The following is a 144,179-nucleotide window of genomic DNA, read 5'->3' on the forward strand; positions in this document are numbered from 1 at the left end:
TTCAAATCGCTTTAAACTATTGTCATTGTAGTGCGTATTTAATGTGGCGCTGCACTCTGATGTTGTAGGAGAAAACATTTATTAAAAAGTCTATTTAATTAAGTAGAACGTTTTGTCTATATTTATTTAAAGTAGCGCGTTTTTATGTGACGTCACATTTCTCAACCCCCCCCCCCTCGTCACACATCGTCACAAATGTCTGACCCACCCCCCTAGGTGCGTGACGTCATTTATGGACGGCCCCACATCCCACCAATACATTCATTCAATGACAAACACGTGGAGCGCGCCTGTGTGATGGAGCGATGGTGGTTGGGTTCTAATGATCCACAATAGAGGGTTTTTTGGGGGGGTAAATGTAAATGTGTCGTTAAACCCGCCGCCACCACCCGACCCAGCCAATTAGTAAGGTTCGTCACGTGATCAGAACGTATCAATTCGTTACGAGTACAGCACGCCGGTGTGTTGGAGAGTAAATCCACAACATTTACAATTTGAGTACGAAGTTTCGCCGGTAATTACAACAAGCATCATCAGGCGAGAGCCAGATTTGTGGAGAAAAAAATATATGTCTGTGCTGTACTAGTAACGAATTGGCATGTTCTGTTTACGTGACAACCCTTAATAATTGGCTGTGTCGGGTGGTGGCGGGTTTAACGACACATTTATAATTACGGAATCTAATCTAAAAAATACCTCTATTATGGATACTATTAGTCGCGAAATCCTACGTGTTAAACAGTTCTAATGACGTTTCTATACAAGGTGTTGAAGACCTGATTGCCTGATGTCAATTTGAAGTTAGAGACGGTCTGCAAAGCCGAGTTACTGATGGTAGTTCAGACGCTGTTCTAGAAGGGTCGGAGAGTTGAGTGAGCAGAACGGTTTGAAACCTGAGTGATATTAACTAAAAACTAACCTATTGTTTTTTTTTTATTTTACCAGGTAAAGCCCACTGAGCTGTATTAGCTCTTTCTCAGAAGCGACCTGGCCCTCAAACGATAGCTCAGCGAAGTGGCTTAGCATGCAGAAATTTGTCGCGACCAAATACAGCTAAACGCGTGTTTCTAAATGTGTAGGGAAAAACAGCAGGACCCAAATAAAAATCCATGCGACCATGGGGAGAAGATATCAACTCAAAACACGCAGGTGTCAGGGTTGGCATCGATCCCACCACCTCCTCCATACCAGGCGTCGGTGTTAACATCTCGCCACGGTGGCGCATACATTCCAATGATGTTCTCGAAAGCCGAGTGACTCATGGAAAGATGAATGATGTTCTGGAAATGCTCATCTACTGGGTGACATGTAGGTTTGAATGTTCTAGAAGGGATATAAAGTTGAGGGACTGGTACTCAATTTAATAGTGTTCTAGAAGGGCTCGAAAGCTGACTGGTGCAAATTCCAATGATGTCCTAGAAGTACAATACATGCGTGACTTCTAATATAATAAGTTTAATGTAGCAATCAAATGCTGCACTTTGCATCAGAGGTCGCAAACGGGTTTTGATTCCTTACCCGTACCCGGCCGCACCAGGGTCGCAAACGGGTACCCGTACCCGACCGTACCCGATTGCGACCTCTGGGATGAAGCCATGTTGCAGGCGCGGGTGGGTTGATTCTAGGAACTTGAATTGTGAGAAGAGACAAGACGTTGGGAAATGAGTGACAAACAGTTACTCATCAGTGACTCACGGTCTACCCGTACCCGTACCCGGCCGCACCAGGGTCGCAAACGGGTACCCGTACCCGACCGTACCCGATTGCGACCTCTGGGATGAAGCCATGTTGCAGGCGCGGGTGGGTTGATTCTAGGAACTTGAATTGTGAGAAGAGACAAGACGTTGGGAAATGAGTGACAAACAGTTACTCATCAGTGACTCACGGTCTACCCGTACCCGTACCCGGCCGCACCAGGGTCGCAAACGGGTACCCGTACCCGGCCGGGTACGGGTAGCCGGGCATCGGGTAGGGTACGGGTATCGGGTACCCGGTTGCGACCTCTGCTTTGCATCATCGCCCTGCCACGCGCGGCCACCGCTAGTGGGCGCCGCGTGTACGCCAGACTTGAGAGTCTCGACAAAATAATAATTGAATACTTTTATTATTTATCCAGGCGAGCAACACAAAAACGTGCATTTTTGTTCGGAAAGATTGGTTGTTTTTTTGTGAAGATGTTTTCAGCCAAACGATGAGTGTTTATTCATGTGGGAGGAATCCGGAGCACCCGGAGAAAAAATCTACGCGCACAGGATATACGACAAGCTCCTCGACGCCCACGGTAATGGCCCCGCTTATTACATTCGTCCTCAATATTTGGGATATTTGGCATCGCCTTCCAAAAAACCTTATATATCATTATGTAAAAAACTAAAATATTGTTGCACTATTACAGCATAAGATGACGGAAACGGCTAAACAGTAACATGGGTTTGTTAATTACAGTGAAAAAAACAATTATCATACAGTGAAAGAAGTTGAACATACATAATACAATAATTACAATCCCATGTTAATCCACAGCTGGATGAAGACCCCCCCCCTACCCCACTCCCACCACGCTCATAGGGAGGAAGCACTTAACCATAATTTACCAGGCTAGTCTGTGACATTGGTCGTGTCCGGTAATTGAACTCAAGTGGCCAGGTTCATCGCGCAGTAAGCCAACCGTTGAGCCGGAATTCGAGCTTAATTATGCAGGTCACAATTAAATGTCCAAATTTATAACAAAACTACGGTCGAGTTTGGCACCGACTTAAGACCTAACAACGTAATTAATCGGCATTCACCCACTGGTGGGATTTGCATTGAGTAATCACGGTGGAGATAACTTTTTTTTGGTGGCCAGTGCGCTAACCACTGCGCCACCGCTCCACGAGCGAGCGCTTTGGAGAAGTCCGCTCGCTGTGTTGCGCAGAGGCAAGCGAGCTGGGCTGGGGCGGAGCGTGTGGGAGGCGGAGGGGATGGGATGCGGGGCCCCGGGTAACCCGACCCAACCAAGGGCCCTCCTGCTCCCTCTCTCCCCGTTCCGCCCACCTCCCTACTCGATCTGTCCCGGCGAGCGAACCCCCCCCCCCCAAATCGCCTCCGATTCCTCCCCTCCTCTCTCGCAGTAGTGTATAGCCGAGCACATCACAACATCACCATACCATCACCACCGGCAACCCTCAATCGTCGCAGGTGACAGGCATACGTGGGTGCGCACTCCGGCGTTGTTATCGTACACAGCTATTGTGAGTTATATATGCACACGACAGTATATATACACATCACTGTGGTGTTAGCTGTGCTGCGTGCTCATTGAGAGCTGGGTCTGCCACGGAAAGAAGAGGGAGGAAAAAGAAGGAAATCTGCGCTGCTGATTTTGCTCAATTGAAGGGATCGATTGACTGCACGGCTCGGCAGAGGGAACAAACTGATCCGTCCATCGCGACTGCTCCGGTAAGTCATCTTCATCATGTGGAGCCACCTCATCCAGGTTCACTCACACCTATGGTTGTCACTTGTTCTGATTTTTCACGAGTCTCTCTTGTTGAAGGTAGTTGTCCTGGGAAATCTATGAGTCTTACCGGAACAATTAAACATTCAAAGCCCCGATTATTTTTTTGACTGTTACATGTAGACATCCCTTCTTTCCATGATACGTCCCGGTTATTTGTTACCCCAAAGTTGGCTCGGATGAAACTGCTCCTGCTGGCGGTTTGGGATTTCTACTCCATTGGAACATGATGGAGGAATTGGACTCTTAAGCTAAATTTTAATTTGGCATTAACCCAGCCAGTGCAACCGCTAACAATATCCCGAACTCCTTGTGGAGTTTGAATCCTAGACTGGTCATTATTTTTGTCTTTTGCTTTCGGATATTCGGCTTGTTGTAAGTTATAGCCTCTCGCACTTTTTGAAGCAGAGAGTTGGCAAAACTAGCACGTATATTTTTTTTATACGTATACATTCACGCCGACACACTGCTACACACGCACAAAGACAAAGATCTCCCGTACAGGTTGCTGGGGAAATTGCTGTTAGCACCTCCGAACGCACTTATACGTACACACTCATACACACACACGCAGAAACATACAAAGACGATCGCCATGCTTTTAACAAATATACATAAATTCAAGGATCACCTGTTTCAGCCTCGTAGACCGAAAAGGCGAGTGCTGTTAGCGAGCACCTATTATAATAATACGTTGTGGGAGCCTTCGTTTCTATTCACATACTGCACCAGTTAAGGCTGAGTCAACCTAGGAGAGGTTCAGAGCTGGTTCATATACCACTTGCTGTTGCATGCTGCTGCATGAGATGAATGTACGTTTCGGACAATAGTTTAGTAAAGCCACTGCACCACCACGACTCACTTCCCCACATCAACACGCGGATGCAGCAGCATGCTTGTGACTGCACTTGACAAGTCATCCACTCTTAGTTGTGCAATTTGCCGGCATGCACGCGGTAACTTAAATTAATAAACTAATATAACGAAACAAAGCTACCCCGGGTAGCCTTAGCAGACTGTTGGGGCAAGTGCCTATGAAGGACGGCACGGCACACGAGGGGGTGGGTGGCCAGCACCACGCCCGGCCGCCTTTGTCTCCCCAGTGGCGATGCTTACTACCACGCACCAGGTACTCATTTGAGGCTGAGTCGAATGACCGCTTCAGATAATCGTCACCGGTGTTGGCCGTGATCGGGAATCAAACTCGGGTGGCCGTGTTGGTAGTGCAGCGCGCTAACCACTACACTACCGCTTCCCACACTAATATATATACACACACTGGTTTCGCCATCAAGTATGCACAATGATTTGCAGCTCTTTGTCAATCCACCGCTGGATGAAAGCCTCCATCCTCCCCACGCCGTATGTTTTTGTTTTACCATACTCCACCAACGCTGGCCAGTGCCGAGGTTGGCGTAGGGAGGCTCCGAGATAACCGGTTTAGATACCACCTACCACTGATGTTCACGGTGCTAACCACCGCGCCACCGCTCCAACTTTTACACATACTTCTCTCGTATTAAAACCCAGGTTCAAAGACAGCTGGCACCCAATTCCATTGTCAAGTAGCCTGATGCGGCAACACTGAGTCCCTGGTCAGTGGGGTGCTTGCACGCTGGTGGGCGATCACTTCTGGCCACGGTCTGCTCTGCTACCGTGTGGCAGGGCTCCTGTTTTTGCAATTGGTTCGGTTGCCACCTGCCCTTGTTTTCCCAGGAACGTCCTCTCATTGAGGTGTCTGTCCTGCAAAAAATATGTAAGTCTTCTCGGGCCATTAAAAGTATCGGTTTATGTTATTTGCTCCATACTACACAAATGAAGGCAACAAGTATAAATGCATTCATCAAATGATATTTTTCTTTCTAGTATGTCCCGGGTTTGTGTGCCTCAATGGTGGCAACCCTAGCTGCTGGTGTGTGAGGCTGTCTTGTGATGAGGCTCCCGGCTGTGGACGCGTGCTGTGTGACCTCTTGACCCCGCTGGTCCATTTAAACTCTGCTGGGGTCAGCTCTGCCACTTACTAGCCTCGTCTGACGGGGAGTGCTGCTTTTCAATTCTGGTGAATATGTCATAAATACAGGACGATCCATTTATAGACACCCCATTGATTTCCAATTCGCACATTGAATTGGAATGACCCTTAGGCGATTGAATATGGTGAAAGCGATGGCCCCACATCTTACAGAAGAGTCTTAAACGATGTACCCTAATAAGTGTCTTGATAATTGTGAAAGACATATAGAGGCTTTAAAATAAAGGTTGGTTTGGTCTGTAATGTCTCCGTGTTATTTTAGTATAGCTACATCTCTTGGAAGAGTAGGCCATATACTATCTAAAGCAGCTCTCTAGAGCTTCCACTAGTGGATGTCTTCTACCAGCAGTGGCGTAAGCAAGTAATTTCAGTGCTCCATATTGACTGTATATACGTATTAACGTATCACCCTATATATGAGGCTACCTGCAGTGTTGGTAATTCCACGGAAAATTGTGATTGACTTTATAGGCTGCTGCATGGCTGCCTGCCAGTGTGTCATAATTGGTTTCTTTGTTGAGTGAAGGAAAATTGGCAGAATGGCTGCGTAGCAATGTTCGTCTTATCGTTGTCACTGGCCAGTCAGTGGGCTGAGTAAACTGCGTTCTGTGTGTCTAATTAGCATTGTGTATGGTTGTCCAGTGACATTGGTGGCTGAGCAGGTAGCTGCTCTGTGCTTGTTTTCATGGCACTGTGTTGACTATGACTTGCCATAATTATACCCAATCTTACTTCAAATGCTTTATCCCAATTACTGTGTTGATAGCTGTGTGCCACAGACTATAATACCCATTGTACCGATCATTAGCCTATGCTAAAGTTGTTTTATTCCTGAAATTGAAATGCTTGTAGAGTTACTTTTGATGCCAACAACTCCTTGGCTAATATTCATACCTTAAGGCTTGTGTGGAGTGATGAAACGTCCCATTGAGTAGCGCCTAAGACCTACACGGCTGAGTTCTGGGAAACCATGTGATTAAAGGGTAACATTTTGTATATGCATAAAAATAAATAGATCTTCTAAAGTAACCCCTTTCTTCATTTCATGTTGAAACTTGAGCTGTTTGCAGTAAAATTCTTCTTGCTACCCACTCTACCCTCTGCCCCCCTCCCCAAACCCTCTCCCCCAGTGCCTCCCCTCCAGACTTCCATCCACAAACTCCCAAGTCCTCCTCACGCCCCCCCCTCCTACCTCACCGCCATCACCCTCTACCCACTCACCCCTACCACCCCATCCCTCAGCCATCCTGAGCAGAGGAATGCTGGTCATGTTGGACAAGCCAACTGAGCTGCTAATGACTACCCATGTCAATAAACTACCGGGCTTGCTGAAACCATATCACAGCTGGATAAATATTAGGAGCTTTCGCTGGCAAAGAATATCCCTGAACGGCCTGTGTGTGTTTCCGCCTGGCCTTTCCACATGCCTGCTGCTATTTTGACTCGACCTGGCTTCAGCCAAGGCAGTGAGATGGGAGCCTTCTCACATGTGTACTGGCTGAGCAAATTGAAAAAGGGATCAGGTTACTCCTGCAGCAGTGCTTCTAGTAACATCACAATACCCTCAATCTGTCACGACAGCGGTAGGCTGCGGTCGGTCTGCACACGTTTGGTCCATACACTGCATCGCCTACAAATGTATTTCTGACTGGATACAAAATAAGTCTGCAATTACCGAGTTTATTGCTGAACAACCTTTACCTATGTTATAAATGTTATTATTATGGCTTAATTGAGGTGAAATGCCATACCTTAGTTTTTTGTCAGAAGGAGCGAATGGCGTTCATACTAAACAACCGGCCGACTGTTAGCACACGTACACAGTGAGGTGTTCGCTCAACATTAAAGTTTGTTATTTTCAAGGTCACACCTGGTTTTATTCGTTTGCCTGCTCAACTGAAGCACCTTTAAAGAGAATCGCTCAATACGTATTGGTTGCTTCACGCAGTTGAGAATTGCATTACATACATAAGTCATCGTGTATCGGGGGAGTAAGATTTTGAGAGGAGTGTGTGACCCGAGACACCTGAAAACCTCACTTTTCCATACACTACTGAGTGGCACCCTCATGCACAAGCTGTACTATACAATTCGATTTACAGCTTTCGTGACTGCAGGGATTTATCTTCTTGGTTCTTTCTACGTGACTTTACCGAAAGAACCAAGAAGATGTACTATACATATAACAACATGGACAAATACAATAAATGTACATGCAACAGTGTTCAGTAGAGCATATGTTGTGTACACATTCACATGTCATAATTATCTTCAGCCATGATTAGTTCACTGCTGGATGAAGGCCTCCCCAAGCTCACCGCCATGTCTCGTGATCGTGCGATGTCAATAATCCACCGAGCACATTCCATTCAAGCTGATATCATAGCTCCATCTCCTCTGTTGACATCCTCTCGGACCAACATATACAGTATATAAATGTAGCAAATCCTGTACTTGTGCTATACGGGGCTTAGTCAAAAAAAAATTGGGAATATTGCATTTAACAAATATTTTGTCCTCAATACAGTATTTAAAAACAGCACTGCCTCGGTTGCTTTTGATGACAGTTTTTTTCTGAGAGCGGTGATGAGATTCAAACAAACGTGTATATCATCAAACTTTCATACTGTACTTCGTGTATATTGATGTTGGGTGAGGCCACAGCCCTTAAATTTCCTCTCAGACGTACCCATTTCCTCTGCTGAAATGCACTTGGCAGGGATTGTGTGAGTGAGATTTAGTGGGAGACACACCCCTAACAGTGTTTTTGCAGTCCTTTGGAGGTATAGGAGAGAATTAGACTCAGGTCTGCCCATACAACAGCGACTATACCGCTGACTCTGATAAAGTTGGGAGATATCCTTGTGTGGCAATAGTCCTAAAACATTTTGAGCACCGATTATAGCAATAAACCAAACGGATTACTGCACTGTATTTGTATGCTGTGCAATTGCATATAGCTTTTAGTGGTGTAACATTAGGTCTATTTTCCCTCACCTCAACTTTGTTTCTCGACTAATTTCCTGTAATAAATCTCGTGTGAATGCTCGAGTGGTATGTCTAAGTTCTTCTTCGGACTGTATTGTTGAGTGGGTTATTACTGTTACTCTTTGGATAATTTTTTTCCCCTGACATCTGCCATTCCTAATTTCTCAGGTTTCTAAAAACGCAAAGAAAACTGGCATTTTTGGAAGGGTTTGTGAGCTGCTGGCATTTCCGGCATGTGTGTGCAATAGCAGGCCAGTGCCTTTTTTAATTGACCACAGCGGAAAGGATGTGCAACTGTTTTGCGTGGTTTCCTAGGTCCTAGGAGATGCATTGGTACATATGGAGAGGTCTGCATCTTCGACTCATACAAACATTAAAGCAAACGGGAACAAATCCACCCACACGGTTAATAAAATTCCAGGCTAATCTATTCCATTGCCTGTTGTCCAAATTTATTGTGCACAATGCACAGATGCCAATGGAGTAAAAAAACTAAATCTGGACTATGTTTGCTTGAACATGATTATAAAACACATGCGTCACGTATTTCTGGAATTTAATAATGCATGATAGTATCCACAGTCCATATAGGTTGTTGCGGTTGTGCTGTACGTCCCTTCAATGTGTTTTTGAAATCTACTGTGCGTTATCTGGCATGGTGTCCAACGGTTCATTTCATGTGCTGGAAGTTTGTGGGTGGTACCATAAACCAGACCCTTTGTAGTATAGTGTGTGGATTGTAGTGAACACAGTAGTACAGTATTGTCGTGTACACGGTACATAGTCTGCCGTACAGTGTGTTATCACAATCGGCCATGAAACAGACAAACTCTGAAACATTGATCTTGTGCATAGATTGTGTGCCATCAGTTTAAAATGTACATAGCAATATATGGTAGTAGATAACTTTTGTTAGAGTATAATGTTTCTCACAAACTGAAAATTGTAATGTGGTGTGTTTTACAGAATGCTTCGTATTCTGTTGTTGAAATAGTACTGTGCTTTGTAATTTGTGTCAAGAGGACCAACTGTCATCAGTAGAAAAAAAAATTGGTTTGAGGATTGATATTAATTATTAATTGCCATTTTGCTATTATTGCAATGGTCCAGCCAGATAAGACCTGATAACGAACCCTAGAGCTTGCCCTACTTGTGTGAAGGTCACCACTGATGTGAGAGCAATTGATACTCAAGTACCGTCCCCAGGGCAAGCCCTTGTTTTGTTAAAGATTTTAAAGGGGTTTATGAAATGCACGTGACATCACTTTTTCCATAATACAGGTTTGTCAATATCCACGCCATGCCAGTCACGGGGATTGTTTGACCATACTTTACCACGCTGGGCAGTGTGGATTGGTGAAAGGTGGCGGGGGACCAGGACTGGTTCAAATAAAACTCACTGCTGATATTGGCCGTGGCCAGGAATCAAATGAATGTCACTGGGCTCAACACAGTGCTGCACTTGATTATTGTGCCAGCGTTTGGGCATATACAGAATAAAAAAATATATTTACAAGAATTAACAAAACTAATTGAGTCAAGAAAGATTTTTAAAAAGATACAAACATCTTAATTGGCCACTGACATCATGGTCACAAATTACAGGTTTTTTGATGAGTAATTAACAGTGGAGATTACTGTTTTTCAAATGCAGTACAATTATTTATTCTTAGATTGCTTGTTGATCATTGGCAGTCCATGTTCACTACCATGTGCAGTGCATCAATCTGAGGTGTTACATGCTTATCCTGGTTCCCGTAGTTGGCTTGAATATCGGAGAAATCAGGGAGCAAGTTAGAGTTACACCAAGTTTTGGAATGCCAGATTGATTCAATTGCCTGCTGCAATCAACAACGCTGCTTGTATCGCCCAGAAATATTTCCTAGGCCAACGTTGCGTGCTGCCTTTAGGCTCCAGGCAAGGCCTGGCCCTCAATTTATGGCCACTTGGCACAAGCTGGAGTTGCTATGACAGCAGAACAGTGGGGGATATGTGTGCTGGCTTGCATGGAGCTACTGCTATGAGGCTCTGAATCTGTGCTGGGCGCGAGGCAGGAAATAGCTGACATTGCAGCCAGCTGGGCGAGCGTGCTCCGGAGCAGAGATAAGGGGGCCATGTATGGTCACTGGAGCGGTAGCACCAGCTTATACGCCAGATCGTGATTATCTTTTGGAGTACAATTTCAATATGCGAATCAAAATAATTTTCTTTATTTAAACTCGAAGAATCCGATTAGATATTAAGCTTTTTATCACAGATGTCCAATAGGGGCAGTGGTCAGAAAGTTACAACAATACAAAAACTGATAGGAGTGCAAAGTATAGAAAAGGTAAGCAAGTCACTAAAAGTAAGCAAATTATATTAGAAAAGTCCTCACAATGCGTTAGGCATGGCGATGCTAAACAATCGTTCTATCAGCGTGGTCGTTTCTTATTGATAAATGGACAGTGTTTCATAACAGTAATTCATGAAATGAATGTAGTGTATTTCAATTTCTAATTAATATTATGCAAAAAAATTGTAACGTGGTATATTATAGAGTACAATATTTTAGTAGTAGTATATGGGATTGAAACAATTGTCCTGCTTGACCTCCTTGTGATTTGATTATGGGTCACAATGATGGGGTTGCAAGTCGATTCAGTAATCGATTTTGTTGTTATATTATGGTGAATCGAGCTGCGGGGCTCGCTTGCATCCGTTAAATATGAGCTGTACCAATTCAAATATTCAATTGTCACTCACAATTCCTATGCATGTATTGTAAGCCATAAGAATGTATTTGAATAGATAAATATATTCATTGGTACTTGCCTGTTGTGAGAATTGGTGCGTTTTTTCCCAAAAATAACTGTACAGTAGAACACTTACTGAATAAGCCCATTTGCTTCAACGATCCGTTATCCAGGAATATCTTCATGTCCTTGATTATTGACTTGGAGTGTAAACATCATTGAAGGGACCATTTAAATTAGAAAGTAAAAAAATACACATAATTCATGCTGTGTGGGTTTTTAATCCAACACGGTTCCGGAGACTTCCACAGACTTCAGCTCTGATGAGGTCTATTGTTATTTTTATTTTAGGTACTTAACAGCATCAGGAATAAGACGTTTAATTGGAATTTCTTAGCACAGAATCAATGCGTTTCATCTTTGAGATTTTCTGCCCGGTTGTTTGAAGTGCTTGGGTTAGAGCCAGCATGGGAATTGACCCCTGATGACCTCAAAAACTCCAGACGAATGCGTCAGTCTGAAGGTCATTGCAAAGGTGAACCAACATACAAGCGTCCTTAATGAAAACTCAAGGAGACAAGAAAAACATGCCACCGGGTATGGTACTCATTATCTGATCATTGAACCCCCCCAGTGTTAATAGAATAATAACATTAAAATTAACTGTAAAAAAATCTACAGAAATGTTAAACCTATTAAGTTCCCTGCAAGTAAACAATGTAACAAAAAATCTTCGTTAAGTGGGTAATAATACGTGAACGCGTGGGTGTAAGTAATCTTTTTTTGAAAACAGTTGTATGCAAACTTGATTTAAAGCTTTCGTGACTGCAGGAATTACTCTTTGGTTCTTTCGGTAAAGTCGTGTAGAAAGAAAATAAATTAAATAATAGAATACGACGTTTCGATTGCAACACAAGCAGTCGTCATCAGGTAGAACTAAATTTGAGAGACAAAACACAGACACGGAGACACACAGACAGACACAGAGAGAGAGAGAGACAAAACACAACATAGACACACACAGAGGTCTCTGTGTGTGTCTATGTTGTGTGTTTCTCTCTCTGTGTTGTCTCTCTCTGTATGTCTGTCTGTGTGTCTCCGTGTCTGTGTTTTGTCTCTCTCTCAAATTTAGTTCTTCCTGATGACGACTGCTTGTGTTGCAATCGAAACGTCGTATTCTACTATTTAATTTATTTTCTTTCTACGTGACTTTACCGAAAGAACAAATAGTTGTATGCAAATACGCTACGCTATGTACATTTAGGGTAATGTTCTTTATTTAAATATTGTCCTCATGCATTTTTGTTGCCTAAACATTATTTCGCAAACATATAACTTATAAACTATGCAAAACTCTGTAAACTGCAGCCAAGCACTGGAAGACTATGTAAGAAACTAGTGACCTGTGTTTATTAAAGCGTGGCAGTTTAATCTCTGCAGTCGATTGTTATTACATAGATTTGCCCTTGCATAAACAGGCAGGGTTTCTGCATAAACTGTGAGCTTTTCCCCAAACGATTTATGGGCTTGCCTCGTCAATGGAATGCAAGTCCACCCAGTGTGGACATCTTCCATTGGGCGTCATTTTCCCCGATTGTGTGGCTTTGGCTCCGTGATTTGTGGGTCGTGGTTCAGAATAACATTTGTAACTTGTGCGAGTTCCAAATGCCAATATCAGGCTGCTCAATAACATTATTGGAGCAGTGTCCTTTCCTCACAGGGCACAGAAGGCCATGGTGGTGGGGAGGGGCTGTGCAGCTGTCGTAGTGGCAGCGTCTGCCTTTGAGTCCAGGAATTCTGGGTATGACGGAAGGAAGCAATTGGGGCAAGGGGCTAATGCAGGAATAACCAAAGTAATGATGGATGATGATAATAACGATGATGATAATTATCATCAATTTCAATGCAGCATTATCATCCTCTCCTCTCTTGTCAACAACATTATCTTTCAAATCAAAGTCAGCGTATTCATGCTGAAATGATAGCGTACGACAGCATGTCTCTTTTGGCTGTTCCGAGCCGCATAAATTCTGCATTCCTATGTTGCGGAGTGAAGCCATTATCATAATGAATAATGTAATCATTGTCGGTATCCATAATTTATCATTTGATGTGTTTAACCCAGAGAATGACGTATCAGGCGCCGATGATGAAGCGGGAACGTGTGTCGACATTGGTGACTATGCTCGAGTGTGGTCTGCTTTCTCTCACCTGTCCAGCTGGCTGGTTGGTTCATTCTCTGCTTTTACCAGCCAAACAGACTTCCCTTTATGAATGTTCATCTTGGCCTCATTGTTGACATCTGGGTGCATAGGTTCTTTGCCAGTTGAAACCTTTTAAGTTATTGGACAAGGTGGGAAGTAAATTTCATTGTGCTTGTAATGCTTTATTATATGAACAAGTTTAATGGATGCAGATTTTAAAGACACGTTTTTTTTCATGTCATCAATTAAAGTCTTCATTTTCATGTGCGTTTTTGTTATTCACAGACAGGCAGTGTGGTAATGGTGGTGTTTTCACAACCCATCAACTTGTGTTTTTATAACCATGCGTGGCAGATGATGCCATAGTACAGATTTGTTTTCATACGTCAGTTTGTTTGAATACTAATCTTGAGCATCATTCGCATTCACAAGAATGTTGGGCTGAGGCTGGAATTGGAGTCACACTTCTGGTCGGTCGCAAGTGCTTATAATTGATGAGCGAGTGGACTGTGATGCGTGGGTGGTTCTCTGGCGTGAGTGTAAGATTTGAATGTCCTCACAGCTCTGCCCAAACCCACCCACCTCCTCTGAAGCCGACATCCAACATGAGAATCATCTCTGTGGCTCACAGTTAGGGAGCGGGGGGAGAAATCAAAATTTTCTTCATTTAGCTAGGAAGGATATGCAGCATCATTTTCCCAAGGTCTGCTCCGTGCGTCATGATGATTCCCCCATTCACAGGGAGGAAGTGAACTTTCAGCTAACAGAAGTAGCTAATGTTTAATGTATCGGAGTACCGGCAGTTGCTTGCTCATGCCACTTCTGGCAGAGATGTCTCCACTATAGAGGGAGCTTGAGAGAGCCCATATCGATGCCATCTTGGTCGACTCGTCCACGATGGCCAGATGTCTTGGAAGATGTGGGAGAACCCACACTTTACCCCACCATATGCGACCTGGCGATCGACTTTGGTGTATCCACTTGTACAGCTGGGTGGACAGAGGTGGGGAGATTTAACAAAGCTACCCATATTTTCAGTTGGCAACCTCTAGATTGTAAGTCCAGGGATTCTCACCATTAAACTACAGAAGCATTAATATTTGAAGCTTGAAGTTGTGTGTGTATGGGATGAATATCTTATTGAAGGTTGGCATCAATGGACAAGTGTGTACACAGTACATTGCACCGCGTGCCCGTGCAGCTCCCTAGAAATTACGTCTCACAGTATTGAGCCTCCTTGCCTCTCTCCGCTCTGAAAAACATATACATACGAGTAGAGATTATATTTGTCTGGCTACGCCCCTACAGAGACAGTCGTTGGGGGTTAGGGGGTTTGAGATGGTGGGGGAGATATTTGAGTGTGGGGTAATGTGTGCTCTGTTGGATCCTGGGGGTGGTTATGAATTTTGTAAGTGGAGATGGTGAAGAAAAAAATTCCCACCATGACATAGAATGACCCATGGAACACATTAATCCAGGGCTGTCCGTGTTCCGGGGGGGATTCAGTACCACATCAATAATGATGATGTCTGGCCGCATGGCCCCCAGTGCCATAAAATGGGACAGTGTGTGCCGTATCATTGCATAAGGCTGCTCATTCTGTGCAACACAAGCATTTCTAAGTGTTTGAAAAATGCGTTCAGCATTCCACCATGGTAACACACTTGACAGCAAAATATACAATATTAGATTTGACTTTTTCTGGGTCTTTCGATGTAAAGTGATTTTCCTTGTGAATATAGTATCGTGCGCCATAATCCGATTTTCTTGGTATGAATGAATTGCACAGCCTTAAACCAAAAGGTACACACGCACAGAGCATTGGTATTCAGCTTGTCATCTGTCTTTTCTCAAACAATGTATTGTGTTTACATTTTTTTAACGTTAGATAAAAAAAAGATATAAAAATCCTTGTGGGACCATGGGCGTTGCCAATTAAAATATATGCTGCCTGGAGTCTTGGCAAAAACCGAACAATATGAAACATGGTACTCATCACAGGAGGTGATTGTGAAACGAGGCTGAGAGCTTCTGGGCAGGAAATTGCATTGTATCGGTATCAGTCATCGGCACATACACAAGCGCTCACGCCATTGCGAGAGTGAATTACCGTTGGGGTCACATGTTTGCTGGGGAGATTTGAATATATTGCACAAATCTGTACAGTGATTATCAAGGGACAGTCGCTTTTCTGCTGCCACGTACGTAAAGGGTAATATCGACGCTAAAGTAATGTTGAAGAGAGTGGGGGGCATTGCACACGCCGACAGGAAGTCCCGGTGCCTCCGGGAAATACGCATTGCCCGTGTGAGCACACAGGGGCCACCAGTGAGATCATGGCTTACGCAAAGGAAAAGGGTGCGGATGGTACGTTGTGTTTCGGGGGTCAGTAGGTGAGAACGTTTGGCAGGACTGAAAGCACTGCTATTGCTTGCGGTTACATTGATAGCATGATACCTGCAAAAGCTACAGACGTTGATGGTAATCGTTTTTTTTAAATATTTACATGAAAGAGAAATTCAATGTCACGTGTTTTCTTCTCAGCGACATCGTTAATTAGTAAAAACAAATCAGTTTTGAGTGGGATGTTGCTGATGATCTTTTGACTATTTCTTTATCAATATTTTTTATGTAGGAGGAAATTCGAGTGTCTAGAGAAAACTGAAGAAATTGAAGAAAGCACATTCAAACTGCAATACCAAGGGGCTAGCAAAAACTTGCTGTATTGTATATGCCTGAGTTCAATCCACATGCATGTTCAAGTAACACATACACAGGTGAGCCTCTCATCATCAGCCACAATCTATCTCCTGCTAGACGAATCTCCAAAGCCTTCTCTCGCAGTCTTGCGATGAAATGATCTATCTAGCCCCATGCACAGGGACCATTCTCGTCACTTCATCTCTGCGGCAGTCATCCTCTTGGGCGTATTTCCTCCATTGTAATACGCTGTTGTACCAATCGCTACACCGAGGTGCCCCTTAAATACAATGGAATGCTCCCTTTGAAATTAGTAATAGCAGCTGCGGTATATAACACCTCACACGCGTTGATCAATACACCAAGAGAGTTCCACATTTATAGGGGTTATTTACTTTAGCAAAATCTTTACGGTATCCATTGCCAGTGCACCTCTCAAAGAACCAAACTCATGGCCAAGCTGCTCCAACAACGCCAAGCCAGGAGCATTCCAACTTACAATCAACAACCTTTGAGATCCTATTCATTCACAGGCATGTCAGCTTGGTAGTTTATGTGTCTTCTGAGAGTAAAGAACTTTTAAAAAATGTGTTCGGGTAAACAGCATCATGACTCTCCACGCTAAAAAAAGAATAACTTTGGCCCCACGTTGAATCGTAAATCTTCTAAATATGTTTACATTTCGGATACCACTTATCTGTGCAATGACAGTGATACATGTCTTGTTAAAATATTATAGGCAGTTCTTACGTTTGATCATGTTGAGCCAGTGCTCTATTGTCCTGTGCAGTATACTTCTGCACAACTTGTAATGAATTCCCCTGTGGATATAATTAGCACCGGCTGAGTTCCTTGCACCTGTGAGGCTATGCGTGGCATGCACAGGGCGTGTGGTGGGCGTCCTGCATCGAAGGTATCACGTGTTGAATGTCACATGACGACCGTGGCTTGTTGTCCCCATGCTTATGCATGTTTGTGTGAGTGTACCAGTGCAACGTCGATATTGTATCTCCACGGGTATGCGTGTCCGCGTGTGTGCTGCGATATGAAGCCGGAGACACGAGTTTGATTCCCGTCTCACGGCCAACACCAGTGACGATTATCTGAACCGGTCCTGGGCCTCCCCTAGGTCGACACAGCCTTAAATGAGTACCTGGTGCGATGTGTAAACATCACCACTGGAAAGACAAAGGCGGCCCGGCGTGGTTCTGGCCACAAACCCCCTCGTGTGCCGTACCGGCCTTCATAGGTGCTACTCGCTAACAGCACTTGCCCCATCAGTCTGTTAAGGCTACACGGGGAATCTTTGTCTTTGTGCAGATTGTATATTTTAGTTTACAATTGTTGGGCGGTTGGCCAGTAATCAAATTAGCCAGAATCTGCTCGGACATGTCACATCTCGGAAGCTAAGCAGGTTGAGCCTGGGATAGCATTTGCATCAGCTACAACCGTTCATATAACAGGTGCTGTGGGCTTCTGCAATGCTTCATTATCAGAAGATGGCAGTGCAGTAAAATCCATTGATGTACGTTATTATGCTCAGACGTTTATTTGCCCTGCTTTCACCAACCCTAACCGACCACCCAGCATGATGAAAGTATGCTCAAATAACCCTCACGATCTGTACGATGTGAGTGGGGGGGGTCATCCAGCAGTGGATTGAAGAAAGGGCAGTACATTTTGTAAGCAATGTACGTTTGAGAATATGTACGTGAGTGTGTGAGTTCGTGCCTTTGAGTGTGCATACCGATGTGGGCACGTGATGGTCTAACTTTGACCGGGTATAAATATAGAGATGATCGTTGGGCGATGGGAGAGAGTATACATTACCGTATTGACCACAACTTACCTTTGCGTCTCTGGTACTGTGATTCATATATTTTGTTCATATGTTATGGTCTTGTTTGAATTAACACTGATAGGTTAATGTATGTTGGTAACACAGCCTGTAATCATTCTTTAGACTCAAAGGGAGATTTGGGGATTATTTTAACAAATGTCTGCTGTAAGAAAAATCATTCCAGAGAGTTTGGTCCAAAAATATGCTTCTGTTTTCATGACAAGTGTCATGATGAAAATTTGGAGGTGATTGTTTGAAACATGTATTTGAGGAATACGAAAAATGGTATTCTACTACAAAATATAAATGTGTCTTTAACAGTTTATAAATAGCCATGTTAGCCTCAGATGGATAGTTCCACATTTAAGGCAACCTCGGTAAAAAACGTCTAAATCATCCGAATAGTACATTTTGTGTATCATTTTGAAGTTAATCGATTTAGAAAATAAGGCTCATTTGTGGAATAATTTAATGGTTTAACACAAAAGCAAAACTGATGAATATTACATCATGGGGCCTTCTTATCTGAGTACGTCTGACATGGTATTTTATGAACATTTATCCCTTATCCAGAAAGACGGACATTTCTTTCTTAATTGCAGGCCTAATTGGTTAGCATCCGTTGCCTATTTAAAAAGCCACATCGTTGTTTTACTGATAATCACCAACATTTAAAAAATGTACGAAATGTGCATCCAAAGCTGTGCAACTGTCTAAAGATTTCCATCTATAAATATTACAGATACATTATTATCAAACTACCATACTTGGTATGATGGCGGAAAAACCATGGTATAACATCTTAAGAAAATATGGTATTGAAACTGATCCTTAACTTTTTAGAAAACAGGAACATCAAGACATAAAATAGACCATTTTGCAAAGCCCTCAAACCGCATGAAATGCAATCAGCAAGCAGTGAAGTGAACCAAAGTGTTTACCACTGTTTACAAAGTGTGTTCATATCCTTGCCCAGAGAGCTATTGCACATTAGTCAGGCCAGATAGCAGAAGGCCCCAAGGGAGCTTGGGAGGCATTATCCTAGCAGACTGCCTCATCTCTCTCCTCACTTTCGTTCTTACTTCCTCTTCCCCAGGGCCCTCTCTTTCCTCTCCTCCCTCTCTCTTTCACTGTCTCTCCTTCTCTAGGTCTGTCGAGTCTGTACATTCTCTCAGTTTCCCTTCCTGCATTACACAGTGTCTCTGGCAACCTAAACTGAAATGTTGGTGCCGTGTACTTTTTTTCGAAAAAAGAAGAATGTGTTTCCACTTACCACGTCTGTGGAGAGCTGAGGGGCCATGTCAGGATCTTGGGAGCAGAACCTGCGCTGTGCTCACTCCTGGGCCTGCTAAGGACACGCTTCTCAACCCATTTACTGGACCGCATGTGGCAACAATCTGGGATAATTGTATAAAAAGACTTTAGCAGAAAGCTGTATTCTTATTGAAGGATGCGGTTCACAGTGCTCATATTTCTCAAAGAAAAAGGCAGAGCAACAGTGGCAGTTACGCTCATTTTTATTTTTAACATATATTGATGTTTTGGTTTATGAGACCTAATAGGCTTTGCACTTGATTAAAGTGCACACTGACCTGAACGTACAAATATCGCGGAAGAAACACTCTACCCAAGCTCCTATTAACCGAATGCTTCATCACAATGCATTCATTAACACATTTATTGTGAGTATTTTCCACACACACATTTGCTTTTCATCATTGTTGGGTTTTTTTTTAAGTTTGTCGGACTGTTTGTGTTGACATGGCGGCAAAGGGACAAGGTATTTTCGAACGGTCATCTTCTCTCACAGGGGGAACGGGGCCATATAAAAAAAAACCAGGCTGTTCTAAAACTTCCTGTAAAAGCTTCTGCCCACACGAAATGCAATCAGCATGAAGTGAGGTGAACCGCAGCATTTGTCATTGCCGACGAGGTGGCTGTAAACAGGGGAGGGATGATAGGGAGGTGAGGGGTGGGTTTGTTTGGGCCTTCCTTCATTGAAGATCTTACCAATTGGTGATTCACTTCATTTATATCCCTGTCTTTTGAGCGCTGTCTAAAGATGATTTTTTTCTTCTTTCACTTTTGTTATTCGGCTATAGTGCTGGCATAGTGCTACAGTCCACTGGGTGCCTCATTAACCCAATATCTGATTCTACTGATGTGTCACGTCTGTAAACCAAGGTCCATAATGGTGTCACTTTGCCTGGCAGTGTATTGGAGGCTGTAAGACAGCAGCGTCGTCAAAAAACATAGCAAAATCTGGAATGCACGGCATGCAGTGCCCTGCTTCAGCTGCTTTTTAAAAATAACACCAATTATGTGCATTCCCATGTCAGATTTCTCAACGGATTCAAAATTTCAGGCGACACGGGATTGGTGGCTAAATGCAGCAGAAGGTGGCAGTGGCTGAGGCTCTCCAGTGCGTGTGAACTACAGAGAGCTCGGTAGGTAGTGGGCCCTGCGGGCTCGAATAGTCCTCGGGCTGTCACAAAATGTGGATTCTCTGAATCCCACACCACAGCAGTTAAGCCAGAGCATTCTCACCTTTTGTTATCCTGCAATTGAAATGTGACCTTTTACACTCATGGGTTACTATAGTCAGTAATATACAGTGTAGAGTAATGAGAATAATAAATATTACCCCTTTGTCAATCTACTGCTGGATGAAGGCTTCCTGACACTGTGCCGATCTTAGGGACTGTTTGGCTTTGTGCGGGTTGATGAATAGTTGGGATATCGGTGGCTGAAAATCAAACTCAGGTTGCTGGATTCACAGCTAGCTGCAAGAACCAGTGCAACATCACTCCATATTAATTATTCCAGAATGTACGTGTTTTATAAGGTGTTTATTGATGTATTGTACATAATGAACATCGATTATTTCTTAATAGCTTTCTGCCAGTGTAACCTCTGATATAGACAGCATGCAGGATAGCATTTCACGAACTTTGCCAAAGTCAGTGCCGGTTATGGCGTGTTTGCCTTGGCAATGTTTAGTCTCACTTGCTTACTTTGGTAAGTGTTGGTGTTACCGTCTCAGCTCTTTCTGTTAAATTAAATATTGTGATAGTGTTATGGCCACACGGTAAACAAGGATGTCCACATCAAAACAAGTGCTGGCACGTGTAATCACTTTGCGTAATTTGTACCTCATTCATTAAGTGGTCTGTCCATTGACAGGTCTGAGGCACGATTTGTACCTAAGAGTCCCAAGTAAATATAGCTTTGTTGAATATAGAATCCATCGGACGTAAATTTTACATTCATGCTTTATAAACCACATCATCGTCAGAAATGTGGGGGAATTTTATGTCACGGCAGGATACAGTATTGTGCATTTAGACACAAACACATTCACACATGCACAAGGTATACAGCATACAAGGTTAAAAGACTGGAAAACATTACCAATGGAACACAGAACTATTTGTGGATGTACAAAATGTGTTTAGAACCATTACCATTCGTGGAAATGTTTGTTCATAAATTGTCTGTGACACTGCACACATACTTTACGAATGATAATCTGCAAACAATTAAGCAATCCAGTGCTCAGCAGCCGATCCATTACTCTTGAAATACAAGTGGCTGAGCAGTATATCTCGTGCATAGATAATATCCATCCTAGTGTGTTTTTTTTTGTTATTGTTGCACTCAACACGACGTCGGTCAACACGTGCAGCACCTTTAGCGCAATCTTCACCTGCTTCGGGAGGATCGCCGGTCCCAGGTTGAATTCCTCATGCCCCATGAACGGGAGTCAAGCATTGCCCCCCCTGAGCTTCTCAGCGCCCATCTGTTTTCCGTCACAGAGATCAAGTCACACGTGTTTCGTATCATGGTGGCGGGTTGCCTCCTCATCGGTTCGGCCAGAAAAAGCTAGACACGGTGTTTATTTGGTAAAAGGTTAAGATGAAATGCCTGCTGGATTCCAGTAAAACAATAGCGCTTTTTCTGGCACTACCCGCTCTGAGGTCGCAAGTTCTCCGCTTGTACTCCGCGCCGTCCAAGTGACGCCTTGGCTAGCGAGCCGTGGCATGTGTGGCCAAGATGAAGTGGTGGACAGCGGTCTTCAATGATCCCTACTTCTCTTTTGTTTTGGAAGCAGCGAGCGCTGCCAGGCAAAGCCAGCAGCAACAGCCAGAGCTTTGAGGATGCAAATCTGTGTAATGGACGCAGCTGCCCCCACAGTAGGCCTGTGTTGCGGTCACATGGAGCTTTACATGGCTACTATTCATGAGAACAATGCCTGCAGGACACTTGGCACACTTGTTAACTCTTTGCGTCTACTTGTGCGTATATTCCTTCTTCTCTTGTGCCTTAAAAAAGCACATGAATCCTGGCACTCTTGTAGCAGAAACCACCAGGGGTTTATTATTTATTTATATTCAATTGAAGGTTCCAACCAAGGCCAAGTAGCTCGGCTTAGTCACGTGCTTGAGAGCATCACTGATGCTCTATTGTGCACGGACATAGGTGCAGCAGTGTCACACTCGTCGTTCGGCCAGATTTGCCCTGGCGAGAGCAGTGTCTGTTAAATTCGTCTTATGATGAATAGGAAATTGCTTTGCAGCAATTTTGTGGGCCAGATCGTATTTTGAGGCGTGTGCAAATGTTGACGCCTTTGGAAGTGTTCGCGTGGCGACGGCGCTGTTTTATTTAACTTTTCACTGCAATGTACCGTTACTAATTCTGCGTGTGTTTTTTGTAATCGGCACTTTCATGTCTGGATGGAGCAGCTTTCTTGCGTATAAAGATTACCAACATTCGGCTGAAGACTAATAAAAGTCACGTAAAATTTTCACAGCGTGTCTTTTTAAAGTGCCTCGGGTTAGATCAGTCCCGTTGTGCTCGAGTGGGCCTCCGTACCGGTTGCATGCTCCGAATGGCCCCAGATCCCACTGCCAATATTTGTGTTGTCCGTGCGATTGATGCTGTGGTGCTTGATATGCGTCCGTGTGACCACAAAGGCAGTGCACCCTGTGCCTGAAATAACTTAACGCTTGCCCCTGGATCTTGTCAGACATGGCCCATATGTCATTGTTATTTATGCCGCTGCAGGCTTCTGCGCCAGAAGACCTTTAGAGCCATCTGCTCGCAGCTCGTGCTGGCCTTGCAAAATACGACTCTGAATCCAAACATTGGGCAACCTTTGGGAGAAGCGAGATGGTTGGAACGCACGTTCCAAAGTGCATATTTTTCTCATTAAAACCGAAACGCTTGATAACCATCATTGTAGCGTGAGATCGCGATCGTTGAAGATGTAAAACATGTCCCTTTTTAATTGCTGCATGGGCAATGTATAAAAACTCAGCCTAGAGCCCAGAATTGCTTCATTTGATTTCTTTAAAGTAAAAAAAAATCTCCTTGTTAACATACATTACAAGTAACACATTTGGACAACTAAAATGTGCAATGAGGATAAATCACTGCGTTGGCAGTGGTGCACAAACACAAAGAACAAAAACTCAACACATGCGTCAAAAACACTGCCCCAAAGAGGAAAAAAAGTATGTGAAGTGGCGACATCACAGGCAATGGCCCTTCGTCGTAGCAGAGAGATGATCTTTCTCTTTCGGCATTGTCACTGAGAAACGTGTTATTACAATTTTTGTCAAGCTGCGCCCGGAGAGCAATGCACGCTCTGCTGTAATTTATCCGGATTTGCCGACAAGCATTATCAACTGCAACCGCCTTGCGGAGACATGTGCGTGATCGTGTGCATACAAGCAGCTTGCCGGGGCAGCGGCACTTTCCCTTTAATCAGAAATGCGCTGAACCAGGGTCTGTGCCGCGCGTCACGCAATGGCTACACAAGGCAGGGCCGATAGCTCTACATTCCACATGAAAGGAGAGTTTCACCCAAGACCTGTGCACTCTTGAATGTAATGGATTCGAAGGATGTGCGTCCGTTAATCGGCTGGTGTCACTCGAGCGTAGTTGAGGATCTTTCGGATTGCGTCTTAACAAGACACTGGAGGATTTCAGAGATGGTTTGTTGCAGACACATTTATTTGCCAAGTTTGAAGGAATACCAACTTAAATGAGCTGTTGGGGGCGATTGAAGCATTAAATATGAAGGAAGTCAGGGTGAGGGAAAGGATTTGAAAGGATCCCTTTCAGACATGCTATGTCACATCTTTAGCTGCCGATCCCAGTGAAATATTTATGGGGAAGAACATTTTCAATATTCTGCCTCTTGTGGTGATCTCGCAAACTTTCATGTCCCAGCTACAATGTAATATTGCACACACGCTTATTATGTTGAACAGGGCCCCAAAGTTTAGATTGAGTGGTATTGCCACGAACATATGGCAGCCCAGAAGCATTTGTTCATGAACATGACTGTTGATGAGCTCCAGAAGGTCAAAACAGGCCCAGAGTTTGCTTGTTTAAATAAATGTTGATGGACAATATTGATCTGGAAAGCCAATAGGCTGATAGCCTAAACAAATCTCTGTTGTATGTGAAGGCCCAGAACACAGTTCTATATTTATCTTTCACTCAAAATACGATATTAGAGAAGATTTGCAAGTTATGACAGAATTACATGAACCAACTCTGACTCATATGTAATTATACTTAACAACATTGTCTTGGCCTGTAAACAGCACAAATATGATGTGCCGGAAATAATTTCAGATGTTCCTAAACAACAATGTGTTAGTTAAACTGCAACCTCATACATTATAAATTGTGGGGCTTAATCCCAGGAGTTGATTTTACCTGGTTCTTTGAAACTCCCCACTTTTGTCTTACTTGGTTCAAAATACAATTTAATGATTGCATGCAGTTGTTGTCAGTACGACAAACCCTTTTATTTCCTTAGCGTGTTGAGAAGTTACTTGACGTGTTTTCTGGTTGCACCACACTTGTGGTGCGGCACGCCATCCAAAGTTTCACTCCACATGCTAAGGTCCCATTCCTGAAGAAGCTATCTGGCACGTGAAGTGAAATGCAAAACATCACGCCGAACAACACGCGGTACGACCCGATAACTCCCTGGAGAGATATGCAACCCAACCTACGCAGCAGCAGTGTGTTAAAACGACCATGCCTTGGCTTCCCCCCCCCCCCCAAACATTTGCAACCAAGAACATTATATCTCATCTAATTGCTGCTGCTTGGGTTGTGGGATGATTTTTTTCCCTTCAGTTTTATCCCCCAAGGGGACATATTAAACCTCGCTGGATGCCTGTGGTGTGTGGGGGAGACCACCGCACTAGAAACGCCGCACCGCGGTCGCCGGGTTAGATGGCCGCTCGTCACGCACGTGTCCACAAATAAGAGCCCAACTGATTTTTACCGCCCTTGTGTCAAATTTCCAAGTCCTGAAATTGCAAGCGCACATGGGGCCCACCCAGCCTCTTGTGAAGTGCTTCTGCGGTAGCCGAGCTCATTCGGCGCACTAGCAGGCCTCCCTCACGTGAACTGGAGATGCGATGGTAATTGGACAATATCTGGTTAACGGTGGCGTAACTATGCATCATCGATTTAGCATTGCTTCTTAACGCTCCTATTATACGTATCAAGGTGCGTGCGCAAGAAGGAATGGTTTCTTTAATTCATTTAACGATCTGCGAATATAACATTTTAGTCCTATGGAATGAACAAAACTGTACAAACAAACAGAAAGAAGAAAGTACAAGCGAGACAGAAAATAATTAAATCTTAAATTAATGACATCCCTAAATCGTGGAAGTTCATGCATTTGCTAAGAGGTGGGAGTTGATGGCTTCACTGCCCCGCTGGCTACACAGATTTGTTTTATTTCTGCATAAACTTTGTATCCATAAATTATACAATGGCCGATGTAGTGGCCACTATTGTCATCATTGGACATGTGCACGGTCTTATATAAATATAAGATTACAGCTGTTTAAACCGAGTACTTAAAGTGGGTTTGCTTAGCTGGTTGAAGTTTTCTGGCCGTCTAAGAGTTAAAAAAAATAATTTTATATTATTTCCTAGATGCAGTTGAATCCATTCATTTAAAATTGTAGCGCCACACTTCACATTACTTGGTCTGACAAAATCTTTATTTTTGGGACAATGGATATTGCTTGCATGTGGCCTTTTACTTACACATTTCAGCGTATCGCTCGTTTCATTTGATCTTTATAAGTAAATAAATAACATTTAAACGGTATTGCCTTTCATCCACGTGCGTACAGTTCGTGCACTTACGTTAAACCACGCACGTGGTGCTGATTTTTTTTTCTCCTGCCGCGCACCTGATGGCTATGGCCTAAATTGCACAGTGCACCCTTCTGTTTCAACTTTCTTCCACAGTCCCCCCCCCCCCCCTCCTTGTCCGTTGTGCACCTGCAATGGCCCAATGCAGGATTTGAAAACTGGGACAACTCCACCAGCCTGCATCGACCTAGAATTTGCCCGCCTACTCTCCACCCTCTGTCCTCTGCTACCCTGGTGTCTTCCTCTGTTGAGGAAAAAAGAAAGACTCGTGGAATTGATCGTTTTGACTCGTGAATGGGTCGTAATGTCTTTGTACCCCACATACCCAACATAGTTGGCATCTTGCCCCTTCCGCTGTGTCTCCCTGAAAAGGCTAAGCTGGTGTCGTCTTTTGCCAACTCGCCAGCAAAAAAATATTAATCGGCCCTTATTTCCTCAATTTTTATACCCTGCATGTTAGCAAGTCATTATCTGCGAATTCCGTGACAGTGGTTGCCTTTGAACCCATCGAAAAATACGGTGGTTGCAGATTTTTGTGGTCGCACAAGGAAACGGAACACGTTTGTAGGCGTTTTTGTCCATGCAAACAATTCTAGTTATTTCCATCATCGCTCGTTTCAAGGCCACGAGGGCCGCTTGAGCCGCGGACACCTGCTGCTGTCAGGCCATTACATACTCATGTCATCCTGTATTACTGTATTCGTATACATACTTCATAGACTGCCATCTTCATCTTACCATACGCCCGCTTAACACTGCCACTGGTCTTTTCATTTGTCTGCCTTTGTCAAGCCGCCGCTGGATAAAGACCTCCCCATACAGTGTCAGTCTTGGGGTATTTTTCACCATACTTCACCATGTTGCTCAATCCGGGTTTGGATATCACTCGCCACTGATGCCATGGCTGGGAAATGAACCCAGGTCACCGAGTTCATCGTGCAATGCGCTAACCACTACACCCACCACTCCACCTGCTTTTCATTTATCAATGTTGAAATTACATTAGAATATCAAAAAGTAAAACTGCTGTGTGTCTAACAGCAAAAGTTGTGTTGTTTAGTGAATCCCATGAATATAATTGGCACCTCAAACTCTTCCTGACAAAATGTTTGATGGATTCTTCACTACACTCTCAACAGTTTCAACTTGAATACTTAGATTCTTAAACTACTGAAAACATTGTAAACATTCTAACTTGTGGGCTACATTTACAATTGTACTTCTGTTTAACACGTAGGTTTTCGCGACCAATATTATTCATAATATTATGAATTCTACTTCTGCTGCATTGCAACCAGACAAATATACTTATTTCTCCATCTGATGAGCTTGATTAAAAAAAAGTTCAAATGAATACATGAGAAAAAATAGAAAAGTAAAACTCAACATGTTGCGCTTAAAAGTGTGGTATGTTTCGTTGACTGACGCCACCAGAGAGAGAGATTTTCATTCCGTGACGGTTCGTTTTGGAGGATCTGTCAGAGATAACACGCGCAGGAATGACTTGGTAGCCCTGTGTGTGCCTTCGCCGGCAATGGATGTCTATTATAAACACGTGGCCTATTTCAACGCAGTTGAGGTGAGAGTGGACAACACACGCTCGCGCAGTGTGTGGTATCACCCTACCTACTGTGTGTACTAGGATGGAGTCGCCAGCAAGCGTTTCAGGAATGTCACTCATTAGACAGCCGTTTCACACAAGCGCACCGTTGTTTTTGCTCACGTGGTTGTAATGTGCTGGGTGTAAAGCCCTCTCCCGTCGGTTCGCCTAACCGTCGCGCCGGTGTTAGCAACTGAGTTAAGGCAGCAGATCCACAGCAGCCCTGTGATGCGGGAAGGTGTTATGTCTATTTTTTTTTATTTGACGAGGAAATGTAAAATTATTATTGACTGCAATCGTGTATAGTATGCATTGTACTTGGGGGAGTTTTGTAACCTGCTTGATAAATAACAAATGCATGGACATTGTAAAGCAATGGGTTATGAAGGAATACCTGGATTTATTGTGTCAAGTTTTTACTTGCAACCAGCTATTCCACAAATTATCCATCCTGACAGTCAAAATGTCAGTATAATTCGAGTAATACGTTAAGATTTTTGTCGTGGAAACATGCATAAGAATGTTAATATGAGTGGCATCATCACAGTTAGCTCCCACATGATTGTAAACAGTTTTAAAACAGATCTACCACGTTAAAAAAAACTCAACACATTGGCTGTTCTTTACAGCAGATACATTTATCACTCTGCTATAAAAAAAAAACACAGTCATTAAAATATGCTTTCTTTTTCAGGCAGTTTTATTGATGACTCTGTTAAGTTAGCGCTATTTGTGCTTGAGCACCACTGCCAATGCGGTACCACAAAAACAAATCACATTTCTTTTGATTCTTTAAATCGTGTTCACAGAATTGATACGGTTTACAGCGCTCTCCTTGTGATGACTGCCAATGGCGATGTCAGTGTCTCTCCCGGCTTGGTTGCGGCAAGACGGAGCGTGTTGTGGGCATTACACACTCACCTCCCTGTGCTTGTTTCTCTTGGCTCTGTGTAACGCTGGGCGAGGGAGCTGAGTTAATCTGCTGCTCACCTGTGTGTGTTGTCACCGAAACAGAAAAACCTGAAAAAATCCCCACGGGGTCTGCATGTGTGCACAATCAATGTCTCGAGAAACAAATGTGCAGCTCCAGTAAGACCTAGATACTTTCAAGAGCATTCATATGCAAGCGAATTGTAGGACAGAAAAACAACAATAAAAGCAAGCATTTCACATTGTTAGGCCCCAGACGCGAATCAGAGCCGACGTCTGACTCACTTATTATTTTTCTGAAGCGCAATTTATAATTCCTATTTATGTTTTAAAAAAAGCGAGGCTGATAAATAAAGCTTCAGTAAACCAAAGTAATTGCTTCAAAAGTATTGCGCACATAATATGCTGCTTTCAAAACAACAGACTTTTTATTTTCTATATAAAGCAGTGCTTTTGTTTTACAGATCTCATTGATTACAAGTCAAGGCCTTTTTATCATAAATATATCATGTTTATATTTAGTATAACAAAAAATATATCCAATTTCCTCTTCCTGTGCGGAAGTTTACATTTTTTGCTACTCCTGTGATTCACAGACACTCTTTTATTTGTGTCACGGGTAAGGACTTGTTTTTTTTGTTAGGCACTTAAATACCCTCGCCCCCTTCGTGCTCCCGCTCAATGTTTACCCCTCCGTCTCTCCCCCTCCTTCTCTTCCACAGGGGTGGCATGAATGGTAGGACATAGAGCTCTACCAAGTACAGGCCATGGCACCACGCAAGCGAGCACGGGGGCTGTGGTGTCTGCTGTGCTGCTTCGACGGGTGCCAGAGGGACGAGCCCCCACAGATCACACATGGCCTCACGCTGCACCGTGACCACGTCTCCTCCATCCATGCCTTGGAGGCCCCCATGCCCATGCCTTCTCAGGAGGAGCTGGACATGCGTTTCTCCGAGCTTGTGGTGAGCCCATCGATCGGTCCTCCTCTCTGTCCTTGACTTCAGTCGTGCACAGAAACAAAAGTGATTTCCCTTCTTAAATGAGCATTGATAGTGGTGCTCATCTATGGCGGTGGGAAGTCTATCCATAGGACAGCCACTGTTGACCTCCCCACAAACTGGTACTATTTTTTTATCAACCCCCCCCCCCCCACCAGAGAGATGATGGGTTGAGTCAATGCCAAAACAAGATTTGAAAACTCGCAGCTTTCCAGTTGCGAGCCACGCACTCGACTGTTGCCTATGTACAGCCCATTTGTCAATCTGCTGCTGGATGAAATATTGAGGTGCCGTGATGTTGCCGGAGGTAAATGATGTTGTTATTATTATTATCGTCGTGTAAATGGCACATCATTATATTTGATCAGTAATTTTATCTTTCAAATGAATAAGTACGTACGAGAATAAAAACCTCATCTTCAGCCTGCACGATTATCTGGTAAAATACGAGGACACGCCCTTGTTAACGTTTTTTTTACACTGCCAAAATGACATCGCTGAACTGAGCGCATAATATGTAGCCTGCAGAACTCATTCTATACACTTGTTAAACCTGTATCAAATGTGAAAACCGTACCGACAACAGGAGCAATTTCCAGAGGTACAATGTACGCACTGGTGAATTGCAAATAAGGTTTCGCTTTCCGAAAGAACGATTCCCCAAGGAGAAAATCCGAGCATTTTCCGCATACCTATAATCCCCCGACAGTCACTTTGGAGGATTGAGAGCAGACTGGTGGAATTGTTTCCCTTTACGCAATGTTTTTTTTGGAGTGGTGGTACTTATGTATGGATTACCTCCCATCGCTTCAGGACAGTCACCAGAATCCGATATAAATAAAGAACTAGTTTACATCTTTTGGTGTCTTTGTGCGCTGCCCAGTAATGTTGAGCATGTTGATTTCATTTTAAAAAACGGAATATATAAAGTGGCATTGATGTAAAGTAAAAAATATATACATTTTATAATGCGAATTCGCAACCAGTTCTGCTGAATCCCACTTCTGGCTTGCAGTAAAGCATCACTTTCCTGCAAATGTCGCCGACGCAGGAAACGATTTCCCCCCTCAACTGCGAGCATTCTGCTCCACAGAGCTCCGCCGCATGATTACGACACACGGACTCATTGTTTGTAGGGGGGCGGGGGGCACGGTGGGAGCAGGGAGGGAGGTCGATCTCATTCTCGCCATGCTCACCTCCCAGGAGGCTCATAACGGGCGCTCGTGCGCGCGTGTGGGAACCCCGGCTACAGGGAGGGGACTACGGGGAGGGGACGTGTGAGAAAGGCACAGCAGGCGAGAGCGGGTGACCCCACGGAACCCACGGTTCCGTGCGCGCACACGGGGAGGGATCACTCGCAGAGTCCATAAAACGGTCGCACACTGTCCTACTTGGCCCATCTTCAGTTCTTGCTTCTATCTGCCGTGACTCTGCCAGTTCTGTGCTTGCTGAGGTCATGGCTGTTCGCAATAGGTAATATCTCCAGGCCGTGTGTCTTTGAACGCCACACACGGTGAATGTAAACTAAACCAATAAAGTTTTTGATTAAAAGCAAAACCGTCCCCAGTAATAATTTTCCTATATTGTTTTTTTTTCTCGCAGTGTTAAGACACTGAGGATTTATGGTGGGATTTCATGGCAATTTTGGAGAGCGGGTGCATTGCCTTCATATATGTTTTTACTCAAGGGAGACTCATGTAGATTGCAATCAGAATAAGATAAAGGGAGTGACTGGGGGAAGAGGGGAAATGACTCCCTGTGAGTGTGTGTGTCTGGCTCTGTGTGTTTGGAGCGGTCGTGTAGTGGTTAGCGCGCTGCACTACGAACCTGGCACCCGGGTTCGATTCCCGCTCACAGCAAACACCAGTGACGATTATCTGAACCGGTCCTGGGCCTCCCCTAGGTCGACTCAGCCTCAAATGAGTACCTGGTGCGGTGTGTAAACATTGCCGCTAGGGAGACAAAGGCGGTCGGGCGTGGTGCTGGCCACCCACCCCCTCGTGTACCGTTCCGGCCTTCATAGGTGCTCGCTAACAGCACTTGCCCCTACAGTCTGTTAAGGCTATACGGGGGATCTTTGTCTCTGTCTTTGTTTGAGTGAAGGGCTGTTTCATTTACCAGGTTTGACCTTCATTTCAAAAGGTCCACCCAGGGGAAAGGTGGCCTAAATCGGTGATCTCTGAGGGCTTAACCAGTGTGTTGCCTGGAAACAGAACTGCATTGCTATTGCTGTTGTGTTCATGTGCATGCGATGGGCCAGTTTTATTCACGACTGAAAATTACAATTTCGTTAGTTCTCTCTGTGAATTCAATTGAGCAATCCAGCCATACTGCATCTGATACTTGTAAGGGGTGGAGTGATGGTTGTAGTCATTATTACACTGCACTGTGAACCCGCAATCCTGAGTTTGATTCCCAGTTATGGCTCATGTCAGCTGTGAGTGATATCTAAATCAGTCTTGGCACCCCCATTTACGATCAAACTATCACCAGAGTGAGGAGGTATGGTCAAAAAAACTCCACGACGAATACAGCGTGGGGAAGGATGAATCCAACAGTGGATTTATAGAGGGGTGTAAATGTTCATTATTAATTGTGGAGAATGTTTGTTATAAATTGAATTCTATTGTTGTTCATTAGTCGAGGATCTCCAACATATTTATAGAGATGAAATCACGTTAATCAGTGGTATAGCCCTACAGGCAAGTCATGTGACAACGCCAACAACAACAAAATCAAGAGATTTTTTAAAAGAATGTGTAATAAAAGTTATTTGTATAAGTGCAACTCATGATGACAAATTTGAGCGCATCAACCTTTTTATGAAATAAATTCAGCTCTTCAACTACAGCAACGAGTCATTAACAGTCTGAAACTCATGACCATTTAGATGTGTTCGGACACTCAGAGGGGAGATGGCAGGGGTGCGAGAGTGCGAATGGACAGTTTTGCATACAGCTCAATCTAAAATCCAGCATATTACAGTCTATAAACTTTCCCACTTCGCCTCATCGAATCAAGCGCGACGGTGGGGAGTTTTGGACCGATGGTGAATATAATCTTCCTTGCTACAGTCGTGAACATCGCGCTTCTTAAAGGGCTGCAGTTGTCCCAATTTATTGTGACGTGTGTTCATAATTTCCAGCAGCCCCGCTTATGTATTATTCTGTAAGTGGCTGCTTCTGGTAAGTTTTCAGCAAAAACAGCGTGTTATTTTTCAGGTAAAACTCCTACGCATGCACACAAGTTTAGAACATTCTATAGTAGTAGATTTACAATGAACACATTTAAATAACTTAACATTTGGAGAACGGGTTTAAAAAAAAAACACAAGACTCCAATCGTGTTTTTAAAACTTCACAGCGTATTGGGAAGAATGGTGGCGCAGTGCTAAACACACAACGAACCCGGTCACCTGAGTTCGATGCCCAGCCATGGTTAACATCAGCAGTGAGTAATATCTGAACCAGTCCCAGGCCCCACCCCTTCATCAACCTCCAACTGACCAGCATAGCGAAGTACGGCCAAACAGACCGATATGGCGTGGGAAGGCCTTCACACAGCAGTGGATTGACAAAGGGCTGTAAATTATTATATTCGAGGGTAGAATGCATCAGGTGACATGAAATGTAACCAAAGGATAACAATGGTTATATTTTATATGGAGACCATTTAAAAGTTGTGGGCACGGAGTCAAATAAAACAACTGGCATTGCTGGCAACGAGTATTGCGGGTGTGAGGAAAGAGAACTAGGCCCAGCACCTTGGCTGGAGAGCAGTGGAAGAAGGCCACATGTGTCGACTGACGCACAAGAAATTATTGTATGCGGAAAGGGAAGCTATTGTCGTTTTGCAAAGCACAGCTGTGAGCTGGGCAGGGAAATGACTCAGAGGCACGCTCGGGTCGAGCGGTCTGATTTTAACTCCGTTGTTTCTAAGCCTTTGTGTTCTCACGTGTATGAATCTCTGCGGCCTGATCGAGCTTGTATGCCCTGTATCTGCTCATCGTAATCATCGTCACCATCAGTCACGATTAATCCACTGCTAGATGCAACCATCCCAAAGGCCATTGCCATTTGTCACGGTTCTGCAGCGTAGCAATCCATCTGGCTCCTGTGCACAGGCTGATTTCATCGGCACCATCTCAATGGTGGACATTCTCTCAGGGTTGTTAGCCTTAACCCCCACCAGCCTTCTTGCTTTCTCACAACTTGCCGTGCCCAAGTCCACTTACTATTCTTAGCTTTTCTTCAATGTCTGTACGTGATAATATTCAGCTCATATTTACCTCCTTTGTTATTTGGATTTTGCTTATTTTAGGAATACAGGTCTTAATTACCATGGAAATGTTACGTGTTGAATTTTCCTGGCACAGCAAAGTTAAATAATGGGCCAAGTATTCTCAAATCCCCCCACCTTTGTCCACCCTCGGAGTATAAATGGGCACACTGTATTGAGTCGATTGCCAGATCGTGTGTGGTTGGGTAAAGTGTGGGTACTCCTACCTCTTCCAGGACTTCTGACAGGTGAGGAAGAATATGCCAAGCACCCTCTAGTCGAACTCTCTTGAGCTGACTCTGGTGAAGCCCCTTCCAATAACAATGGCGTGAACAAGCAAACGCAGGGTAGCACCTTTACCCATTTGCTTTAGCTTAATCTGTTTTCTTACCCTGGCAACTGGGTATGAAATGTCTTCTGAAAGGAAAGAATAGACTACAATATAGGTCCACTCGTACAACATTCTCTGATGCAGCACATGTGCAGGCTGCATTTAATTGGAATGCAGCTATATAGCCACTGAAATGAAGGTCAAATCCATTGTTCTGTGTACACCCAGCCATACTTTTCATTAATTGAAGACACAAGGGAACCCATTTGCCCTTAAAATGCTGCATCTTACGCTCAGTCGTATTTTAGAAATGGACAACCTAAGTCTCGGTTGTACACATCCTTCAAAGTGGTATAGGTTACAGTCTCCCGTTGGATTCATGATATATTGTTTCAAAATTGTCAATGCATGAAATTGGGAAGGCAATTGGAAGCCGTATTTTACACGGTCTTATGGAAGGATGTCAGAATAATAGGAGGTGAATGGGTTTGGCTCGCACTTTATCTTACCAAACCACCCAGGATTGTCTAAACTGATCTGCTATAAATATTTCAATGTTGCAATTTTGAATTATTGCTGCTTTTATCGTTATTGTGACCAGAGTGAGAAATGTGACATGAAATGCATAAAAAATTATTATTATGTCAATCCTGCTCATAAAGTATGTACAAAAATAACAAAGTTTGAAATGCTGTCCGTCACAAAAAAAAACATTCTATGTACCAGTTACGTGGAAAACACAGCGGAAATGTAAAGACATAGAACGAAACATTATTTTGAATAATGGCAGCTTTCAATCACACACCAGTGGCTTAAGATAAGGCAATTATTTTGATTTAAGTCTTGTAGCAGATGGATGATGGTGGTGTCTAAAAGAGAGTCGCATTCATCATCCAATGCTGGCCTTCCTGTAGATGAGAGTGACAGAATGACGAGTGATGGACTCATCCTCGGACCCTAGGAATTCGCCAGTACACCCTTGCATGTGTAGCACAGCCTGGGAACTTTCGCAATAGCTCAGCCCCAGAGTGAAATAATTTTTCTGAGGATCAGTGCCACTGGACTTTCACCTGCAATAGCATAAAAAATATTCCCAAAGCCATTAAAATGTTCACACTTCCTGTGCAGGTGCTCGTACAAAATCTTGCAGAAAAAAAGTTTTCTTCAAAATGTTAAGTATGCGCACGCTTAATGTGTAAAATATTTTGAAGTCTTTCGTGCATACTGGTTGAACGTTAGTGTTTAACAATAACAGTTTACAAGCTACTGCTGGATGAAAGCCTCCCGACCCAATGTGGATCGAGCATGGTGGTTGTTTGTCCATACTTGATCAAAATAGTGAGTGTGAGTTGGTGAAGGAAGGAGTGTCCAGACCTGGTTCACGTATTATTTACTAGTGATGATGTTAGCAGTGGTAAGAAATCTAACTCGGGTCGCCGGGTTCAGAGTGCGGTGTGCTAACCTTTGCACAACCGCTCCCCCAATAGTGTTTATGTAAATCGTACATTTCAGACAAAAATACATTTTAACACATCTCATTATCATTCGTAATTTTACACATAATTACACTTCAAATAAACAGCAACATTAATTTCGTTACTTTAAAATATATTATTGTTATTATTTGTATTTTAAGAACACAATCTTAACACTTTGCGGTCATACTGTTTTACTTAGGTACACATTGGCGAGACTAGAACAAAAGGCCTGTTATATTCTGACATTCCGAAGTGAAGCAATTTAATCTGGCATTGCAGTGGGGAGAGAGCGGGAAAGGGAGAGGGAGAACATTAAAAACAGTGGATTAATTGGGGTCCTTTTGCTTGAGGTGGTTAGGAAGTGCTTGCCGTACTGTATCTGGGATTTTGTATATCCTCGGTGAATGTGTACAGGGCACGTCTTATTTGGAAACAACAAGGAGGTGTGCATGCTCATTTGTAAAAATATAATGCATTCCATAAGCAGAGGTCAGGTATGTATTTTTTTAATGGGATCTGCAATTGGAAAGTGGCATTAATGTTACAGATTGCATGGTGTCTCTCGCCATGCTAATGGTCATGAGTTATGGAAAAGATAATGTATGTCCTCTCTTGCCAGTAATCCCACAATATTTTATGATGGCGTCAGAAGATGCTTGACCATGTGCCTCAAATTGGTCACAGATTGAGAATGCAATGCTATGTATAAACTATTTTCAATTCCCTCTCCTCTTCAAACAAAAGTATGGCCTATTTGAGTGCTAGTGTGTTTCTTTATTCCTCAATACACAAGTACTTATTTCTCCCGTATACTTTGGGAATTTTCTGCCACAGCACTATAATGACCTTATACCCACGTCACTGATCTTTACCATGAGTAACCAGGTAAAGTTGCAGAAAAAAACCCAATAACATTCGCCAATAACACATTCACATGCTCATAAGCGCACTCACCATTGTCAGCGTTATTATGTTAATCCTGTGGCCATGAATCATTCGGTCAGGGTGGCATTTTACTTTGTTTGCACCTGGCGTTTTTGTGCAGGGACTAGCACAGTGCAAGGAAGTCAGATTTGAATGCCCCATTTGACTTGGAAACAAAACATTGGGAGTCAGGAAAATAGTAAAACCCATTGCAGGTGGTGGCCTACCTGTTATTCTGTCATTCTGAGGGTTCATTATTATTTTTTTGCCTGGAACATGGGTTGCAGTCAACTGTCCAATTGTGATACCTGACTAAAAAAAACATTTGTTTTGAACCACGTAAATGTTGGATATAGACTGTGTTTCTTTCAATCAGCGTTTCAATAATTATACACAATATCCTAATTTTCGTCAATCAATCCGCTGCTGGATGGTGAGCCCTTGCCATCTCTTGTGGTTCTGCGATGTAAAAATCCATCTTAGCACTTGCACGTGACTTATTGGGAATGGGACGCAAGCGTAGGATTGATCACCCTGTCGCTGGCCGCCTTTGGGGGCGGTGTATAGTGTGAAAGGCCGAAATACCCTAGGAACCAAAGGTACACTACTGACGATGCGCTCCCCAAATTTCACCAGGCTCACTGTTCATGAACTCTTGGAAGTGCTTGCACAAAGGATAGTAACATCTCATCCTGTGTTCTTGGAATCCCACATTGGATGGCCCTCTCAAACTCGCACCATTATACACAAGTTCAAATTCTGGTAGGAAGTTGACTCAACCAATAATTATCCTTTTGAGAGTTTATAAAAAGAGTATACACGTTGTAGAAAATTAACTATAAACTATACTACCAAACTATTGTTTATTTTACCAGGTAAGGCCCACTGAGCTACGTAGCTCTTTTTTAGAAGTAACCTGCCCACAAATGATAGCTTAACAAAGTGGCTTATCATGTGGAAATTTATAGCAGTCAAATACTCTAAACACATGTTTCTAAATGTGGAGGGGAAAACCGGAGGACCTAAAGAAAAATCCACGGGACCACGGCGAGAACATGTGAACTCCAAATATACAGGCCTCAGGGTCAGGATCGAACACATGGCCTCCTGTTTTCCAAGCAAAGTAATTAATATCTCGCCACTGTGGCGCCCTTAACATCGGTTAACCCTACGGAAAGACTGCTAAGGTGGAATTCTCGGCATTGGCTAAAGAAGATGAGCAATCACATACCTGCATTTCCCATAAATATGCTAAATTCCTCTTGATATGCAAATTATTTTGTCAAGGCGCCCTTCCCCCCCCCCTTCCAACCCAGCTTATATACATGCTCCAAGCACGTGTGCTGTTTCATTCAGACGCTGTCGCCTCGACAGACCTGGTTTCACCTGAGGACGGCTCCTTGCGTTGTGGCCGAAACGTCGTGAGAATTATTTTATTATGTTTTATTTTTATTATTGTATTACTTCCCTTCTACGTGACTTTTACCGAAAGAACCAAGAAGAAGATGAGCAACGCCTCGTTCTTGTTTCCATGGAGATCATATGTTGTTTTGTAATAGCAATGATGGCATTGGGCGTATTGCAGCTTTACATCTTTATTGCTGACATACAGCACTTACACAAGGCAGCTTTGTGTTGCTTTAGGAGGCCACGCTTTTTATTGTATGCAGGTAATATATCGGCGATGACACCTGCACACAATGGGCCTTCTTCAGAATAGCGTGATGACATGCACTTTAACTTCTTCCAGCGGTCAGATGGAGCCACTTTATCGTGGTGTGCTCTCAGAACGTTATCAGGGCTATTAGGCCAGGGGTTCAAAGTGTTGAACCTTAGACCTCAAGAGAACTCTTCCCTACGCAGTCGCCCCCTATTTTCTTATCTCTAAAGGCAGATAACCCAGGAAGCCAGGATTATTCTCCTCCCACCCTTCAACAAAAACCATAGACTCCTTTTCTTGTCTTGTTCTTCAATATTTTCTTGCCTTCTGTATACCTCCTTTGGGTTTTTTTAAATTATATTTTTGGGAACTTTTTTGTCTTTTTTCCACGTAGTTTAAAATCATCCTTATCTGTTTCAGGTGTGGGTTTTAGTGCTGTTACATGATCGTTGATGCTTTAAACAGTTTTGATTTCTGATACCCACCTTTGCATGGCCTGAATACACGTGTGGGAAAGAAACATCTACAGGCACATGAATGTGTTGACACACATGGGCTCCATCCAGTAAAATTTGCAAGCATGCAGAGACATGCGAGTGGGTTTCTGTCTGGATCAGGAGAAAGCCATCGATTGTATTTTGGTCATTTTCCATTTGCTGGCCATTAGCGGTAACTGGCACCATGCACCCAGACCAAACAGCATTCACTACTTTGCTTTTTGCGGTAACATTTCCTGACGTTCATGCCTAATATGGTGTTACATCGTGTTTGAAAATGTACGTATTTATATATTTTTTCCACTCCTAAGAGTGTCTTGAATTTCAAGAGTATTTAGTTTAGACAAGTAATTTCTCGTTGATTTGTATTCTGACAAAATATGTAAAGTTTTATGAATTTGATGTTTTTGGTGCAACTGGATTGTTAAATGCGTCTGCCACTGGACCAGGTGTTAAAAAAACATGCTGTCTACTGGAAAATGGATTGTAAAGAACCTGCAACGTCATTGACAAGTGTAATCCACAGCATTCCAGTTGTCAACATTTTAATACGCGTGCAGTATGATCATGAGATAAAGGTGCAGCCCTGCAATCGCTTTGTCTGGCCACAACTGCTGAAGAGGCTTCACTCCAGGAGCTTCCACTCTAGAGGCCCTCTATACCCTCCTAGAGAGCCCCTCCAAAGGATGTGTTGGCCTCCTCTTCCTTGCTCATAAAATAATACAATATCAATAATGCAAAGGATAGAATTTTGTCTCCTGTTCAAATGAACTCTTCAATCAAAGAGCTGTTTATACATGTGCTATATATGCATCATATTTTTTAAAATAAATATTGTATCCATTTTAGCTTCGTTCGAACTGGAGACTTTACAACACGTGTTTAATGTAAAAATGTCTCTTGAACTTTAATATGAATGTTTGTTTCCCATAACAAATCTAACCAAGTTTCAAATATGTTTGCTCTTTTGGTTATGACAATTTTTTCCTGGCGCACCAAACTGACAAAGAAACCTTTGAATAACGAAGGTGGCTTGGGCAGCATACCACAGCTTGGTAAAATGAAACTCCTGTTTTTTTTATCCAGGAAAATGAACAAAGAAAAAAGAGAGAGTTGGGGGCGGGCCTAAAAATTGAGGTTTTGGGGGTTGTTTAAAATAGCATGGCGCTCTTTCGCATGCAGTAATATCTTGAGCCACAGATCCAAAGCTTTGGTTGTGATGTAAAGAAAGATTAGTTTTCCACATTGTATTAATTAGGTGCTGTGCTTTTTGCAGCATTATGTGCAGTACCTGCGCACTGCTGCTGTGGGTTAGTCAGACAAGCACCAACTTTATTCATTAACACACCTCAGCAAACATCACCTGCAACGAACCGACATAATTTTTTTTACAGCAGACTTCCCAAAGCAGAGGAAAAATACGACGTTATGTTTTTGCTTGAATGAAAATCTGCAGAGGCACAATGTGTACTGTATGTACGTTTGGGTGTATGACATTTTGTTAAAAGACGATAATGCGTCTGGTTTTTCTTGAAGCCCCCAGGTGAGATGACGTGTGGTGAGGCCCAAAGGTCGATCTGGGCTCGGGTTTCATGCCCACTGGCAGAGCCTGGGTAATGAATTGCCCCGTGTTCCGAGTGCTCAGGCACATCCTGCTGCTCTGTCCATAATTGACTTCATCTCACCGCGCTCCATCTTTATTTTTTGACGTTACCTCTGTTACCCTCGTCACACGAAGGTGCCACGGATTAATTTGTCTTTCGGCCTCCTTAAAGGGTCCACGGAAGGTTTCACGTCAACCTTTGAAGTACAAAAAACAAGCTCATCGATCTTTACTAAATTGTTTTAAGAGAGATGAAAATATTCGCAGCAATATTAATAATCCACAGCCCGTTATCAATCCACTGCTGAGTCAGAGCCTCCACATGTCTTGTGGGTTTTGGGGGATGTTTGACCAAGCTTGCTGGCCAGTGCGAGGTCGGTGAAGGAGGTGGCGCAAGATACCGGTGCAGATGTCACTCTCAGCACTCATTTTAACTATGGCCGGGAATAAATCTAAATACAGTGTGCTAACCACTGTGCCACCACTCAAACCCGTATGAAAGAACAAAAATTATAATGTGGAGCGATTTTTCAAGTCGTTATTGCCGCTTCAAATACAATGACAGTCAATTATAACGTGTGCGCATCATGCATCTCAGGGTTTTGCTGCAAGTATTTTATTGTTAATATTAATTTAAGATAGTCACTTTTTATCTGAATACACAATTAGTATATTTTTTACACGTACATTTTCGTTCCTGTGATTGAATACAGGAGAACTCCTCTTCTTATCCATGACCTTATTATCCTTGACCCTATTATTCACGACTTCTACTATTATCCACGGAAGCTTTCGCGTTTGGCAAAACTACCCTTCGTCGCGGCCATAACCTTCCTCTTACCCATGATTATTCTTGGTGTTTCCCCCACATATAAAGCGGAGTAAATTCGCGGTTGACCGCGTTGAATGATATGATCTGCGATATTGGTCCCTGACATCGCCGTGGATAAAGAGGACTTTCAATAACACTGTACTCTGTGATATTACACAGCATTTTTCGATTTAAAGCTTTCGTGACTGCAGGGATTCATCTTTTTGGTTCTTTCGGTAAAGTCACGTAGAAGGGAAGTAATAAAATAATAAAAATAAAACAATAAAATAATTCTCACGACGTTTCGGCCACAACGCAAGCAGCCGTCCTCAGGTGAAGACCAGGTCTACGTGACTTTACCGAAAGAACCAAGAAGATTACACAGCATTTGAAGGGGGACGGTTTCTAAAACTGCTAAAGTGTTATTTGAGGTTACGTGCACAGGCAGTTGGACTTGGGTCCGCTCGGGAGTCCCTGTGGCTTTTCGGAGCGAGAGCGTGAAACACAATTCCAGGATGCCTATGGAGGCTCGGCGAGGTTTGGCCGTGAGCCAGCACGTGTGCATGTGCGCGTGCATCAGCCGAACCCGCAGATCACCCACGAATCATGGCGATCATCGTCACAAACTCAAGAACGAGGAAACGGCAGGAGGTGTGATGAAAATACCCCCCCCCCCCAACAAAATGGAACTTTTAAACACATCAGTGTGTCAATTATTTTTTGTCTTTTTGCTCGTGGAGTTGTGGAAAAAGGTTTATTCTATTGCGTTTCATGTTACATGTTATAGTTACACGCAGTGCGCTGCAGTGTGTGTGTGTTGCGCGTGTGTGCTTTTTATGCTTGTATATGCCGCTTTTCTTCATTTATTGCACACCCCTCGCATTACTCTCGCTGTGTTTAGGAATACACTTTGATGCCGGTGCGGCGTGAGTGGTGAGTGCTGTGCTTTACATGGGCGCTGTGAATGCAGGCCAATTGCAGTAGGAATGTAGGTGGTCCTTTTGTGCTCCTGTACACAGTGAGTGTTTTGTAGCATCTCCACATACGATGCACAATAGCACCATTTGCATCATCATCAGCCATGATCAATCCACTGTTGGACGAAATCCTCGCCAAGCCATCGTGTTCAGAGGATATCAAGACAGTGTGAGATGGTATCAGCTTGGGGAGGCCTTCATCCAGCAGTGGAGAGATCATGGCTGATGATTTTAATTTTAATTCACTTTCCCCTCTGTATATTTCTCAAACGCATGACTATAACTACACTGGAATATCTGTCACTGGAGGTTCCCAAGGCGAGACGACAGCGAGGAATTGGAATCTTTGAGATGAGAGTGACATGCCTAATAAATGCGAATCGTTAACTTTAACCTTCGCCAAGACTCTGTCGCAGGGTTCACTGATCCTGTACAGGAAGATCTTCTTTTGTTGATTTGTTGCTGTTTTCATTGGTTCACCTTGCTGTGTGTATATTGCCCTTCACTCTTTCCTTCTCCATTGTCATCCTCCAATTCTTACTTTTCTCTCTATTGCTTTTCTTTTCCATTTCGTTTTGCTAGATCACAGCTAAGGGCACCTGTAGTTTCAAATTTTCATCGTGGTTGCCTGGATATTAGCTGTGTTTTCCTGTTGTTGTTGTTGCAAATGCGAATAGATTCATGAGAACAACAACGTTAATTGTAATCCTATCACGTCCTCTCTGTCCTCTCACCTCCATCCCCAAACCCGTTGTCCCCACAGGATGAGCTGGACCTCCCAGAGAAGCACCGTGAGGCCATGTTCGCCCTGCCTGCAGAGAAGAAGTGGCAGATCTACTGCAGCAAGAAGCAGGTGCGGCTCCCGAAATCTGGCTCCCATTATGGGGCAGAGTCCCCGTTTTTTGTATGTTCAAGGGTAAGATTGAGGGTGCTTTTTGCTGTGCATCATGAGGCCCCACAGGGTGGCCCATAAAATGGTGAATAATGGATTCTCTGTTTTTTTTACGGCACCACAAAAAAAATGCAGGGGGGGCATGGGAGAGAGGGCCTTAAATTATCGTTTTGGAAGAGGTGTTGTAGCTTGTGTTGACGGTGATGGAGAATTGCCTGTCAGGTGGAGAACTAATCATTTTTCATCGAGCGAGGAAGGTTTACCTCATCGTCCAGTGAATATGAGCGTTGTGTCCTTGGAATCATCTCTTTCAACACAAAGAGAGAAGTGCTGCAAAATTAAATTAACTCCGAAGCTTTTACCTTGCTGGGCCGTTCTGTAAATTCAGAGAGCCTTTAGATTTCAGTTAAACTTTTCAATTCATAAAATGTATTATTAACACTCGTTTTTATAAAATTAGCATGGCTCGGCAATTACGCGCACGCTGTATGAATGAATTAAATTAACTCTTTATTTTTTGCGCCTTCGACACTGCATGTGTTTTGAGGATTAACGGGTCGCAATGAGCACTTCTCATTTCAGTACAGCTAACATAATATGTGGCTGTGTGATTCATTGCTACGTGTTTATTCTTCCGTTTGTTTTTCTTCTTCATCATCAGCCATGTTCAATCCACTGCTGACTGAAGGTCTCCAAAATCTGACGCTACCTTTTGCAGTTTTTTCCTTCTCAGTAAACACCCTAAAATTATACATTGGATTGTTTTTGAACAAAAATGAATTCCATCTTTAAAATGTCACATCTTTAGCTTTTTATTGAATGAATGTACATAATAAATTAGTTTTAAGTGGAAATAATGTTATTAAGCAACAACATTTGTTATATACGAATACCACTGCCGGGCATTGGTTTGAACATGGCTGATGGTGATGAAGTAAAATCAGGTTCATAGGCAGCAGTAAAGGGTTGTTGCTTGTTCTCTGTTCAATAACAGAGAAGGATTGTCAGCTTTTAGATACATTTTTATGCATTTCCAGAACTTTTGAGACCATTAATGATTAAGTAATTCATCCATTGCTATGAGATGCATCCCATGTGTACACATACTGTACGCCAATGTAATACTGTCCGTGTATAAAAACGCAGCAGCCGAAGGTTATTTTACACATTGGGATCTGCTGTCTGCCCATTGCAGTATAACGAGAAAATTATTATATGAATAACCAGTTTAGTACCTTGATATTTAATTGTTTATAACATACGCAATATGCGCAGCAAGATAAAAAAAGCTTTTACATTCTATAAATGTTTCCTGAAACAAATTTTTTGTCATTAAATCACGAAGCACTTGGTCAATTACTACGATCAGGGACACAGGCAAGTACATTTGAATGCTACAGTACTTGTATTTAATTAAAACTGGGGAGTAATGAATGGCCTTATTTTTAATGTCGAGAAAATACAGTTGCAGAGCCAATTTCAATATGGAAACTATGATGGGTTTTCTTTTTTACGCAGCACTTACAACTACAGCTCATGCAAAGAACAAGCTGTGTTAACACTGCCGTGTTTTTTTCACGCTGATTTTCCTGACCCGGCAGACTCCCGCGGGTGTCTGGGTGTGGACAGGAGGCGAAGTTTGCGGCACTAAATGAATGAGCAGGCTGTGTGTTTTACTAGTGGTGCCGATTGACTCTGGCGGCTTCACTCGGTGCGCAGTTCTCGCAAACGTTCCCGCGCTAGTCCAGCCATCCTACCACCCTGGGCGAACAAGCCCCCCCACCCCCGCCCCTCCTTACCAATAAATAAATTAAAGTACTGCGTTGGCAGTGGTATGCAACGTACAGCTCGAAAACACTGACCACATTAGTCATTGACACTGCCTTGTAATAACGGAAAAAAATATTATATGGTCGGCTGTTGCTTTTGGAAGTGGCCCTCCGCAGTGAAGAGAAAAGGAGCAGGGAAACGAAATTGTAATTTTTAAAAATCACTTTACACTGCACGGCTCTGGTTTTATACAAACCATATTAAAATGGCATAGCTTTCTTAGCGGCCCACAATGTCAAGTGTCATAGTCAACCACGAATGAGTCTGCATGCTCTTTCTTATCCTGTCCTCAAGAAGGACAAATGCTCAAAACGTCAGCCTACTACAACTGTATATATTTGGCCATTACCAATACAGATCAATTCAACTCGTGTGCAGGCACTAGGTGCATTCATAGATTGCAGAATCATGAGAGATGGCGATGGCATAGTGATGCCTTCATCTAACGATATATTGACCATGGCTGATGATGGTGAAGAATAGAGATCTGTTGAAGTTAAGGGGCCTACATAGTCCTTAGTGTCCAGCTCTCTTGATGAGTTTGTTTCCCTCGGAAGGTTGCGTGCATTAGCCTGGTAGACAACAACGCTGGTAGCCTGAGAGAGCACTTGTCCTTGTATGGCTGCCACTGTGGGTGCGCAGTGGAGGAGCGCCAGAGTAAAAGTGGAATAGGATCGTGGGGCAGATCCAGCACGGCCCAAGCAGCCTACGGAAACTTGGCACAGCACCTACCCAACACGTCGGCTCTTTGGCCTGGCCTCATCCTCCAGTGTCATGGTGTGGATGTGTGAACAGCATCAATGTGACCTCCCGACAAATACTTTTGGATATAGACATTGTGTTTATGTGCCATTAAAAAAGTGTTATCCTATCTGCAGCAATGTACACATAATATATTAACCGTAATGTATGCTACTATAATGTAAACAATACAATACACATTTTTTAAAAATTGTAGGTATATAGAATAAAATATATTTTATATAAATTAAAAATTGTAATGTGGGAAGGAAGCGGTGGTGCAGTGGTTCGCACACTGTGCTACAAACCCGGCAACCGAAGTTTGATTGCCCATCCATGACTAACATCAGTGGCGAGTGATAAACGAACTGGTCATGAGCATGCCCTTTTGCTAACCTGCACTGACCAGCGTGATGAGTTATGATAAAAACAACTCCGGAGACCAGCATGCCGTGGGGAGGCCATTCACGCAGGACTAGATTGATGAATGACTTTGAGAAAGAAAAACATTATACACGTAAACGTAAACAGCGTACCCAACAGCATTACAAACGGACCCCTCAGTAAAGCATAGGAAGACGTTCTCCCTTTCCTGTGGAATTTAACTACATCCCCATGCCGTGCGCATCTTACAAACCCACCTCCCATGAGCACGCTTAAAGAATTTCAAGCTCCTTCATTACCGGTGTTTACAGCTGATTTGATTGGGCTGCACATTTTAGTTGGTCTTATTTGGTAATGCTCCCGATATTTAAGAGTCCCTTCTCAAGCTCTGCCGGTTACCCCCTTTGTGGCTTGGCGCTTGTAAATTTATGGGCCTGCCAGATCAACGAAGAAAGGAGGTTGTCCGAGAAACTGCCAGTGCGTGAGAGCGAGCAGCAGAGCATAAGCACAATTCTGGCAAACACTCATTTTACAAGTCACTGATGGACAATTGAGTCACTTGGTAATACTGACCATTGGACTAGGTTCAAAGAGAAATGTGGAAATATTGTGTTACGCAGAACTCCTGATATATGTAGAATAAAGTATTAGGTATTCTGCTACAAATGTAATATCTGGCCAAAGACACATTTTCTTCAAAATCAGCCTGACCTCATTCTTTTAAATCACCAATCATTCGCTTTGGCAGGAATGCTTGTGCCCACGAGGAAAGGATTCCAACGCATAAAGAAAATATGAAGTGATTAAAATTGAGCCATAAACTATTATTTGGACATTTATCCTATCATGTTAAATGTGCTGTCGATGTGGTGAATAATGTCAATCGGTCATGACCATTGTCATGACCGATTGACATTATTGCCCATAGTTTTGATATTGCACACAACATACGCATGTTTAGCGGGTGCACAGCAACCGTAGTTCTATTCCCAGCCACAACAAACATCAGTGGCGAGTGATATCAGAACCGGCCCAGCCCCTCTCCCCCTCCACCTCCATCACCAATCTGATTTGGTGACCCAGGTCACTCTTGAAAATGAGGGGATCCTGGTCTTCATGAGTTTTCACCCAGGTCAACAAATACATTTCACTCAACTTGACCAGTTTGATGATGTATGGTCAGGCAGGACATCAATGAATGAAGAGATGCCTTCATCCATTTGTGGGTTGGGAATGGCTGGGATTTTATATGAATGTATTTTAAATTACATTTCCAAAACATTGCTTAGCATTGCACAGCCCAGCACAGAACTCACACTCGCTCAATTTAAATTCACATTAAATTAGGCAATTCCCCCCACCCCACCATCCCCACCACCTGAGCAGATGGTTGGTTCGGGGGCATCGTGTTTCATCTGCACCCAAGCCCATGCTGCACCAAGCACCAATCGGTGCCCAGTAATTGAAGGCGCTTGGCTTGGGAAAGGGCCAATCCGAGAAAGTGATCTGACCTAGCAAGCCTGAGGCAGACACACTAATCACATGGCCCGCAGCCAGTCTACAGTTATAGACAAAGCTCCATTAACAAATTTAAGATGTGAATGACAAAAATATATATATGTGAATTACTGCCGGTTTGTTTTAATGTAGGTTGGTGGCCATCAACAATGTTATAGTTGTGTGTTTCAGCCAGACAGTAATGAATGCAAATGTAAAAAAAGGAAAAACTTAGATGACAATTTGGCAGTCGCTTATGGCACTCAATTTATATTTTGCCTGTTTACTTGATTATTTTATATAATGTGCTGCATTTATATTTTACATTTTTATATAATGCTAGAAATCAAACACGCACACATTTTTTTACAACTTGAGTGCAATGGTGGAGCTAATAATGTATTCTGCTTGCCCAAAATTATTTCCAAAATGTAACCAAAGATGAGAGATTTAAACCAAAAAACAAACGATCTTACATGATATTTAACAAATAATGGAACTAACTTCATACATTATCCCTCACTTAACGGTGAGGCATTTCCAGATAATAAAGCATGCAGAGCACGACTTGCATTGCTTTCCCAAGCCCTGTGCTAGCATCTAATCTTCCTCAATACATAGTTAGCCTCTGAAAAGAGTATGGATGGTCAGGCATGAGCGATTATGGAAGTAATAGCAGTGGCGTGATGCTTCTCAAAACTGGACGTGAGATACATCTGCAGGTGGAAATAAAGCTGGAAGACATGAAGCCTTTTCCAGATGAGATAGTTCCTTTGGCACACGGACCTCTGCTTAACGGTGACTCACTGAGTATCTGTATTGCCTGCTGGAAAGATCAGGGGTCGTGCAAGAAGCTGTAAATGGAATGACAGGTCACATAGGCCAGCCCCGCACATGTCTTAGGCACGGGTATCACTGTTTCGTTCCTTAACTGATACAGCAAAATTCGCAGCATAACCAATTGCTTTTTTGCCCCCATGCATACGCTTAACCCAAGTAGCATAATTCAATTTTGTTCTCACAGATTCTTTTCCCAGTATCATGACAGCAGTGTGAAATTTCAGCAGATCTGCTATAAAGAACTGCTGAAGGTGATGTCAGATGGTTAACTGCAATGGAGAGGGCGCCTGTTTGTTTTGGAGGAAAATCAAGTGCAGAGTCCGAGGCTGTGCACTTTATATATTTATAATCTCAAACGCGACACTGCTTGAAGATGCAAAACAGCCCAGGGAGCTTTGCTGTCCTAATCTGCCAAATGAAATAGAATGTGACATATTGGATCAGTTGCTTTTACACACTTGTCATGCAGCAGCGTTGATCTTATAGCCATTGAGCCCTTTTATGGACGCTTTTATCTGCTGAATGCGAGTGCTTTAATACTGTGATATTGCTACCAGATGAGACGCAAACTCTATCGTCAACAGTTTATTATGCTGCCTTTGTAAACAGTTTTGGTCTGCAAATTCTTCATTTTGTGTGTGCCACATGTAAGCACATCCAGCAACATGGTCAATTGGCATCATTGTTTGCACAATGATATTTAATTCATTCATAATCAACGTTTTTGGGTTTAGATCGCGTTATTTATAAATGTGGCGTAACCCTCCACCACCCGACACGGCCAATCAGTAAAAAAGTGTCACGTTGACAAAAGACAAATAGTTCACTGCTTTAGCCCACCGGTGTGTTGAAGCAGATCTGCCATTCTGGCGAATTGCCCGATGATGCTGGATGCAATTACCAGCGAAACGTCGTACTCAAAAATTGTAAATGTTATGGTTTCACGCTTCAACACACCGGTGGGCTAAAGCAGTGAGCTATTTGTCTTTTGTCAACGTGACACTTTTTTACTGATTGGCCGTGTCGGGTGGTGGAGGGTTACGACACATTTATAAATAACGCGATCTAAACCCAAAAACGTTGATTATGAATAATATTGGTCGCGAAAGCCTACGTGTTAAACTGATTTTTAATTCAACTTTTCTTTTTTGAGGTCTGTAAATTATGTCATGGTTGTCATTTTGAAGTTCCTGCAGGACGTTTCGTTTTTTTCGGGAAGGTGGCATCACATGCTTAATCACATGATTGTATTCGTTTAATCAATATACACATTCAGCTCATGTGACTGGCGAACAAGTCAACACAGCCACTGGCATTTTCCTTTATCTGTCCTTGTCGACAAGCTTCCCTCGGGGGAAAGAATGCAGGGTGGATTTAAACCAGGGGCGTTTCTGTGTCTGGGCTGGGCAAGTGAAGTTCGCAGGGCGTGGCCTTCCCCGTGCCATGTGCTGATCTTCAAAGCTCCATGTGACGTGATTAGCAGCATGTAGCCAATCCGGGGGTCACGACCTGCTGTCCCTCCCGCATCCTCCTAAAGGACATCACACATTCGAACAGCTTGGATACTTATTTATGTCAAGTCTCGTGGACATGGTGGGGGGGGGGAATTGAATTCCACCATTGATGAGAAGACTGTCCAAAAGAAACAGACACAATTTTAAATGCTGTTTACGAAATGGCTGTGGGCAGCATATGCTAATTTCAGTACATGGACGTTCATTTTGTTCAAATCCACTGCTGGAGGAGGGCCTCGCCATACTGTGTGGGTTCGTGGGGGGGGGTTATTTTACAATACTTCACCACACTCGTCAGCGTGGGTTGTGAAGGTGGGCAGCGTAGGCAGAAGCAGAGAAGGGCAATACAACAATGGATCTTGCAACACTGCTAACCTCTGCCTAGCACAGCCCCATAGCCTGGAATGCATGGTGCTGACCCATCCAAGCACTATCCAGGCTCAACTAACTTGAGCAGTCTATAGACAATCAATGTGTAAATTTCGACTTACGTGACTTTACCGAAAGAACCAAGAAGATGAATCAATGTGTAGATAATAGGATTGCTTTAAACATGGAATGGAAAGCTTCACATTAATACGCGCATTACATATACAGTACTGCACTGTATTAAAACATGGATTAGTCCAATGTAAAATTGACCACGTGAAAAAGTTTGCTGCATTCTGAGTATGACAGATGCTTTAGCTCATTAGGTAAACAGTGGTGCAGTGTACGAGTGGGAGCGAAACTGGGTCACGTGAAAGTTGAAACCATTGGCAATTGCAGCGGTAATTAAGACCAAATCTGATTTGCCATCCAGAAATAACAAAGCCTTACAGTATTTCTCATGGTGCTGCTGGGTGTGCTTATGCCTGGCAGCGATGTCTGAATGTATTTCTGGCAACGCGTTGCCAAACTAGACCTCAGGAGGAACACAATGGGCCGAGGGCACCGCCAGTCTCAAAATCAAAGTCCCGTGGTAGGGCCAGCGGAAGTGACTTGGATGATCAAAACTATTAGGTGACAAATTCAACACGTAGGCTTTTAGCGAACACTATTATTCATGATAAGGCTTTTTTTGTTTGTTAGATCGCGTAAATGTTTCGTACACCCACCTCCACCCGGCACAGCCAGTGCCACTGAAATAAGTACAAAAAACACTGACGACACGTGCCCTGCACACAGCACAAACATCGTTAATTGCATGCCTATTACCTGATTATATTGATTAACTGTGACAACTTAATATTACCATAATCTTTTTACATTTATACAAATACATTGGTCCTCTGCAGTTATTGGTGCACAGTGATGACATCACATTACCGTATTTGAGAGTGAAAACGGGGAGACATCTTCACACTTCTTCAATAGCCTGAAGAGGCTGGTTGTAATCACCAGCGAAGCATCGTACTTATTTGTACATTTTGTGGGTTTGCTCTCTAAAATACCGCTGTGAGCCGTACTCGGCTTGTAAACGTTGTGAGTTTTACTTTCCAACACAGGGGTGTGCTGAACTAGTAACGAATTGGCACATTTTGTTCACGTGACAAACCTTCCTGATTGGCTGTGTCGGGTGGAGGTGGGTTTACGACACATTCACGTGATCTAACCCAAACAACTTAATGAATATTACGTTACAGTTCAGCATATTACTCGTATTCATTAATTTGTATTATGTTCATAGAAGCTTCGATCTCCGTATTTCATAAGAGTGGGTTCGTAAAGAATGCTTTAAAAATGGGCATATAGTAATTTGTTTAATTACATGACAAACGATATTGCACGTGTGTGATTATGAATCAAAATGGGAGCAAAACGATCATATTCATCCAGAAAAGATGGTCTAGGTTTAGCTCGGGAACAACGATGGGCCGGATTAACTCCCTCTGTCTTTATTAAATATAACCAAGGATAGGTCGAGGTTAATTCTAACAGGGACCATATATGTTTTGTCGACTGAAGATTAACTTGTAGCACAACTGAAGCCAAGTAATTATACATGACGTATGGACATTTAGAAAACTTGAACATGTAAATTTTTTCGAGTTTTATTGTGAATCATACCTAAAGGGTAATATTACTTCCGTTAATGCATGCAGTTAAAAACTTGCCGTGGTGGACGTTTTTAGCCGTGTACATGAACTAAGGTCACGCCGTGGAGCAGCTCTGAACCTCACAGACCGAGTTTTGATTCCTGGCCCTCTTAATGTTACACTTGGCTAAAATCCTCTTGATATGCACATTCTTTTTGTTAAGGCGCTCTTCCACCTCCAACCCAGCTTATATATAAGCTCCTAGCTTGGCAGTGTCTCATTCTTCACCTGAAGACGGCTGCTTGCGTTGTAGCCGAAACGTCGTGAGAATTATTTTATTTTATTATGTTTTATTTTTATTATTTTATTACTTCCCTTCTACGTGACTTTACCGAAAGAACCAAGAAGATAAAAATCTCCCTGTGCGCTTCACCAAAGGGAAACTGCCACTCCCTGCTGCATTGGCCAAATTTGCTTTAAATTAAAAAGCATCGGCTCACTTAATAGACTGTTTATACCAGCTTGTTAAAGTCTCATCGTGTCGTGCACTGGCAGCAGGTTGCCCGACAGTTTCTGGGTTTTGTGGACCTTGTTCCAAATAACTGCAAAGGCAATGTTCCCTAACAGCCAACAATCTGACCCTTTGCTTTCATCCATGCTCACCAGTAAACTCATAAAAAAGAAAACTATTCAATGAGCTCTGAGCTACCCAGGCCCGTAAAAAAAAAAACTTCTCGGGAGGCACGTCCCTCGCATTGCTCACTCAACGCGAGCCGCAGGGAGAGTGTGTGTGCGATAAACGGGGGCCGTGTCCTCTGCCACAGCAGAGTGCATGTCAGGTACAGCATTAAACATGTCAACACCCAGAAACTCTTAGAGAAGGTGTATGTCAGTAAATTAGATATGTGTGACCGTGCCAGGCTGTAAATAAGTTTAGTCTCTTTGGCTTGGTGGCGGTGTGGTGAGTGCATCACGTTAAGTTGATTTGTTTACATTTGTAAAGTAAGCATCGGTTCTATTTTGTACATGTTTAGGTCCTTTTGTTAATCCACTTTTGGAGGAGGGCCTCTTCACAACATGCGATCCGTGGAGGTTGTTCGACCATATTTCTCCATGCTGATCAGTGCGGGTTGATGAAGGCGGGCGAGCACAGTCGTGGAAGCATAGAAGTACATGACAACAAAGGATTTTGCCGCAATGTCCTCTGCTTCCCACAATGTAGCCCTGTGACGACCAGTTTTTACATTGTGTTCCTATCCAAGCATATACACAACCCTGCTTAGCTTCCAAGATCTGTTGAAATTGGGTGCATTCTCCATGATTTTATCATGGGCGAATATTGATTAATAATTACAATACTGTGGTGTATATATCATGCACTGCACAGGCTAAATGTCTCACTAACACAGCCACCGCTGCTCTTTTCCCTCGATGTGGCGCTGCTCTTTTCCCTCGATGTGGCGGTGGCTCTCGTTTTTTAGCAGGCTAAATGTCACTAACACAGCCACCGTTGCGATGGTTTTCTTACATTGACATGCTCATCTCTCACAATACAATGGCCACCTCCACAGCTTGGGTGGTGCCCGGTTTTTTTACATTGACATGCTAATCTTAAATATTGACTTAAAGCTTTCGTGACTGCAGGAATTTATACTCTTTGGGTCTTTCGGTAAAGTCACGAAAGACCCATCTTACATTAACAGATTGACATGCTAATCTCTCAATACAATGGCCACTTCCACAGCTTCGTCGTCGTGGAGGTATATCAGCGCTCCGGTCTTACATTTACATGCAAATTCCATCTCTAGCCCTGCCCACTTACCCTTGGGCTACACCCATCTCAAACCTATATAACATCCTGCTTCAGCAGCTCACCCGCTATATGTTTTCGCCTGATGACGATTGCTTGTGTTGCGATCGAAACGTCGTGATATTTTTTTTATTTTTCTATCTACGTGGCTTTACCGAAAGACCCAAAGAATATGAATTCCAGCAGTCATAAAAGCTTTAAATCAAGTTTTGTTCATATAAAAATAAAATGCAACGCACAGGCTATACGCAGCTTCAGTAACCACCGGAAATTCCAATTCGGCACACCACACACATGCTTATTTTACCCAAAATGTAGGAGGCCCTTTGCCTGATTTACCAATGACAATATTTTACATTCTGTATATTAAAATGTTGTCAGTTTTATATATATCCGTTGTGTTACTAATATTATATTTAGTAAGAAAACGTGTTTTTAAGGCCTTAGCAGGCGAAACTAAAGCATTAAAACTAGACAAAAAAAATAAAGCTGTACAAAAATATTAGCTCACACACACACACTTTCCTCCCACTATTCCCATCACAAAAATAAATTCCCAGACCTTGCTGCCACTGCTGTACTGTGCCCTCCATTAATGTCAGTGTGAGTATTTTTTTCCTAGCATTTATTTTTTTTGGAAAAAATTGCACAATGCGCTTTGCATCAAGCAAGTTGTGAAGCCCTGCTGCATTGGATAATTTAATAACGTAGTGCTCACTACATTCTATGCTTGTCAGTGTGTTCTCTGTAGCAGCAACAACAGCAGTAGCACGCTCCGTTAGCTTTTCCTTTGGCTCGGACTTGAAAATACTGGTGTTGCCATGGCATGGACTTCTGTCTTAAGTTATCCACTTTTCCACTTTTCCATTTGGCTCCCGCAAACGTAGGATATGGCTTGCACATGAAAATGTTGCGTGTGGGTTTTCAGGGGCGTGTTCCCTGGTTTTTGAAGTGGAGTGGGTTTTGGAACTTTTCAGGGGAGGGAGAGAATTGCCTTGAATAAAAAACAATTCATTCATAAAGGGGAATGTTCCGCTGACGTTTCCCCACGTGTGTGGCCTCCTGAGGGCTGCTGTTGTGAACATACGGAGGTGTACATATTAACCGCGAAGCGTATGTTTTATTGCTGAAAGGAATTACTATATTCATCAAAACCTTTGCTCATGGCCAGGTATAAGAAGTCACTGAGACACAGCAAACATTTCATCGCACGCAACACCGAGTATTGCGAGTAAGAGCAGAACGTTCCTGTCCACAGCTCGCTTCTCTCTTGTTCATACTCATTCATGAAGAGTTCGTATACATATGTATTACTGGTATGTATGTTCATTATGTGACATCAGACTTAGGGGACACATTCATGGTCAAAAGTATTTCAAATGGTTGTTACGGTATAAAAAATTATGCTATTTTAAAGATATAAAAAATGGGGCATTTTTGCCGTGTGACTTTGCCCTCCTCAAAGGAAACATTACATTTTTCTAATCTCAGAATCCATTGCTAACGTCATTGAATGAGAATTACCATTATTCACGTGTAAAATTTCTTCACAATGTTACAATTCAAACAGAATTTAATTAATAAAATCATTGCATGAAATGTATTGCGCTGGGACTGCATGGAAGAACCATACCGGTAATAAATCTACTAGGTATGCTTTTTTTTCCCCTTTGAACATTTTTCAGTTTAAATCTCTCAACGTGCACCGCGTGATGAGATGAAGCGTGAGAAGGCTTCTGCATTATTAACTTGTGCTCAGTGCTATTGACAGTGTGTGGTTTTAATCATTCTTCTCAGCTGCTGTAAATCAATCTTTAGTGCTTTCCAGTCAACAAACATGGCCCAGTTTAATTCACGTGCAACTTGAAACATCGCACTTCCTGTAATATTTCACTTTTTTTAAAGTTTAATTTTAAGGGTAGCGTATGTGTGTGGCGTAAAAATGTGATGCTTCACTGAAATATTCCTGAATAATTCACTGACTAGTTTTATGTTTTCCACTGCAGTCATTGTTGCTGCCCATTATTTATTAAAATCGTGATCGACTGATTATTAACTTAGCGAGACTGTCTTGCAAGTTTGGAAAATTCCACTATGGTTATTTATGAATCCACCTATCAATGATGCCATTATTTAACATCTCATTTGTAAACAATTATAAAGCGCTGTATTAAATTCCCCCACTAGTCTAATGATTGCGTCTCATCACGCACGCTGGTTACATCTTGCTCTCTTAGAGTTGGTTTTGTGTCTCTCCAATCATCAACATCCTTAAAACAGCAGTGGATAGGCAATATCTGCTGTTGCTGATGATGATGACATTCATCAATCTAGAAAGGAGGTCACAATAGATAAATATGTTATTTATATTGAACATTGTGCGTAAAATGTGTGCATATAGTCCATGGGCCAGAGCAGGAATTGGAACTACATCTTAGTCATACTGATTTATTTTTTGGCAAATAAAAGTGGGTTATTTTGATAAGCCACTCATTGCAAATAGTTACCACGTATTAAACTGTTGCTGGCCACATCAATAAACTACTAAAGTGATGCCACCTTGGGTGGCACCGACAAGTGAATTATCTGGTTTGGGCTTGTGGACCGATACGATCCTTGCTCACTGATTGCATCGCCATGTCTTGTGGTGTGCAGGAACAGGATGACCCGAATAGGCAGGCGACGAGCTGGCCCGACTACTACATCGATCGCCTTAACCAGATGGCAACGGTGAGCAACGCCCACATCCAGCACCAGAGCTTACCGTACACGGCACGCGCCGGCTGTGCAAAGTCAGTCCTCAGTCGGTGGTATTTGCTATTACTGGCCTTGGTGGTAAGTGGTGTGCAAAGTGTATCCAAACCAAGCAAAAACGGAGGATTTCAAGTCGCTCGCTCAAGGGGCCCCGGATTCATGAAAAAATATTGATGAATCAAATATCTTCAAAAAAAAAAGGCGAATAAACACAACAAGTTAATTAACGTAGAGACACAATATGGTTCACCTACTTTTTTATCATCTTACAACATCTCTATATCTTCTTCTTGGTTCTTTCGGTAAAGTCACGTAGAAGGGAAATGATAAAATAATATAAATAAAACATAATAAAATAAGAATTATTTAAGAATGATTTTATTATGTTTTATTTTTATTATTTTATTATTTCCCTTCTACGTGACTTTACCGAAAGAACCAAGAAGATGAATCCCTGCAGTCACGAAAGCTTTAAATCGAAATCTCTATATCTGGTCTCCGTATTTTATGTCACCTCACGAGGATTTTATAAAGTGAAAGGGGGGCCCCCCAAGTTTACATTCATATTGGACTCCCAATGGTGACGCTTGCAGAGGAAACAACCTATGAGCTTGTGTGGCTGTGCCCCCCCCCCACCCCCCCAGATGCAGTCCATGTTTGCGTACAACCAGGAGGAGGTGGAGACACGCAACAAGACGGTGGAGGGCCTGAAGACTGCTCTGCGCACCCAGCCCATGAGGTAAGGCCCGCAGACTGGTGGAATCTGGAGGGAAGGGGAGGGGTCAGGAGGAAAGGCTGAGGCGGAAAGGGTAAGAGAAAACAACAGGGCCTGAAAAGGAGCTGGAGGTATTTTAACAAACGTGTTGTGTAGTGTTTTGCTAACATTTCTGTTTTTTTGCACGGGCAGAATATGAATTGACTCACTGACATTTTGCACAAACTTAACACTTGCTATATAAAGGAGCGGTCGGATGTGTTTCCGTGTAGATGTCATGGCACCCTTTGATCATGTGCTTGAATAAATGTTGCCACTTTTTTGTATAACTTGTGAAATTAAGCATCTTCTTAAAACCACCTTACAACCATAATAACCCACGTTCCATTTGCACGCCATGTCACAAATTATAAACACACCTCTTGTAGAGCAAAAACATTTAAAAGCATATTTTTTAAATCTCAAAATGTGGGTAAAAATAAAATCATTGCTCTTGAAACTATTTTTTAAATATGTATACATTGGGGAAACAGACCCTGCGCTGAGCAGGTGGCCCATTCACCAGTGGGGTTGCAAGGCACCCAACGTGCATGAGTGCTGCCAGTGTGGGCTCAATTGGAACAAATATGTCGTAATGTCACTGCATGCCTCCCCCGCAGCATCTGTTTTCTGCATCTGCCAGGTGCATGTTTCAAAGCTGTGCCGAAGGATTTTTAATTTGAGGTCCCTAGCGTAGCATCCCGCAACACAGTTGGGCCCTGACCTTCTGATCTGCAAGGGGTCTCCATGGAGACGGAGCCCCAGGTGTATTGCTTGCAGTCCTGCTGTTCTCACGAGCAGTTCTGTGTTATGGGAACCAAAAGATATTCGTTGGATTATAACGTACTATTTTCAATTATTCGTGAAATAATCCCACTTTTATTACATTTGCAAACTTGCTCACTGATTACATTTCCATATTTATAAATTTTTTAACGACAATACATTTTTCACATTTCTTCTTAAAATTTTAATTTAGAAATCCAGCAGAAAGGATTTCTGTTGATAATATATGCATATACATATACTATAATGGTTTATTATTTGCAGTACAAATTATACATTTAGTTTTCTCTGTAATCAAGTATTGCATGAAATCTATACTGGGAACAGAGCCTCATTTATTAGAAAAAATGTGTTGCTGCATTTGCAGTGGTGCACAAATAACAAAACTTGGCACATCTATCAAAAACACTGCCCTAAAAATTAAAAAACAATTTGACATGGTGGTATTTTGGAAATGTCCCTGCTTTATAGAGCCACCATGAGCTGTTGTCCTCATTCTCAACTTAGATGCACGCACATACCCTCTTAAAAAAGCATATCTTTGACAATTTTTCAAATATAATAGTATAACCCCTTCAAAGTTCCAGGGGAGGGGTATTTTCTCTGTTTTCCTCGATGCCTGGAGTCAGTGGTTTCTGTGCAGTAAAATGCGGAGTAAATCCTGTCCAAGGGAGGCCTCAGAAGCCAGGGGAATTATGTGGCCGAGTGTCCTACAGAGAAGCACCACATCAATACCAGGCTCTGCCCTGCCTTGCCTTGGTCGACTGAGGGATACTGTTGAGCAGAGGGGAGGCATGGCCATTCTAACCCGAGGCAGGGTTCTGTTGCTCCTTGTCCATAGGAAACCACTGCTCAGGCTGGTTTCCCCCATAGCTGAATGAGGTGAACATCAAACGCAGGTGGCTTGTGAGCCTTTATAAGGGTAAAGGTGCAGACCTGCAATATTTTTCTCATGCCGCTGCTGGCAGAAGGGCCTCCACTTAAGGAGCCCCTTAACAGTATCTGGCCTACTCTTACATGCTGGCCAGAAGCTTTGGAAAAGGTGGGAGTACCTACACTTTACACCACCACAAAGGACCTGCCGAACGACTATCTATGGTGTATCCATTCCATTTTTACTGCCAGATGGATAGAAGCGGAGCGGGGGGTGGATTTAAGAATTTTGCACATTCAGTGTGCTAACCAATATAGCACGGCAGTTTCCCTGTAAGTCATTAACTTACCACAACTGAAAATGCATTGTACAAATACAGTGTGCAGGCCACAGTTTAAATAAAAAACATAACTCCTGAAATCCCCAAAAAAATCATATTTCCCCCCATCGACTGAAACTATGAATCGTGGGACTAACCGTTGGCCATTATTTGGCAGAACGGTGTTCACACACAACAAATTCAGAAATAGATTGGCAGAAACTGTACACGAGGAAAACTTGTTATTTAAAAGATATGCATTTGTTTTGCATCACAAAATACAAAGTGTTTTATTGTCACACAAAATAAACACGGTGTTTTATTGTGACCGTGAAGCAAGATGTACTTGTTCCGACAAATTGAAGCCCGAAGTGCACGCCAGGCAGCCCTTTAAAACACTTTTACATGTGGAGAGGAAATTAACGTACAGGGGTTGTGTATAGACAGATGTGTAGTAGTACCAGCCTTAGCGGGGCTTGGGTGAGCGTTGGTCAGCGCGGAGGCACCACGTACAGTGTGCGGTGTGGGTTCCCGGTGAGGGAGCGAAAGGGAGTGTCAGCCAGCCAGGGTTACGTTGGGGCATGATATGCTGATTGACCTGCCGACACGTGACCGGATGATATTGGAGGGTGGCCACCGGTGGATGGGGGCCCCTGAGTGGTCACGTGGTCTAAAAGAGCTCTCGGGGAGCCTTCGGGAAAGAGCTCGAGAGATCTAGAAGGTGGGCGGGGCGAGGGGCGGAGCCAACTCCAGCCCAGGATGATATAACGGGGCCCCTTGAGGGGCTAGGGGTTCTTCGTGTTGCTGGTGATGAAGAGCCACGTGGGGTAAAAGGAGCCTCTAGCCACACGGTCCGGGACCCAGCTTGTGGTCCGGGCCGGGATAGCGAACCGTGTCTAGTTCTGCCGTAGCGTGGCTAGATGAGCATTCAACACCCAAGTCTAGGTTGTGTTAACGTTATGTTGATTTATTTAATAAATAGTGTTGCTCCCAAGACAACGTCTGCGACTCAATTGGACTCACTACAGATGTATAAAAAGATTGCACGACTCTTGAATAGTTGCGATAGCATTTCCTATACAAGTTGATGAAAGCTGGTACTGTATATGTATATGTGTGTGAGGTACTCATTTGACCTGAGCATCTGGTTTGGTGTGTAATCATCAGTATTGGAGCAGACAAAGGTGGCTGGCTGGGTGTGGTACTGGTCACCTCACCCCCTCTTATGCTGACCGTTTTCAGAGCATGTTAACAGCACTTTCCTCTAACAATCTACATGCCTGTACAGGGCATATTTTTCTTCGTCATGTGTGGGTATATTTGTGTTGTGTGTGTGCTTGTGTATGTTCACTCTCATTTCGCTCATGAAGTGTTTTCCGTTTTTATTCATTCATCTTTAATTTATGGGCACCGATACATTTGTTTTGTCGTAAACTAATAACTATATTTCATTTTGCTGTTATGTGCGTTGCTTTGAATATAGAGTGGGTTTATTTCGTAGTCCATGAATAAAGCAACAAATGTGACAATTTCTCAAACGAGTGCTGTGGGCAGATGATAGAGGACAAAACCAGCAGCCTTGGGATTATGAGTGCATTGGGATTCCATGTCGCTGCTACTCAGCCGTTGGGTGTGTTCGGGGGTGGCTGTAATTGCCCTAGAAAACCAAGATATTTGCAGAATCAGCGCGGGAGTCGTAATACGGTACAGCTGTTTCTTGAGCTCAGTTATTGAGTCAACCTTAATGGTAGCGTGTCACATGTTACATGCCAGTCCACTGCTGGATGAAGGTCTCGCCATGCTTTGGTGTTGTGACCAAGACAATGATATTTAAAAATTTACATATTTTCAACGAGAAAACGTGTGCATTTGTGTCATTTCTTCACATAAAGTCCTGGTCACAAAAACAAAGTTTCTGGGGAATAATAGCCATTTTCTTTACTTTTGAGGCATAAGCAATTACAAAATAAGACTTACTACCCAGGAACAAAAATTGTGTTACAGAGTAATTATAGTAGGTAATTATACAATTTAAATTTATGTAGCCACTAACTGCTGCTGCATTTCTCTATGTGGAATGCACTGGTATTGGGGAGAATTGCATAAATATGTACATTTATTTAAGACTAAAGCAGGAGGACTTCTCCACAACTCTGGTTGTCCGCCTGATGATGCTAGTAGCAATTACTGGTGAAACGTCGTACTCGGCTAGTAAATGTTGTGAGTTTTACTTTCCAACACAGGGGTGTGCAGAACTAGTAACGAATTGGCATGTTTTGTTTACGTGACAACCTTTACCAATTGGCTGTGTCGGGTGGTGACGGGTTTAACGATACATTTATATTTACACGATCTAACCCAAAAAACTCGATTATAGATGATATTGGTCGCGAAAGCCTACTACGTGTCAAACTGTACATTTCTATTTGAGGGGCTAGTCATACAGTGGAGAAGAGGAAAGTATTGAGCCTAGACTTCAAATGGGGAAGAGAGTTCGCAGGACAGATGGCTGGGGTGGATGGAAAGGGATATAGTGCTTATATGAATGACAGAGGAGGTAAATGTATAATAATTAATTATTTGATAATCGCTTTTCCCATTTTATCTGGCAACAAAACAGGTGTTAAGATGTTAAAACGCCAAACTGAAAGCTTTTACAAGGAATCATGTCTGTATTAACCACAATGCTTGCGGTCAGAATGCAAACAAAAAACATACTTTAATAATATATGTATTGTCCTTGAAATTGATTGGTCAACACCAGAGACAGCTTTCTTTCGAGCCTAGTCTCAACCAGTGTTAGACCAGAGGATGCCAAAAGGTGTACAGCACAAAGACAAGCATTATCAGAGTAACGAGAGCTCGGGGTTTAGCAGCTACATCATGGGACCTCCTTTGCCAGGACCAAAATATGAGAACAGGTTTTCCCTTTATTGTGGTTAATGCAGACATGATTCTTTGTAAAATGTTTCAGTTTGGTGTTTTAACATGTTAACACCTGTTTTGTTGCCAGAAAAAAGGGGAAAACCTATTCTCATATTTTGATATTGGCAAAGGAGATCCCATGATGTAATTCATTATTTACCCAGCAAGACATACTGAGTCCAAGGCCTTTTTAGGAGGATCCTGCATTGTATGTTTTATATTTTGATGTTATCAGCCAATTATGCATGCGGGAGGAAACCGAAGCACCCACAGAAAACCCACGCATGCAAGGAGGCAACAATCTATTCCAAATAGACAGGACAGATGACATTAGTCCACACCTGCTGGTACCGCCTTCTCCTCGGAAGCGAGGTTATGGCACCTCCTCAAAGCCCAATAGGAGGGGAGTTACGGTCAAATGTGTGTGTTCCCCCAACCCTGTCACCTCCATAGTGCTGCATTATAGGTGTGCGTGGCCACCATTGGCAGTTTGCGATGGCTAGAGACAGATATGTGGTTGGGGGAGATTTGTTGACGAAAAATGTGACCTTGTGAAGATTACAGGCTAATGGCACTAACCTCCCTTCCCTCATGACGTGTCATTGCCTCTGCCTGTGCAAAGTCCACTCTTAACATGTTTTGACTGCCCTGGACTCTGAAACTGAATGAGCAACAAATGAGCTTTTTTTATGATAGTATCTCAGACCGCAGCAACGTTGCTGATCTGACAGTAAATGAGCCAAACGTGAGCGCTACCAGAAGTATGATGCACGCAAGTATGTGTTCCAGAAACAATGGATGACAAATCGAGGTCATGGCTGGTTCTGTCCATTTTGATTCAGCAGATTCCTCCTCGCAGACATTTTTCTCATCTGCAGTTTAGAAGAAAAATGTGTTGGCTCCACTAATGTAGGTCCTCACATGACAGCTTGGCTAAACACAACTTTATTGATATTGGAAAGTCCCCATACACGTTGTTTATGTTTCTTCTATATAATTGCTGATCTGATGAAAGATAAAAACGAATTGGGATATGAAGACTTTTAAAATCAGTGTGTGTGTGTTTGCTTTATAACAGATTTTTTTGTTTGTATTAATTTGACAAAGTTTACAACAAAAATGTCAATAGGAAAATAAAAACCAAAATTTAGATTAAAAAAACCTCGAGCGTACAACATAATAGGCATGTTTTATATTATACAACCATTATAGGAATGTGTTTCGTGCCTGGTTTAAGGTCTGCTGTCTACTTGACAATAAATAATGCAGTGGTTTTTTAACAGCAACTTAATGTAATAACATTTGATTTCGTTACATTTTACCACACTGATGAACTCCCAAGTGTACTGACAGTCCCTTGTGAACGCACTGCTGGATGAGAGCCTTTCCACACTCGGTTAGTAATGGGGGCTTGTTTGACCATGCTTCACCACGCTGGCCAATGTTGCGTTGGTAAAGGGTAGTGCACTTATTATATGCCACTGATGTTATCTGTGGCAAGGACTCAAGGAATGCACATTTTGAAACATGCATATAGATTATTTGGCTGATGTACATTTTCACGCGATAAGCCACTTCGATGAGCTATCATTTGTGGCCAAGTGGCTTCTGTAAGAGGAGGAATAGCTCAGTGTGCTTTCCTGAACCTCCGATTAGCATGGTTGGTTATGTATGGTGCGAAAGAAGTTCAAAATGCATATATACTTGGTAAAAATAAATATAGTTTAGTTGTAGTTAATTTTTTTATTTATAGACATTTTCTTACCTTTCCTCTACTTGTTTTGTATTGTTGTGTAACCTTCTGACCCGCCCCTCCGAGACATCTGTGAAAAAGAGCTTCATAGCTCATCAGATTTCTCCAGGATAAATAAAGATTCTGATTGTGAAATTCAGGTTGCTGGGTTCATAATACAGTTTAATGTAATTAACAGAAACCCTACCAAAATAACTCTAAGAAAGTATGACTGCATCTTATTAGCTATCTCCTCTCTAAGATGTGGAGCCATTACTTTGTAAAATTCAATCAGCTGATTAGAATAAATTAAGAGGTTTATTAGAAATCAGTGGGATATATATACATGAGAGTACTACGTCTATATTTTTGGCTTACACAGTATTTATTAATTCTAGATTTGAAGCTTTCGTGACTGCAAGGATTCATACTCTTTGTTTTTTTTTGTAAAGTCACGTAGGTAAAAAATAAAATAAATAAATGATAACAACTAAATTAAATCTGCATTTTCCAGATATACAAACACAGACATAACTTCAACCGAGATGAGGGATTCAAATTGAGCAATCATTGGAAGGATGTAATTAACCAAGTTAAACTTTAGCTGCCGTGCAGTTTACTGCTAGACAGCCAGTTTAGATTTATTTTCATAATCATATCCTTATTCCCAGCCTGTTACCCCCAGCTTCACGCACGACCATCACCATTACCACACGTTAGTGTTCATCTTGCGCATTTCTAATTTGCCCCCCCGGCAGCATAACAAAAGCTGCATAATCTTAGCTACTTCCGCCCCCTGCATCACAAAGCTTCAGTTTGAGCTCCATGCGTTGCCTCCTAACGCCCTCCCCATTCCTAGCATCGTTGCCTCCCAGTCCACAGCCCACCCATACACTCACCATGCCCCCCTCCCTTCATCCCCCGCGACTATATCATTCCTCGTCACAGCCATCTCTTAGACACACTTAAGCGGTTTTGCTTTCGCTACGTTGTCCCCACCTGAAGAAGGGCGCTTGTGTTGCGCCCGAAACGTCGTTATTTTATTTAGTTGTTTTCATTTATTTTATTTTATTTTTTACCTACGTGACTTTACCGAAAAAACCAAAGAGTAGTATTTATTGAGTCTCGCTATGAAATGAAAGAACAGTTTTGAATTTGCAGGGAGAGAACCGTTTCTCTGCAACGAAAAACAAGAGACAGTTGTCATTTTCATACTCTTCTCACAATCCTGTACTCGTACCACAAAAATGAATCTGTTTTTTTACGTAATAAAAGGCCAAGATAATATTCTTGTGGAGCTGTTTTACATTCTCTAGGATTTAAGGAAAATTATGGTGAAAGAATGACATTAAAAGGAGCACAAATTGAAAGGTTAGACCAATTTTAAATGAACCGTGTCAGTCTTCTATATTCATTACTCCTATTTCTTTGGTGTCGCTATCTGTTATGTCTTCCGAACTTCTTCCGCTGTTTCAATGCAATGATTATTGTTGCTCGGAAAATCCTGTTTACCCAGCTAGTTTTTGGTGACAACTGCCCACAGCCACTAATAACAGAATCACTGTTGGGGTGGAGAGGAGCCCAGCCAGCAGCCAGCCAGGAAACTCGAGGCATGGATTTGTTTTTAAAAAGTAGTATGATTGTTGGTTGTAAGACGTTTTACCCCAGTATTGAGCCCACTTCCTTGGGGACGTTTTTAAACATGTTGCCTCCGTCTGCTTTGTTAATCCGCACGGGCCGCTGCCGGCCACAGGTTCGTGACGCGCTTCATCGAGCTGGATGGCCTCTCCTGCCTCCTGAACTTTCTCAAGAAAATGGACTATGAGACGGCCGAGAGCCAGATCCACACATCGGTCATCGGCTGCATCAAGGCCCTGATGAACAACTCACAGGTGGGTCTGCTCAGGCGGACAACCTCGCACACCCCACCCCGCCACCGCGTCGCCCACGTAACAGCCGGCTGTGAGCTTCCTGTTTTGTTTCTCTCTTATGGCATTCTTCGCGAGGTTTGTTTGCAGTCTTAAAAGGTTACCATACTTCTTATTCTACTTTCATATGGCATATGAAGAGCAACTATACGAGATTTGACTTGTAAGTGATTGAGCCATTCAATTGCTTTGTCTGAAAAATATGGTGAATAGCAAACACCAAAGACTTTTCGAGTTTACATATCAAGCAGTGGAGCTCGTGCGGTGACCAATAAGTGTGTTGAACAATCTATTTGAAATGCAGTGCCTCATATCCGGCTGTCACATGTGCACCCTGACCAATTAAACGCTTATGCCCAGTGCAGCTATTCATCCATGTTGTAACTATTAGTTTGTATAGATGTTCCAAATCTTCCCTTTTCATGTGCAATTATTTATTCTTAATGTCACGTACATGTGCTTACTCATATGCATTTCCCCATGTTTAAAGCAGTTTAGGCCTTTTTTTGTCCAGTAACCTGTGCCCGGTGGTGTAACTGTGATTTTCTCTTGTCATCATCATCAGACATGTTTTATCCACTAGTGGATGTACGCTTCGCCACACCATCGTCATCCCTCAATGGTCCTGCGATGCTACAGTCCATCTCACTCTTGTACAAGAGCCGATCTCATTGCTCCATCTCCACAATGATTGTTCTCTCAGGCGCATTCTTCCCTTTGGCGACCATTTGGTCACCAGCCTCATCCATCGGCAAGCGTTCCTTTCAGCCATGATGAGGCCTGCCCAAGCCCATCCATGATCAATAACAATGAAAATTACATCTTTGATTGGTGCTTTTACCCTGATCCAAGTGTTACTATTCGGTCTCTTAGTGTATATCTCCGTGCTTATGTGTGCACATTTGAAATTAAAGTTCCAAAAAGAAGATAAGGGCCCGACTGTTGCAGAGATGGAGTGATGTGATCAGCTCTTGTGCAGGTGCTGGAGATATAAGGGATGGTGACGATTTGGAGAGGCCTTTTTACAACAGTGAATACACCATGGCTGCTGATAATGGTGATGAACTTGACAAATATGGCTTCTCTCAAGCTTTATAACCTCCTTGAGTATCATATAAATACATAAGAAAATAAAACGTGGCTTTGAATGAAGGTGGGGTATAAGCAGGTTGACACTACGCGAGGAGTTTGACGTTAAAACGTTAGCGTTATGCGACTCAGCTGGGCTATGAGAGCTGTTTGAGCAAGGGGGTACCCAAACGCGTATCTTACAAAGGTCACGTAAACACAGAGAAGACACTAGACCTCACCCGTTCCACACAGTCCACTTCCCCCTAACATAAACACGGATGATTTACCAGACATGCTGTAAAGTTAAATGTCGCTTGAACACAATCCCAAACTTGCTTAATCAGTGGTCCACGGAAGACCGCACTTTGATTTGTGTGTGTGTGAATAGTTCCAGATTGTAATAGGTGAATCTCAAAATGCAGTAAAGTATACTGGTAATTGAAAGCAGTGCCTTGGTTTCCTCTGGGGGAAAAAATACTGGCCTTGTGCACACTATGAGGGCACAGCACAAGTACATAAGTTCAAAAGTTCAGCGATGGAAGACAGCATAATGTATGTATGCTGAACTTCTTCTTGGTTCTTTCAGTAAAGTCACGTAGAAGGGAAATAATAAAATAATTATTTAAAATACAACATAATAAAATAACAATTATCACGACGTTTCGGCCACAACACAAGCAGCCATCCTCAGGTGAAGAAACAGAGCTGTTGGAAAGACAGCGTCCCTTCTACGTGACTTTACCAAAAGAACCAAGAAGATGAATCCCTGCAGTCACGAAAGCTTTAAATCGAACCTTGCTAATCAGAGAAGCGGTTACTAAGCCAAGTTTGTACTGATCAGACCATCACTGTTCGTCTCGATACAGGTACAACAATTCACCCGACTCGTGATTCAGCGAATTGTCACACTGATGGCAGTGAAGCAAAAGCCATCGTTGTCCTGTACTTCTATACTGCCGTATCTGTGTTCCCCGCATTTATCAAACAAGACTGGCCAGCGTATGGCCAAATAACCCTCACAACCCACACAGTGTGTTGGAGGCCCTCACACCTCCAAATAGCACGGTTGACTATGTACGGTGCGAAAGAAGCTCAACATGCATACATCCAGCAGTGTATTAACAGTGGTCTCATATGTTGGTGTTTCAATACTTTTGAGCTCAGTTAAGCAATGGGTGGTTGCTTGAGTATTTCTTTTTAAAATAGTCGCACACATACACATGGAGTTCCAACGCTTTCGTAATTGTGAACTCTTTGTTCAGGAAGCAGAAGTGTGGGGATTTTTATAAACTGCCCAGGAAAATCCTCCGAACTGTACACATCTTGCCTGTAAACAACACATCATTGATACAATGCACGTGATGCATTAATACATCTCTTCCGGGTGTGATTTCACTCCTGTGCATTGTGAACATTTAAGCGTGCGAACAACACTCTCACGTGGTCTCTGACTTCACATTATAAAAAGGTTCGGATAGAGGGGGAAGTCACAAAATAGTACAATTAATAAAAATTCCCCAAAGCACAGAACGCGCAACTCTTAGGTTTTTCCCCAAACTTTACTTGTGATGATGCCACGGCCAGCCTCTTAGGCTAGAAATCCTGTGGTTACTCCACACACTCCCAACTCTGACACCGGGATCAGCAGCTGTTTTAAAAAAAACACTCTTCCTCAAGATCATTCGTCTCCAACCGCCTCTGCCCATCAAGTGCGAACGTAGGTTGACCGGTCGTGTGAGTTTTCACGGTTGTGCTGTGTTGTCGCTCTGAGATGTGCTGTGTTCAGGCTGTTGTCGCGTGTTGTTCGGCGTGATGGTGGCTTCTATTGCTTCGTCAGTTCCCGAAGGGGCTCCCAGCAACGTCGACCGAAATGCCATCATTCAGAACAAAACGCTGTACGACCCCCGTCTTGTTCTGAATGCGGGAGTGGACTGTGTTCTGTAATCGCAGCAATTTGTTGTAATGATGAGGAAATCTGTGGTTACTCCTGCCTCTTTCGACATTTATGGCGAGATACATGGTGTCGGGTCTACCTTGACTTCTCAAAAAACAAAATATATTTACGCGCGTGAATTCTTTCACCGTCATGTGAGTTCCTCTCGTAAAGAAATTTGAGTTGGCTTGGGCAGGACACGTGTCGCTAGACGGGATGATGGCCGGCGATTGAGACCAACCACTGAGACAGAGGCAGCCAAAGAGGAGAAGCAACCGGAGATCACGTTACCCCCACGGAGATGGAGCAATGAGACCGGCTTGTGTGCAGGTGCTGGGTGATAGCGACTTGAGGCTTTGATGCAGCAGTGGATTGATCATGACTGCTGCTGATGATGATGATGATTCATAACTGGTACTTAATAATACATAATGTGCTGTAGCCAGTAGATGGCAGTTGAGAAATGGATTCTGTGAATCGGTCTTATGGAGCTTAGAATGCACGTGTCGGTTTGTTTGAGTACCCATACAGAAATAACTAAACATACGCTCCTGAAAAAGTCTGCAGACTCAAATAAAGTGCACCATTACTGTGAGCTCTAACACAAGCAGAAATGCCATTCATACAAATTCAATAAAAGTGTATAATGTATTGCTATATTGTAATAGTGTACAGTAGAAGCCCTCTTAACGACGGTAATTTGTTCCACGAAACCAGTCGTCAAGCGAGTATAGGAAATACATATTAAAGGTTTAATTCGTTCTGATAGCATGGAAAAGTTACCCGTTTTCACCCAAAGAACATCTTTATAATATTAAAACTATTGATATTAATTCATAAAGATACTAACAACATTATAAATACATAATATTAAAAGAAGCATGGTTAATCGATGCATTAATTAATATTTACCGTACCTATAACAGCCCATCATTAACATGGGAATGGTCGGTAAGCGAACACATTGAGCTCTATGGAGGTCCGTCGTTAAGCGATTAGTCGTTAACAGGGGTGGTCGTAAAGAGGGGTTCTACTCTACACTATACACTACACTATAAACTATTAAATACACTTTACTATACACTACACTATACACTACACTATGCACTACACTATACACTCCACATTGAGCTCTATGGAGGTCTGTCGTTAAGCGATTAGTCGTTAACAGGGGCGGTCGTAAAGAGGGGTTCTACTGTACTGTATTATGAATGTGTGTAGTAAGCAACCAGTCCATAAAATGAGTGGGATGAAAGATTTTTGCTTGTCATTTGTTCTTCATGGCTCCTGAAGAGAATACCCAGTTGGCATTGAGGCACACGTACAGCATTTCCTCAACCACTGCAAGTTGGGAATCTGACAAACACCATAACCTGCAGCGGGAGGAATAACAACATCTCTTAATACTTTCAACAGATGGCGTTGCTTAGCGATGGCTTTTAAAAGCGGGTGTTTTTGGCAGAACGGATCTTGTTATGTCTGAACATTATGACAGTTAAAGGTAACTGTATACGGCTGCCAGCCACAGGTTCATTGTTAATTTACAAATGTACTTACTCATGGGGAAAATAATCATCAGGAATTACCCTGGGGAGCTGTGGTGCAGTGAGTTAGCGCACTAAACTATGAACCTAGCCACCTGAGTTTAATTCCTGGCCATGGCTAACGTTAGCAGCGATTGATATCTGATCCGGTCCTGGGCATCCCCCCCGTTCCTGCTCGGACCAGCATGGTGAAGTATGGTTAAACGACCCCCATAACCGATGAGACATGGGAGGCCTTCATCTAGAAGTAGAAAAGGTGAACAGCTTTAAATTGTTATCTATTTAATAATGTATCCAGAATCTACTGAGCTACACAGGACACATTTCACTGTCCGTTTTTTCCTGCAATATTGTTTACGTTGCGAGAACGTGCACGTGCATGACTTTGGACATTTACGCACGCCTGTGCTGAATAGTGAACTGTTCTGTGGAGGTAGACAGAGGACCCTAATATAAATACTCTCGTGGCCTCCTGAGAGTCATTCCATCAAACAAGTAAATCACCACTGACAGACAATTCCTATGTAAACACTTAGAAATGATTCACCGCACCTTAAATGTCCTTATTCCCTACGAGAAATGCTTTTGCTTAAAAATAATATGGAGCGGAGCCCATTTCCACCAGCCCCAGCCCTGAGCCTGTGATGAAAATTCCACATTCCTCTCCCAGGGGCCAGTCTATCCGCAGGACACGGACACTGACACAGGCGCGCTGGGGCGGGGTGTGGGCTGTCTTCACAGGGCAGGGCGCACGTGCTGGCGCACCCCGAGAGCATCAACGTGATCTCGCAAAGCCTGAGCTCAGAGAACGTGCGCACTAAGGTGGCGGTGCTGGAGATCCTGGGCGCAGTGTGCCTCGTGCCAGGCGGCCACCGCAAGGTGCTGCAGGCCATGCTGCACTACCAGCAGCACGCCGCCGAGAGGACGCGGTTCCAGGTGCTGCACTCGCTCCCCCGTGCCAGCACTCAACGCACTCCTCCTCTTTCCAATCCTTGGCTCGTTAACCTTGCCCTCACCCTACGCTCTCCTCACCGGAGCCTCCCCTCGCCAACTCTCACCCCGCCAACGTTCACCTCGCCAAATCTCACCTCGCCAAGCTGCTCCTCAACAGCACTCCTTTTGCCAACCCTCTCCTCGCCTCCCCCCCCCTCTCATCACCAACCCTCCCCTCACCGTAGCCTCCCCTCGTCAACTCTCCCCTCAAATACCCTCACCTCGCCAACCCTCCCCTCACCACCACCCCCCCTCTCCTCACCAAACCTCCTCTCACCGTAGCCTCCCCTCATCAACTCTCCCCTCAAATACCCTCACCTCGCCAAAACTCGTCTTGCACCAGCCCTCGCCTTTGCTGCTATGTTCTCGCACAAACTTCACGTTTGTTCAATATTACTTTCGGAATCTAAGTGTTGTACATGCTTGACCCTCTGATAAATTCACCCAGAATTTGGGGTTGAGCCAGGATGGGCGACCATCATGAGTTAAACAGGTGCCATAGGCTGTTGCGGGGCTACATTGCAGCCATCAGACAGTGCAGCAACATCTGTTGTTGTAATGTATTTTGCTCTTACGTCTATGAGCCCCACCTTCACCAACCCACACTGACCAGCTTGGTGAATTATGGTAAAAAAAAAAACTTATTGCTGATGATGGCATGTGGAAGCCTTCATTCAGCAGTGGGTTCACAATGAACTGGATGTAACATTCGTTTTATCCCAAACTTATCTTGCAAAATACACCTTTGTCTAAAAGGGGATTCAGGCCTGTCTTAAAATAACATTGATTGATTGTGGTTGACATGGGCCCTGGTACAAGGAATGAAATGCACCACCCACCTTCTCCAATTTCCCCACTGTTCGTAGACCAGTGACTGGGCCTCTCCTAACCCATGGGCCCCGTTTATTTGCACCACCTGCATACTCAGTAGGTATGCCACTGTTAATGCTGATACGCTAGAAATAGTGGTGAAAATGTCCCTGTTGATAGCCATGTGTGGCCTGCACCCCAAAGGATTAACACAACCAAAAGTCGAGCGATGTGTGCCAGTGCATTGGGCAATTTTTTTTTTTATTACAGACACTGATCACCGAACTGGACAGAAACACAGGGAAGTACCGTGACGAGGTCAGCCTGAAAACAGCCATCATGTCCTTCATCAACGCCATCCTCAACGCTGGAACGGGACAGGTGTGTGTCGATCGCCACGCACAAGAGAGATAGCGCTGCATAGCCTGCCTGTGCCCACGGTCGCGAAATGAAATACTGGTTGCCATTGAATAGTCACGTTCATACATAAATCATTTACATGCATCCAATTGGTGTTGCGTTATTGTCAACATTTGTCAATGCCATCTTTTGGTGCCCATTATGTTCTCATGGGCAAAACACTTGTAGTAGCAGGATTTATATGATTCTTAGTTTTCATACATCAGGTTTTAAATGTGAAGCTTCATCATTTGTAAAAAAAAAAATCTCAACTAGATTTGTATTTGTAAGTTTAAGTTTGCACTTTCTAATTAACAGTCGTGATTTTTTAAAAATATTGTGAATATTAAAATGTTTATTCCTGTGCCAACCGTTTGAGACATTCCTCATTTAATAAATGTCTTTCTACCCAGAAATTACTTCTGTCAGTGGTTGTTGTGATCGAGCATAGCCAAGCCAACTGAAATGTAAAGCACGTACCGATATTTGCTATTTGTATTATGACCGATGCAACCATTAATGTAAATAAGATCAACATCTGTACCGTCGCAGTACGCCCATGAAATAGATCCTCACAGCTAATTGTGCCCTTCCTGCTGACATGAAATCTATTTATCTATTTTTCAGAACTCGTATTTTCTCTGTTACTTTTGCAAGTAGCTACGTTCATGTGTGTACTGTGTTGACTTTGTTTTCTGTTTTTTATATTGTAGGAAAACATGGAGTTCCGAGTTCATCTCAGATACGAGTTTTTAATGTTGGGGATCCAGTCGTTGGTTGACAAGCTGAGGTCACATGAAAATGCCACTTTGGACCGGTAAGCACATTTTTAGACTGTGCCTGGCATTACCTTTGTATAACCAATGTATACCCTGCATATATACAGGATAATGTATTTATAGATGCTCTCTTCACATAGTAGGGAAACATTAAATATAAAACAACATTTTATTTCAAATCCTTTACACGTCTCACACCAACCTCAATGTGCTTATTGAACATTTTCATATTTCTCTCCCTCTGTAAGATATAGAGCCTTTTTGTGGCATTGACACGAACACCTCCTGAGACCGCTCTGCTCAGCATGGAGACCCATGTTGCCAATCACTTTGTGCTTCTTTCGCGCGAATCACTGCAGACATTTGGACTTCTTCGAGATGATCCGGAACGAGGATGAAGCCGAGCTGGCCAAGCGATTTGACATGGTGAGTGACTCTCCTGTCCGTTGTTTGCCAAGTTTAGAAGCCCCGCCATTGGATAATATGAGTATACAAAGTTAAAAGTGATTTCCTGCTCAAAATGACCACTGAGGTGGTGCTCGCCTCCCATTTGTGGCCCTGAGGTGGTGGTACTAAATAAAAGCGAGTTCCCATTGCGGTGTGCGTCCATGTGCCCGGATCGTTCACAGATGCACATCGACACGAAGAGTGCCGGGCAAATGTTCGACGTCATCAAGCGGAAGCTGAAGTTCACGGAGGCGTACCCACACCTCATGTCCATCCTCTACCACTGCCTGCACATGCCATGTGGGTACCGCCATGGCAAAGGCTTGTCTTCATGTGGTTTGGCATGGCGAGATGTGTAGCCTTGAGCTCAGACAGACTGCAACGCCGCGCCGACCGCCGAGACCAGCAGCAGAATCGAGTGGTGTTATTTAAATGCCCCAACGTGGTCAGAGCGAAGCGTGCTGTTTATATTTGAATGACAAAGCGAGGCTAAATGTTGTTGAAAAATGGATATCGTCAAAAGCTGCCACAAACAATGTTGGCATACGCTGTACATTGTTAATAAGCCCACAGAAACCCTGGCATAAAATAATTAAAATAAATTATGTGCAATTGAGTTTCGCCAAGAAGGAGAAATGACGACTTCTCCATATGTCTCTTGGTACTGCCAGGGATACAAAATTTGCAGAGGTCACAGTGAAGCATGCTGACACTTGGCAGACGGGCAGTTTACATTGTATATAGGCCATCACGTGTCCGTGTGTGAGGGCCCGTGCGAGTGTGTTTATTTAGCATGCGTGTGTGCGTGTGTGCGTGTGTGCGTGTGTGCGTCTTGTATTCAGGGAGCTGCAGCAGAGTGGTTAGCACATTGCGCTATAAACATGGTGACCTGGGTTTGATTGCTGGCCAATGGTAACATGAATCTGAACCTGTCCTAAGCTGCCATTAGGTCGACTTAGCCTTAAATCAGTGCTCCCTCTAATGTGTAAACATCACCACTAGGGTAACAGATTTGTGTGGCCAGCAATAGTGCGAGCCACACCACGCACTCATGTGCCGTGTTGGCCTTAATAGGTGCTCACGAACACCGCCTGCCTTGAGAGTCTAGATGCTTAAGTGGAAGATATTTTGTTGTGTTGGAGTAGCGGCATAGTGGTTAGCGCACTGCACTATGAACCACAGCCGATAGTGACATGTGATAGCAAAACCAGTCACAGACTTTCCACCAGCCTTGAATAAGTACCTATGATGGAGTGTAAATATCAGCACTGAAGAGGTTAGTTGGCCTTAAAAGGTGCTCGCTAACTGGACTTGCACCCCCTACAGATCGTGTCGTCTTTACAGGGGGATTGTTGTCTTTCTGTATGTGTGCTATGCAAATGCAAGATTACCTGTGCATTCTCACTTCCCGAATTGTTCTTGTGACTTGCTGGATCTTCTCCTCATGCAGTTTCAAATGAACAGTCGTATCAAATTGCTAAATCTGGTTATGAGAATTTTTCTTCAACTTACCATCGAACAATTGCCTCATTAAACACTAGCTCACGTGACAACAAAAAAAATTGACTGCTTCGAGAGGTGGATGGTTTTAATTGCACAAATTTGCTCAGATCATTACGTGACCGAAGCAAAAAAAATCTATTGCGAATCATGTGCACGTGCTAATTGAAGGGTGCTGCTTCTTCTGCCATTCGCAGACAAGAAGAGCAGTGTGATGGTGCAGCACTGGCAGCTGCTCGACCGCATTCTGCAGCAGATCGTCCTGCAGAGTGAGCGTGGAGACGACCTCGACGTCGCCCCCCTGGAGAATTTCAACGTCAAGAACATCGTCCGCATGTAACGCTCGCTCGCCAGCTGGCTCACTCGTTGTGCTTCTCATAGTCCTCCAGCCTCTCTCCCGGACTAACGATGGGACGCGTAATTGCGGTTACTAGCTAGCGGCCTCTGACTTGCAGTCACTGCAGGGTTATTACCGTGTTGGAGTGCCCATCTGGAGGCCACACCATGTCACGAATACTGCACGGCCTCTAAACCCTTCGTCCACTCGCCGTACGTGAAGGAAAGGAGAGATTGTGCCATCTCTAGCTCTTTTCAACTGTCATTCAAAGTGTTTGACTGCTTGAACAGGTGTAGGACAATGCTCATCTCAATTGGAAGCCCTGAACCAGCAGTCAAAAGTTCCACATTGCTATGGCAGTCCAGTCGTATCAACAGGACATTCCAAAGGACCTGTAAATAATTCTTCCCTGGGGGGAAAACATTTCCTGGGCAAGGCAAGCACGGGGGTACAGCAACACACGAATGCGCAGTTCTATTCCTGCACCTCTAATTAGCACGGTTGGCTACGTACGGTGCGAAAGAAGTTCCACATACATACGTACGTACAAAGGAAGCTGCCTCAATTAGCATGCGGGTAAGCGTTCACCTGGAAGGGCACCTTCCCCGACTTGTATCCCTGTCGCTGAGGCACTGTCAAGCCCCTCCGCCTCCTCCCCCCACCACTCTCAGCACCCCTCCCCCCTCTTCGCCCCTGTCCAGGCTGAGCGCCAGGTTTCCCGTTGTCCATCACGTGCACGCGTCGCGCGCCCCACAGATGTTTTCCACCGTCCTCTGCTCCGCTTTGCTCGCATACTCGCCGTGCCAACAATGATATTTGGAGATGGAACCAACGTCTCAACACTTGTTATGGTGTTACTGTTGCCCGAACGTTCCTGTTACACGAGTTATGTTTCCACGGAAAGTTAATTCGTTCAAGAATGTCAAACTACTAGTGTAAGCGCTTGCAGAGAGGAATTTTATATTGTTTGATTGGCGAACGGGTGTTTGCTTATTCGTTTGCGGATTGCGTCCGAGCATGCCCTGGTCATTAAAGGGGAAAAAATATTATTTCGAGGTCTCCCAATTAGAGCCGTTCGGAAAGTGCAAGAACAAAACTAGTTTACAGAACGTTAATAACCAACAAGGACATGTTTACAGATTTGGGCTTAAGCCCAGCAAAGTTTAAAAGGTTCTAGATTGTTATATAACCCATTTGTCAAATGCCAGCTGGCACACGAATGTTCCGTCGTGTGCCGTGACGTGCTCCCTTCCAAGTCGCCCCTCTTTTCTCAATGCACTTTGGGGAATTTATGAACCCAGGAAATTGCTGAATGGCAAATGGTAAAAAGCTAAGGCTGCATAAAAACGTGTTAAAGCAGATTTGTCGCTGTTTATTTTAACTCATCCAATTTACGTGTAATTTTCTTAAGGCGCTTTAGTTTTTGTTGTTGAAATCTTCACCCTCCCCACCACCGCCCCTTTCATCGTTTATCATTGGATTACATCACACGGAAAGTATCGCTGATGCAGATAGCATGTTTTTAAAACCCAAAGAAATATTCCAATAATTTACGTTCTCCAGCTGCTACTTCGAAGCAACACAAAACCCCCACGTAATAATGTCAAAAGTCAAGTCATTAAAATGTGCTTCGCTCTATTAATGCCGCCATTACTCATGCAAACATTTGTTTGCATACGTCCTCGCTGGATACATCTGACCTTGCAAAATGTCAATTTATCATAACGCTCGGCGCATTGCGATGCGTGTTCTCGGCTCAACGAGGGAAACTCTTTCCCTCTTGCCGACGGACTGGCCCAGCCCATTCATGAGTGAGCTACATGCTTCAGTCCTAGACACAGCAGCGTCTGAGGCCAATGTCATTGTCGCTCAGTGTGTCATTGGTCTATGATTGGCATAAATTTCGATTTAAAGCTTTCGTGACTGCAGGGATTCATCTTCTTGGTTCTTTCGGTAAAGTCACGTAGAAGGGAAATAATAAAATAATAATCATTCAGACCCTGTCTTTCCGACAGACCTGTTTTTCACCTGAGGACGGCTGCTTGCGTTGTGGCCGAAACGTCGTGAGAATTATTTTATTATGTTTTATTTTTATTATTTTATTATTTCCCTTCTACGTGACTTTACCGAAAGAACCAAGAAGATTGGCATATAGTTCATTGGTCTAGCAGTGCAACTTCAAAGACACCGCTATGCAATGCTGCAGGATATGACTGCAAAAGGAAATGGCACTGAATATATGTGTCGAATAATAAGATTAAGTCAAACGGTAAAATTGCATCATTTATTTAACCTTCGTTACGTTATTTCCTCGCGTGCAAACAAGTTGGGAAATATTCTGCAGGAAAATCCAGTATTTCGGAAGCGCATTAGATATCTGTCTTAAACACGATGAGATTGACCAAAGCTGATTTTGTTGTTAAGACTTTTTTTTTTCCTATGCGCTTTTAAAATGCCATTCAATCATTCACAGGTTGGTGAATGAAAACGAAGTCAAACAGTGGAAAGAGCAAGCTGAAAAAATGCGAAAAGGTAATTTCGCGATTGAAATACTCCTGATGAGTGGATGCATTACACCTCTGCCTTTACACAACCTACATCCACTGCTGGATGAGGGCCTCCCCATGCCTTGTCATTTATTTGACCACTCTTTTATTTATTTAACCACTCTAGTCAGTCTGCTTCGATGAAGGCGGGGAATACAGATGTGAGCGCGTAGGAATTCAGTTCTGCAATGGATTTATGCTGCACTGTCACCCACTGCTGCGACTGGGCCGGTGTGACTTGGCGAGAGGCACCTGTGCCCTTTAGTGCACCCGTAATCACGGAACAATGTGTCCCGCAGAGCACAGCGAGCTGTTGGGCCGCCTGGAAAAGAAGGAGCGGGAGTGCGAGGCGAAGACGCAGGAGAAGGAGGACATGATGAAGACGCTGAACAAGATGAAGGAGAAGCTGCAGCGCGAGTCTCAGGAGCTGCGCGTCGCTCGCGAGCAGACGGCGGCCCTGAGCGCCAAGCTGCAGGAGATGGGGCACACGGTGAGAGGCAGCCCCTTCCTCTCTCTCTCTCTGTCTCTCTGTCTCCCTGCTTGTCTGTGTGCATGTTTGTATGTATGTCTGGCAGTCTCCTCTGTTTGTCTTCCTTTGCTTGTTTGCCTATATGCGTGTCTATCTGCTTGTCTGTTTGACTCTGCACTATCAACCAATCTCATTATCTTCTCATTTATCACAGCTGCTGCACTCAGGCCCGAAGGCTTATATCACTGAATCGTCAGCAACTAAGAGCACTTAAAACGCTACGAAACAACAATCATACAATCATACAGCCATTTGTCCATCCACTGGTGGATGATGGCCTCCATATATCATGTCGGTCAAGCAGATTTTTTTAACTATACTTCACCACGCTGGTCACCTCCGATTAGCATGGCTGGCTATGTACAGTGAGAAAGAAGTTCAACATACATACAGCAGGTTGGTGACCAGTTTAGATATCACTCCCTAATGGCATTAACCGCATCCGGGAATCAAACTCAAATTACCTCGTTCGTAGCGGAGTGCATGAATCTCTGCACCATCTCTCCACCCCAAACAGTAACATTTTAAATACAAATGCAACATTGATTTTTAAGATAATTTATTCTGGAATTTAGGCGCCCCCCACCCTTCGCTCCCCCTCCATTTAATTTTCCTTCTCCCCCGCACCCCCACCCCATCCTTCCCCTAGAGGGTTATTCGAGTTAAGAAAGTAGACACCAGGGATATAGAGTTTATTGAAACACATGACATGGACAGGTTCTCTTTGTTGTCCTAAATCGTTTGTTCAATAAAATAATTTTTGGAAGAAAAATAATTTTAAAACCTGTGGAATATTGACTTTCAGGAGACAAAGCTGTGCAATGAGATGATGCCATTGGGGCGCTGCGCTGTCCTGCGGCCATGTGCGTGCTTGCAGGGCATCATCACGGGCCCGCTCCCCAGCCTTGCTGCACCCCCGGCTCCTCCGCCGCTCATGGGGATTCCACTTCCTCCTCCCTTCCCTGGCATGGGGGCGCCACCACCACCCCCACCCCCACCGGGAGCACCTCCGCTCCCCCCGGGGCCCCCTCCACTCGGCATGAACTTTGCAGTGGCCCCAGCGGCACCCGTCCTCAAAAAGAAGAACATTCCCCAGCCAGCCAACCCGCTCAAGTCCTTCAACTGGGCCAAGCTGCCAGAGGTGAGTGCAAGGCCTGGCGCAAGCAGCTGTCCCTGGGGCTTTTTTTTCACAAGCGTGAGCGGGCCGGAATCCAAATCCCAGCCGCTCCGGTAAAAAATATAAAAATGTTTTAGACTTTTCCAAACGGATTTCTGCTCTTTCATACACAACAATCAGTCCATTGTTGAATACCTCGTTGATGTTTTGATGGAAAAGAGGAGTGTGAAAGTCTTGGATTTAAAACTTGATTTAGAAATCGAGTGTGGACTTCTTATCCTGCGACGTCTCAAGGTTGGTTTAATAATACTGTAATACTTTTGTGATTTTCAGAACAAAATTGATGGCACAATATGGAGTGAGCTGGACGACCAGCGAGCGTTCCGAGTTCTGGACCTGCAGGACATTGAGAGGGTATTCTCGGCCTACCAACGGCAACAGGTAACAGCAGCACTGTGCTTACTCAGGCGAGGGGCTGGACACAGGCACGCAATAACTCTGTTGCAAATGACCGTGACCTCACCGTTCTAATTGATGTACTGTATTTAAAAGTAAAGGGCACTGCACCTTATGAGAATGCAAGTGCTAAATAGGTCAAATTCCTTTGTTATACAAAACTGAGCAATTCGCAATTAGAGGGAATTATTTACTTTGTGATGATTGTGAAGGAAGTAATTCTCCCCTGTGGTCACAGCGGTTTGGTTCAATAATCATTCATTAAATAATGTAAAGACAGCCTTTTGGCAATCCACTCCTGGTGGAAGGCCTCCTCGTGTCGTATTGAACTGGAGGCTTATTTGAGACACGTTTGACCATACTTCACCACGCTGGCCAACATAATTGCTTGTCATTGAAAGATAAAGGTTCTTTTTTTACAAATCACGCATGTTTATTAAAGCAAAGTATGGCGTTAATTAAAAGTTTAAGTTGACACACCAGTTTATTAAATGTCTTTTTTTAACCTTGCATGTGTAAAAAAAAAAATCAGATGCTGCATCAATGAACCGACGGAGCGTTTATGTGATTATGTATGTTGCAGTTAACTTCAAAGTGATTGCATATTATTGCAATCCAGTGCACACAGGACAAGTTCAAGCTTATCAAAAATTTAAATGCGGAATCTTTATTAACACCCAGCGGCATAATACGTTGTGTGAATGCACTCTTTAAAAACGCTGGCGTTAGCTTTGCAGGACTTACTGCAGATTGTCCGGTGCGATGACATCACGAATTAGTCGTCGCGTCCACAGCCGCCTTCTTTGATGGTAGCAATTTAAATCGGCAGTCGTTGGAAAAGGTTCGTTCCCACGATGCATGGGACGTCAAGTTTTTCCAACACCGCGGTCAATGAGCAACAAGCCCGCTCATTCGTATTGTCTCCTCGGCTTCGCTTACTATCCCGGTGCTTGTCCTAAATTTGCTGCTGTGCATTGTCCTCGCTCAGAACAACGACACCTCTGCGTGCTCACGCTCTGAAGAGAATCGCAGCTTGCGTGACATTTAACTCGATCGGTGTTTGCCATGCAGCGTAACGAGCTTGTTGAATCAGAGCGGATGTTTATTGCGCTGCATTTCTATCCTTCATTGCATATTGCTGCTCGAGGCATTTGCCTCTCTCCTGTCATTTAACACATTAACACAACTACTGTATAATGCGATGGTTGAAATGCAAGTGTCAAAGAATTTTTTTAACAAATAGCTGTCATGAAATTATTTTTCCGGAGCGCTCTGCTATCATGCCCTGATACCTCTGGCAGGGCAGGCCTGTGTGCTGTTTACAGCAGAGGATTTTTTTTCTCATTCTGGAATGCTTCTCTGCACCGCTGCTGCCGGTTTGCTTTGCAAGCTAACGCTGCATGTCTTGTTCCTGTGTGCCTTGGCCTGCTACTCAGGACCTGCTGCCCTTCAATAATCTGAAGCAGGTAAGCTCTGCCAACTGTGCCTGTGCTATGCTTTATTCAAGCGGAGCTCTGCAATGAATTGTTATTCTTGCATCCTTTTAGACGCATCGCCAAAATATAATTTTTTTGGGTGGGGGGCTTACATTGATGCTGGAGTAGAATAATGATTAGCACATCCATATCCCAACACAGCTGTTGACACATAGGACATGTTTCCTTAAATCCCCCGCTCCCTGCCTCCGTCCACCCAGCAATACAAGTGGGTTCAACACATCGGCAGGTCGTGTGTGGCGGGGCAAATTTGTGGGGTGCTCCCACCTCTTCCAAGACACCAGACCAGCGTGGAAGAGTAGGCCAAAAACACACTCCAGAGGGGCTTCTCTAGAGCTCCTTCTAGTGGAGGCTGTTCCCCCAGCAGTGGTGTGAGCAAGCGACTTCAGGGCTGCGCCATTGCCTTTTTTTCTATGAAATATTTTGTTCTTAATTAGTCACGTACACATTGTGGTGAGTGGTTTGGGATCATACAGCAAAAAACTACAGGTGGCTCACAGCAAAAAAACACCTAAATGTTTCGTTATTTTTAGGGTCCACAGATGCCCCGTTAATGCATTTAATAGCCTTCAGGAAAAGCAGTGTTCATTTGACGTTGGGGACAAATGCTGCCCGTCCAACGGTCCACGAAGAAAGGCTCTTTCCAAGCGCGCGAGCCAATTAGAAGCCAATTTAGCTCATTTCAGGGTTTTGTGTGGGAGACCGTAGCTTGCAGTGCAATGCACTAACTCCCGCAAAAAATGTCATAATCTGAATATCAACAACTTTTCTCCAAACAAAAAAAACAACTGCTTCTAATTTTGAGACCATGCATGGTGGTGCAGTCTGCCAAAAGACATTGCATTTAATTTACTCTGCTTCGAAAAAGACCACCTCCTGGGCCCCTCAAACAAGGCTCATTTTTTTTATCTGATTGGATTCTTATTAAAAGTAAATGCATTTACGAGCAATGTTTTGCTTGATTTATCCTCCGATGCAGACGTCTATTTTAGATTTTTCTTAAAAGAGAGTACAGTATGAGTTTCTTCGCTTTATCTCTGTGTTTATGTTTGGTGGCTAGCGTGATTAAATAACATCAAATAGCGAAAGACCAAACGAAATACCTAGTTTCAAACGACTCAATGTTGTCAAGATCAATACGATTAACTAACATACATGCAATGGATGTATATCTGAACGCCATCTAATACAACATACTTAAGAATGCAAAACTATAAGTAAAAATGTAATGCTTTGTCTTTTTTTTATATCGGCTATCTTGAAAAATATGCGCTGTTGCCTCACTGCTTGTGTGCCTAGTTAGCCAGCCACATACACCTCACAAGTGCAGAAACCATCGTACTTCCAGCTTGCGAACACCGGCCAAAAGAAACTCTCTCCTAATTTGACCGATGGAGCTTTGATGCTACGCAGCAGGTTGTTAATTCAACAAGAAGAGAGCTGATGTGTTTTTGAATTTCATTTGAAATGACAGAAGGAATTGGGTTCAACCGAGGACCTTCACCACGGCAACAAGAGAGCCAAGGAACTGTCCGTCATCGACGGACGCAGGGCTCAGAACTGTGTCATCTTACTATCCAAGTAAGTGTTGTGCCGTGCGTCATGATGTCACACCCAGCGCCAGGGGCACAGGCCACACTTTGGGAAAGTTTGGGGAGCTACTACCAGTGCATCAAGTTCATTTTCAAGTTCATTTATTAGGTATAGCCCTGTGAGCCATTCGGCTCTTGAATCGGGTGCAAGCGCAACAAACAAAAAACAAAAACATGAACAAAAAACATCTTAAAGTGAATATGTGACTAAGTGCAAACAGAAAATCCAAGAAAAGACAGCAAAATATTGCAGAAAAAAATCACCGTACACCAACGCTGTGTGCAAAAATCCCAGTGGGATGCAAGTCAAACAACCAACAACAACCACAAGACAACTTAGATTAAGGCCATCATTCTAACTCTGTACTACAACAAACAAACATGGCTAAACCAATACACTTTTCGAAATCACCAAAATAAAGCCATGGTAGTAAGTTGAAGATTTCAATTTGATTTGTTCTCCGACATGATTAAACTAATAGTAATAATCATGAAGCAGTGTTCGTAGATCAGAGGGGTTGTTTGGCCATATTTCACGATGCTGGTCAGTGCAGATTGGTGAAAGGCATTGAAGTGTGTCAATGTGAATCACTATAACATTAGTAGAAACATTGTTTTAATATCATATTTCATTGTAAAAACAACACCTTACCTGTACCCATATATTTTGTATTAAATATATACTTAAATAACTATATTCATTGAAACATCTGGATACATCCAAAGCGTAGGTTTAAATTTAGTGGACGCCCAGATGGCAATCGTATCACAGGTCCGGCCAACCTGGCAAGGTCTGCGTAAGTCATTAACCACTGTCTTGAAGGCCTCACCAACACCACTGCCCAAATTGACACGTGGTTACGCTCTGCAGTGGGCAGCTCACAACTTTGGTCTATTATCTTTAGATACATTTTTTAAGCACGGCACTTTCGGGTTAAAGTCACCTATTTGTATTGCTTTGTTAGGGGTGAAGTGGTAACACTTCATGGCAAGGAGGGCGAGGTTGGATTCCCGATTGGGGTGCCTTTCTGTGTGCAGTTATATATAAGTAATACGTTTTATGCTTCTCCCCCTGTTCAACATCGGTTTCCTCTAGGCTCTCCATGTTCTTCCCATGGTCAATAAAAACAACATGCAAAGTAATTGGTGTTGGCCAAAACAGCCCAATGTTGAAAAATCGCCTGCAGACTACTAAATTTGGAATGCACACAGCATCCATCGCCTCCTACTACTAAACTTCGTAGGACCCTCCTAAAAAAGTGTAATAGCATAATAATAGTGATAAATTAAGAAAATTCAGCTGGGCTATCCCATTATATGAGTAACCAATCCATCGATTAATTGTGCAATGGGATAACTAGAAAATAGAAAAAAGTTTCACCTCTGTAACCATCTGTGCCACGAGAAGGGAGGTTATAGCCTCTTCAGAAATATCAGCTAAAGTTCAATTCTTTATAAGCATAACAAGATCATTAACAGAACAAACTCTTATTTGACAGGTATTATTCTCTCTTATTTGACAGGTACTATTCTACTATTCTACTTTACCGAGTGTTGACATCCCCAGCGTTTAACAGTACTCTCATTTTTGTATTTGGATTGTCAGCCAACACCGGTTACAACAACAAGTGCACCTATTGTTCTCTTTTAGCCCCGCCCACCCCTCCCAACACGTTCCATTCATTGGCTACCACATTCAGATAAGCCCCTCCCCCCCTCCCCCTTAACTTGTATTTAAGAGCTTGTCTCTTGGAATTTTGCCTCACTTGATACAGTAAATTTAGCTGTGACGGTCCCACCTGATGACGGAGACATGTGTTGCCTCTGAAACGTGGTGATTTATTATTTTATTTCTATTATTATTTCTATTATTTTAATTTTATTATTATTTTTATTTACCTACGTGACTTTACCGAAAACACCTAAGAGTATGAATCCTTGCAGTCACGAAAGCTTCAAATCTAGAATTAACATAACAAACACAGGATCCTCTCTCACATCTATCTTGTCTGCGTCTCCTCTCATCTCATTACATATATGTTATCTTACATTAATATCGCTTGCCTACATATTTTCTATCATCTGATTAGGATTACATAGATTGAAAGGGGGCACCCTCAAAATCCTGCTTAGGGCCCCCAGTGGACGAGCACCACCACTGTGCATAGTTTCAAGCACTATTTGCTAGTTTCCATCTTTATGTAATACCAAATGAAGCAGTGGACTTGTTTTTAAGGAAGCAATGTCAACATATTTTGTGTGATCTTCTGCGTAAACTCTTTGTGCACTTGGGACTGATCTGGTGCTGGCAGCCAAACTTCGTGAAGCACTCAAGCTGTAAAAAGTACAAAAAATAAATAATATTGTTTTTTGCAAATACAGACACTTTTCATTTAATTATATATTGGGCTTTTTTTTCTCTCTCTCAAAATATTGAATTCACTTCCAAGAAAACATTTGGACAGAGGCATTCACAAAAACACAGTGTGACGAGCCAACTTGTGACGATCATACATGCGTTCCTCATTCCCCATTTTTGAAACGATAGATTTCTCCCTGAAGTTGTGTTTTTTTTTGTGTGTGTGAAACAAAGACGACGTGTGTTAGAGCAGGGAGAATGAGCAGGGTGCTGTGTTGCACGTGACGTTTGATGTGATAGCCCGGCCCGGTCTGGCCTGGCCTGGCCTGGCTACCTAGCTGCCTTGTGGCACGACTCATGGGATGTTGGTTGCTTGGCAGCTTGGGGAGTCTGCTGACACGCCCAGCCCTGTTTGCACAAAGTGACCTCACAGAGGTCAACGCAGAGCAACTCTGTTCACACTTAGTGGCAGGAGGCATGGCTACAGTCGTCACTGATCCAGACGTGTGCTCTCTCCAGCCAGGTGGCTCTATGGGCAGAGCACCATCATACTAACATTTGGAAGATTTCGATTTAAAGCTTTCGTGACTGCAGGGATTCATCTTCTTGGTTCTTTCGGTATTTCCATTCTACGTGACTTTACCGAAAGAACCAAGAAGATTTGGAAGGTTGCTATAATGATTGCTACGTTGTGCCACCTGCAGCCGATTGATCTTAGCTTATGATTGTGATAACTTTGTGCAACGTGGTTGCCCTATGAGAAGAATGGCTCTCACCACTATAAATTAAGTTGATTACCACTTCATTCATTTGAGCATGGGGACACCTTGTGAATATTATTGTAAATAAAACTGCATTCAATCCTTGCATTTGTTTCACGTAACTTTACTGTTTAGCAGTTTTCAGTAATTGTTGTATGCGCTCCAGTACAGAATCTGGCGCACGTACAGAAATGTCACATTTGAATGAGACTTCAAACTCTTTGCCAACTCTGGGCAGCAGTGGCAGCTGCTACTTTTGTCCTGGTGAAATGTGGCCTTGCTGCTAGATTATGGCACAGTCACCGAGCAAAGAGACTGCTGAAAATTATTTTCCGCAATTTTCTGTGGGAATTTATTTGTAACTATTCACGTATTTTTATTTTGTAATAAAAAAAATATTGTTACTATTTTTCTAATATGAAATACTGTAAAATGTATTTCTTTGTATATATTAACAATACAAATGTACAGCCGATAATTTACCCACTATGGGATGAAGGCCTGGATGTTTGACCATACTTCACCATGTTGGTCAGTGTGGGTTGGTGAAGGGAAGTATCTCCTTTGTACGGTTATTAACATTAGAACACAACTTTTGGTTTTACAAAGTGACCTTGTTTATGCTGCATACAAGGAGACACTGTTTTGTAACTGTGAACATGACTCTTCTATGAGTCCCATGACACGGAATGTATTGTGCTGTCTCTGCAGTCTGTCATGGGATTGTTAATATCCACGTGCAGGCAAAACAGCCCATCACTCACACAGCAGCCTCAGCTCCCTGTGTCCTTCCATCGCAGTTATCCATTGCTGTATCCTGTTTCTCATTGGTTTGCCCATTGATGTTCTGTGTCAGGGGGTCGGCAAACTGCAGCTCCGGAGCCAAATGCGGCTCTTTGGCTGCCCCCTCGTGGCTCTTTGGCTGCCCCTTCGTGACTCTTTGGCTGCCCCCTTGAGGCTCTTTGGCTGCCCCCTCGTGACTCTTTGGCTGCCCCCTTGCGGCTCTTTGGCTGCCCCCTTGCGGCTCTTTGGCTGCCCCCTTGCGGCTCTTTGGCTGCCCCCTTGTGACTCTTTGGCTGCCCCCTTGCGGCTCTTTGGCTGCCCCATTGAGACTCTTTGGCTGCCCCCTCGTGGCTCTTTGGCTGCCCCCTTGCGGCTCTTTGGCTGCCCCCTTGCGGCTCTTTGGCTGCCCCCTTGCGGCTCTTTGGCTGCCCCCTTGTGACTCTTTGGCTGCCCCCTTGTGACTCTTTGGCTGCCCCCTTGAGACTCTTTGGCTGCCCCCTTGCGGCTCTTTGGCTGCCCCCTTGCGGCTCTTTGGCTGCCCCCTCGTGGCTCTTTGGCTGCCCCCTTGCGGCTCTTTGGCTGCCCCCTGGTGACTCTTTGGCTGCCCCCTTGCGGCTCTTTGGCTGCCCCCTCGTGGCTTTTTGGCTGCCCCCTTGCGGCTCTTTGGCTGCCCCCTCGTGGCTCTTTGGCTGCCCCCTTGCGGCTCTTTGGCTGCCCCCTCGTGGCTCTTTGGCTGCCCCCTTGCGGCTCTTTGGCTGCCCCCTTGCGGCTCTTTGGCTGCCCCCTTGAGACTCTTTAGCTGTTGTGTTTGTTTGGACAAGTAGCTTTGCACGTGATGTGACTCACGAAATATTTTGGTCGAAGACAAAAACCCCCAAAAATGGCTATTGTACTTCGAAAGGTTGCCGACCCCCGTTATATGTGAATATAAATACCCAAATATATATAGTAAATATATTTGGGTTTCTGTCATGGTGTCATGGTGAGCGCACTTGATTTGCAATCCAGAGGTTCCCAGTGCGATCTTCTGACACGGCAAATGAAGTTTCCTTCAATATCTCTGCCTCTGTCCACCCAGAATTATAAATGGATAAACCACAGTTCGTCACTCGGAAGCTCACGTGTGGTGGGGTGAAGTGGGGGTACTGCCACTTGATTTGAAGCTTTCGTGACTGCAAGGATTCATACTCTTAGTTTTTTTCAGTAAAGTCACGTAGGTAAAAAAATGAAATTAAAATTAATTAAAAAAATATATATTAATACATATATTTTTATTTATTTTTATTTCATTTTTTACCTACGTGACTTTACCGAAAAAACTAAGAGTATGTACTGCCACTTCTTCTAAAACGCCTGTTCAGTGTGTGGAAGAGTAAGTCAAATACATGTGAAGGGGCTCCTCTTGAGCTCCCTCCAGTGGAGGCCGTTCCACTCGCAGTGGCTTGAGCAAGAACTTGCTGGGGTGTGCTTCTTTACATTTTTTACCATTAATTTATGTTGTTTTCATCTGGAATTTTTGAATAACACAACTTCATTTGGTGGAATATTTTATAGCGGTAATGTTTTTGGTAAAAAGCACACGTGTCTTCACAACTCACTGTAAATAGTGGATTTAAAATCCATAGTGTGTTGTATGTGCTCTAGTACTTTTAACTGTATTAAGCAGCTGTTAAATATAGCTGGGAGGTTATGTTGTTCACAAGGCTTATGTGTTGTTGTCCTTAAGGCTGAAGATGTCCAATGAGGAGATAAAGCGAGCGCTGATGAGGATGGACGAGCAAGAGGAACTGCCCAAAGATATGCTGGAGCAGGTTTGTATTTACATTGTCAACATGCGAATCGGTATTTAAGTTCTACAACAGTATCCTAATAATCACTGTAACCATCATAGATGTATAATATGCTCTGTCGCCATTATCATCATCGCCATCAATCACCATGTACCTTCATGTTGATCTGGAGCCGTTCTCTCATTATCTTTATGCGTGGATGTCCGGCCAAAGCAATGTCTTTGGCGCAGCGTCTGTCCCAAGGGACATTTCTGAATTTCACATCAAATTGGCACAAAACGAGGTTGAGACCAAGTGCAAGGCCGTGAACCCCCCCCCCACCCCTCCCCGCCATGTGCTGTCAAGCATTGACACCATGGCACGTTCCACATAGAGCTCCTGGGGAAATTCCTGCAATCCCAGTCATCCCAGTGTCAGGAAGCCCACCCCTACCTCCTTGTCCTGTCTTTACCCATTGCTGGATTCATCTCCTTAAATGTTAAGCTGTCTTCGGAGGTGTCTCAAGTGACGTAACTTAGCATCGAATTCCTGCAAGCCATCATCTTAAGCCTCGCTAAAGTTGAGACTAACCATTATAAACAACCGGGGCTCTTTGTGGAATCTCAAAAAAAACTCAAAATAATGTTGGTGCAAGTGGTTAATCAATCACCCATGTGTGTACATTTAGTTCCTTGCTGGGGTACGTGGACCCCGCATGTGTTAACTAGAAGCCAAACTGACCACAAAACCTTTTTGAAAGTAAGTGGGGCAAAGCACTGCAGGGTAGTTTGTTTCTGTGGATAACCAAAGCGTGCTTCATGTCTTGTACATTTATATATAAAATTTAATAGATAACGGGGCACACGTATATATGAAAAGCATATGTTTAAATAGACAGAAAGGAAGAATCAACATTTTTGGCCATGTGGTCTTTTTTGAGTGTGTCATGGAACCCGACATGTGTATTTCTCTGTGGGAGGCAAAATAGAAATGGCACTGATGGGGTTGACCAGAGGCACCATGTGGTACAGATTCGAAATCATCTAATTGTGCCCATGCAGCGCTCCGTTTTACACGGCTGTAGACAAACAAATGAAGCCGCGTGGCTCCTCTTGCTTGGAGTCTGGATGCTGAATGTTTACTCGAGTATCGTGCGGAGGCTTAAATGCTTTAGGTTTTTATCAAGCTGTTCCTTGGACCGTTTATGTAACCAAATTCTTGGCAAGCTCTCGCCATTAAAAAAAATACTGACGGTTTCCTCTTACTGAAGCCCTCCCATCCGATAAAGCTAAAAACTTAGCACATTTTTTAGAAAGCCATATAAATTTAAAGGTTGGCCCATTTCCAAGAATTTTTTTTTGGGAAAAACATTTCTTTTGTCCTTTTTTATACGAATAATCTGTGCTTTAGTTGTCAAACATGAATATCTGCACACTAGGTCACTTTGAGCGCATGTTGGTTATTATTTAAAGGACAGATGGTTGGGCATGCAAGTGGGGGTAACCTCAACTTAAGCAAAGAGAAAGATTAGAACGAGTATTGTTCATCACTGCTTGGAAAAAATGTTGGCTCACAGTTTAAGATAATTCGTGGGGAAAATGATGAAGTTGGTTAGACCACAGGACACTGCATAACAAATTACTTGGCCGCTGTGTTTTTTGTTAACTTCTGGAATTAAGCCATGGAAAATTAATATTTTGACACAATTGTGAAGTTAATAGCAAAAGCAAAACGATGTGTTATCCAAAGCCACGTGGAATACAACTCAGAATTATTTTCTAAATCGAAACTGCTTTGTAGTAAAACATTAGTGATAATATCGCGTGATTTTTTTTTACTTAGTTTCGTGATAAAATTCAGCCTTGGTGACACTGCCATTACAGTATTCAGTTGACAAATCAGAAGGTTCTGAGTTCAACTTCCTGTCGGAGGCCCCTTCAGCCCATTATCAATTCCAGTGTCGTTAACATAAGCACTGCTGTGAGAGTGGTTGGCCGTGGATATAGTGGCCTCTCTCATGGAAATATGGAATTTACACCACTGTCTTAGGATCACCAATGAACACATGCACATGTGTCTTTGAGATAGAAGGCACCTTGAATCCTTCACTCGCAATGTGACTATCCCTGCCGGTAGTTAATAGGCATGTAATAATTCACCCCCCACAATGAAATTACATTATTCATTGTAACAATTTGATTTAATACTCAAATATTTTAAGTGTTTTCTGTCTAGTCTGTGCAGTGTTATTCACTTCCTGAGCTGAAACATAACACGAGCATGTAATTTGTGTGCAATTCACACGAACCATTAAATAATCGCGTCTCGCACTGTTTGTGCTGCGTGCACCGTAAGGCATCGTTTTCGCGTTTCTACGCTCCGATCATTGCGAGTCTACTGAGTTAACTCTCTCGTGTGCCATCAATGTCTCTGTGCCGCCGCCATCGCCTTCACAGCTGCTCAAGTTTGTGCCGGAGAAGAGCGACGTGGACGTGCTGGAGGAGCACCGGCACGAGATCGAGCGCATGGCCCGCGCCGACCGCTTTCTCTTTGACATGAGCAGGTGAGCACCGAGCGAACGGCACAACAACTATACACGCCGAGCAGCGCACCCATCACACCGTGCGGCACACCGACCACACCGAGCGGCACACCAACCACACTGAGAGGCACACCAACCACGCTGAGCGGCACACCAACCACACCGTGCGGCACACCAACCACTCAGAGCGGCACACCAACCACTCAGAGCGGCACACCAACCACGCCGAGTGGCACACCAACCACTCCGTGCGGCACACCAACCACACCGTACGGCACACCAACCACACCGTACGGCACACCAACCACACCGTGCGGCACACCAACCACTCAGAGCGGCACACCAACCACTCAGAGCGACACACCGACCACACCGTGAGGCACACCAACCACTCAGAGTGGCACACCAACCACTCAGAGCGACACACCGACCACACCGTGCGGCACACCAACTATGCCGAGCAGCACACCCGCCACACCGGCGCCGAGAACTCACCGCGACTGAGGCGCCGCCTACCATGCCCTGTGCGCACGAGGGTATAATTAATAAGTACTGTATATTGAGTGTAATACAAAATAAATTACCAATTTCCCTTCACTTTGTGATTACATTCCGCTTAGTTTATGTATTTTTCCGTGCATTTCTTTACTCCCAGTAGAGATAAATGTCGCTTCAGTTTTTAAGCTGCAGTTTTCTCAGCCTAAATCTGCCATGAGTCTTCGAATACATTTTACAATCTATAACACTTATGACGCACATGCTGTTGGAAACACAAGAAATAAACAAATAAGTTAACATCTGCGATTGCCTCGGCTTACTGTAGATCACCATGCAGGAAAACAAGCATGTGAATTGAATAGCACGGCTATTCCATCAGAATTGTAATTATTCTGTTATATCACAAATATTTCGCCAAAAAATGCGATATTTTAAAAAAATGAACAACTACTTGAAGATATTATGCAAGACAGAAGATACGTATATCGTGGGCCTTGTATCATACAATACATCGTAGTATCGTCGCCACATCAAGGCCACTATAACGTGCCCCCACCACACCGGTGGTTATTGGGTAGATTATAAAGAGGATCTGGAAAATTCACACCACCCCCCTCCCCTGCTTCGTCACATATTAGAGGAGCTCCACTGTACTGCAATTGTTCTAGAAAATCTACACACCGACTGGCTATTGACTCCGAACTGGGCCCACTCTGTATTTGAAGTTTTCTTCATCGACATGATTGCAACCATTTACACTATGAGACCTCCTTTACCAGTGGCAACATATAGCCATAGGTTTTTACCCTTTCAATTGGTACAAAAACTGACACCTTTGTAAGGTGTATAAAGGTGTCAGTTTTTGTACCAGTTGAAAGGGTAAAAACCTATGACTATGATTGCAACCGTCGGCATAATCGACGTATCCCCCCCCCCCCACCGTTGCTTCTAAATCTACGTGCTCGGCTGGCTATTGTCACCGTACTGAAAAATGCGCACTCAAAAATTACGTGAATTTGGTCAGAAAATGTTGTGGTGGGGGGTGGCGGAGGGGTGGGATGGGAGGGTGTTCGGCTGTCGGCAGTTGACGTGGAAGCACTGCTGCTGTGCTGGGCGGTAGCCGTGAAGACTTCTTCTTGATCTCAGCAGGGGAGCCCCCTTTTGATGCCGAGCGGAGGTGGGGGGGGGGTGGTGGCTGCTTTTGGTCAGGCTGCTGGCAATGGAGTTTGTGTGTGTGTGTGGGGGGTCTGTTTGTGGCCTCCGTGGACTAAACACCGCACGCCACACACTCGCGCGTACGCACACGGCGAGGATTTATACGGTCTGTTAATGTAGCGACAAGGACGAATCGACCAATGCAATATAAGTCAATAAATACCGGATTACGAATACGCCTAAATTGTATTAAAAATCCAGTCGAGCTGCATGTTTTGTACCCAATTTATTTCACATTTTGTGCCTTAGAACTCGGTGTGTTTTTTTATGCGTTTTACCTTTTTAATTAATATTTCAAATTGTTAATGGTGCCTGGATTATGATTATTATCAAATTCTTATTGAATAGCTGCAAACATTCCTTCTCAGTGGGGGTAGAACATCTTTGTTTTCTCCACATGTGTATACACTTTTTTCTTTTTACTGGTGGTGGTGGGGGGGGGGTGTGCAAAGAGTGGAGGGGATATGGTTGAGACCTGGACCGTTTGAGGGCCAGGGGATTTTCTGTTGGGAGGAAATCGTTTCCGCTTTATGATCGGAAGTCAATAGTTATCACGCTAATGATCTCGGATTTTCGTCTCTGTATCCGGACTTGGAAGCTCTGAGAAGTTTCCCTGCGATGTGTGGTGATGAACCATGTCATTGGCGACTGTGTTTGCGCGTGTTTGCCATTGGGCGTTATTGTGGCTGCTCGCGTAAAAATCCCCTGCTTTTGTGCTCTATTTATAACTATTTTTGGGTTTTTTCGGTAAAGTCACGTAGGTAAAAAATTTAAATTAATAAAAGTAAAATAAAAAACTCAAGAATATGAATCCTTGCAGTCACGAAAGCTTCAAATCTAGAATTATTTGTAACTAATTATATGGATCTGTCCACACCAGTACAATTCTGTATTCACTAACGGATTTCTGTTTATACGCCTTATATGCTGTTGTGCTTATGTATACGTGCACGCGCGTGTTCGTGTGTGTCCGTTTCACAAACAGGATTCCTCATTACCAGCAACGGTTACAGGCGCTTTTCTTCAAGAAGAAGTTTGCCGAGCGACTTGGGGAGTGCAAGCCGAAGGTGGAAGGTGAGACACAAACATGTGATGTCATGTGACTCATGATGCTGCTTGTACTACTAAGCCTCATTTCTTTAAAACTGCTTTTTGTGTTTAGTTTGTTGTCCTTCCCCTGCACCTCAGATTAGCACGGTTAGCTACGTACGGTGTGAGAGAAGTTCAACATACATACAAGCTCGCTGCGATGTAACCCCATGTATTGTATTGCATGCGTTTCCTCCCTCCTCTTGGCCATCCGTACTGCTGAGACCTTCCCCTGTTCAAGTTCTTCAGGCTCAAGACATTCCTCTTCTCGCGATGACTGCCTGTCTGTCTCCATGAAGTGCCTTCATTCACTCTCTTGCCATACTGTCTGCTTATGTCCTGCTTTGCCCTGTAGTCATGAATCTTTTATTCCTTGTCTTCCAAAGATAAATCTCTTTAAAATATCCTTCGCTGATCTTACGAATTGAGTGGCTTCCATCCCCCCCAGCCCCCATTGCCCCCCTCTCCCCTCCCTGCAGTTTCCCTTTTATAAGCGGTTGGAAGAATACTTTGATGAGAGTGGCTACGCTTCTGCGAGCATCGTTCATTCAAAGTGATATTGATTCTGAATCGATGTGTTGTGCTCAGTGCTTTTTTGTTGATGGATAGAAATATAATTTACAAAACAAAATTGTCCTTAAACAAGTCGTGGGGAGCATAGGGGTGTATGCCCCATCTACGACTACGCCAAATTTGTTGGATCTTGTATTATTTATAAATCTATGATTGTATTGTATTATGTGCACATTTACTGGGTTAAATGAGTTACGGATGAAAAATGAAGAAAAATTACCAAGAATGACTAGTGTGGTTATAAACACTGCATGTCTGGCAAAATAAATGTAAATTTAGTCGTCTTGTGAAATTGACTTTTTTATTACGTATCTCAGAGGGCACGTATGGAATTCTCTGAGCATTCCATTGACCTTCATGCCATCGTTTAATTATATCTCTGTATTCATGGCGGCGAGTGCAGGGAAAGTGGTGTAATGAGCTTAGGGTCCACAGTGTATCCTTCATCCATCCTTCACATAGTAGCCACTCAATTGGCTGATAACGCGGCACGGATATTTTTTTCCATTACGAGTCTTGTGCTTGTGTTCTTGTCAAGGCCTTATGCCTCCCCGTGTGTGTCGCGCACAATATAAATGGGAACGCCACAGTTAGTTGATCAGGAGGTGGTGGCATATGGCGGGGTAAAGTGTGGGTAGCCCCACCTCTTCCAAAGCCAGTGTGGAAGATGAGGGAAAACAACCTGGAGAGAGACTAATCTAGAGCAGCCCTTCTGCTGGCATTGTCATGAGCAAGACATTTCGTGGCTGCATCTTTACCTTTATATAAAAAATAATTATCAGCGTGCGTTCCAGGGTACATCTCTGCTTGTGCCTCTCCAGCCCCATAGCATCAGCAGGAGATTGGAAGGGGCCGACATTCTTACAGTGTCATAATGACTGTGTTCCACAAGCTTCAATGACTGCTCACACATACATACACACGCTGACTGATTTTCTGCAGTATCCTTTTGATTTGCAAGCCTCATTTGATGTGCAAACTGTATTGGTTGGGAGGAGGCTGGACAAAACTCAAAGTTTAGCGCAATTAAACGATGGCGGTTGCATCCGTTCCTCGTATACGCAGGGGGCGAGAGCCAGAGCAGAATTCACGGAAGAGAAAACAATCTCATACCGTTACTCATTCTGTTGAGCATTTATCATTTGTTTAGAGTTTGTTCAACACTGTGTCGTGTACCGGGTCTGAAGCTCACTGCTACCTCTGGTGCCACGCCCCGCTGCCTCCCCTTGCTTGCACATCTGTAGCCATCCTGTTGGCGTCACGCGAGGTGTCAAGAAGCCGGCGCCTCCGGCAGCTGCTGGAGCTGGTGCTGGCGCTGGGGAACTACATGAACAAGGGCCAGCGAGGCAACGCCTACGGATTCAAGATTTCGAGCCTCAACAAGATCGCCGACACCAAGTCCAGCACCGACAAGTGAGCACTCCCGAGCCTTCGGCACCGTAACAAAATGTACAGGGTGATCCACGTACAGATGCTCCACTCATGTCCAGTGTGACTTGTAAATTTCCAATCAACATGTGAATTTGATATTCTGAGAGAGATGGCTTTGTGTCTCGCATAGGGGAGTGCCCAAAACATGTAATTGGTGCATTGCGATTACTGGGAGACGTGCAGAGGCATTAAAATGAAGTGTTGATTTCTCTATAATCTTTGCCGTATTTCTTGTTTGGGATATCAATGAATGGATCACCCTGTAGGATAATTAGAATAATGCTCTTTATTGGTTTATAAAAAACCTCACCGAGTCTCAATTATTATTTTCAGGAGAGTCCTGTATTGGCACGTTTGGCCAATTTCTTAATGAAGTGTTGGACGTCTTTGTGGGAGGAAGCTAGATTACCTGGGGAAAATTCACCACGCATATAAGGCTCTAAACACTCAACGCACCAAACAGAGGAACTCAACAACCGTTGCTGTTTTGCAATCGTCTGGCCACCTTGCAGCCCGAGCCTGTGACTACTGGTGTTCTCAGGCTGTATCCTATCCCGGTACTAACCAGGCTCAAAATCCCTGCTTAGCTTCCGATATCTGTCGAGGTCGATCGCATTCAGGGTGATTTGGCCCCTGGTAGTTGAACTCTTTAATGAAACACTGGTTATCCTGTACATTTCTACTTCAGCTTCTTTCAACTTCTAACTGTATAAGCAATTTACCTAAAATGGTATCCTCATGCTAGAAAAATGTGCACTTCACATGATCAAAGCTTTAGACCACATGAAAAAAAACCCCGCCCTACTTCTCCAAACATGGACCCTGAAGGTTTGCCAGGCGCCAAGCATGGCTCACTTCATCTGACACGAATTTCCATTGCTGGCTGCTTGGTTCCCGCATAGGCCACATGAGTCTGAAAGAGTAAGCAATAAGATTAACAATGCATCAATTCATGTTACCTCTCCGTCAGCCTCGGCTGACATGCTCATACCGCCCGAGCGAGTGTTTTTTGGAACGTACTTATGCCTCTTCTAATGATGCTATTTGTCTGAGCGAGTTTATGCCTCGGTGTTGATGGTTGTATTGAATTTCCCTCTCGTGGCTTAGAAAGCTGGGTGATGAGCATGTCAGGGCAAGGGGAGACATTGCTATCATTGCGAGCAAGGTTTGGTGAAAATTTATGAACGTGAAATAAAAGAGAGACCCATTGTCCATGTGAGTACGCGCGTAACGCTTGGCTGTTAAACAGATTTATGTGTTTCATGTCCCTTTATTTATGAATGTTAGATTAAGTTAAATTAGGTGTCGTGTTTTGTAGTAAATGAAATTTATACGTGTTTCATTTCTTGTTCCACTTTGGGTTTACTCGGTTCCAAGAAGAGAGAGCTACATTTTTATATTTTTACTATCACCTAATATCTGATGGCAGATTTAAGTTTGTCAGACTGCATATTTCCATATTGCATTGTCAATCCTTTTCTGAGCGGGGTCTTCCATTGTAAACAGAGGCTGAAAAATACAACTCAACTGAAATATTTGATGTCGGTAATTTAATAAGTCTGTAAAGCCTTTAGCATTGCCCACAAATATTGTGCGAGACAAAGAGTCGGTTGCCGTAATATAGTACAGTTTGCTTAAATACAGGGAAAAATGTTACTTTTATTACACTTTATTTCTCATCTGGCAGCAAAGGGCATTAAAATCGTCTCGTGAAATCCGAGTGGGTTTTATGCGCCGCCGATGCTCAATCCGCACTCTTCAGTGCATCGACCTTTCACATCAAAGGTGGTGGTGGTGGTGGTGGCGGCAGCGGCACCCGCGTGACCCCCCCCCCCCCTCCCATCCCACTGTGTGCGGCAGGAACATCAACCTGCTGCACTACCTCATCATCGTGGTGGAGAAGAAGTTCCCGGACGTGCTGGGCATATCTGATGACCTGCAGCACGTGCCCGAGGCCGCCAAAGTCAAGTGAGTCCCACGGATGTGTCGCCACGTGGTCACGGACCATGCTGCGTTTGTGTAGTCCCTCAACCCTGCTGCAGCGTGTTACCTTGCTTCAACGGGGTGGTGGGCGAGAGGAGGGTGGCGGCATCAATGTTTTGGCGGCGGCTCATCACATGGCTGCCTTCCCCCCACTTGCCTGTGGTTCCTTGCAGCATCTTTGAGTCGTTCTTTCTCTACGAGAGTGAGCGAACACTTTGATTGAAACGTTCAACAATGTTTAAACGAACATTAAATGCTCGGCATAATGAGTGATGATATTTTATTCTTAGGTGACTTTACCGAAAAAAACCTAAGAATATGAATCCTTGCAGTCACGAAAGCTTCAAATCTAGAAGTGATGATATTGATCTGCTTTTGTTCGTGACGCATTCTGCCCTGGTTCTCGCCCCCTGCGTATATGGTGAAACGCTACGACGCACATCTCTTAGTTGTACTAATATTTTGTACAACCACTTTTTGACTTGATTATAAAAATTCAGCAGGGGGCTGAGATTTCTGCATGGGGGTTGGGTGGGATATGTGGGGGTGGGGGCAGTTCCCCCAGACGCTCTGTAGATGCTTTGCCCCCACCAGAGTCCCACACAGATGTTGGTCTCACGTCAGTTGCCTGTCTTCCACAGCCTGACGGAGATGGAGAAGGAGATCAACAACATCAAGATTGGGCTGAAAGCCGTGGAAGCTGTAAGTGTGTCACGCGTAAAAGGGTTAATATTTTATTGCTGCAGAGATGTTGAATCATTGCGTGACATCCGGAATGGACCCCACCTCATCGTTCCGGAAATGCTACATAAGCTGGAAATATTTTGCTCCAGTTCAATATCCCGGCACTGAAGTTGAAACAAATGGAAAAGTATCCCCTCACTTGTTCACCTTGCAGTATAAATGGGTACACCAAAATTAGTCGATTAACAGGTCATGTGTGGTGGTGTAAAGTGTGGGTACTCCCCGCCAATTCCAAGATTTGTGGAAGAGTAGGCGACAGTACCAGAAAGAGTGGCAATTCAGAGCTCTCGCGTGGAGGCATTTCTGCTGGCAGTGGCACGAGTGAAAAAATTGCAGGGCTGCACCTTTACCTTTTACCGAGTGTGAATCACGCACACGACTCTTAAGATGTGTGCATCAGTAGAATGTCGTTTTTCAATTAGAGGGCACTTAGCAAGCACCGTATTGTCACATCATCCTTCGTAAGTGTATATAATCAATATTAATCTGCTCCATATACTCTATTTTTACTTTAATGGGGCACTATTTAGTTTGGTCTGTGCTAGGTCTATGGGTACATCGCTACAACCAATGTGAATCCTTACGAAACATGCATCCACCGAATCGGTCCTCCCGTAATGCCTTTGCATGCCGCGTGACGTCACTACACTATGTGTATAATTCCTACGGCCTTGTTTTAAACCACCAACTTAAAATAGCCAATATTATGACCATGTAAATCAAATTTTGTGCATATTATTGCTCTCATTTGTTTTCAGCCTCCACGCAGTCTTCTGTCTGGAAAATTTCTCATCATTTACAGAAAGCATTGGAATCGTTTTTTTGCATGAATCCTGCTGTATGCCCCGTTAGGAGACAGTGCAGCCAGACTGTACGAAGTCATCTCCACAGGGCTTATGACCCGTGGCGGCACTTTGATTCATAAAAAAAACAGGTTGTTCATAAAATATCAGCTCTAGCTCAAGATCATATTAAAATTATTTTAATTGTAAACAATCGACTAACCTTAATTGTTTAAAACAACTGTGATATCATTAAGTAATATAGCCTGCCCAGCGTCTGATGTTCGTAGTCACGTGTCTCACCCAAATATAATTTGTGCTATGGCCTTGCAACACCACTAACAACAACAACGTTTTACACAGTACCCCCCCCCCCCCCGTGAGGCTCACGTTGAAATCTCGCTGTGAACTATTTTATTTAACATCCCGTGTGTCTCCCGCCTCTGCGCGTGTGTGCACAGGAGCTGGAGTTCCAACGGACGCACGCCTCGGCCATCGGCGATCGCTTCATCTCCGTCATGAGCGACTTCATCACTGTGGCAAGCTTCAGCTTCTCCGAGTTGGAGGATCTGCTGACTGAGGCCAGGGAGAAGGCAAGATCAGCGCAGACTCTGCCATTGCCTTTGCTTCCTCCCATTTCCCTGACTCACATTGTCATACTCTTAGGTTTTTTCGGTAAAGTCACGTAGGTAAAAATAAATAATAAATAATAAAATAAATAATAATAGAAATAAAATAATAAATCACGACGTTTCGGAGGCAACACAAGTCTCCGTCATCAGGTGGGACCGTCACAGCCAAATTTACTGTATCACCTGATGACGGAAACCTGTATTGCTTCCGAAACGTCGCGATTTAGAAATGTATTTATATAATTATTTCTGTTATTTTTATTATTTACTTTTACCTACGTGACTTTACCGAAAAAAACTAAGAGTATGAATCCTTGCAGTCACGAAAGCTTCAAATCTACAATCACATTGTCATCCATATTTCACCACTATTGACGATGATCTATCCACCACTGGGTGAAGGTCCTCCCAAAATCGTCACATACGTCCCTGCTCTGATCTACCAATGACCTAGAATACATTCATTTAGAAATGAAGCCCTCCATCTACTAATTTAAAGAAAGAAGGATGAAGAATGTGGTTGATGGGTCGTTCATGATCATCATCATCCATGACCAATGCACTGCTGGATGAAGGCCTCCCCAAGTCATCGCCATTTCCACCATCTCACAATCAAACAATCCATCTAGCTCCTGCACACGAGCCGAATTCATCGCCCCGTCTCCACAATGGACATCCTCTTGTGCGCATCTTTGGCTGCCAATCTGTTGTTAGTCTCGACCTCTGACCATCATCCCTTCCAGCAACGTGTCCACTTATTTTTCTTCACGGTTAATATGTTGTCTCTAACTTGTGCACATTCTCTAGTCAGTGTATTCTTCTTCCTTTCTCTCAGTGTAATTCCAAGCATGCGCATCTTCATGCGTCTTTGTCATTAGCTCCTTCATCTTCATCATCTCCAACTCCCAACTCCTAGACCTCCCTACTTCCTCGTGATGACAGCCACATTCCTTTCTCACACTCTTACCATCTACCCAGGCTGCAGAGGGTTAATGATTTTGCTCGGGAGGCAAATGTATCTTGTTTTAAGTCATTTTTCTTTAAGTCTTTTTTAGTCTCAGTTTTGGATATTGCTCTTTTCCCGGCAGCAGCTAATATGTGTTGCCACATCAGATGTATGATACATTTAGACATTCGTGGATATACTTGGTGAAATTAAATTTATATACAGTAACTTTTTTTAGAATGTATTTACTGTCTTGGTTTTCAAGGAACTAAAAAATGCGGCTCGTAAAAGAAGGAACGTGGCCAAGCAAATAGTGAAAGAAAAAGATTAAATATAGCACGGATTAGCAAATGGGCCCGACTTCAGCAGCCAACAGCTGCAAAATCTAAAAACAAATCCTAACAGGGAAGACAGCGAGCGCTCTTCACCGGACACGGGAAACACAACATCACCCCCTCCTACTACCAATGTTGGCCTTTTCACGCCGTGCACCAGCCGGGCAGCGTCCCGTGCACTCCCGGTCACTCTGCGGCTCAGCAGAAACCGCTTGCCAAAAAGCCCGTGTCTGGATATAGCATAAAAATGTATGTTTTTTTTTATGATGGTAATATATGTAATCAGTTTGATTATTATGATGCAATGTGCTGGGCTTTAGATGCACGACTGTTGTTTTCACTTTTTTGTCCTTGGGATGTGGGCATCGCAGGTAGGTGAGCATTTAATAGCCTTCCCTTTTGTTGTGAGTTTATGACTTCCCAATGCCTACCAAAGGCCTTCCCAAATGTCTTTAATTCCTTACGTTTCATTCACTGCTTCTGTCCATTCGTGGCTTCCGAATTCATTGATTTCATCTCGAGATCTCTTTCGCTGACTTTCTCTGCTTCTTTTGCTGCTTGTCAGTATCCACTCTGGAGTTAATTTTGCCCATCGCTTGCAAGACTGCGTAATCATTTGTGAGTCAGCATTCCCAGGGTTACGTTTTACAGTATGATTGAATGACTAGGGGCTTGATTTGGGGATTTTCTAAATTGCTTGTCCGCTTGCATACAAAAATGTAGGTTTATTTTCGTCCTTAATTACGTGTTGTGGATATTTTATCGTGATAAAATACTTTTACAGCAATAAAATGCGAGAAGACACTTTTAAAACTGCTTTCGGTGAAACATTTTCAAGAGCCACAGCCACACACTTGTGCTGCAACTTGGAGTGCATTTGGGGAGTGATGTGGCCCAGCGGTAGAGCGTTCGCCACTTGTTGCAGAGGTTTGCGGTTTAAAAACAGCAGCCATCCTGAATATTACCGTAATGATAAAATATGCACTGTTTCCTTCACAGTGGACGTTTCAGATCCCATGATAATATTCGCCAGAGTAGGCCATTGTGTGGGTGTCAGGGTCCAACATTTGCCAAAATGAGAAAATTACTCGCAAATTACTCCATTGAGATTACAGATAGCAATTATCTCCCACCTACCGGCAGACGAATGCTCCAGGTCACTCTTGCAAATGGTCACACTAATGCCCCAGACCATCCTGGTCTCATGCATTATCATGACATAATTGCATTATCATGGGACAATGCAAATATTAACCAACGTTAAAAAATATTCGTACAGTGTTTGGGTTTTGGCTGCATGTAAACTTCCCAAAGCCCCTTTACTTATTGGGTCACATGGGTTGGTCAGTGAGTAATTGTTCTTGTTTAGGCTGTGAGTTAAAGTTAGCTGCTTGGTTCTGTCTTCAGTTGGCACATAGGGTGGCATGTGAGTACATTGTTCTTGTTGTGTGGGTAAATGTAAAGGTGCAGTTCTGACATAGCTCAGTTTGTGCCACTGCTGGCAGAAGCACCTCGACCAGAGAGAGCTCTGTAGAGCCTCAACGGAAGAGTCTTTCGGGCTGTGAGTTAGAGTCCATTTTCCCGGTTCTCTCTTCAGTTCAACAAGTCGGTGTCACACTTTGGAGAGGAAGGAGGGCGCACGCAGCCCGAGGAGTTCTTCGGAACGTTCGACGCGTTCCTCTCGGCGTTTGGCGACTCCCGGCTGGAGCTGGAGGCCATGCGGCGTCGCAAGGAGGAGGAGGAGCGGCGCACGCGCGTGGAGGCGCAGGTAGCGTCGTGCCGCACACACCCTGCACCGTCAGATACACGCCTCTCACTCGCTCACAAATATCCCCCGTATAGCCTTAACAGATTCGTGGGGAAAGTTCTGATAGGGAGCACCCGTTTAAGATGGTACGTTGCGTAATGGGGTATTGTGGCCAAAAACACACGTACTGCACCAGGTACATATTTATGGTTAAGTTGATCTAGTAGAGGCCCACGATCGGTTCGGATAATCGCCATTGATGTTAGCCGTCGCTGGAACTTGTATTCAGGCTGCCGGGTTTGTAGTGCAGTGTGCTACCACACTTTAACTCAAACAAACAAAGACATGTACACACACACAACACACACGTGTTCATGGAAATGTATCGTGTGTGGACAGCATTAATGGGTTTTTGAAGGTAATGAACGTTATGATCCATATTTATTTTTAAAGGTAAAAGTGCAGTCCTGCAATTATTTGCAACATGCTCACGTCACTGCTGGCAGAAGAGCCTTCACTGGAGGGGTCTGTAGAGGACGTTTTGACCTCTTCTGCAATGGTAGCCAGATGCCCTGGAAGGGGTGGGAGTGTGTTCGTTTTTACCCCACCACATGTGACTTGCTGATTGATGTATACTGTGGGATAGATAAGGAATAAAGTAATTTAATTAAAGCTATTGCCACTCTGAAGACTTCCCGACAGGCCATTGTCCACAGGGCTCACCCGCGCGTGCGTGCGTTCACTTGCAGCTGAAGGAGCAGCGTGAGCGGGAGCGGAGAGCCAAGAAAGCGCGGCAGGGCTCAACTGAGGAGGGTGGCGAGTTCGACGACCTGGTGTCGGCATTGCGCTCCGGCGAGGTCTTCGACAAGGACCTCTCCAAGCTGAAGCGCAACCGCAAGCGCTCGGGGAACATCCTTCTGGATGCAAGCAGGGAGAGGCCTTTGGCCAAGCTCAGCTAAAGCTTGCTGCTAGGCTGAGTGAGGCGGTGAATGTTATGGGTGGGATGAGCAAACAAAGGAAGCCTGCTGGCTTTAGCAGATTGACAAGGTGGGGCATGAGTGAACTGGAGGTTGAAGAGTGGATAAATAACTTTTCGATGTAAAGAATGAACCTGCAAGTCTGCCCAAGGCTGGCCTTTGAAATGATTGCAAGAGAATCCCTGGAAAGAGCAGCCAGGGATGATTTTTGAAATGAGAACTGAAGAAGAAGCTGCAGGAAGGAATGGCCCAATTGCTGTCTAATGTAATCACCACCCTTTACCAATTCCTCTCACCCACCCTTCCAACTTAAGGTGATGGGTGGTTGGATGCTGGACATATATGACCATGCTGCAGAAAAAGATCTTCAAAAAGGACACTTGAAAATTGATGGGAGGATATTGGCCGGCAGTATTTGCAACACAAACAATGAGCACAAAGATACTGTTGTACATCACTGCCTTTCAACGACACCCCGCTAACGCAAGTCTCATTGTATGCATGAGCTCAGCCAAGACATTTCGCCAAATCCAATAGCCATTTGTGTAGCTTTGTACGTAAAGAAACCAGCGCCACAGTCTTCATCTGATAAGAGACTTGATTTGTTTAAACTGGGCAAGTACGACGACTCCCGAAACAACAAAAAGCAAGATGTGATTTGCACGCATAAATAAATAAAATAAAGTACAATAGAACGTTCCTCAAGTTTGTGGGCAAACTTCAAGCTTCATTTCCAAAAGGTTGCCAGCACGTCAGTCTGCATCAGGAAGGTTGCTCTTCACTGGTCCCACCGTCGACCACAGGACACTGTTAGCATTAATTAATTTTGGAAGCAAATTGACCCTCACTGTAAGGAGTCAAGTGTTTTCATTTAAGTCATCGCCACTTTATTACATTTTACACCAAAGAACTTTTGAAAGGATCAGTGTATTGGAAGTAAGCGTACAGTAGTTGAATTGACAATGTTATGTTCTCTATGAAAAATAATATTTATCTGCTAAAAGTATTTTAAGAGCTAAAGCATTAGAAGGATAACACTTTATTTAAAAAAAGTGTGGAAGCCATGAAGAGAAGCCTTTGCACAAGGCCTCAACAAAGCTGTTGGTTAACTCCATTTCACATGGGGCGCATGCTTTTTTGTCTGTTACATTTCCATGAATGAGCAGGTGCATCCAGAGGTAATTGCTATTTCTCAATCAAAAAAGGTGGCATAGGTGGTGTGTAAACATTTTCATTCGATAACAAGATATTCACAAACATGTATATGTGCTATGACAAGGGCTAGAATGTGCATACCTCCAGCATTGAATGGAGTATTGTTGGCAGCAATGCTGGAAGATTTACATTGTTTTTCTCCTGGTGCACAGGAGATTATATTTTAAATTTTAAACCCGGATTGCAAATGGACTTTGGTGTTGTGGAACCAATGCCACAACAAGTGGGTCAAGAGTAGCCTATTTAGGTGTCTGTGCCATGTCTGCTTTCTTGGGGAAAAATACATCGGACATAAAACAATAAAAGGCATCACTTGGCTTGAGGAATATGCTCAAGCCAGTCTTGGATGCAAGGCTGGGATCCAAGACACTGAGGTCGAGCCCGAAAGCCACAAGGCCGAGGTCAAGGCCAGGAGCCTTTTAGGTTGAGGCTGGTATCAAGGCCAGATCCTCTTGGCGCAGGCCAGTGTCAAGACAAGTCCTGGGACCGAGGCCACACCACCGAGGCCAAGGTCACTTCACTCGTTTGGGCTGCACAGCAACATTGCTCCACCGCTCACTCATCTCGCATCTCAGGATTTGAGAAGCCTGGAAATCTGTTTCGAGAGTGATAATAAATACTGTCAAATTAATGTTCTAAAGGTACTGGATTTACCTGAGCTAAAGTGCACTCTTAAGAAGGTTTTTTTTCTTATAAGTTTGTATGTAAAGTGCGTGAATCTCAATTTATTTTAAATTTTTGTATAATCAGTACATTTAGAACACACATTGAAATAGTTTTTATTTTTTCAACATAATTTGTATGTTTGAGTGTATATTTTTCTGCAGCGATGTCAACATTCTCGATACAAAGATGTTTTCCTTAAGCATTGTAGTGGATAGTGGTAGTTGGTGAGCGTGGACTAGCCTAATGGTGCCTTTTGTGTCACTGTGTATACACATAGCCAAACGCACGCACGCACTGCACGCACGCACAACGGAGAATTAAGGAATAGTAAGTGCCTGTCCTCGTTTAACGACCACCAAATTTACAATTATTGATTGCAACACAACTCAGCAGGAGGCAAAAAAATACCATGGTTGCAACAAACATTTGGAAAATGACAGCATCTGAAATATACATTGGCAAACGGTGAACAAAAAACACAACGTTCAATTTATGATTTTCATAACTCACGTAAATAATGGTCTTAATGGAAATGGCACAAGGAATGCTTCGAGGCGTGCCCTTATCTCCGCCGAAAGGGTGCTTTGACTTCCTGAAAGCCCGCGCATGTGTTCCTATTTTCATTTCATTAAGGGCAGTGACATATGCCGCAGAGGAAGAACGTGATTGAATTTTGCGTTAACTCCGTGTCGAGCTGGCTCGGCCGACAGAATGCGAGCATGTGGAGAATGATAACGATCTCTGTCCAATATCTTGTATTCATCTTTCCAACCACAGCACTTACAACACGGAGCCATATGCGTGTTGTGTGCTTAGCACGCTTTTTCATGTTGGATGAAGGCGATGCTTCTTTGCCAAATAGTAATTTTGCATTTTCACTTGCAGTGAAAGCTATGGCCAGTTATTTGCAGTTTAACGTTCAAAATAATGCCTTCAAATCAATTATATATATGTCATAACTACGAAATTTTTCAAATAAGTATATATTTTTATGCTATTCGGAGCATTGCATGAAACAAGAGTGCAGACAACTCACATTTGCCAAAATGTGAAAGGCAGATGAACGTGTGAATTATTAAATTATATCCTTAATTTAGAAATGTTACTTAAATGCCGAGTTATGACAAGCTGATAAAAATTGTGTTCATTATTACATACTCGTTGAAAAGGTAACAATTCGACTCAATATTAAATTGATAAAATGTATTAACATAACTTGAAAATTCATTAGAAGATTCATAGTACTCGAAGACACGTTCAGTCGACAAGTTTCGCCTTTGTGCATTTTTTTTATACAGTATTGTTTTAATCAGTATTTAAAAAAAATATGTGTCGAATGAATTTCAACTTGTCTTCACGCTCAAATGGAAATACGCCATTTTGTTGACTGGCTGTCGTCACAAGTAATAACATTTAAATAAGAACAGTATTACAATAATTACATACACACGTAATCCTAATTGTGCACATATATGTAATGTATAACAAACATAATATCGTGACATTTCAAAGTCAGAAAGGAGTGTAACTTTGACAGGCTCGTGTCGGGCCTGGTGGATTTTTTTGTCACTAATAGCAAATGCTTCTTATTGCATCCAAAGATAATAAAAAAAAACATTTAAACCATACGTGAGGTCTAAACAATTCAAACATAATTTCAGATCTCATAGGGATTGCATTTCGCATGGATTATATTTCAGCCCCCCCCCCCCCCCGAAAATCCCTGACCCCTGACAGTCACTAAGGGGGGTGTGGTGGACACCTCAAGCTAAATCAATCCCTGGACCTCATGATAACTTAAATTCACAGTTCACACATTATCTTTGTTAAAATGTCATCTTTTGTTGGTGCTGACTGGAGAAATCACATCACTTGGGCTTGTTACAAAGTGCAAAGTCAAGATTTGGCTTTGTGCACTGCATTCATGCATAAAGCAAAATGATCGCAGTGCGTTGGTATTGTTGATCCTGGGACACTTTGGTGGTAAAATTCACTCTTTTCATCGTTGACGTTGATCTGTGCATGTGGCAATGTTTTCCCCCCACTGTGTTGACAGACTGTCATCTGCAGTGGCTCGGTCTACAGTGCACCACTTTGCAGTGCCAAGCCACCTTGAGTAAACACAGGCCTGAATGATGCTCTGTTCATGCACAAGTTGAGCTTTCGGATTATCCAGCACTTCAGGACACTCTCCCTTTCTTGCATAATTTTGCGATCTGACGTTGGGTAAATGTTGCTCTGCTGAGCGATCGTCGTAAAATTAGACCGTTTAACATTGGATACTGCAAGCTTCGGATAGTCCTGAGTTTTGGATAATCCTTGTTCTTATACAGTTCATGTGTACAGAGGACAACCCCACTCCTGGCATTGAGAAGAATGACTGCGGCGCTGGTGTTGGGCTGTCGTATTTCTACTTAATGTATGAAAATCCTCAAACCATGTGTTGTCCACGTTTTAGGCTCAGAGGCGCGTAAAAGGGGCTCAAACTTGTCATAATAAGACCAAACTGCTGCAAGTAATGGATGCATCTATAAGCACACATTGTGAATAGCTTTGCGTTTTATCAGACACATTTGCATGACACTTTGGACGTTAAAATTAATATGCTTGTTATTAAAGTGTTGTAGTCTACACAGAACAAAAACAGTGGCTTCCAGCCAGACTGGCTTTCGTGAAAGTCTGGTTTGAACAAAAATGTTCGTAGCATTTTACCTTTGGTTAAAAAGGTTATTTAAATGTTACGCTTTTGACTTAAAATTATATATAAACTGCCTTGCTCTGTATTTTACAAGTTTATTATCTAGCAAATTTTGATTTTCGTATTTGATCGCCTTTGTAAATATCACACTGTTATTTAACGCACTTAAGGCACAGAAGCCTAAACTCCCGTCAGCTTAATAAAGCCCTTGTACACAATTCAACTGTGGCTGCCTGTCACATTTTTGTCCGAGCATTCACAACGACTGCTCATGATCGACAGTGACGTCGAGCAGCCACTCAACCATCGCGAGGCTCTCACCACAAACAGTGCCACGGAAAACGACCTTGCGCTCTGTCCAATCGTGCGTTTCATGCCTTCATTTTCCCAACAATTTTCACGGCTACGTTTTGCTAACTTAATACAAAGCGCGTATAAACATAGTCCCACTAGGGCTCCATTTTTTGGTCCACATGTGGAGCAAAACCAAGCCAGCTAGGACTGTACAGCGCGCGCACTGCAGGTGTGTCCAATATAGTTAATGTGAATGGTATGAAGAGCCATCAATCATTGCATTAACTGCATAGGAGGCACCCAATGTGGCCTCTTTGGTGAACCCACGCTGGGTCATTTTTGTGCCACGTGCAAACTGAAAACTGACCCCCCCCCACCCCTTACCATGAGTCGACTGCACTGGAATCCTTCCGTGTACAGTATTACCCTTTCACGAAGCATGCAGCTCCATACCTGCACAGCAGTGCCTGTCTGTAAGTGAGATGAGGGCATTTTAGTTGATATCGAAAACCAGAAGACCATTGTTGACAGGCCTGATAAAAAAAAATCTGCCAAAATTTAAAGAATTCACTGTACGGCCCAGGCAAAGCCCCCCCACCCCCCTGTTGATGACCTTCAAGTCAATAAATTTCAACATAGCTACGAGGAGATATGTTGTTTTCTAATGAAAGCCGCCAATGACTTTGCACAGTGATAGTATTAATCAGGGCTGTTGCCGTGGTGTAATGGTTAGCACAGTCGACTTGCAATCGGTACCATTCATCTGGCGCGGGCAGTGGAAACGATTGTGCGAGTCACTTAAATAGCCCCACCCTCTGTCCACCGAGAAGTATAAATGGGCACACCACAGTTGATCAGCACTTCCCACCTCTTTCAAGACTGGCTGGTGTGGAAGTGTACCCTCAAGAAAATACTCTCCAAAGGAGCTCTCTAGAAATCCGCCGAGTGAAGGCCCTTCTGCAATCAGTCGTATGAGCAAGCAATTACAGGGCTTGAGCAAGCACCTATTTGCATTTTTACTTTAAATAAAAAATTCAACCATTGGAACCTCATTTGCCAGTAAAAAATATGATAATTGTTTTTTTACCCTTCTATCTGGCAACAAAACTGACACCTTTTTTTTACAAGGAGTCATGTTTGCATAGACCACAATACGTGCGCCTTTTGGCGTCAACTGGTTCAACCATTGTGAGACTAGGCTCTAAGGAAAGCTGTCTCGGGTGTGGACCAATCAACTTCAAGGACAGTGCATATATTATCAGAGTTGTGTTTTTTGTTTGCATTATGGCTGCAGGTATTGTGGTCTATGCAAACATGACTCCTTGTAAAAAAGGTGTCAGTTTTGTTGCCAGATAGAAGGGTAAAAAAACTATTATCAAAAATTCAAGTTTACATCAAATGGATATGCTTATCCTGCATTGAGCATTTGAACAAATCATTATGACAACACAAACTAAGCATTGCCATTGTTGTTTAGAGCACAAAAAATAAGCAGACAAAATATAACCCTGGTTTGCTGTTGAACTAGGACGCATGTCTTAGGAGGGGGTCCTTGGCTCTGGCATCTGGCATTCAAGCAGGCCTGACTATTGGTGATACACTGTCAATGCTGCTGAAACTGCGTACTCCCAGAAGGCCTTGTGGTTTGCGGGAAGTGTATGAAATACCTTTATTCATGTGGAGGGACAGATATATGAAGGAGATATATAGTCCCGTTATTCATTATGACATAAATCACTAAGTTGGGGATTGTGAAAGACGCACACTGCACATGCTCTTCAATGAGCACGTTATAATCTCTTGATATGTGTGAATGTAATTCGAGGTCGTGCATTTTACTCGCATGTTGCCCTGCAACAGTGAGCTATCTCACTATTCTGATGCAGCAGCTGACGTGGTTATTACAAAATGAATTCGGAGCTTGTTAAAGCAGTGCAGACTTGGCACCGAAATCTTTCGCCAAATGTTACCACTTGCAGGTGTTGCATAATGGTTGTGGAATTTACCAACAAAGGAAACGACCTGATATGCATTGCTTAACCAGAATGCCCATCCAGGCAGTAATCTACCAATGTAGATCATATCTCCAAAACACTATTACAAAAATCATCATCAATCACCATCGCCATCAGCATCATGCCCGTTGTCTGCTTGGTAATTCGAATTCCTTTCTTGTTTGAATCTTCCACGTGTTTATATTTCATTTATTTGCCCCGAGCGTCAGTGATGTAAATATTTGAACAGACGGCGTGTGCGGGGTACAGTACATGAATGAGACTATTCACAGGCAGAGCTTTATTTGGCAATACCTTGGTCAATCTTGGCAGCTGTGCTTCAAAGTTCAACTTTAGGACAAGCGCAAATGCTCTTGTAGTTAAAATTGAGATGGAGTGCCCTGGAATGTCACTCCTGACCTTTAGCGGAGTCTGAACACCCTTCCAGGTTTTTCCAAATTAACCGTTGGCTAACAATATTTTCAGTGTTTATGACCCAGGATTTAGAACTTGTGTGGCATGAAACTGTCCTGGATAGGGCTGAGTCATCAATGTTGACTCATGGAGCTATGAAAAATGGAGCACAACAAATGTGTGATGAATAATCACTTAATTAAGAGAAAATTAGTCCTCAATGTTTCTTTAAGCTGATTATGTGAAACTGGTGCTTAAATAACAGTCTGAAAAGTGTGTGTGTATATATACAGTTTCTAACTTCAACAAAAGTGTTGGGCCATAATTTTGTGCAAACTAATTTCGAGCAATCTTCGAGTATCCTAGCGTTTTAATTCATGAATACAGTTGGGGCCCCGCCTGATGCTGCCAATAAATTCTGACAGATTAAGTGAAAAATAATTGGGTAATTGTGTGTACATTCATTCATCATCACTCCTAAACATATATAAGATATCTTAATTTCATAAGTGGCTTCCAGGAATTTTTCTCACCTGCCTTGGAATTGCATTATTGCACTACTGTATTTGTGTCCACCATTGTGAAGCACATATCTTGAACTGGTAACAGATAAGCATGCGCAAATCATTATCAAATCTGTCCCCGAGTAGAGTAATTAAATACAATGCAGTGCTATTGTGTGAGTCAAATGGAAGGCAAATCCAGTCTGAACCAGATTTCAGCAAAGACAAAGAGAGGCCAGATACGCTGTTGATGTTTTATTTCTTACACGAGGGTGGCTTGAGCCCGACTGCGTTTGTCCTGTGTTCATGCTCGACGTTGAGCCTTGAGAGCGAGCATGCCACAAAAAACGTCTTGTGCGTGAGTGCCGTGATCTTATTTTTGTCTCATTAATCATCAGTGCTCTCAGTTTACAGCGAAGGTCATCTGGCTGATGGTAAGCGCGTCCCTTCTGCTTTGCAGATATGGGTTATTGCTTGTGATTGTTTTCTCATGTTCTGGACACAAATTATAAAATATATCGACTATATTTAAGAGATCGCACAATATTGGCAATGACTATATATTTCTACATTATCTTAAGATGTTCATGATTGGCAGCTCGCGTGCAAGAGCGAGGTGGATATTACACTGCAGGATCTCGAGAAATGCTGGCAGCTTCATCCAGTAGTGGATAGATTATAGCTGCTGCTGCTGATGATCAACGATCTGAATTAGTTGCTGTGCTTAACACATTAGTGGTGAGAAAATTTCAGAATTAGCGGAAAATGTTCAAACTGCTAGACAGGTGCAAGCACAAATGAAACTTTTGTTATGAAGCCATTTAGAGTTTCTCCCGGTGTGCTTTAGCGTATATGGAGGCGTATGAGGTTTCACATTATCCACAGTAATTAAGCAGAACACACATGACCTCTAGACTCCGTGGGATTGCATGACTGTGCTGCACAGCAGTCGCATGAAGACTGACCCAGCTGCCTCGACCTAATTACATCTATGCTTGCTTCAACTACTACTACTACTTCTTGCCTATGGCTTTTGATAGCAACTCGTACGTCTTATGTCCAACCACAGCCTTGGGGGGGAAGCCATCTTCAATGCCTCTCCAATTTAGCCAGAGTTTACAATGGTTCATAGAGTTGTCCACAGTATGATCAGGATTTATAACTTACACGGCACTGGGCTTTCTCTGAGTTTCCATTTGAATTGGTGGTGGCCGCATCTACCAATTGGTTCAGAGTATGCCATTGATTTCGAGGGAGGTCTAATCCAGAGGGTCCAGCAGTTGGGTCACTTATGAGACATTTATTGGAGGTGTCACTGTTTGTCTTCAGCTCTCGCCATAATTATTTATAGCGTCAAACTCTGAAATGCTCAGGGCCTTACTTAAATTGCAAAGCTATGACCAAATTCCCCTGATTGTGCTCGATCTCGGAAGTGAAGCAGAGGTGAGCTCGGTTATTTAATAACGAAACAGGAGGACTTCTCTACAAATCTGGCTGTCGCCTGATGATGCTAGTTGTAATCACCGGCGAAACATCATACTCGAATTGTAAGTGTTGTGGGTTTACTCTCCAATACACCGGTGTGCTGTACTAGTAACGAATTGTCATGTTTTGTTTACGTGACAAACCTCACTAATTGGCGATCTCATCCAAAAATCCTGTTATGGACGTATTTGTATTTGGCTGGGAGACTGACGACGAATATTGTAGACGTTCGCTGTAAGGTGGCCAGAAGATGGCAGAGGAAAAAGTATAACCCGTAAAAACAAAGTTTTTCACTATAAATCCTTTATATGCGTGGCGGCTAGAGTCCTCTCGTCCTCTGGCTTGAGATGGCTGCCACCTATGGGTCAGATGATTGCATGGCACCATTAAGCAATTGGTAATCAAATATAATATTTTTGTCCCAAAAAGTATAAAATTTTGGAATTTTTTTTTCACGAACATTAATTGTCACGCACAACGAGTCTGTGTGGAAAATGTCAGCTCGATTGGATCACGGTAAGTGGATTAAAAAACGACCGAAAGATTTGCACGGTCCTAAGCAAGCAAGCGAACTTAATATAAAGGATTTAAAAATGGGTAGTTTCATTTATCTGTGCAGAGTTTTGAGTGTTACATCCTGGAATGTGTGGATTCTCTGGATACTCAACAACTCTTGGGACTTGGTTAGACTCTCCTGACCAAATACTTTGCATTCCTATTCCTGCAGTGTATTGTATCATTCAATGACTTCCCATCACCAGGCAGCTAGAAGGAATTATATTTATTTTATTCTCGAAGCTTTCCCTAACACTTTATGTACTTCATTGGGCTAAAATGCCAACTATAAGAATTAAAATATATGTTTGATTGTCATGCAACTAAACGTACTCTCATATGCAACATATATATTGCAAAGCAGGGGTTTTTCCAACAGAGCTCAAACACGACACAATGTGCAATCTCGCACGGCATGCCAGGCACTGTCAGACTAACGAGGGATGTGGTGGTCACAGACTTTCAGCGAGAGGGGACTTGTGTCTGCTGCTTCTGGTTTGAATGAGCAGGATTTTTGTATTATCAGTCGTGCATGAATGTGCCTCATTCCACACCCTGTCCTAAAGTGTGGGCAAATTCAGTTATCCATAATTGCGGTTTTTTGGGTTAGATCGCGTAAATATAAACGTGCCATTAAAGCTGCCACCACCCGACACCACCAATCAGTCATTGTTCGTCACGTAAACTAAACATGGCTATTCGTTACTAGTTCAGCACACCGATGTGTTGGAGAATAAACTCACAACGTCTATAATATTTTTTACAGGCAATACACATGTTCTATAAATTCGACATTTTTCTTTGTATATTCATTTATACATCCCTTTTTTGTTACAATAATATGCTGTAAACCATTTTGCTTGGCGTAAGAACAAAATTGCCTCTGACTTCTGCCCCGGTTTCTTGTATTTACCTTCACCGTGCGGCACATCCTAATCAGGGCAGAGCCATTCACGAAAGGTCAATGTGATAGCTCTGATGCGATTAGTTACCGATCCCTTTCGCAGGCATAAATAACAAAAAAAATCAACACATGCATCAATAAGGCTGCCTTAAAAGGAATTAGTGGGTTTCTTTTGTAAATTGTGCACCACTAGCCAACCCAGCATCACTAATTAATTCCTTTTCAGACATGACCCACCTATTGTGTCGGGAGTCCAAGCATTGTTCCTTGATGAAAGTTGGGTTGCAGCTGCGTGGAACAGCCACAGCTGCAACACATCTGGCTGAGACAACTCGAGTCTGAGGCTGGCAATTTCCACTTGTGTTGCTCTTCGAAGCTTGTAACGCATGTAAAAGTACAGAGATGTTTACTTTGAATTATTCCGAGTAAATGTGTCTTCCAATAATTGAAGACGACATAAATCTATGGAATTATCATGCTTCTTGCCAATGAATATTTTTTTGGCAATATAATATTTTTGGATCTCTACCACATGGCTCCCTAAACTTGTTTATCGTTAGCCTAACCTTGTAACCCGTAAATAAATTAGATGAATGTCTCGATAAGAAGTGTCTTCAGAACATGTACGTTTGTGTTTTGCTGACGTAACGAAGCATATTGCATTGAGTTACACACGATAATGAGATTGCCCCATGAGACCAAAGATATGATCTTTAGAAGCCTGCACAGACAGTTGGCCTCTGCTATGTAGGCTTACTCACAACCAAATATGGTGGATGCCAAAGCTTCTACGAAACGCACGAGACAATGTGACGGGGACATTTCGTATAAATTATAATGCTGCTCGTCACCATGCTGACAAGATACCATGCATGACCCATTGCCATATAAGACTCCTACAGCTTATTAGGAAAATGTGCTAGGAATGTGTGGGAAACGCATTTACTAATTTTAACTTCAACGTTTTAAGAAAAGGAAAACAAATACTAGTTTATTGCCAGCTTTGTTTTTTTTTCTTTCCCCCCACAGTTAGTAGACCCTCCTAAAACTGCCAAGGCCTCTTGATAACGTTGGAATGAAAGTCAAATCGCCGATGAAAGAGGACTGAAAAAAAGAAAGGTGCGCATTAAAAGATAACCCAGCCGTAGCGTTGACGTTATGACTTCAACCGCTGGACTTGGTGAGGTCACGCCACTCGTAGACGGGGGGGGGGGGACATCTCAGCTTTCCCTGCGGGGTTTCTCCTGCCGATGCGAGCAGACGCAACGTGGCTGCGCCTTCGTAATTAGTGACGGCAGAGAGTACACAAGTAAAGCTCCGAGCGCCTCCGACACCGTCCCAAGCTGCGGCTATGATTAGAAGGACGAAACCCCTCTTCGCGGCGGGAAATTTAAGTGAGTCGAAGGGGGGGGACGCTATTTTTAGGCGGCTCAGAAAGTCGGTGGCGAGAAGGACCCACGGGAGGGGAGGTGCGTTCGGAACGGCTGACACACTTGGCAGGATCAGGCGCGGAGAGCCGCCGCCGCCACGTGTTGCTCTTCGAAACTGGTGCCTTCCATGCGGTGATGCAACCCCCAACGCTCTGCCCCCGAGTTTTCGCATCGCACCCCCATCCCGACTGCATCGCTGGGGGAGAAAGCTCGGGCACGTGTTTGTTATTAAGGGCGATTAAAAGCAGCGTCGGCGCATAGTTTCCCAGCACCTTATCGCGTTCCTGCACGCATGGCTGCAATGGGCAGCGTGGCCGTTTCGGCATCACCGCGGTTAAGGTTGCCACCCATCCTGATTTTCACAGGATCGTTCTTATTTTGAGGTAGCTGTCCTGGGAAATTTGAAACTCTTCCCGGCCCATTAATTTATCATTTGCAGAATGACATACCGATGAAGACAACGTATTTGCATGTAGTTCTCCCATCTTCTGGTTTTGTGAGATACAATTTTTCCCATAATATGTCCTGCTTTTTTTGTACATCAGAGGTGGTAACATCAGCTGTGGTTTTGTGTCCAGTGCTGTATAAGTGCTCGATTTAACGGCGATAACTCTATAACGCAGTGAGCATGATTTTATTCTATGTTATGAATACATTTGTTCATGGTTTGGTGGTGTGTAAGTATTAATTCAATGCACTTAATTCACATCAATAAAAACAAGTTATTTGATATGAACATGGTTTATTTAAAAAGTATTATGGTTTCCAAAAGAAAATTCTAACCACATGTACACATTAATCATGTAGGATAATTGGTTTGTATATAAGATATAAAATATTGCCATGAAAATAACTCCATATAGTAGCTGTATAAATCTCAGCCACACACCTTTTATGGTACCCTACACTGAAGACATCGCATTCCACCCGTGCAACTAAATATAGAAAAACTGAAAGAGGATTTAACTTAACACAGAGGTCCATGCAACTCCATAATATATCCCTGGGAAGAGTAATGTCCTGAGGGAGAAATGGCAAAAAAAAATCTAAAATAGACCTTTGCTAGACTGATGGCATGTGGCCACAAGAGAGTGTGTGTGTAGTCAGTGCAGAGGACAAACATGGTTTTCCTGTGAAACTTGCCATCATTTAATCATCCATGCACTCACGGCTTCACACACAAGCAAGAACATATTGATGCACGCTCACACAATTCTGTGGTTCCACGTGCAAAAAATGACATTTTTGATTGTGATTTCATGTTACATTAATAAATAATACGAGTCAAGAACCTGTGGCTCTATAATGGAAAATAAGAGAGAGAGCTGTCATTTTCATCCTCTTTTCACAATCCTGCACCTGGACTACTAAACGTAACGTGGTTTTACGTAAAAATACAATGTGAAGATAATACATAGAATATTGAGGGATTTTTTTTATTATTATTAGCTAGGATTTAAATAATATTGTGGTGAAATAATCTCAATTTTAATCGGAGCACATTCAGTCTTCTGTAATCGTTACTCTTACCTTTTTGGTGTCGCTATCTATTATGTCTTCCGAACATCTACCGCCGTTTAAACTCGATTACATTTTTATTCGTCACACTGAACATTCCGTTGAGCCAATTAATTACCCATCTGATTTCAGTGACAATGTCCTGCAGCCATTTACAACAGAGTTATTGATAATTGATTTTTTTACCCTTTTATCTAGCAACAAAACTGACACCTTTTTTTACAAGGAGTCATGTTTGCATAGACCACAATACCTGCAGTCATAATGCAAACAAAAACATAGCTCTGATAATGTGTGCACTGTCCTTGAAGTTGAACAGATTTATTTTTGGTGTGGAGAGGTGACCAGCCAGCAGCCAGCCTGGAAACTCGCAGCATATATTATTTTTAATCGTAGTGGAATGGCTTTTTGATTAATGATGTAAATGTCTGATAATTGAAGGAAATTACAAAAATTATGATTTAAAAAAACACGACAGGAATAATATTGCATAGAAATGGGGTGGCAAAATTCCGTTGATGCTGCACAGTGATGTGTCAAGCATGCGTTGCCGTGTTTGTGTTCATGACGCTGGGAACTGTGGAACCGTGGGAACACAGCGTGCTCTGGCCAGTGGGAATGCGAGGTTCAAGACAGACTGACGTAGTGGGATAGCAGGCATGCAAATTATGTAAGCCACGATGAAATGGGAAGGCTGTGGTGCTCGTGGGAGACAAATAAATCACGCGCCTTAGTAGACAACCAGGTATAGCTCGTGATTGTCACTGGACTGAAGACACGTGCATCATTTGTTAAGATCGTGTTTTGTCAAAGATATTTCCCCCCACATATTTTTTTTTCTGACGGTGCTATTGGATTTATTCAGATTTCTCACAAAGTCGTGAGAATGGCCCACGAAAATTAACCTCTGCTCCACAGTGTAGAGGGCAGTACTTCCCCACCCACTCTGCATATGAGAGTAATGTTAGTTGCATGACAATCAAACAGATATTTTTATTCTCAGAGTTGGAATTTTAGCCAAATGAAGTGCAGACCCAAATTTTCCTTGATTTTTTTTGTGCCGTCAATGCTGGCCAGGCTGAGACTATCAACTTACTATTATTGGGCATCACGGTGGTGAGATGTTAACTACTTTGCCTGGTATACAGCAGGTCGTGGGTTCGATCCCAACCCTGACGCCTGTATATTTGGCATTTGCATGTTCTCCCCGCGATCGCGTGGATTTTTGTCCAAGTCCTCCGGTTATTCCTTCCACAATTAGAAATGTGTGTATTCGAGTATTTGGCTGCAATACATTTCCACATGATAAGTCACTTTATTGGGCTATCATTTGTGGCCAGATCGCTACTGAAAAAAGAGCTATATAGCTCAGTAGGCTATACCTGGTCACAGAAAAGAAAGCTCATCAATAACTTCAGACTTTTTTTCTAATAAGCACATGATAACCTTTTTTGTTTAATCAAACTGTGTTGAACTTCATCTGGTAGTGATCTTGGGAATGGAGTGTATGAAAGCCTATGTTTCAAGTTCATTTGAAGTCATTTATGTAACAGAATGTATTCCAAATCATGCATGGAATTTCCGACTGAGTGATTTACTGGAAGTGTCATTGATGGGTTATAAGTAAGATAAATGCTTCAGTGCCTTTTGTAATTCTATCACGTGGCACGTTTCCACTTGTGGGTCTTGAATAACTTTAAACCTATTGAAATAATGTCAGTGGTAATTCCGTACTAGGTTTCTTCCTGTTATGGTGAATAAGATATAGTCACATTTAATACGCAGGATAATGGTTCTCTCGAGGCAGAATAATGCGAGAAATGTCAATAGCTAGAACTTACAATTTTTTTTGCAGGGTGTAGGCAAACGAGAGGGGGGCTTTGGGCATTTACTTTCTCAAGGAAAATTACTTCGAACTCATCGTTCAAATTTGAAGTTCATCACAAAAATAAAATAAATCTCATGGACTTTATTTTGGTTAAGTTCATAATAGGGTGGAAGGGAGCAAGGTATGTTGTTCTTCAACTCCCTCGCCATAGGAAAAACTGCATCAGCCGAGTTAAATTGATTCATTTTCATTGTGCTGACATCGGCTTCTTCCGCCCAGCCTGGTATATGATGTGACTGCAAGCATATTTATCCCGCACGCTTGCTTGCCGCTATGAAGCACAAACTTGTAATATACCTGTCCTAAACCCTTTTCCTCAGCGTGATAGGCTGGCTCGTAATGTCATTTCAACAATTGTCCATTGGCAATGGCCTTCGTTGTAGCTATCGTGTAGTTGTGCTAAAGCCAAAGATAATATTATATCCATTACACCTCCATCCAAAAGACAGACAGCAGGATAATCCGCGGAAATGCAGAGTTGCGTTTTTGTCTCTCAGAACGAAGAAAACATTTCCCTCAATTAGAACAACACAGTTGTACAGGTTTTACTCTTTTTTAAGTGTATTGTTTCCGGATGAAATATACAAACTGGACAAATTGTACACATTATGGGTCAAATTCATATCTTTATCTAACAGCAAAAACATTGATTACCTTGGTTATACATCTCATTGTCTATGCTGTACAAAAGTCAAGAAAAAGATATTTGGCGAAGATGAGAACCACTCTGAATATTTGACAATGAACACAAATTTCTTGCCATTGTATTTATGTATAGAGTGGTAAGGGGTCATAAATGCACAGACTCAAACTGTTATATTAGTTAACTATAAATAGAGTAGCTGCTAACATGAATTAGCCGCTGACTCCTATGAAAAGATGGATATCATCATTGCCTAATGTTCTCAACTTTAAGAAGCACTGTACTGCAAAACGTAATACTGCATCTATGACCACCAAGTCTGTTCCATTCTATTTCGAGCTGTTCAGAAACGTCACATGTAACAAATAAAATGTTTTTTTACTGGAATTGTAACGACAAGATTGTGCTCTTGTGGCCAAACTTTAGCCCAGAACCTACTCTTTATGAAATTAAGTTTCAATACTCAATATGGCACCATGTTCCTTGTTTTACAGAAGAAGTTTGACCATTAAATTACTTTATAAATTAAGACTTCTTAATGATGGAGAAATCGTGGTGGGCTATATTCCAACTTTCAATGCATTTTTTGTCTAAAACTTGTTATGCTTTCGAAAGTAATTTTATGCACTGCGTAGAATCAAAAATAAATAAATAACACTATCCATTCCGTTGAAGTCTGATGATGCCTTGCATCACTTGCAGCAGAGCCACACGTAGTGTAATCGTAACGTTTGAAGCACAACTTCAGCGTGTGTGTGGTGTTGCCGCTTTGTCACACCCGCTCGAAGTGTTGCAATAGAATTTCACAATTTAAATATGTCTGAACGCATTTAGAAGCATGCTTTGGTAAAAAGAAAGTGTTCATGTATCGTAAATATGGTTTATGTAAATGCATAAAAATACTTGGATTATCATGCAATGCTTTAATGCTTTTTAATACAATTTCTGTTGTCTCGAGATTTGCAATGCATTTCATTTTACTTTGCATGCTGTCTCTTACAGTGCTACCTACTTAAATGTATACAATTGTGACATCCTGTTAATCAGTTTGTTACTCTGGGAATTTGAATCTATTTCCTAGAATAAGAATAACTTTTCCCATATCCTGAAATATATATTTTTTATGTTTAATGACGTGGCCACTTTTTGGCAATGTTGAAGTGTAACTGCTGTTCTCATGACAGTTGGGCTCAGTATTCGTGACATGATGCTAACAAATGAGTAAAGAAATGGCACATTCATGCAAATAAGTCAGCGTGTGACTAATCCACGCTGAAAGCAATGACAACTATGACTAATGTCTCGTTATAGTGGGGACTATAGTACTGTAACTCATGGGTATACACTGCAATGAGATATTCCAGCTGTGATGCATTGTGTGCATACTGACACCATGACCTAATATATGCACTTAGGAAGATTTATTTTTAAGTTTAATCTAAAAATGTTATCAAATGTTGCCACCTATTCTCAGCAAGTGGCACTCATTGGGATCCATTGACAGTCTCTGAACGTTCCCAATGTGTTACAGCCTTTGGTTTAATTTGCAAAATGTCCTCATTTCACCAATCTGCACTGACTATTGAGCAGGGCATCATGCAGTCGTCGATTGGACATGTCTGATGATGAATTTCCTCTTCGCATTGGCAGTGCCAGTTTGGGAATTCTAAAACAAAACGGCAGATAGTGAACTTAACTCGGGGATTGAGACGGTTATAAATGAAGTGTGAGCATTAGACGTCAAAAAATCCTAAACTAAGTGCCTTCATACCTCATCGAATAGGCTAACTCGACAGCTTTACGTAAACTCGTAACGACGCACATTCGTGCTGCTTTTATTTCTCGGTTTAGCTATTACTCAACATGCGACCCTGTGCCAGTTCGTTTTGCACATACTTACATTCAAATGCATAAACATTGGAATTGACTATGTCCAGAATTACAAAATCATATATGGTATGGAAAATGAAGTGTGCCGTCTGGTGCAGTAATAAACCTGAACAGAGTGAAGTCCAATCTAATATTGACCATGATCCACCCTGGCAACTCTCTGTGGGTAGAAAAAATCGCGCACTCCATCATCCTTGCACGTGCCAACATCTTGGATGTCCCTCGTCTGATGCTCAAAACAAATGCTTTTAGTCGGTCCAAATAAGGAAAACATTTTCCGATTGAGCAGTGCTTTCCATTTCTCTCCGTCCCGGTTGTACAATTTGGATGCACAGTTTTATTCATAACTAAGCTGTTGGAAGACTAAACATTGAATTGTTACGAAAACATCGATACACAATACGTATGAGATGTATAACAATCATTAATGTAATACTATTTACATAATAAATTATCTCACGATGTGTGGTTAATTTTTTGATGGGCATTTCAAATGTGTAATAGGTGGCAATAGTAGGCACCATCTGTATCTACACTAATGGATGTGTTGTTGAACTTTTTTCACAAAGTACATAGCCAACTGTCCTAATCGGAGGTGTGGGCTAACTTGTCCCCAAAATTATTTTGAGAGATTGTGAGAATGCATTACTTTACTACTGCACAGACTTAAAAGATCACGTCTTTTTTCCCGAACACTACTGCTGCCATTCGAGCTTACTTTTCGTTATGAACGGACAATTACTGAGCTGTACTCAAATATACCTGTGGTGTTTTCACTCCTTGAGGATAATTAAACACATATAATAGCAGTTTGTCTTTATTTATTTATCATTACTGATTGTGTTTTATTACTGAGTTTATAATATAATATTAGGAATATGTGTGGAAGAATATTAATCAATTACTATAATGTCTTAAGCTCACAAAACATGCAAGAATTTATTTTGTTTCATAATTGTTGCACGCAGTGTATTCACGTCACTCCTGCATCCGCTAACGGCATTACCAAACTCATTTTGACATTGAAAAGAAACACATTTTGAATCGACTCATGAACCTGAATCGTGACAATTAAGAAAGCTTGAAACTAAGCAGCTCCAAAATATGTTCATTTCGTGCAAGTGATCGTGCGACTACGGATGTATCAGTAGCCCTCGTCCAGATTTTTCCAGGTCAGCATCACCGTAATATCGTGCAAATATTTCGGCAATGGAGTCCTATGCAATAATGCTCATAATTGTTCTCCAGGGCCATGTGGGAGTGTCTGGGCGTGAGGCTGACATAAGTTATGGGCTGCGTTCCAGTGGCCACTGTGATGTGACCACACGTCCACACACCCACGTGTGCTCATGCCGCGGCGCCATCTCCATGAATCAGTCGCCCACACCAACCCCGCTAAAATGCCGCTTCTGTCTAAAGTGCTACCAAATGACTTGCGCGTGTCTGTGGTCAAACGCAAATTCGTAATTGCTCGGCTATGTACATTTATGCGGCGCCTATTAGCCTGTTATAAACTATGCATCATTTATAGATGACTAATGTGATTTTAAATTCACATGTTTGAAGCCAATTAACGAGGGATTCGTATTTCGCTGGTCATTTAACTCAAAAATCTGGCTTCAGCTGCCTCCTTGGCTGGCTGCTTGGTGTTCATCTATATATGGAAGAGAGCCGCTTTCTTTAAGATGTAATTCATTGCTAAGATGTTGCCCCCACGACCCTTTCTGTCCCCCATTTATCTCTTGCGGTTCCTCTAGACCAGGGGTCGGCAACCAAAATAACAAGAAGAGCCATTTCTTTCCAATTCGGTACAAAATTCAGTATTTCAAGAGCCGCAATGCATCTGAGTACATACTGTACATACGTACATATCGTCAAGAAGCAGCCCGTAAAGAGCCGCATGCGGCTCCGGAGCCGTAGGTTGCCGACCCCTGCTCTAGACCCAAGCATGTATACCACGCGGCCCTTGCAGTCTCAATCTTGGCACCATTGAGTATTATAAATGCACTCGACTAAATGTTAAATCAATGAAGGCAAATTTCGATTTAAAGCTTTCGTGACTGCAGGGATTCATCTTCTTGGTTTTTTCGGTAAAGTCACGTAGAAGGGAAATAATAAAATAATAAAAATCGGTCTTCCCGACAGACCTGTTCTTCACCTGAGGACGGCTGCCTGCGTTGTGGCCGAAACGTCGTGAGAATTATTTTATTATGTTTTATTTTTATTATTTATTACTTCCCTTCTACGTGACTTTACCGAAAGAACCAAGAAGATCAATGAAGGCAGTCACAATGGATTATATAGAACACGCACTCTCATCTTGTTGACTATTGTTGGGAGATGACCACAGCAGAGATACCTTAGTAACCTCGGTGCTTCCACATAGTCCTGGATTCTGCTGTTGTCCTGCACCGTTGCAGTCCCAAACACGTTCAGTTTAGGAGACCCGTCAGCTGTACACTTTCTTCTTAAGCCATCCTTTGTGATTGTCCACCATGCATCCTGGTTACACGGCCAAATGTATTGTAGTTTCTTTCTTCTGGGGATATCAAGTAATTTATCTTCATTCTCTGATATATAATGTTGTATTTATTTACAGCCCTTTGGCAATGTACAATATTGCTAGATGAAGGCCTCCCCATGCTGTGTCAATGCGGGATGGTGAAAGGGTGGGTTGGGGGACACCCTGGTACAGTTCAGATATCACTGGCCACTAATGTTAGCTGTGGCTGCGACCCAAGAAGTTGAGTTTACAGGGTTGCATGCTAACCACTGCGCTACCGTTCCACTGTACATACGTTTCACTCATTAATTGGGCATCATAACGTCAACATTTGCATTGTGTATGCAGTGTCAATTCGATTAGTCGAGTAATCGAACCAAGAATCAGCAGATACATCAATAACTTAAATATCCAAGATCTTGGCATGGGTGTGCAATAGCTAGCAGGATGCAGAGACAGGCCGGACCACCAGTATCAAATGCAGAATGGGTTGTCGATGGAGACCTGAGTGCTCTTCCCAAAGCCATCCGTAGATGTGTCATCAGTTCTAGAACCTGACATTCTAATGCCACCCGTAGATGTGCCATCAGTTCTAGAACCTGACATTCTAATGCCTCCAGTAGATGTGTCATCAGTTCTAGAACCTGACATTCTAATGTCACCCGTAGATGTGCCATCAGTTCTAAAACCTGACATTCTAAAGCCACCCGTAGATGTGCCATCAGTTCTAGAACCTGACATTCTAAAGCCACCCGTAGATGTGCCATCAGTTCTAGAACCTGACATTCTAATGTCACCTGTAGATGTGTCATCAGTTCTAGAACCTGACATTCTAATGCCACCCGTAGATGTGCCATCAGTTCTAGATCCTGACATTCTAATGCCACCCGTAGATGTGCCATCAGTTCTAGAACCTGACATTCTAATGCCACCCGTAGATGTGCCATCAGTTCTAGAACCTGACATTCTAATGCCACCCGTAGATATGCCATCAGTTCTAGAACCTGACATTCTAATGCCACCCGTAGATATGCCATCAGTTCTAGAACCTGACATTCTAATGCCACCCGTAGATGTGCCATCAGTTCTAGAACCTGACATTCTAATGCCACCCGTAGATGTGCCATCAGTTCTAGAACCTGACATTCTAATGCCACCCGTAGATGTGTCATCAGTTCTAGAACCTGACATTCTAAAGCCACCCGTAGATGTGCCATCAGTTCTAGAACCTGACATTCTAATGCCACCCGTAGATGTGTCATCAGTTCTAGAACCTGACATTCTAAAGCCACCCGTAGATGTGCCATCAGTTCTAGAACCTGACATTCTAATGCCACCCGTAGATGTGCCATCAGTTCTAGAACCTGACATTCTAAAGCCACCCGTAGATGTGTCATCAGTTCTAGAACCTGACATTCTAATGCCACCCGTAGATGTGCCATCAGTTCTAGAACCTGACATTCTAATGCCACCCGTAGATGTGCCATCAGTTCTAGAACCTGACATTCTAATGCCACCCGTAGATGTGCCATCAGTTCTAGAACCTGACATTCTAATGCCACCCGTAGATGTGCCATCAGTTCTAGAACCTGACATTCTAAAGCCACCTGTAGATGTGCCATCAGTTCTAGAACCTGACATTCTAATGCCACCCGTAGATGTGCCATCAGTTCTAGAACCTGACATTCTAATGCCTCCCGTAGATGTGCCATCAGTTCTAGAACCTGACATTCTAATGCCTCCCGTAGATATGCCATCAGTTCTAGAACCTGACATTCTAATGCCACCCGTAGATGTGCCATCAGTTCTAGAACCTGACATTCTAATGCCACCCGTAGATGTGTCATCAGTTCTAGAACCTGACATTCTAATGCCACCCGTAGATGTGTAGTGGCGGTACGCGCTGGCAGGGGGGGATCGTGTGAGAGCGCGTCGGGTGTGGCTACATCGCGGTCCGCAGGCAGATGTCCACATCGCGGTCCGCATAGGCCCCGCCCCCTGGAGCGGAGGACTATTTAGGGTGATGCGCAGCAGCACTCGGGGAGTTGGTAACCAGTGAAGACAGAAGACGGAGGAGGAAGAGATAGGGCCCTGAGACCCCTAGCCCCGATGTCCTTGTAAGGGCCGGGACCTTGTGTGGTTCAGAGGCGAGACCGTGGGACCCGGGGCCGGACGTCCGTGTGAGGGCCGGCTGTGGGACCCAGTGGTCGGGACCTATACCCCAGCCGGGGTGGGTCTGGGAGTTCCCCTGGGAGCTACGGGGCCGGAGAGCCCGCGTGTGTGTAGCCGGGTGGAACGCGTAGCGTAGGCTGTAGTTGGCTACACGTGTCGTTGTGGCTAAGTGAATGTTAATAAAAGTGTGCTACCTGTCAAGTGGTCTCCCGCCGTAATTACTATACTACAGATATGCCATCAGTTCTAGAACCTGACATTCTAATGCCACCCGTAGATGTGCCATCAGTTCTAGAACCTGACATTCTAATGCGACCCACCGCCGTAGCTGACCTCTTTTTTCACGGACACAGCCCTCCGCTGCAGCGGTTACGGCTCCTCATCAAGGCGTGCATGTGCAGGATGGACTGCACGCACCAGTTGTCTGATTTTAACTCTATAAGTCCCGGGCGAAGCCGGGTAGTAAAGCCAGTACAGTATATGATCTGCAACGTTCTGGGCAAGAGCCCTTCACAGTGCACGGAGAGCACAGAGAGACAAAGTTGATCAGGGTTGGAGACTGCACTTAACGTCATGGGCCCTGGTGAGAATTTAAATTGTAAACGTTTTCTGATCACCAGTTTTTAAATAGCCAAATAAATAGTTACACAAATAGTAGCTATTGAGTGCCAGACAAACTTCAATCAAAACATCAAGACGTATTGCTAAATAAACTAAATTATATTAAAGGTAACATTAAATGTATTTAGCACAATTCTTTATGGGAAGATGTGTCATGTTAATTCTATGTAATGTTTAGATAGCTCTTCTGCTGAGATTCGGGGTGAAAACAGTAGCCTTTCATTTCTGCCTATGAGGTTCACAAACAGAGTGGAGAGAGAGCGCTAGGTTCAGACCAGAATAATTCACTTGAGGTATAGACCATTTCTGTGAAGTTTTACTTTCTTGCATGTTAAATGATTCGTGTCTAATATAGATTTAAGACCTGTAAAACCTATTCGGCTATGACATTCTTCCAAATGTTATATTTCCTTATGAAACATTATTTACGTACTATCCCCTTTTTTCCAAATGCCAAATGCTTTAGTATTCCCTGGAGTTCGTTTTAATACATAGGACAATTGTGTACCTTGGCTGTGTGTAGAACACACCCAGAATTGACCTACTTTAACGTTTTATTTCGCTTTGTTTCCAAGAAAAGGTCAAACAATGGTCGATTTTTTTTTTACATTGGCGAGTGTATCATAAAAGTTAAGTGCTTAGATTACAAAATATACTTTTTTCAATAGCGCAGTTTGAAATAAACGCATTGTAGAATTATTGAGCATTGTTTCCTTTTTTAACATTACGACGATCGAGTGTTTTACAAAATCATGAAGAAAGCAAATTCACAGAAAAATAAATGACGCAATGTCTGAAATGTGGAACAATTATTGCACATTTCCGAAAGTCGATCGCTGCTACCTGACTTTATGTTTTCTTTGGTTTGTTGAACCTTGACGTTGCATACAGCCCTTCAGACCAGGGTTGTGGATTATGGGGTTAATTCAGTCAGCACATTAATCCAGCCTCATTGTTTTAATATTAAGTAAACTTCCTTGGGAAAATCAGCACAGCCTGAAAAGGCACGTGACCTTTGCCCTATTTATTATGTCTAATCCATTGCTACGTTTCTTTACCCAAGAGAACAAAAAATAATACGTTTCTAACTTGACCCATTTTTTCCCTTAAATGGACCACTTTAGAGAACTGTAAACATTCTTGTTAAATTTTGTGACTTTAAAAACATGAAAAGCCATTTTGAAGTGAACTTCAGCCTGCGATTATTGTGAGAGTGTAAGGATGTGCGGTGCTGAGTGCATACTGCCTCGACTTTACACTCCTGGCCACAGATGCACGTGTTTATTAGGGCCAGCTAAAATGGCCTGGCTTGCAGTTTGAGAACCGACCATGCGGTCCATCCTGCCTGGCTGTCTGACAAAACGCCTTATTTATCTTGCCAAGCCACAGATGAATGGAATGAAAAATGTTTTCTACTGAACTGTGTTTGAGCTGGCAAAAAAATAGTTTTCACCTGAAAATTTCTCTTTTCAGGAAACCCAGCCATGAATTTTGTTTTCTTGCCCTACAACTAGAATCTAAGGTGCATTTGTTTAAATTGAATTACACTTGATTGCAAATCATAAACACTGACCACACACAAGCCTTCCTGTGTTGAGGTGATGTTAACAATGTTGGCTTAAACATCGCTATACGTTAACGCTATTCCAATAATGTATGGCAAGCTTGTTTAACGTGTAGCTTATGACCAAGAGCATTATTGGTATTTTTCTCATTCAAGTGGGGTCTGCCTCCATTGTCCTCTTTCTCAATTCGTTCTTGTCCTGGGTCATCTCCACGTCCACTCCACAGTCCTTCATATCTTGCTTCAACCAATTTGAACTACCTCTTTTTAGGCCTGCCTCTTGGTCTCCGTCATGGCGCTTCCAAGTTATAATAATAATAATGTAAACTTGTAACATGCCACACAGTACTTACTCTCACAAAGGGAGAATGACTCAGATATGCGATGAGGAAACACAGCCAAGCAAGAAAGGCAGCAACCAGGTGGTGAGCTGGCATCAAATTTCCCTCCCAAGCTATGCGGTCCTCCATATATTAAGATGTTAGTAGCCAATTAATGAATATTTACATTTGGGAGGAAACCAGAGCACTTGCGCGAGGGGGCGACACTGTATCTTATACAGTTGGAACAGTTGTTCATCACATTGCTTTGTGGTTTTCGGCTCTACTTATGGCACGAGATGTGTTAGTATTTGCTGGTTTAATATAAAGGCTGAAATTCCAGCTCTGAGAATTAAAAATGTTGGTTTGACTTGTCATATGAGGAATAGTTATATATAGAGCAGGGCGTGGGGGAAAATGCACCCCTTAAAGTGTGATGATAAAAATGGTCACTTAAAGGGAATTCAGAAGTAGTTATGATGTCTCGCATACATGTAATGAAGCAAATAGTATAAGTGTAATAGGTTCAATGAGACTTGAACGACGTAGTCGGAGGCACACTTATTTATTAAACGTTTCACTCAATACAGGCCAAGGTATACAACACTCGAAGGGGTATCTGCCCCTTCACCCGTCTAACAGGGAGATCCCACTCTCTCTATCCCAGGTCCTCCACTACAGAGCTAGGGGAGGCTAGCTGATCCAGCTCTGGCCAAGCTAGGATCACGGCACCCTTAGTCACCAGACCGGCTCTTACAAGAGCATCGGCTCTGGGCTCTCGGGGCCACGCCGCTGGCTTGACCTGGTCGGTCCTTAGAAGGACCGCGATCCAGGGGAGTCCCAGGGCCTATCTAGCCGGTCTTCGCTCTTCACTGGTTTAAGCTAAACACTGAACTCCGAGCCCACCGGCTCACCGCCTTATATAGCAACTCCCCCCCCCCTAGGGGTGGGGCCGTGGGGGATCACAGCGCCGTTACAGCCCCCCAGGGCTAAACGATGCGGACGTGGATGTAAGCATCCTTCCGCGTGCGGGCATAACCACCCCTGGTGTGTTTGTTCGCCCTCCCGTAACACCTCTACATAAGTGTAATATGCATGGCGAGATATAAAATCTATATATAGAGTAGACTCAATTATCCACACTGATTATGGAGAGGACAGCCTGCGAATAATTCAATAATCGCGGATAATCCAAAAATATTATCATTTTCCGCGGATCTTTATACCAAAAAACAAGCATATAGGGATAAATTACCGATTGATATGCGTGCTCAGTGATAACACTTTCCTGTTCACGCGCAGAAGACTCCGTCCACGAAGTGGATAGCAGAGCCACGCCAATCAAAATCAATCAAACTCCGCCCACTGTTGTAAATATATGCAACGACTGTACTGTAGAGCCGATCACGTGGATTTCGGATGAACCGAAGCATATATTTGTTTGGTTTAAGCACATTTCTTGTCAAGGAAAATCAATGAGTAATTAATTTATGTAAAAATCTAAGGTGCGCAGTTAATCCGCAAATTGGATAAACCACACGTGGATAATCGACAATTTACTGTATACAAATGTAACATCCTCAAAGCAGAATTGATAAAAACAAATGTCTATACAGGCCTATTTACGAACGATTTGAAGAGCCATACGTGTGTCATGTCAATACTGTAACGGCTAACATCAATCGGCATAAGCCTATACTGCACAGAATAATGTATATCTAAAGTTAGGGGGTACATTTTTGTTGAGTCTTTTTCACGCATTATAAAAACGAGTCTTAGAAGCGTGAGCGTTGCCATATTATTTCACAATAAAAAGACTAAAGAAAATGTGAACTCATTTTTCTAAATGAGCCAGCAAGGCCACTTTATTTTCTCTACATCAGGTGCGACAAATGTGTTTAGCATCCAATGCATGAAAAACGAAACGGTCGTTAATCATTGCGGACTTTCACATTAATACATTTTGGCAAACCGCAAGTTGATTTGTTTGGCATTTGGATCAACGGAATTATGTTAATTGTCATACATTTATAGCGGATAGTGTTTCAGAGGTTTATTTAAATACTTAAGATAACAGTAAACGTGAGTGTAGTTTGAAAATCTGTCATTTTAATTTGAAGGAAATTACACGGGTGTGTACATGACCAAGGACACACCAAACATTTTCAGAAACCCACATGTTGATAGATATACAATTGACACACTTTTTGTAAACTAGACTAGTCGATAAAATGTTGGTTTATGAAATGTACCTTCAGGTGGATTTCATCATTAATTTGAATAAATTCTTGACCACATGGCTTGGCCTTCACAGCTGAGGCACATTTTTCAAAATTACTTTTGCACTTAATCCAATTTCCATGAAATGTAAAACCTCCAGGGTGAGTAATGTCCTTAGTTAACACTGGGGGGGGGGGTAAAAAAAAGATGGAGTGAATTAAATACATTCATTAAAAACATCTAAACATAAAGTCCAACGAACAGATGTATGTCATGTCTCTTGAAGAAACACAAATGTTATTTGAGCAAATCACGATTAATTGTCGTACGTAAAAAGTTTCCTTCTGATAACATTCACATTGCAAGAAAGTGATTGCATTGTCAATGTCATTGTTAAGTTGACGTATAGTATATTGAAAACTTTCCAATTTACATTGCAATGAACAAACCCTGATTCACGGTAGCATTAGGTCTGCCACCTCTGAGGTACAAAGACACCGAGACATATCCAGAGGTGGGACAAAGTCATTGTTATGCAAGTCCAAGTCGAGTCGCAAGTCATCAAATTCATGACTCGAGTCTGACTCGAGTCCAAGTCACATGACTCGAGTCCACACCTCTGGACATATCATGGTAAGAATCTCATCTCACAATACCGGAAGAGTAGCATTACATGAAAATAAATTTACTTGGGTGGCGTAACATTATAAAACCGGGAAACTTCATGTCCTGGGAAGACTTAGAGATTTCCCATAACCGTTACTTGCAAATACAGGGACTATCCTGGGGAAACCAGGACAGGTAGCAACCCTAGGTAAAGTACAAATTCTTTAGAGTGTGACCGACTAACACTTGAAATTTGCCCTCCACAACACCAACCACCAATCCACATCGCCTGTGTACCAGCGGCAGTCCACGGTGTGTGGGCTTTGTCATTGGTCTCACTGTCCATGAACGATGACTGTGTCTGGGTATGTTGACTACAACGAGAGATTACACGAATATTCAAGCCATTCAAATTCATTTATTTTAGAAAAATAAAAAAATTGTATTTTTATTTATTGTCCAAAGGACTCACTGTCGTTGTCTGTGAAACGTCTGTCAGAATACAAATAAAAAATGTAGAAACCTTTGCAGGCATTTTCATGAGTTATGTTGGTCATCTAGTAAGTCTAGCCGTGACCCTAATATGTTTTCAAATTCACAATGAAAAGTTTGTGTACTTTGAAAGCTTCCTTGTACATCTCGAGATGCAGCAATCACATTTATAAGCGGCACATAAGCCAGCAAGATGAGGATAAAATATATATTTAATGTAATGCATTGTTCAAAAACCTTCCTGATTTGCAAAAGTTGCTCAGCTGTGTAAACAAAATCAGTGTTTATGATTTAACTGCGGCACGGAGCTGCCTCCATTGTAATGATGTCGAAGGCTTGTGCGCACAGAGTGGTAACATGAGTTGCTTTAACTTAATGTAATAAAAAACGTTCATTATTTTAAAAGTTCTGTCTTTGTAAATGGCAGTGTTTACTGGCAATGTATTATACCCGTCGTGTATAGTGCGTTGTGTAATGAACAAGGTATTCTATTTGAATCAACTTCACTGTGGCCTTAAATGTCAAAATTCAACATCGGTCAATATCTATGTACTGCTGGATTAAGGCATCCCCATGTCGTTTGTCTCTGGCAGTCACAATCCATCTGACATTTGTACTCAAGCTAATCTCATTGCTTTATCTCCGTCGTGGTCGTCCTCTCTGGCTGCCATTCCGTCATCAGTCTCGTCCATTGGCCATCATCCATTCTTGTGACGTGTCTTGCACAAATACACTTACTTTTCTTAACAGCCAAAGCAATTTTTGATTTAAAGCTTTCGTGACTGCATGGATTCATATTCTTGATTCTTTCGGTAAAGTCACGTAGAAGGGAAATGATAAAATAAGAAAAATATAAAACAATAAAAATTATCACGATGTTTCGACTGCAACACAAGCAATCATCATCAGGTGTGAAATCCACAGCAAGAAAATTTGAAAAAAGTGGCGGTTTTTCCTAACGGAAAAGCAATGTCTATCGTTTTAATTTATTCTCTGATCCACGTGTCCTTCCCTTCTACGTCTTCCTGTAATTCCGGTGCTTCGTTGTTTTTGGATTGAGATGGTTGTCCTTTGCCTTCCTCAGTAATGCATTTCTTTTTTTAGGCGAAACCATGAACTAATCCACTTTAACATCATAGCCAGGATGAAATAATAATAATTATGCTCATGCATATTAAGCTCAACTTGTAGCCCAGATGTAATTTAGATAAACTCTGTACATTCCATCGACTAAATAAGATTGAATAAATGAGGTGAGACATCTTGGATCGTTAAGGTAAGTGGCCACAGCTGCAAAAAGCTTTTGGTAAACATCTTCATGAAATGTTTCTCAACAAAACGAGTAAAGAATGCCTGATATGCAGAGCATTTCCCTCCGCCCCAAACTAGCCACCATTGGAGCCTGGCCAACACATTTTGATTTTGCTCCGTGGTTATAGAGAAACGGTCATTATTGCCACATTTTACCATAGTTTTCGTGGTCTGTAGTCAATTTAAATGCGCGTATATCTCCTGAGACTTTGCGCATCATTTAATGGTCGTAACATTGCTTATTTAAATGTCATACTGTTGACATGTTAAGTTTAGTAAACCATTGGTGAGCTTATAATTACTTTAGGAAAATATTATGCTGATAAAACATGACTGACCCTTCACGTAATTTCAGTGGAATATGATTAGCACAAAAAAACTAAATATGAACTTCAAAACAATCGCAAATCTGGGTCAGCGTGACATTCGCTTTGCATCCAGTTATAGAAGCGTGTTGACCACCCACTTTGTGTTTGTGTTTATGTATATTTATATTATCTGTATATATATATACACATCTACACATTTAGCATAAATGTAAAAAAAGCAGAAACATAAATGGAACCATGTGTCAAACGCTTGAGCATCTAAACTGCGCAGGAATTCCCTCAACGCAGTTACAAGCGCAGTGAGAAAAAAAAAACTTCATAATTTCATTTTTTTTTCTTCAGAAATGTGAATTTAGTCAAACGGTGTTTAGCTTGGAAGTTTTTTTTTCACCATGTTTAAAAAAAAGTGCTCGCTTGGATATTTTCACAGCCTACTTTAGTGTAAAACGTTTGTATGCTGTTCATCATCATAGTCATAATTATCAGCCACGATCAACCCACTGCTGGATGAAGCCCTCCCCAATCCGTTGTCATCTCTAATGGCCCCGCAATGCAACGTATGCGATGTTATTGCAGTCGGTGAATTTTCAAAAATTGTAAAAAAAAAAATTAAGGGTTTCTTTTTTTTTTCCTTTAAATTAAACGAGTACTGGCAATGATTTCCATTGGCACTAGACCTCGGCTCTCTTTTGTCCATTGGGCAGCTTTATTGCCGAGAGTAACTGGACCCGACAGAGCAATACACGAGTTCCTTCTCCTCGGAACATCAACATGAAACTTTAGCACAGAGGGTATGGGTTAACACAGGCTTAGCGTGCACACTGAAGAAACGCATCGTTCCAAAATATTTCTTTACAATTGCCAAAATTTCTATTTGCTACTCGCAGGGGAATATATATTTTTTCGTATTGTTTTTATTTAAGTTTCCCATTGGCAGCTTGGCAATGATGAAACATTTTTTAAATGTTGTGGGTATTGAGTGTGGTGTATGAACTGGATTACAAGTAGGAGTGACTTCAACCAGGGGCTCAATGCTGAGAAGATGAAGCCCAGCGACCGCTTTTGACCCAAGCTTCATTTGAATGTCCTACCAATTACCGCGTGGCCCCATTTGTTAGCATTGGTTTTGTGTTTTCGGCTAATTAACACCACACACTTGGGTTATTGTAGCACAAAGACAAATCCGTAAATAACGCTATACCCCTTGTAACGACCACTTGTAAAGAATACAGATCACAGTCGTGAGGAGCAGTAGTCATAGCAGTACTCAATTTATATGTGCGTGTGTGTACATAACCATAGCAGACTGCAGCGGTGCCGCAGTGGTTAGCAGACCACACTCATAACCTGACGATCTGAATTCAATTCCCGGCCATGGCTAATATCAGTGCAAGTGGTGATATCTGAACCATTACTCTGCCCCCCCCCACCCTCGACCGACCTGCCCTGATCAGCGAAGTATGGTCAAACAATCCTCATGAACATACAGCTGGCGATAGTGGATTGATCATGGTTGATGATGATTATATTTATGTCTATAGCAAGTCAATGCGATTTCCTATACACACGACTATGCAGCAATACCAATCTCAGATTCACAGCCCTACACCAATTGAAATTCCACATTCCCATGGATGATTGAAAACAAGTATATCCAAAAGACAACCCACGATTGATTGCACATTTATTTGCTGTCGGTGCTGCTGTCAGCACGCATACACCGCAGCGCACGGCACACAGAGTCTTGTAAGCAGTCTCTTCAACCAACTCAACATCTGTAAGTCATCTGCAGACCATCTATTGCATAGCAGGCAAAGTAACGGTAACTGTTGTGCAGCGGTGTAGGAAAATGTAAGTGTTTCTGCAAGTCTGGAATGTCAGAGTCTAACGGAGCCAGACACGCCGAATACCGACATGTTGTCTGGGTGGCAGGGCCCTGATGAACAACAGGAAATGGAGGTTGTGTTTACGGCATCAGCAAAAGTACACGATTATGAAAACAACCACTGCTATTATTTCTTCTTCTATTTTTAGCCATGCAAGTAATAACATCACTTGCTAAGACACAGCTTCATTTCAGGAGTACCCCGGTGTGACTTTCCAGTGTTTGAACGTTCTGGTTTTGAAGAAAATAATAAATTGTGAGAATTAATTCCACAATGTTCACTACTTTGATGGAAATTAAACGTCGTAGATTTTGTGCCAAACAACTACTGTCTTGGCTATAGAATAATGTACAGGCGAATGTCAATCCACTGCTATGCCGGGAGTCGTTTGACCATACTTCACCAGACTGGTCAGCCAGCATGGGTTGGCAATGACGGGACTAGAACTGGTTGAGATATCAATTGTCGCTGACGATGGCCGCATCTGGAAATCGAACCCCGATGGCCAGATTCATAGATCAGTGTGCTAACCACTGCGCGACTGGTCTCACGTAAATACTTGGCTGAAATGTGTGTTGGGCATTTGATACAATTAACAGAGACCATTGAGAGATTCTGCATTTTGGTTTAGAATGTTGTGCTCTGTAGTCAAATGTGTTACGTTATGAGGCCTGTGTTACTTTATGGGCACATTAAAAATTGTTGTTGTGTAGGATTTGAAAACTGCGACGTCTGCTCAAATGAATTCTACCGTACTTCCGCTGTTTTGGCATCGTAAAGCAATGCCATGAGCTTGGTACTATGTGGAGCTCTCATTGAATGCGTCTTGGCTACAGCTGTGAAATGCATTGACCCCTGTTGACGTTTTGATTACATTTTGATTGAATTTTCATTTTTTTTAAATAAGCACTTTCTGGGGTATTTTTTCCCCACCAAAATTGCGGTTGCTTGATTTGCTAACGTGTTTTTGTCCAATTAGAAAGGTATGTTGACAACTTATAGCCGGTGGCGGTTTTCTGCGATGTCATGATCGAGATAGTGGTTATTCCCCTGTGATTTAGATGACGCATTCAGAGGGCGACTGGGTGTGTATACTGGATGCCATGAATCAGCCCTCTGATGAGGAATTTGCGGCAGCAGGAGTCCCCGGAGTTTGTTTCTGTTCTCCAAGCACGAGATTTCAACGACGCTGTGATGGATGATACAATAAAGCACTTGCGTAGGCAATGTACCGACCAGAGAACCAAGAGAACGTCTGAAAACAAACGTTGCATTAAACCCCCCTTTTAATCGCATTGGTTGTGGCTTAGACTTTTAAATGAAGCTTCATCATCAGTGAGGGGAACTTCTGCAGTGTGCTGTACACAATGTTGATTCGTTTATGTTTGTGCTCAGGACTCATTGTATATAGAGAGAGAGAGAGCTCTTACAAACAACATCTTAACAGCAGTAATTGTTTAAACAGGCTTGACTGCTGATGAGACCCAGAAAATCGAAACTGGTACAGGGTTTGCGTAATTAAACAAATGCTGCTAAGGGAACATACGTCTGGTGTAGAAAAACGGCGCTTACCAATAACAACAAAAATATCTCGTAAATCAGCAGTGCGGTAATTTATCAATAAGTCTGACATTTGATGAAACCCAGAAGTGTTGAGTTTGCTTGCGATGGGTGGCGCGCGCCTGTAACCCAGCACCGTGGAGGCGAGAGGGTTGGTGGTGGGCAACATGAACGTTGTTGCAGCATGAATGTGGTTCACACTCCCTTCCCGGAGTCTCGAATTGCCATAACCCTGGCTTGCCGGGAGAAGGCGGTACAGCAAATGTGGCCCCCAGCTGTCCCATCTGTATGGAACAGGGTTGCCCCCTTTCACACGGGTCGGTTTGCTCCGGGTGCTAAGGTTTTCTCCCAAATGTAAACATCCATTAATTGGCGTATAACACGTTAAAACATTGAGGACTGCGTTTGTCTGGTTCCTCGCCCCTCCGAGTCGCTCTCTCTTAGACGTTGAGCGAATATTTGCAAGCAACCCGCACATTCAGTCGGCCAGTAAAACCTGTTTTTAATCTTCTACACTCCTGTTTATCTCCACCTTTCGCTCTGCCTTTTATGTTCTGACAATCCCGATGCATCTCGATTGCTCACTTGATCTATGTTTCTGTCTGCTTCTCTATTCCTCTGTCCCCTCTTCTATCTCAACCTCGCTCAATATCCCTCTCCTCCCTCCAATGCATCTCAACCACTTCCCTTCTTCCCCCTTATCTCTCTCAACTCTCATCTTCGCCCATTATTCCCACACATCTCCATTTCCAGTCTCAATCTCTCTTGCCGCTCTCCTCTTTCCACTTTGCTCAATTTCCTCTGTTTCACGCCCTTTCACACCCTTTCCCCGCCCCTCTCCTTTTCCATTCCTTCTCCGTCTCTTCCTCCCTCCTCGATCTCCCTCTTCCCTCTGTCTCTCGCCTAATTGCGCGGGATACACGGTCGAGGTGGAGGCTTGGGGGGGGGGGAGTGGGTGGATCACACGTGCGCGCTCCTGGCTTAGCGCCGTGAGATGCGTACGAAGTAATTGCGCAGACGCGTACTTGAGCGTGAAACTAGGCCGCCAACCGGACAGGAAATTCAGGCAAGGAATCCAGCAAGCAAAACTTGTTCTTCCCCTATATAGTAGGATAATATACACATGCTGCTGGTTAATATAAGTTTGCAATGCCAAACGGCCAATATCCAAACAAAAAAAAGTTTTTTTTTATGTTATTTACTTCATTCTTATTCGGTGAATGCCTTTCAGCTGGAAACATCTATAGCTTCTTCATTCACACATGGTGATCACCGACTTTTCCTGGGAATAGCTTATTTATATTTCTTAGAACTGTGATAGAAAATAAATGATTACACATAGATACTAGATAACAACATTATGGCGTGAAGAAAGTAACACTGCTTTCTATTTGCATAATAATGATATGTTTTTAATGTGTAACCATTCTGAGGTTGGAGTTTTGTCAAGAAAACCAGCCTCGTATGGTAAGTCAGCTTTGTTAAAAGTGTTCCCATTTCATGTGTGATGGAGCTTATTTTAGATTTTAGAGTAAAACTGCATTAGATTCCACGTATTAAATCAATATAATAGTGTTTTTAAAAACTATTCCCTGGAGTAAAAGTGAAATCAAGACATGTACTTGAAATATTGATTTCCTTTTTATTATTCATGTTGTTTTTTAAGTAAATTCACCCACCACGCTGTCGATTGTATTTGCATGCCACAAATCTAAAATACCTAAAAACAAACAAGTACTGTATTCACGTATTGCTTTTTTCAAGCCTCTATGATGAAAACCCCCGGGATTTTCTTTAATAATTTGAACATTTCTACTCCTTTTTGGCAGAAAAGTATTTTATTTGTTATTATGGAAAATGCAGCTCTCAAATCCCTATTGGCTTGGCCCACTGGAATTTCAATTTACAAAAAGTTTAAAACTCTTTATTTCCATTTTGTACGTCTGTGCTTATTATTATTACATGATGCAACTTTGTAGTTTCAACACGTGGCTGTTCAGATGATATTGGCTTTGTCAATGTCTTGTACTTTTAGGCCAAACTTTAAGACAAATCTAACATTATTATTTTAACATTGGATTTAACGATTGATCTGATGGATCAAGATGCATTTCTACAAATTGAAAACGTTCACTCTAAACCTGAATTGAGAAATTTCACTCTGGGGTGGTGTGGTGGTGCAGTGGTAACACTTGCCTCATAGCAATAAGGACCTGGGTTCGATTTCCAACTCGGACGCCTTTGCCTGTGGAGCTGGTATGTTCTCCCCCTGTTCTACCTGGGTTGCTTCCGGGTTCTCCCGTTTCCTTCCATATCTAATAAAACACACAATGCAACAAGCATTGGCCAGACATCCCAATGCTGAAAAATGACCTGCAAATTACTGAATTGGGATGACACATATAGCAACATTGCCCCCTACTGCGACAAAAATAAACTTGGTAGGACCCTCCTGAAAAATATTATTTGTTGACTCACTGAGGCTTTCCTGGATAAGCACGTGCAATAATAAAACCCCACGAGCTAATGCATTCAACGCCCTTAAATGGTGTACAGTACAATTAATACTGCCAATGCCTTTATAAGTGTTGTTACTGACGTGCTTTGTCGTCTGAGTAGTATGGGAATTTGTCTTTTTTTATGAGGCAGACTCACAACTAAACGACGAGACCACCCTGTCTCTCCCCCACATTAACGAATTAACATACATGGCAGGCAGATGCAGACTTCCCAGTTGCTGAAGATTATTGGGGCTCATGGCGTGCGCTCCTTTAAGCGCACAAAGGGGTGCTGCTGCTTTATTGAGCACGAGGAATGTTTTGACACTGAAGGTTGGTACCAGTAGTAAAGCCAGCATTTGCACAGGGGAATATTTGTGGTGGAGCTCAAGCAATTTGGTTTTATGTACCGTATTTTCGCACATTTTCCCACTGATTTGAAAGCAAACGATGGGGATGCGTTTAATAGTCTGGTCGGTGTGTGTGTGTATGTGTGTGTGAGCAGATTTGTTAAACTTTATTGACACCGTTCATCAGTTTAGGGTGCGTCTTAAAATCTGGAAAATATGGTGTTACATGAAGTTATGCAGCATGTGATATATTCATTATCTTAGATGGGGAGATTGGCCATAAGCCATTTATTAAAGTTGGCAAAAATCTACCAAACATTTGTTTGACTGGTTCTAAAACGTTAAGCAAGGTGTTTAAAATCTCGAAATATTTGTAGTGGTCATGGGTCGGGGGTTATCGCACTGCGTTCTAAACCTAACGATCTGACCTTAAATTCCAGCCAGAGCCGAACATCGTTGGTGAGAGATATCCAAACTGTTTCTGGTGCCCTCCACGCCTCCCCCCTCCCCTTCACCAACTCAAGCTGACCAACTCGTGGTGATCTATGGTCAAACTTCCCCCATGACAGGCATGAAATGGGGAGGCCTTCATCCAGCAGTGGTTTGACGAGGGTGATAAATTCATGTTATTACACGATAATGGTATGCATCAGAAGTTATCAGAGGTTAAATTTCGATTTAAAGCTTTCGTGACTGCAGGGATTCATCTTCTTGGTTCTTTCGGTAAAGTCACGTAGAATGGAAACAATAAAAATAATAAAATAAAACAATACAATAATTCTCACGACGTTTCGGCCACAACGCAAGCAGCCGTCATCAGGTGAAGACCATGTCTGTCGGGGAGATATACTGTGTTCAATTGTTTGGAACATACACACGACTGATATTGTAGATGTATACGCGTGTATTCATTGTTAAATAGTGGAGCCATTTACATCACGTAAAATAGGTTTTCTTCTATTGCATGTACGGAACAAGGAGGGTTTCGTTAATGAAAAATTAAAGACAAGCCACAGTGCGACTGTCGACACTCAACTATGGACCATATCGCACCCCAATGTAGTCTGCGCACTCCTTCGACGGAGGAGGAAGAGCAAAACTGCACGAACTCTCTCCTGAAGCCTTTTCGCGGTTAGAAGAACTCGGCATATAGCTCCATATTGCTGCCATTCGCAAGAGTAGACCAGCACATGGCTAACAATGGTCAGCACAACCCTCAATCGGTGCCTCGTTTCTCAAGACCTGTTGCCCATCGCTCGCAAGTTGCTCCCGCGCACACACGCGGGGAAACAAAAGTGCTCGACTTACGCTATTTATATTCTTCGTTAGTTCGGTAAAGTCACGTAGAAGGGAAATAATAAAATAATAAAAATAAAACATCATGAAATAAAATTCTCACGACGTTTCGACCACAACGCAAGCAGCCGTCCTCGGGTGAAGAAACAGCTGTCGGAAAGACAGCGTTTTTATTTCTTTATTTCCCTTCTACGTGACTTTACCGAAAGAACGAAGAATATAAATCCCTGCAGTCACGAAAGCTTTAAATCGAAATTTATGCTATTTAACTTTTGTTCAAAACTACAATTACTGCCACACAATTCATAATAGTCCTTGCCTGTCTAGAAACCTCGGCCCAGCCCCCGTGGGTGAGGTCCTTTTTAAAAGGCTGATTAAAGTGGTCCAACATTTGTATGGGTGAACCATAATCTGGCTTCCTTTTTGAAGCTAGTCAATAGCCTAACTGCTTCCTTACATCCTTATTAGATAGCCGTCCCTGCCCTTGTTTCCGCTTGTTGATTGCACTTTAGTTTCTCCGTTCATTTCCACGAAAGTCCGAACCTCCAGGCGTCCTCTGTTAATGATGGCGTTCTGTTGCGTGGATATCCGCACCGCCACGCCTGTGCTTTCACACACCCATCACTTTGAGTGAATATGATTGCACCTGCAACCAGAGTGAGATGAAAATAATTGAAAATACAAGCCTTCGACAGTGGAGTTGGGTCTGATTAGCACGATCAAGCATTAACAATGCAATCTTCATATTTATAGATGTTTAGTTATTGGAACATTTTGTAATCTGCTGCGTCCTGCAATATATTTTTAAATATCCAATTGGCACAAAAGCCGTTCTCTTATCTGGTGGCCTCTACTTCTGTAATGCTGCCATTTAAGCTGTCAAAACAATTGGACCTTTTGCATGCAAATTCCTGGTCTGCAATAGTTACAATTTAGCAGATGCATCTGAGTTAAGTGAGTGTTGAACAGCATAGGTTTTCACGGTTGTGCTGTATATCTCGACAATGTGTTTTCTGGTTGTACCGCATGCTGTTTAGCATGATGTTCGACGTTTTGCCCCAACGTGCTGGAAGCTTCTTCAGGTACTGAAGTTCTCATGTTTCGTGCCGAATAACGCACAGTACAACCTGAAAAACACACATCGGAGAGCTAAATAATGAGTGCCCATCGACATGCTTTGGGAGGATTAGTGTGTTTCGCAAAAACGAGAATGATGATAACATCAATGTGATTGCATTCTAATGATAAAGCAACGAATATGTTAAATAAGGTACCAATTGGCAATACACACGCATACATCTATCTGTGATATTTTTTCTTCAATCTTTGTATTTTTTTTTATTTTGGCTCTTGTCCAATGCAAGCACCCCAGCAGCTAGACATTAATTTTGCAAATGCCAACTTCATTAAAAATTACAATTCACAAATTGATTAACCTAGATTTTCACTGTGCAATTTAACATGACACGTCCACGGATCGTTGGCCAAAGCCGTGCGCTAATCACGTGACTCACCATGCGTGAAGCGTGAGTTGTGTGCTCTATCAGACTGTTGGACATTTCAAATGACACGTTATGGCCTTGCATATCGAGTAGAAATATTTTCTGTGTTTTAATACCTCTGTATGGAGTGATGTTCATAAACAATGACAGTAATACCGGTTGGCTGAATTGTTTGAAATGTTAAATGTCTTTGCAATTGTCATTCAGGAATTTTGGTAGAAGAATGCTTTATACGTTATATTTTAAAACGATTAT

The 144,179-nt window shown here is 43.0% G+C and overlaps 1 protein-coding gene across 2 annotated transcripts; it reads left to right on the forward strand.

Annotated features, from left to right (window-relative positions):
• Positions 1-2,978: 2,978 nt before the first annotated feature.
• Positions 2,979-109,393, forward strand: LOC144933502 (disheveled-associated activator of morphogenesis 2-like). Of its 2 annotated transcripts, XM_078858318.1 has the most exons (27): positions 2,979-3,441; positions 29,450-29,689; positions 43,048-43,137; positions 56,466-56,540; positions 57,209-57,303; positions 65,708-65,846; positions 71,172-71,366; positions 72,504-72,614; positions 73,346-73,449; positions 73,771-73,837; positions 74,041-74,158; positions 75,556-75,694; positions 78,169-78,227; positions 78,541-78,731; positions 79,648-79,911; positions 80,221-80,328; positions 81,780-81,809; positions 83,314-83,420; positions 89,061-89,145; positions 91,560-91,666; positions 94,344-94,432; positions 96,265-96,433; positions 98,312-98,419; positions 99,076-99,136; positions 100,422-100,553; positions 103,471-103,641; positions 104,370-109,393. In XM_078858318.1, the coding sequence occupies exons 2-27, from the start codon at positions 29,495-29,497 to the stop codon at positions 104,577-104,579; spliced, it is 3,219 nt and encodes a 1,072-aa protein (XP_078714444.1). In that variant the 5' UTR covers positions 2,979-3,441; positions 29,450-29,494; the 3' UTR covers positions 104,580-109,393. The 2 variants fall into 2 exon arrangements, with proteins under 2 accessions (XP_078714444.1, XP_078714445.1); XM_078858319.1 differs by lacking the exon at positions 81,780-81,809.
• Positions 109,394-144,179: the final 34,786 nt, after the last annotated feature.

Source organism: Lampetra fluviatilis, chromosome 7 (assembly GCF_964198595.1).
Source record: "Lampetra fluviatilis chromosome 7, kcLamFluv1.1, whole genome shotgun sequence".
Taxonomy (NCBI): domain Eukaryota; kingdom Metazoa; phylum Chordata; class Hyperoartia; order Petromyzontiformes; family Petromyzontidae; genus Lampetra; species Lampetra fluviatilis.

Bases quoted from the DNA above. Each gene is read 5' to 3' on its own strand.
- LOC144933502 (XM_078858318.1), top strand. From the start codon at position 29,495: ATGGCACCACGCAAGCGAGCACGGGGGCTGTGGTGTCTGCTGTGCTGC. The intron at 29,690-43,047 runs GTGAGCCCATCG...TTGTCCCCACAG, and splicing joins TGCGTTTCTCCGAGCTTGTG to GATGAGCTGGACCTCCCAGA. The intron at 73,450-73,770 runs GTAAGCACATTT...GAATCACTGCAG, and splicing joins GAAAATGCCACTTTGGACCG to ACATTTGGACTTCTTCGAGA.